Below are 115512 nucleotides of genomic sequence, written 5' to 3' on the forward strand. Positions count from 1 at the left end.
AATTTTCAATTCAAAATCTTTTGTTCTTGCTAACATCCACTGTCAAGTCTAATGTATTTCATATCATTTGTCAATGGAGCTAGGGCTTTTAATGTTTATATGGTTTAGCGATAGCACTCTCACTGTATACATATATAATACGTAATAAATATGAAGTGCGATAGCACTACTCCAGATTGTCCCTAGTTGAATTTATTTTTTGGCTTTTGACCTCAATAGTGAAATTGTAAATTAATTGTATGACAACTGTCTGATTATCCCCTTATAATTATATATTTTCAGGTAGTTCATTCACAACGTCTGAGTGTATGTTGTCGGCGATTAGCCTAGCAATGAACTTAATTGTGGTTCTCAGCCCAAAACCCTCTAAATATATATTAAATGCATCTTACCAGATATAAAATGACTACTACGTAATCTGTGGTAGTCGTTTGGAGCCCAGTTTTCTCGTCGAATTGCAGCAGTCAATCTCGGTCTCCTCTTCGGGTCTCTCGGAATACGGTAAAAATTCAAGTCTCTCCGTCTATCTTCTGTTTTTGCAACCGACCGCCACACACGACTTCACCATTTTGATTATTAATGTTAACGAGCAGAAAAACACGCCATAATAGGAGGAATTTACGAAGCGCTAATGCATTAACATGACTAGTATCCGGACAACATGGCGCGGGGGCGTGGCTGTGACGTCACGTGAGTAGGGTCTATAGCTGTCTGTCTGAGGTAACGAGGCAGACTCAGCTGCGGAGTTCTGGAAACAAAAGTTTTATCAGGAAAACAAAGGTTCTCCCGCTGGAATGCGGGGATGGGGAAAAGTACAAACATAAAATGCTCCAAACAGAGGAATAAGTCAGGACAACTACGATAAAAAATTCAAAGAAAAGCACTCCAAAAAGGAGGAAAAGTACAAACATAAAACGCTCCAAATAGAGGAAAAAGCCATGATAACTAGGATAAAATGTTCAAACACAAAGCACACCAAATGGAGGATAATATCTAGACAATGATGATTGCTATGATATAAGGCTGACGTGACCAAGATGGGTAGTAAGACACTTCTGCACAAGACAAGGGAAACTCGGGTAACGTATGGTGGAAAACACTCAGGTGACTTGAAGTTCTGCTCTGTGAACCCCCAATTTGGCCAAATTTCAAAATTGTCCTATATACATCATTGGAAAGCTTAAAATCTCAATTTTCTGGGGGAATCAAAATTTTGAACATGCGGGTATTTAAAAAAAAAAAAAAAAAAATTAAACAGCAAAACCCTAATTGGAGGCGAGAGCACGCGAGAGCAGAATTAAAGACTCCATGTTTTTAACGAGATATTATCACGTACTTACCTTATTTCAATCCCAAAACTCCATGTAGCATGTATCATCGAGTGTCAAGACACAGATGTGAATGGCCACAGCCGGATTTTTGGGGGATTTTATGGGTGAAACATGGTAATATAACAAGGGTGGCGAAGCAGAAATCGCAGACATCAAGGAGTGGTCAAGATGTTCTTTTCATTTCTTTACCCTAATAAAGTTTTTTTTTTTTTCCCATTGTTTGGATCGATTTTCATCTAACATACCGGAGAAAATGTGACAGAAACAAAAAAAAAAAAAAATAATAAAATTAAGCCATAATTATGAGGTAGATATCCGTGACTTATTTACAGACACCATTTTTTTCATTGTGATTAATTTGTTTAAAATAAAAAAAGCGAGAGAATTTTTTAAAGTCGTTTTTCTTTAAACAAAATAATAGACATCAATTAATGATGATTGATTACTTACCTTCTTTTTATGGCTGGGTTGAAACAAAAGCGGTTGCACGACGTCTGTAAACGGGGGTTTTCAGGGTAAAACAGCCAAATTAAAAATAGTTCGGGGGCTTCATGCGACATGAATCTGCTATGGCAGCATATAGACATATTGTTCTATCAAACACAACAGTTGTTTTGGCTTAAAATACAGCAGTTTCTTTTAAAGAGGAGTGCAAGAGCAGAAACTGCTTTTTCAGTCTTGTCTGTGTTTTCCGCCATATATAAACGAGGTAATGTGAAACAGGTTGAAACAATAGGCGATTAGGTGACAAGAGGAAGGGCAAGTACACAGACACGAGGAGGGTGAAGTCATCACAATAAAATACGAAACGAAATGAAATGACATGACAATAGCTAGACAAAACAAAAAGAACAGAAGTCCTTGTACTGTAGATAAAACATACAGCTTCGAAACAGAACAGATATTTATAGGTGAATGGATCATGCAATAACGTGTAGAACATGAAAAGTAACGTCAGTTACTTTGTCGAGTAACTAATTACTCTTACGCAGGGGTGAAAGTGGGCCAGAACGGTCAGGAACGCAATTCAAGTATGAGATTCAGGGCAGGAACGCAGTTCCGGTATAAGATTCAGGGCCAGAATGCTGTTCCGGTACACTGTGCTTTGATTAAAAAAATATGACGGTAACTGTCAAAACGTTGTAAAAACAAAAACAAAAAAAATGCTAAGCTGCCCCTCATGCATTTCATCTCCAAGAAGAAAACAATGTACCAACATCAGATTTACATTCACAAGTGTTAACAGCAAGCATATTAGAGTGCTTGTGTAGCGTAATCCGTTTCCACTGATATTTATTATTTATTTTGTTAGGCGGACGGCATGGAGGTTTCCCTAGCTGCTGCAGTTATCGGAGTCTGACGATGATGAGTCACGTCAATGTGTGAATGCACGCAGCAAAGCAAAACGCTTGGACTCATTTATCTATTCAATTGCCTGACATACTGACATGTGATCAGCAGAGATAGTTAGCTCTGATTGGTTCAAATGTGCATGTTTTCTGGAACAGCAACAAAAAAAAAAAAACAAAAAAAAAAAACATTTTTTGAATTGATGCGACAAAAAAGGGCAATGCAACATAAAATGGATCAAATCTTTAAGAGCAACGAAAGAGTTGAGGAGGCTTATTTATCATTTTTTTTTGCTCTGATGGGGAGGTTCAGAACATCTTAGCTGTCAATGTGCACTTTGGACATATACTTGTTCATTTATGTTAGGCTACTTATTCATTTCCTTTATGATTTAAAAAAGTCAAAGTTTGCACGATCCTCAAAATATATTCCATTTCACTCCGCATAATATAAGTCATTTGTATTTTTCTGCATGTATGATCTTTAAAAAAGAAAGCAAAAGTAAATGTTTACATTAACTTCAATTTTAATATAAATCATATGTTCTTAAGTAGTTAAAATTGAGATTTGGCATTTAGCATGTGAGGAAATGAGGGAAGATAAAAATTAACACATGGAGGTTGGGGTTATTGCTGTTTTTGTTAACTTTTATTTTGCAAATCATTGAAAAAATACAATCGTGAATGAAAATCAGTTTTTGTATGTGTTATAGAAATAACTGTGCTAAAACAGTTTTCTTTGCATTTCAGTAGTTTTAGGAGGTTTGCCCCCCCCCAAAAAAGATCATAAATAAATAAACAAAATTTCTGGCTCCGTGGCGACTTTCTCGTCGGGGAGTTCCTGCAAGAAATTCTAGCCACTTTCACCCCTGCTCTCACGTTAAAGTAACTGAGTTACTAACTCAATTACTTTTTAGGAGAAGTGATTTGTAATTGTAATTAATTACTTTTTAAAAGTAAGATTACACTGCTAAAGACAGATAACCATTCACACTAAAACTGCGAAAGGTCAGTAGTGCATGCACATTCTCCGAAATACCTGTGGTAGTAAATCTGCACAATACAGCCCACAATTACCAAATGAATATAAAAAGAGCTACATTTGTTTTAGTGTCCATTTCAGTTTAAAACTGAATCAAATCTTTAATGCTATTGATCACTAATTATGTAAAACAACGCTTATTAGCAATTTCCCCGTTTGTGTTCAAAGAGAGTTGGAAGTCATTAGGTGCGTTTATAATGCCTTGTGAATTACACTCAATTGTTCTAAAAAGTATGCCGAGTGTGTGATCATCAATTACAAGAACATGAATAGAGACGACCATTTTGTCATTTCCAGTGGCTCTGTCTCACTCCCTGATATTTTCCTGCTTGAGTGACCTCTGATGACAGTCAATTAAGAGCACACACTCATCGGATGTGTCCTCAAATTGTTTCAAAGAGCTAATCGACAGAGCACCTCATTCGAATGAATGTTAATGGTTGATCATTCGAGGGCGCCTTGATGTGTCGGTGTGTATATTTTTCTTTTAAGTGCTTTGTGCTGTCAAACATTGCTAGACGTGTTCATATCTGCTCCACTGACTAATCAGGTGTGTCATGAGCATTTTCCTTCAAGGAGAGATGGCAACCACCCTTGTCGTTCTCTCATTCCCGGAAAGGATAACGACCAATGATACCACAGGGACATTTGATTTATTTGTTCAAGGTTTCTGATAGTTCAAGGTGGTGAGAAGACAGCTAAAATCATAACTCATGTAGTGAGTAGCTGTGCTGTCCCAACAGTTTCAAATATTTTGGACTGCACTAGTCGTTTCAAATCACCCGTTGGCTGCCATTTGAAATGGATTTTATGGGGGGGGGGGGGGGGGGGGGCATTGGGGGCCAGGCCCCCCCTGGTGTCCGTAGACTGTCATTGCATGTAATTGACTTTCCTATAGACCCCACTCACATGACGTCACAACCACGCCTCTGCGACATATTGTCCGTCAGCTCATCGTGTTTACGTATTACCGCTACGTAAATTCCTCCTATTATGGCGTGTTTTTCTGCTCGTTAACATTATCCTCACATACTAAATGCCAAATCTCAATTTTAACTACTTAAAAGCATAGGATGTATAATAAAATTGAAGTAATGTAAACATTTACTTCATTTTTTAAAATAATAAAGATATGAGTAGAGATGTCGCCGATCGATCGGGTCCGATCACGTCATTTTCAAAGTATCGGAATCTGCAAAAAAAAAAACTGCCATGCCTTTTTTAATATACGTACTGTATATTTTTCAATTAAATTGTTTTCTAATTGTATTTAACGTTACAAACATAATATGTTACACTCATCCAGAGTCTTTAGTTTAGGCTTAAGGTAGGGTTATCAAATTTATCCCGATAACGGCGGTAATTAATTTGTTATAAAATGTATCACGTTAAAATATTTAACGCAATTAACGCATGTGCTGCACGACCCACTCACGCATTGTCGCGCTCAATCTGTAATGGCGCCGTTTTACCTATATAAAGAGATAAAAGGCAGCGTATAGACCCTACTCACATGACGTCACAACCACGCCTCCGCGCCATGTTGTCCGTCTACTCGTCGGATTTTAGCATTACCGCTACGTAAATTCCTCCTATTATGGCGTGTTTTTCTGCTCGTTAACATTAATAATCAAAATGGTGAAGGCGTGAGTGGCGGTTGGTTGCAGTAACAGAGAAGATAGACGGAGAGACTTGAAGTTCTACCGTATTCCGAGAGACCCGGAGAGGAGAGCGAGATGGACTGCTGCAATTCGACGAGAAAACTGGGCACCAAATGATCACCACAGATTGTGTCGTTGTCATTTTATATCTGGTAAGATGCATTTAACATATATACTTAGAGGGTTTTGGGCTGACAACCACAATTAAGATTATTTTGAGGCTAATCGCCGACAACATAGTTTCAAATTCAAGATGCTTATTTCTTCCACCATCATTATTTTTTGAATAATATTTCACTGGTAACAAGTGAAAGAAGCTGGCCTCGTCTACGGATCATCAGTTAAACAGGGGTGTCCAAACTTTTTGCAAAAGGGGCCAGATTTGGTGTGGTAAAAATGTGGGGGGCTACCTTGGCTGATTTACATAGAACAATATATTTAAACAAATTTTAGCAAGCCCTTCTGTTTGTCACATTTGCTTAATTATTATGTTTTTTAAATTAATTAATTAATTTCAACAATCTCGCCTTTGTGGCGTTCTCTTTCGACACTCGGGCTCTTGCGAAATGCTGCTGCTGTAAAATTAAACCAGCTTCAAGTTGCTTTCATTTCTCGCTGCGTATCTTCCCTGTAATGTTGTCGTACATGTCAGCGTGTCTTGTTTGGTAATATCGCGTCACATCTAACTCTTTGAAAACAGCGACTGTCTCTTTGCAAATGAGGCAGACACAGTTGTTGCGTATTTTATTGAAGAAGTAGTACAATATCCACCTATCCTTGAAGCGTCGGCCATCGCAGTCAACTTTTTTTTTTTTTGATTGTCGCCATTTTAGAAAATTAGAAGTAAAGGGTCACACGGGGTAATGTTGCTAAGAGTGCTGCTCTTAAAGTTTTTCAAAGTTTCGTGAGAATAGGCTGAGTTTCTGTGGACAAGATAGTTGTAGATATCAGGGTAGCAGATGTCAGGCAGAGACGGCGAAGACAGCGGGTCGAAAAATATCGATTTAGGCATCAAATATGGATCTGGCGAATTGATCGACCGAAGCTTTTCCACATAACGCCTTTTATGCAACGCGTCCAATGAGTTTACAGCGTCTGAAAGCACCGGGGTTTCCATGAATTGCACTATAAATTGCACGATAAATTGAGACCATTGAGAATACGGACACACAATGAAGGCGACACGTCATTGTGTGACGTTGGTGAGTGGGGTCTATATATATAAAAGTTGAAAAGCAATAAAACAGCAACAAAAATGAATGAAATGAACAAAAATATATATTTTTATAATGGGTCAAAATTATTTCTCGAGCACCTTAGACAGTCATTTGCTTTGCATATAATTTTTTAAAAATTGGTTTGGTATTTAAAAATTCTTTTCTTTGACCGAAAATATTTTTTTTTGATTGAAGCAACTTTTTGGGGGATTGAATGATTTAGACAAAAATGTCTTAATCATAATATGGCCCAAACACAAAAACAATTGCTTCAATCAAAGAAAACTTTTTCAATGAAAAATCAAGTATTCAAATTAGGGCTGTCAAACGATTAAAAATTTTTAATCGAGTTAATTACAGCTTAAAAATTAATTAATCGTAATTAATCGCAATTAATCGCAAGTCAAACCATCTATAAAATATGCCATATTTTTCTGTAAATTATATATATATTCTGTAAAATAATTTGTTGGAATGGAAAGATAAGACACAAGATGGATATATACATTCAACATAAGGACTGTAGTGGGCATTTCACTCTACTGTCATTTAAATCTGTCTATGCTGTTCTCACTCCGAAGCGTCTAGTTTTTCCAAAGCTAGACAGCTAGTGAACGATGCCTTAACAATCAGACTTCTTCCTTTTTCATCTGATTTATTAATAAAATGGCCTCAAACCATTGTCCTCTTTAGACAATAGTGAAACTACAAAAAAAAAGTACACAAGCATTGCGTTAGCAACAACGTTAGCTTAGCACGCTATACAGGTTCACTAAACATAAACAAAAAGCGTCTCATACTAAAAATTAAACATTTCGCTTACTAACATAATATGTACATTCTTTACAACAACCATACTTACGGACAAATCTTGTCCAAGGATCATATAAGCACAACATTACAACGTAGGCGTCAGCCAGAGACGTCGTGCAGCCATATTGAACTGGCAAGAAAGCAATAAACCATGTCGCAAAGTGACCACAAGAGTTCGCTGTTAGACAGCACAAAAAACCTTGCTGTGAAACTTACCAAAAGGCAGAATACTGTCTGAGTGGGACATGTGCGTTAATTGCGTCAAATATTTTAACGTGATTAATTTTTAAAAATTAATTACCGCGCGTTAACGCGATAATTTTGACAGCCCTAATTCAAATGCAAATTTTTCAATCTCAAATATGCAATCAAAAAAGTTGCTTCAATCAAAATAATGACTTCAATCAAAAATGAATAAATAAAAATAAATAAATAAATAAAATAAAATAAAAAATCAAAGAAAAATAGCTTTCACATGCATTTTTTGGGGGGAGTTTTTTGAGTTTCAAATTTATTTTTGCATTCAAACACATTTTTTTTTAAAATTGAAGCGACATATTTTTGGGTTGAATAATAAAGACACAAATCTGCCTCCATATGGCTCCGCCCAGGGGATACAATTTTTGACTGGGGTAACGACATTGGCACGACACCGGCGGGCGTACCATATTCAATGGATGACAATATTGGTGAAAAGTATTGCCTAAGCAACCTGATTTAGAATTCTCCTCAAGAATGATGGGAAACAAAAAAAGCTCATTGTCAACTTATTATTATAAATATTCTTGTAAGTTAATTTTATTGCTGACACTGCGTTTCGGGGTCATCAACATGTTGTGCCCCAAAAGTCAAACTCCGCCTATGAATGGGACGCCTGGGAGTGAATGATTACTGCCACCCCTTTCTTCTAAAAATAATTGGGCCTCTATTGCCGTCAATGGCAGTCAATGACTTAATGTGCATCTTCTAAATCCAATTTAGGTGGGTGTATTTTTGTTTTGTTTTTTACAGTGCTTTGCCCTTACAGGAAAGAGAAAGAACAGCAACATTTGCTGATGTACATTTAGGCTATTTATTGTATGCCATAAAGCAAAGCACAAAAAGAACATTCAAGCTGTTTTCAGCCAGTTATCACCCAGACAATCACACAGTCCTGCAAACATCTCACACCCCATACAGAAGCTCCACTATTTAAAGATATCCATACAGATGCTACATATACATATATTGTATAGTTGCTATACAAGTTATCTTGAAATTATTTTTGATTGTGTGTTCAAAGTGTTTAAAGAGTTTTTTTTTTTTTTTTTAATATATATTTAAGTGGGTTTAAAACAAGGGCGTAGGTTTGGTGTCAATATTGGTAGGAACGATATAACAGCATAACCTGCATGTAAACGTTTTGCTGGGGACGGGACAGTCCAAACAGATTGGGTGAACTGGGGTCAGGGCTATATCTCTCACCAATATGGACCTAATTAATTGGTAGGATAAATGATTAATGCAAAATAAATAATTTTTCTTAAATGTAGTCGAATAATTTTTCCATCTTGTTTTGAGTGTTAAAGGCTAGTTAACAGATTAATGCGTCAGATTCTTCCACTTACTTTAAGTTAATATCACTATTGGTTCTTGTTAAGTCCATACATCTAAAAGTTGGTCATTTTTCCCCCCTAAATCAAGAAAAAAATGCTTTCAGATGTTTTGAACAATATCTATTCTTGAATTAAGAACATTTTTGTCAAACACGTTTTTGTTACGATTAAATATACACATTTTTTTTTTTTTTTTTAATAAGTCTGTTAAGAAAAATAGCTCGCTGAAAATAAGCTTATTTCAAGAAATCTGAGTAAAATTTACTTGAAGCACTGGCAAATAATTTCACTTATTTCTAGTAGATTTGCACTGAAAACAAGGTGATTTAATTTTTTTTAGTGAGGTAGGTTTTTGCAGTGCATATGTATTGGTTCAGGTGATACACCGTTCGATTCAAACCTTTGTTTTCAAAAACTGCTAAAGAAACATTTTGAAAACGTCCAGAATAAATGTCTGGATTTTATTAGCAAATTTAAAATGCTGACAGCACTCATGTAATGAGTCACATGACATTTTGGAGGGAAAATGACAAGCAGTACTCAATTTGGACATTTAGGGATGTATGTAGTTCCCATGCAGTGTACTCACTTTTTTTGCCAGGGGTTTAGATATTAATGGCTATATTTTGAGTTAAGGGGAAAATAAATTAACTCTATTATACTGTATAAGCTACACACAGACTACTTTTCATTGTGTCAAAGTGTCATTTTGTCAGCGTTGTGCCATAAAAAGATATACTTAAATATCTGCAGAAATGGGAGGGGTGTACTCACTTTTGTGATACACTGTATGGGAAGACAATCTTAATAACCTATATAAGTGAACTCATTATATACCGGTAATGCAAATAAGGTTGCTTATAAATTGGTGGGGACAATTTGAGCATCCTGAAAAGTTGGTAGTGTTATGTCCTTATTGTCCCTATGTAAACCTACGCCCTTGGTGAGATGCATTTGTAGACTATTTAATAGAGTTGTTCCGATCTTTTTTTTTTGCTCCCGATCCGATCCCGATCGTTTTAGTTTGAGTATCTGCCGATCCCGATATTTCCCGATCCGATTGCTTTTTTTTTGCTCCCGATTCAATTCCAATCATTCCCGATAATTTTTCCCGATCATATACATTTTGGCAATGCATTAAGAAAAAAATGAATAAAACTCGGACGAATATATACATTCAACATACAGTACATAAGTACTGTATTGGTTTATTATGACAATAAATCCTCAAGATGGCATTTACATTACTAACATTCTTTCTGTGAGAGGGATCCACGGATAGAAAGACTTGTGACTTTGTATATTGTGACTAAATATTGCCATCTAGTGTATTTGTTGAGCTTTCAGTAAATGATACTGTAGCCATGCCCAAATGCATGATGGGAAGTGGAACCATGACTGTGCGTAGTGCTACCAATTGATATATCTTCTCTGCGTTGGGAAATAACACAAGGTGTTAAGAAAAAGATCAATTGCTACCTTTCCTCCCCACATTGCTTCCCATGATATTTCTAATCATAGGGAGAGGGATTGTAAGGCTTTAGCCAATTAAAAAAAGGCTCCAAAGGCTGTCAAAATTCACTCTACTCATTTTACGCTGCCTTTTATTTCTATATATAGTTAAAACGACGCCATTACAGATTGAGCGCGACAATGCGTGAGTGGGTCGTGCAGTGCATGCATTAATTGTGTTAAATATTTTAATGTGATACATTTTTAAAAAAACTAATTACCGCCGTTATTGGGATAAATTTGATAACCCTACCCTAAGCCTAAACTAAAGACTCTGGATGAGTGTAACATATTATGTCTGTAACGTTAAATACAATTAGAAAACGATTTAATTTAAAAATACATATATATTTAAAAAAGGCATGGCCGATATTTCTTTGCCGATTCCGATACTTTGAAAATGACGTGATCGGACCCGATCGATCGGCATCTCTACTATTTAACGTTATTTTCAAGACGTACGACAAATGAAGACTTTGGAGGAAGAAAGATGTACACCAGGGGTGCCCAAGCCCGGTCCTCGAAAGCCACTTGGGCACCCCTAATGTATAGTATTCTTATATCTCACTTATAAGTGGGTAGTAGCACACTACATTTACTCTATCAATTTACTTAAGTCATTTTCTTAATTCAATTGTACAAGTCAAATTGGTAGTAAGTACCAGTATATAACGGGACTTCATCGTACATCTAAAAAGTGGCTTCATATTAGCCTGTGGAGACACTTTTCTTACTGCAACATGTATTCACCATTTTGTGTGCGTCATGACATTCTTTATTGTATGCAACAAGTTCAATTACTCTTGCTACTTTTTAAAAAAAAAATTTTTTTTACACAAGTTAAAGAAAATGTAAAAAATAATTTAGAGGCACTCAGTAAATTTTAGGTCAATGATGAGGTTATATGATTGTCTCATATTACTGCAACATGTTTAATGCCCATACAGTGCCTTGCAAAAGTATTCGGCCCCCTTGAATCTTGCAACCTTTCGCCACATTTCAGGCTTCAAACATAAAGATATGAAATTTAATTTTTTTGTAAAGAATCAACAACAAGTGGGACACAATCGTGAAGTGGAACAACATTTATTGGATAATTTAAACTTTTTTAACAAATAAAAAACTGAAAAGTGGGGCGTGCAATATTATTCGGCCCCTTTACTTTCAGTGCAGCAAACTCACTCCAGAAGTTCAGTGAGGATCTCTGAATGATCCAATGTTGTCCTAAATGACCGATGATGATAAATAGAATCCAACTGTGTGTAATCAAGTCTCCGTATAAATGCACCTGCTCTGTGATAGTCTCAGGGTTCTGTTTAAAGTGCATTGAGCATTATGAAAACCAAGGAACACACCAGGCAGGTCCGAGATACTGTTGTGGAGAAGTTTAAAGCCGGATTTGGATACAAAAAGATTTCCCAAGCTTTAAACATCTCAAGGAGCACTGTGCAAGCCATCATATTGAAATGGAAGGAGCATCAGACCACTGCAAATCTACCAAGACCTGGCCGTCCTTCCAAACTTTCTTCTCAAACAAGGAGAAAACTGATCAGAGATGCAGCCAAGAGGCCCATGATCACTCTGGATGAACTGCAGAGATCTAAAGCTGAGGTGGGAGAGTCTGTCCATAGGACAACAATCAGTCGTACACTGCACAAATCTGGCCTTTATGGAAGAGTGGCAAGAAGAAAGCCATTTCTCAAAGATATCCATAAAAAGTCTCGTTTAAAGTTTGCCACAAGCCACACCAAACATGTGGAAGAAGGTGCTCTGGTCAGATGAAACCAAAATTGAACTTTTTGGCCACAATGCAAAACGATATGTTTGGCGTAAAAGCAACACAGCTCATCACCCTGAACACACCATCCCCACTGTCAAACATGGTGGTGGCAGCATCATGGTTTGGGCCTGCTTTTCTTCAGCAGGGACAGGGAAGATGGTTAAAATTGACGGGAAGATGGATGCAGCCAAATACAGGAACATTCTGGAAGAAAACCTGTTGGTGTCTGCACAAGACCTTAGACTGGGACGGAGATTTATCTTCCAACAGGACAATGATACAAAACATAAAGCCAAATCTACAATGGAATGGTTAAAAAATAAACGTATCCAGGTGTTAGAATGGCCAAGTCAAAGTCCAGACCTGAATCCAATCGAGAATCTGTGGAAAGAGCTGAAGACTGCTGTTCACAAACACTCTCCATCCAACCTCACTGAGCTCGAGCTGTTTTGCGAGGAAGAATGGGCAAGAATGTCAGTCTCTCGATGTGCAAAACTGATAGAAACATATCCCAAAGCGACTTGCAGCTGTAATTTGAGCAAAAGGTGGCGCTACAAAGTATTAACGCAAGAGGGCCGAATAATATTGCACGCCCCACCTTTCAGTTTTTTATTTGTTAAAAAAGTTTAAATTATCCAATAAATTTTGTTCTACTTCACGGTTGTGTCCCACTTGTTGATTCTTGACAAAAAAATTAAGTTTGAAGCCTGAAATGTGGCGAAAGGTTGCAAGGTTCAAGGGGGCCGAATACTTTTGCAAGGCACTGTATATGCAACAATATGTGCAGCAATAACAAATTGGAGTCTATGTGTGCTGCTTAAAGATGAGGAAGTGTTCACTTCAGTGCGCTTATAGCGAATGAGAGCCTGATGGTGTGTGATCTGGTGCTGAAGTTCAGACTGCGCTTCAGGCTCAGTGTCTCATTCTGCGTGTCATCAGACTGACAAGTTTCTCTCTCACAAAAGGACAGAAAGGAAGAGTGACACCATGATATGTTTATTGAGAGGCTTTGGATAATAGAAAAGGTGGCGGCTACAGTTGGAATGTCACAACCATTGACAAAAAAAAAACATTGACTCCCTTTTCGAGACGCGCGCATATACACTCACCCTCAAGAGTTACAGCACGCACGGGACAAGACAGTTTCACAGTTTTAACAAGTTCATTTATACATGGAAAAGTCACAGTTACATAAGTCTGGGGGTGATTTACTTTTACAAGGCAACAAAAAAGCAAGATCTCAATAATGAAATCATGTTAGAAAATAAAACATTTTTGCACTTGTTATTAAATCAACAGGGGTCCAGATGGACTGAATGTTGACATTGGATTTTAGGAGGAAACCGTGCAAACATTGTGTCTGGACACCAATGGAGGAAAGGCAGGGAGATGTAAGGAGGACACCATAACGTCTGTAGAGGAAGGATTGAATTCATCTTGCAACCTCTTGTTATACATTTGTATATGATCTCTCTTACTATACATATGCACACTTAAGATTTACAGAACTTGATCCAGGAACATTTAATATAAATGTAATTCCAGGTCAATCCCTAGAAGTCTACAAAGAGCTTCTCTGGTATGTAACCTTCAGCAAGGTTTTGCAACGATGACGGACGAATAAATCACACATGGACATTACCACAGACGGTTTGACTGGAGCAGTGGCTGCCCTTTTTCCATTTGGTCTTTGAAATTCAACACCCGACGTGTTTTGTCCTGCTTGTGTCGAACACACTCAAGAGGGTGCTACATGCTGTGTTACAACAAGGTCATCAAGAGCCAAAAACAACAACAGAGCCTCGTAATGGTCTTCATCTTGTCTTTGGATAAGAATGGGCTCAGGTGGCAAAAAGAAGCACTGCTTTTGTGCCTTTAAAACACCTACTGGAGCATAAACACGTTTTCATTTTTTAAAAAACAGATTTTGTTTACGCAACAGCCTTGCATGCTTTGTAAATATTGCTTCTGAGGAGCAAACTTCACTGAAATAGGAAAGGATGAAACCAGTGCACCAGTGGGACCTAGTATGGTTGTTTTGTTTTTTAGGCAGACTGTTACAATAGCAGCCACACAACCGCACAAGCAAGCCCTCAAGTTACACCGTTTTTTTTTTTTTGTGTGTGTTTTTTTTTTGAGACAAGACTGAGAAAATGAGGATGGAAAACAAAAGAGAAAAATACAGTGAAATATACGGCAAGAAAAACAAGTGATACAGGCTTGTTTCAAATCCGGATTGTTAACTCATTGGGTGCTTTGCTAGTTCCTCCCAGTTCAAATGGATCTGGCATTAGTTGCAATCAGTGGCATTGAAATGGATTGGACGTCTACGGCCGTCAATGGTAGCCAGTGTTAAAACCTGTGTATGCGCTTTATAAATGTAGACGTGAACAGACACAAAAACAAATATAAAAGGTTGGAAGAGATGTGGTGAGACCATGTTAATTCGTAAAGTTAGGAGAATGAAGTCATAATATTACAAAAGTCTTAATGTCATGGGAATTATAGAACATTGCAAGGAGAACTTTGCATTTGACAAGTACTTTCTCAGGAGACATACTTCCATTCATCAGGTAATAGTTGCAAAAAAATAAATAAATAAAACTCAGAGGACTGAAATTCAACATGTTTCAATGTTAAAAAACAGACAATCTGACTGCCAATCAATTTGATGATATTTGATATAGAAAAACAATGAGTATTTTTATATGTATGCAGGTAGTCCCCGACTACGTAAATTCGACTTTAAGACGCCGGAGTCTCATCCGCCATTTTGTCTACAGTCGTTTTTTGTTTTTTTTTTGGTCACGTAACAGTAGCCCCTTTCAAACTTATATCTCGCTAAATTCCGACGCGCAATTTACCTGTGTCATGGACTTCAGACATAGGTTGGACACTTTGAGACTTGTGCCGTGTTGACAACTCGGCGCTCTCTGTGCGGGGAGGTCCTTTTCGGTTGGCATCGGCAACAAAATAAAACACATTTTCAAAGATTGTCCGTCTCGTCCTTGGCTCTAAGATCCAGTACCAAATTACTTTCGTTATGTTTCCAGTTTAATCTTGCAATTTCCTGTTTACCATGTTGATAATTGCAATGTATGTTTACCACTTTTCGTCTTTCCTGCGAAGAAAAAGGAAATAACAATCAGTGATATACGCATCATCAGCCTTTGCGCAGTGACCAGGGAATTAACTGGCTGCTTTCATACATGCCGCATTCCGGTTAAGTCCCAGACAATATACTGGGACGTATGCGTCAGCATATGTCTGAAAGGGGCTAGTGGCTCATCCAGCCTCCTCTCAGCATTGATGGTAGGTACAGTATCTTATGCTTTATTTTGTAAATCTGACATATAATACATGTTTTTGGATAGTTATATTGAGATTTAGGGGATTCAATTTTACATCTACATATGAAGTTAATTCGTTCCAGGACCTTTTTTGTAAGTGGAAATGGTCGTATGTCGAGCAGGATTTTCCAATAAGAACACATAATAATTCCAATAATTCGTTCCACAGCCCGAAAACCTACACTAAAATCCTTAATAAATACTGCTGGTATTATTAACCTAAAATAAATAAATTATATATAACAATCGGAATAATAATCAGGTTCTAATGTGGCAGATGTGTTTTTCGTGCCGTGTGGTTGACGTGTCAGTGAGACAGTGAGGGCGGAAGAGATTCTAATTTCACTTTTAATGTCCTGTAGTAGTTTGCCTCAACTGCGACGGACAGTAGGCGTGGTGTGTTGCACAAGTTCTGAAAACATGACGAAGCTGGCGACTTCCTTGCCGATGTCACAACAATAATAAATGTCACCTTAAGACTAAAGACTTAAGACTGGTGAACGGAGGTCGGAGGAGAACCATCGAGATCGTAGATATTTCACGGCCGAATTGTTGAGCCAGTCCACGGATGTGCACACCACGCTCATGTTGTTCTATGATTTCCATCTTCGTTTTAATGGTAAGCGGCACTTTTTTCCTTTTTTCACCACCTGCACTTACTTTCTTGGAATCCATGTTGATTTCTCTCACAACAAAATCCGCCGTGCGTCTGTCTTGCGGGAAAAAACAAAGAAACTGGCGCTGTCATAAACCGTCGTATTTCGAGCATGTCATCGGATGTAGAAAAAAAATGACGAGTCAAATTTTACGTCGCTTGTCGAAAAGATTTTGTCGAAGCAATCGTATGTCGAGGTACCATTGTATTTAGGGGAACTTAAATGGTTTATTCCGACTTACGTGAAAATTCGGGTTAAATCGGCAGCGTAGGAACGGAACTCGTTCGTAACCCGGGGGCTATCTGTATATATTTAGGAAACTTCTTCTCTAAATTAATTATCTGGAGGTGCAACAAGATGGCAGCAAAGTACTTCTTTGTCTAACAAAATCTCATTTCACTTCATCTTGGTTCCTTACTCCAAAAATGTCAATTAATGGCGGCAACAAAATTCTATTATCAGTTTGGGTTGAGCACAAAAACTTCAATGTATTTTTTATAATCTCACAGCATATACCGTAATATTAATGTCATCGAAGATCTATTCAGCTATATAGTTATTATTATTGATTGATTGATTTTAGCATATTCAGTAGTACCTAAACTAATTCATTCCAGGACCTGGTTTGTATGTCGAAATGGTCGTATGTCAAGAGGGATTTACCCATAAGAATACATTATAATTCGATTATTTTTTTCCACAGCCCAAAAACCTATGATAAATTCTTAATAAATACTGCAGGTACAATTACAAATAGCAATTACACATAGCAAAACAAATAAATTATAAACAAATAAAATAAATAAAAAGCATTTTTATTGTCAAGTGAACTTATAGAAACTGGCAAACTGAGGTCAGAGGAGATATGAAGAGAATATGCGACGTTCTGCCGTCTTGCGGGAAAACATTATCATTAATCGTCATTACTAGTATTTCGAGCATGTCGTATATATCGAGCCGGACGACGAGTCAAATTTTACATTGTATGTCGAGGTACCACTGTAGTACTTTCTTTTGCCAAACCACAATCTGCAAACATTACCCTATACATTTTTGTTCGAATATTATGACTTCACTCTGGTTATTCCAATATTTTGATAGTCCTCTAGTGCATCTTTCTTCAGTTGATATGAATGTATGCACAAAGGTGGAATTCCTCTTTTAAACTTTCTAGCAGGCAAAAATCACCTTGACCCAATTCCAGCTGAAAAAAACACAAACACAAAGCATGATGCGTCACTGAGAGTGTGCACGGCGCCACCTGCTATTTAAAATAAATGTGTGCCACAATGCACAAATTATAAGTTCAAAGCTGTGAAAACACTAACATTCGCAAAGTAAATTGGAAGACAAGAAAAATCGATATGGACACCCATATCAGCTAAGCTCTGTGGTTTGAGGCTAATCAAAGACTAATTTAATGGATGAGTAACAACAGTGTCAATCAAACCCTCACATAAGCAACTGTCTTGCAAAAGTTGAATGATGAAGTGAGGGTTTCTGCATCACTAGCATCCTTCAAATTACATGTGATGTGGGAAAAGCTCTCCAAAAGCCAGCCCACATTTGCTTTCAATGTGTTTGTAGGACAGTCAAGGTCTTCTATTTAGCACACTCTACATAAGACGCTGATCAGAAAGCTGTCACGAGTATGAGAGGTGCCAGACAAGATTACTATAAATAATGGATGCACTTGTTGCGAACTCAAACAGACCGTGGCCTAGCTTTTGAAGCAAAGGCGGCTAACTACACTCGTGGCACATTTGTTTTGAAGATCATAAATCATATATTATTTTTAATGAGTTCTTGGAATATTAAAAAGACTGGATACAGGCTTGTTTCACACCCGTCTTTGTTGTTTTGAGTGTTTGGCAATTAGCTACACGTTGATCATAGTGATTGAGACATAAGCAAGCATTAATCTTGAAAGGTTGTTATTACACACACGTAGGGTGATGATCATTTGAGAGATAAAATGTTCCAAGTTCACAGTCGAAATGGTAGATCACAGTGGCCAACAACAGTTGCGTTTGTTTGTTGTGTGCTGGTTGAGATAACTGTGTCTGTGTGTTCTTCCTCCAATGTTTAGCACTGACTCTCTATGTGTGTGTGTGCGTATGAGCTTAAGTGATGGAGCTTGATTCTCACCACTGGGAAATCTCGCTCCCACAATGCACTGGGAGCATCGCCAAATGTAGCTGTGGCATCAGCAAGGAACCAATCACAGCCTGAATACTGAATAACAAAAAAAAAAAAACAAAAAAAAAAAAAAAAGAGTTTTTCATTTTCCTGTTCCTTTTTCAAACTCCAATCTAAGATCACACATGCCATTGTTGTGCAAACTGTCAATATAAACCAGTAGCAAAAATTAAGCTCTCTTTGTACTTGTGTATGAAGCGCATCCACACAGAAATCGACTCTGTAAAATAGATTAACAAAGGTCGCACAGGATGGGGAGAGACTGTAGGATCTTTTTTGTCTCGGCACAAATCATAAATTTGTAAGAAGGTGCTTGTGTTTTTTTTCTCAATAAATTATCACTTTTTTGGAAGAGGGATGTGGGGATTATTAAAAAATACCATACTTTCTCTATTTAGTTGTCGTGTGAATGGAAAATAGCATAAGTCACAAAAAAGGTCTTTTGTTGGATTTTTTTTTTTTTTTTAAACACTGCTTGTTACATGACTAGAGGAGGACAACTTAAAGACCCATTTCAAGTCAAGAAATGCACAAAAAAGCAAAGTGCTCCTATTCAAATGGGCCTCATCACAAAATGACTCAAGACTCACTGAGGTGTTAAAACTCAGTGATGACATCACTTGGCACATCCGTCGCAAGGGTACTTTGGAGAAATCAGGACTGCGTGCTACGCTTTGACTGGAATGTGAGCCAAAATCTACTCTCTAAAAGCATTGTTTGTGTTCGGGATTACATTGGTAAAATGGATGAGTGTTGGGAAAAGTTAATTAACTTCCTTATTGAACAGAACACCATTGTTAAGGCAGGCGTCATGGCGTGCTGCTGTAGATTGATGGTCTGGGAATACAACTAAAACCTCGAGCGATACTTGTGGTGGTAACATCAAATCTTCGTGTATTGTTTGCTTGATCGCAGTGAGGAAAGTCTTCCATTCTCGGTAGCCCTTCTTTGGCGGGATTGGGAAAAAAATGTGGGTCTTTCACCACTTCAGTGCCAATAATGGTCCAGTCCAGAGGTGGATTGTGAGACTGTCCACAGTAATCGCAACAAAGAATTGGAAAGAAGCTGATTGGCCCAATGAAATATAGTCAAGAGTTACTGTGGTTCCAGAAACCTGTGGCTGGTTTCCCACAATTGCTGCTGAATTAGGGGGTCAAATGTCAATGGTGTCGTCACGTCTCTGCCTCCATTGGCCCAGTAGCCTCCTCCACACTCACCCTCCAGTGCCGGTGACAGAGCAGCGAACAAGACTGTGGCAGCCCCCTCCGTAGGGGTCTGTGAAAATAAAAACATATTCAGGCGGACTTAAAAAGTGTCTGAATTTACAATATCTTTCAATTTATAAGACAAGGCTTGGTAATTTCTTTTTTGTATGTGTCACAAGCTCCAAGTTGAGGTATGAGTATGTTTCAGATATGCTGAGGCACGTGTTATGTTGGTGAATGTTGTTTCCTTCAGCTGACCGAAAGTTGAACCATGTCTTTCAAATATTTAGGAACAACTTTAACTTAACCCTTATTAAAAATAGTAAGTACAATACCATTCAATTTCTAAAAATCAAGCATAGTGTTAATATTCAATATGTAGCTTAGAAAAATAAAGCATTTGCCATGTGTTTCCCTAAATATTTTGGCCTACCTCACCAACGTACAGTGGGGCAAATAAGTATTTAGTCAACCGCCAATTGTGCAAGTTCTCCTACTTGAAAAGATTAGAAAGGCCAGTAATTGTCAATATGACCTCAGTCAGTCACAATCCAAACTCCACTATGGCCAAGACCAAAGAGCTGTCGAAGGACACTGGAGATAAAATTGTAGACCTGCACCAGGCTGGGAAGACTGAATCTACAATAGGTAAAACGCTTGGTGTAAAGAAATCAACTGTGGGAGTAATTATTAAAAAATGGAAGACATACAAGAGCAGTGATAATCTCCCTCGATCTGGGGCTCCATGCAAGATCTCATCCCGTGGCGTCAAAATGATAAGAACAGGGAGCAAAAATATATTGAAAAAGAAATCTATTCTATGATGATGGTCTTTGGTACGGATCTTTGCTCAATTCTTCTACTTGTCAGATATCACAAACAGATGGAATGAAATGCATTTACTTGTGTGTGTGTGTGTGCGTGCGTGCGTGCGTGTGTGGGGGGGGGCGGCGAGGTGTGCGTGAGTTTGTGTGTGTTTTTAGGTCTCTCATAAAAAGCCAAAGAAATTACAAAACCAGTATCATTTATTCTTTGATGCTGGCTGAAATGAAGTCTAACGAGAGGCGTTGAGGGCTTATGAGATACTACAAGTCATACAGTGGGGCAAATAAGTATTTAGTCAACCACTAATTGTGCATGTTCTCCCACTTGAAAATATTAGAGAGGCCTGTAATTGTCAATATGGGTAAACCTCAACCATGAGAGACAGAATGTGGGAACAAAAAACAGAAAATCACATAGTTTGATTTTTAAAGCATTTATTTGCAAATCATGGTGGAAAATAAGTATTTGGTCAATACAAAAAGTTCATCCCAATACTTTGTTATGTACCCTTTGTAGGCAATAATGGAGGCCAAACGTTTTCTGTAACTCTTCACAAGCTTTTCACACACTGTTGCTGGTATTTTGGCCCATTCCTCCATGTAGATCTCCTTTAGCGCAGTGATGTTTTGGGGCTGACGTTGGGTAACACGGACTTCCAACTCCCTCCTCACCCTGTAGCGTCAAAATGATAGCAAGAACGGAGAGCAAAAATCCCAGAACCCCACGGGGGGACCTAGTGGATGACCTACAGAGAGCTGGGACAACAGTAACAAAGGCAACTATAAGTAAAACAATGCGCCGCCAGGGACTCAAATCCTGCACTGCCAGACCTGCTGAAGAAGTACATGTCCAGGCCTGTCTGCGGTTCGCTAGAGAGCATTTGGATGATCCAGAAGAGGACTGGGAGAATGTGTTATGGTCAGATGAAACCAAAAATTTTGGTAGAAACACAAGTTCACGTGTTTGGAAGAGAAAGAATACTGAATTGCATCCGAAGAACACCATGCCCACTGTGAAGCATGGGGGTGGAAACATCATGCTTTGGGGCTGTTTTTCTGCAAAGGGACCAGGACGACTGATCTGTGTAAAGGAAAGAATGAATGGGCCATGTATCGAGAGAGTTTGAGTGAAAATCTCCTTCCATCAGCAAGGGCATTGAAGATGAGACGTGGCTGGGTCTTTCAGAATGACAATGATCCCAAACACACAGCCAGGGCAACAAAGGAGTGGCTTCATAAGAAGCATTTCAAGGTCCTGGAGTGGCCTAGCCAGTCTCCAGATCTCAACCCCATAGAAAATCTGTGGAGGGAGTTGAAAGTCCGTGTTGCCCAACGACAGCCCCAAAACATCACTGCTCTAGAGGAGATCTGCATGGAGGAATGGGCCAAAATACCAGCAACAGTGTGTGAAAAGCTTGTGAAGAGTTACAGAAAATGTTTGGCCTCCGTTATTGCCAACAAAGGGTACATAACAAAGTATTGAGATGAACTTTTGGTATTGACCAAATACTTATCTTCCACCATGATTTGCAAATAAATTCCTTAAAAATCAAACAATGTGATTTTCTGTTTTTTTTCCACCCAAATTCTTTCTCTTATGGTTGAGGTTTACCCATGTTGACAATTACAGGCCTCTCTAATATTTTCAAGTGGAAGAACTTGCACAATTAGTGGTTGACTAAATACTTATTTGTCCCACTGTATATCAAGCAAACAAAAGGGCACTTAATTGCAGATAGTCCCCGGGTTACGACGTACCCGACTTATGTAATTTTGACTTTACGATGCTGCAATCTTGTTTTTTTTTTTAAAAAAAATATTTAATAATGTTGGCTTTTGTTTTGTGATGCATGCTTTTATCTAGGCGCAAGAAGCGTAGAGCAGATAGTACTAATGGCACGCGAGTAAGAGCGCATGTCCACACAAAGAAGAAGGTATTTGTGCACAAGCTTAGCTCATTGTCTAGCTAGGACTTTGGTCGAACATCTTGGCGAGGACAGTACTTTGAGATTTAGGGGTATTAAAAGGGTTAATTCAAACTTGCGCGAAAATTCGGGTTAAGTCGCCAGCGTAGGAACGGAACTCGTTCGTAACCCGGGGCCTATCTGTATTCATGTATTTAGGATTAAACGCCCTTCATACAATGTTTTATTCCATTAAACCTGCCTATACCTTTTAGCTTTCTTGTTGCCATGTGCTGACTTACCTGCATTAACTACTAAATATTATTATATATTTTTTTTGCAAATACACATCACTCGCTGTTTAGCTGATTGGTGTGGCATGCTAACTTTTTCTTCAGGTTAATTACTCGATTGCAAATTAAACCCCAGCTTCTTTGAATGCCTCGTTATTATCATAAATCTTACTGTTACAGATTTAATATGTTGTGACAGGCGAGAAAAACTGTTTGTGCATTGCGACATTGGCGTGAATGGTGTATGTGTGTGTCTGCGTGTTAACAACTGGCATGCATGAGTGTGTGTGATTAATGTGTTTGTGTATGTGGGGCAGAACCATCCCAAAGGTTGTGCTCACAGGCAAGTCCCTGTGACAATTGCAGTTTGAGCTCAAACACGCACACAAGTCTCCTTACATTAAGTCCTGAGAACATTAACAGCAGCCTGTGGCCAGCACTTGAAGCTACGCAAGGATCGTTTTCAAATTTAACGCAATGTGAACGGGGTGCCTTTTAAGGAGCACTTTTATTTTCCTGTGATGTACTCACTTTGTAAAGTGTGCACCCAAGTTCCTATATCCATGAAAATAAGCTGACAATATTATAAACAGGCATCGTGACTGATGCAACATTATGGGAATCTTGAGTGAAATTCCACAATAAAGAACCATCTGTTTTCCAGGAAACATAAATCTGTAGAAGCAAGGCTTCCTGTATTTTTCCGTTATTGTTTTTTTAGAGATAAGAGTGAAATCTTAAAAGTCAAACAATCTGTTTCGGGACACTGCGCAATCATACGAACCTTAACGCATCAGCAGTTTTACGATAGATTCTGCGATCGAGGCTCCACTGCGTGTCATCATTACTATTTTCACCTACCTCATTCTCATTCTGGCCAAATTCCAAATTGCATGCATTTTCAGGTGGCACTGTACAAAATCTAAAATATAGTGAGGCAAAATCATTAAGCTGACCTAGGCTCATAATTCTGTTAATTGTTTAAAAGTGACTTATTAAACCCTCAATCTCTGAACTGTGATTCAAATGTGTTAACCAGTCATACAACACTGAGCCATTCTGTAGCATTTGCCTTCAAAAATTTAAAAATTGTACCTAAATGGGACCCCACCTTGAAGAGCAAGAGGGACACAATACGATGTGCCAGGCGTAGGGGTGTCCACAGGTGCCGGTAGAGAGAAGTGTCCACCATGCCAGGATCCACAGCGCACGAACTCACTGGAAAACCACCCTGCTCCAGCTCCTGGTGGAGGCGGGAGCTAAACAAGAGCTGCGCCAGCTTGCTGTGACAATACGCTCCGTGGGCTGAATAGCATTGTCTGCAGAGCAATAACACTGTCAGACATTTACACTCATCTCTGGTTGCATTTGACATGCTGAAGAGGAAAAATATGACAATTTAATGAGACTTACCGGCTATTCAAATCATTTGGTCGGATCTGGCCGTTTCGATGCGCAGAGGAGGAGACGTTGACCACGCGAGAGAAATTCCCAGATTTGCCGCTGAGCTTCAATGTGTCCAAGAGCAGCCAGGTTAGCAAGAAGTGGCCCAGATAGTTCACACCAAAGTGCAGTTCAAATCCGTTCTCGGTACAACCTTCAGGAACTAGCATGACACCTGCTACACATAGAAATAAAAACGTGATGCACATTTGTATTAGCTGAATTCCCCTGTGGGGCTTTATCAAAGCTAAACAAAAGGCTGTTATTTGAACTGTGTTTGGACCATTAAGTATGCATATTAATAGAACATGTCGTGTATCCTCTACCACAAATGGAGGATGCTCTACCCTCTGTCTCTCATTACATATTGATAGATTGTATACACTCACTCGTCACAATATTGCATATCTGCTCTGTCAAAAATGCACGTTTACAAAAAGGTATTCAAAACAATACAGCTTGGTCCAGTGTCATTTTGGGCAGCCCTTTTAATTTTCATCTTAGTCTTTTAGATGGTAATACTTAACTCATTCACACCCAGCCATTTTCACCGGAGCAAGGCCCTTCGCTCCCGGCCGTTTTACTGGATTTTGACTGATTTTGCAAGGCCCACAGAAAATTCTGTTCTATTGCTATATGAACATGGAACCCACCAAAAGAAAGATTAGAATCTCTTCTTTCAGCAGAAAAAAAGTAAGTTCAAATCTTTTTCCATTCTTTAGACATCAGCATTAGAAAATAGCTTAGTTTGAGCAATTTTCCAATTTCTGATGAAAAAACGAAGAAAATGAGCTTTTTGTAAACGCAAAAATTTCAAACATAACTTTGACTTTAACACGGCTATTTTTTGCTTCATTGACATCCCAAACATCTGAATAACGTTTTACTTTTACAAAATAACATGAACAACCAGCCAAATAGAGCTTTTGATAGCAAAGTAAGAATTTATTCACACTTACCTAACTGAGAGATGACGTTTGGTGGCTGCGACAGCGGTTAAACTTTTCCCTCATTCCCTACTGTCTCGTAAAGATGGATTTTTTTTAATAGCCTTTTTTTTTTTGTGATGATCACTGTCTCGTTCGCCTGGGGAACTTGCGTTCCTAGAGGGGAACTGCTTTGGTTGTGCGCGTTTCCATGCAGGACACTCGAGCGTGCGAGGGACCTCAGCAGCAAGCCTGCGGAGAGGCTCTGCTAACTTAATAGCACTCACTAATAGACCCTACTCACATGACGTCACAACCACGCCTCCGCGCCATATTGTCCGTCAGCTCGTCGGGTTTAAGCATTACCGCTACGTAAATTCCTCCTATTATGGCGTGTTTTTCTGCTCGTTAACATTAATAATCAAAATGGTGAAGGCGTGTGTGGCGGTTGGTTGCAATAACAGAGAAGATAGACGGACAGACTTGAAGTTCTACCGTATTCCGAGATACCCGGAGAGGAGAGCGAGATGGACTGCTACAATTTGACACGAAAACTGGGCACCAAACGATCACTACAGATTATGTAGTAGTCATTTTATATCTGGTAAGATGCATTTAATATATATTTAGAGGGTTCTGGGCTGACAACCACAATTAAGATCATTGCGAGGCTAATCGCCGACAACATACAATTTCAAATTCAAGATGCTTATTTCTTCCACCATCATTATTTTTTGAATAATATTTAGCTGGTACCAAGTGAAAGAAGTTAAACAGGTGTGTCCAAACCTTTTACAAAGGGGGCCAGATTTGGTGTGGTAAAAATGCGGGGGGCTACCTTGGCTGATTTACATAGAACAATATGTTTAAACACATTTCAGCAAGCCCTTCTGTGTGTCAAATTTGCTTTATAATTTTTTTAATTCATAATTTCGACAATCTCGTCTTTGTGGCGTTCTCTTTCGACACTCGGCGAAATATCGCTGCTGTGAAATTAAACTAGCTTCAAGTTGGTATAATTTCTCCCTGCGTATCTTCCCTGTAATGTTGTTGTACATGTCAGCGTGTCTTGTTTGGTAATATTGCGTCACATCGAACTCTTTGAAAACAGCGACTGTCTCTTTGCAAATGAGGCAGACACAGTTGTTGCATGTTTTATTGAAGAAATAGTCCAATATCCGCCTATCCTTGAAGCGTCGGCCATCGCAGTCAACTTTTTTTTTATTGATTGTCGCCATTTTAGAAAATTGGAAGGGTCACACGGGGTAATGTTGCTTACAGTGCTGCTCTTAAAGTTTTTCAATCTTTCGTGAGAAGAGGCTGATTTTGCGTGGACAAGATAGTTGTAGATATCAGGGTAGCAGATGTCAGGCAGAGAGGGCGAAGACAGCGGGTCGAAAAATATCGATTTAGGCATCAAATATGGATCTGGCGAATGGATTGACTGAAGCTTTTCCACATAACGCCTTTATGCAACGCATCCAATGAGTTTACAGCGTCTGAAAGCACCGGGGCTTCCATGAATTGCACTATAAATTGCACGACAAATTGAAACCATTGAGAATACGGATAAACACTGACGGACAATATGGCGGCCGGATACAGCAACATGTCATTCTGTGACGTTGGTGAGTAGGGTCTATAAAGTTGTACTGTTTGAATCGGGTTGGGGGGTCTTACCAAATGTGCTACTGCCCTCCAGTGGCCAGTTTTATTGCTTTAAAATTGGATTTGAGGCTTGTTTTTTGTTTTGGAGATAGATCGGAAGCTCTTGATGCTTCTTGTTAAAAAAACGCAAAAGACGTATAAATACGTCTTTGGGACAGTGAAGCATTTAAAAATAGAACGTATTTATACGTTTCTGGGAGCAGATGAGTTAATAGTTTTAGTCATTTTTTAGTAATTTCAAAGTATGTTCATCTTTGTCCAGTTTTAGTCAACGAAATCTCATACAAATTTCGTCAAGTTTCAGTCGACAGTTACTGAATGTTTACGTCTGTAAAGTTCCAAAGTTTTATTCCAAAAATATATTAAGGTTTCTAACTATAGTTGTCTGATTATAGCTTTTTAACCGATACCAATATCCCGATATTGGTTATCCAAAAATCCGATACCGATTTCAAACCGATACCAATATATAAGATTGTGGACTTAACACATTATGTCTGATTGTATTGTGATGCCCCACTGGATGCTTTGATAATAATGATGCTCACATAACAAATCTCAAGCATCTTAGTTTAGAGACATCTAATGGTCAGTAAGCATAACTGCTGTGCTAAGCTGTGACAAAGGCAGAAGGCATCTCTACATTGACTTTGAATGCAACATGCATATTGGCAAAAACCAATAATGAAAAACCAATTTCAATATTATCCGATATCATTTTAAAATGCCTTTATCGACCGATATTATATTATCGGCTACCTGATAATATCGGGCAACTCTATTTCCAACAACGTAAAATGTACATAGAAAGATGAGCACTACAAGGACAATGCCAACTTTGTGTGATAATACACACGCAGCAAGAAAAGCAGTCCATTATTTTCAATTAAACCCACCCAGAAGCCACAAGCTGGATTTAGGGAAAAAAAAAAAAAAAAGATGTCCGGTCGTTTAAGAGGATTCTCACCACGCTAAGTTGATGCTAATGCTAACGAAAATGCTATGCAAACGTGTTGGGTTACATTTATTGTGTGATGATCACTCAGCACAGACCCATAAAGGCTAAAGCAACATTGCATATTCTCTCTTGCCAAGATAAGAAAACAAATCATATCCTGTGTTTCTAAACAAGCAAGATGGAGTGCAGCCTAGCTTGGAGCACATCCTAACCAGGGGTGAAAGTGGGCCAGAAAGGTCAGGAACGCAGTTCCGGTATAAGATTCAGGGCTCGAACGCAGTTCTGGTATAAGATTCAGGGCCGGAATGCTGTTCCGGTACATGGTGCTTTGATTCCGAAAAGATGACAGCAACTGTCAAAACGCTATGTAAAAAAAATTTTTTTTTTTAAATGGTAAGCTGCCACACATGCATTTCATCTCCAAGAAGAAAACAATCTACCCACATCAGATTTACATACACAAGTGTTAACAACAAGCATATTAAAGTGCTTGTTTAGCGTCATCCGTTTCCACCAATATTTAGTATTTATTTTATTCCACGGACGGCATGGAGGTTTCCCGAGCTGCGGCAGTTATGTTAGTCTGACGATGATGAGTCACGTCAATGTACGAATGCACACAGCAAAGGAAAACGCCTAAATTTATTTATCCGTTCATTTGGCTGACATACCGACATGTGATCAGCAGAGATAGTTAGCTCTGATTGGTTCAAATGTGCATGTTTTCTGTAACAGCAAAAAAAAAAAAAAAAAAAAAAAAATTCTCTGAATTCATGCGACAAAAAAGGGCAATGCAACATAAAATGGATCAAATCTTTATGAGCAACGAAAGAGTTGAGGAGGCTTATTTATCATATTTAGTTTTATTTGCTCTGATGGGGAGGTTAAGAACATCTTAGCTGTCAAGGTGCACTTTGGACTTATATTTGTTCATATATGTTAGGCTACTTATTAATTTCCTTATGATTTAAAAAAGTCAATGTTTGCGCGATCTTCAAAATATATTCCATTTCACTCTACATAATATAAGTCATTTGTACTTATTTTTCTGAATGTATGTTACTTATATCTAGGGTTGTTCCGTTCATGTTTTTTTGCTCCCGATCCTGATGGTTTTAGTTTGAGTATCTGCCGATCCCGATATTTCCCGATCCGATTGCTTTTTTTTTTGCTCCCGATTCAATTCCAATCATTCACGATAATTTTTCCCGATCATATACATTTTGGCAAATCATTAAGAAAAAAAATGAATAAAACTCGGACGAATATATACATTCAACATACAGTACATAAATACTGTATTTGTTTATTATGACAATAAATCCTTAATATGGCATTTACATTATGAACATTCGTTCTGTGAGAGGGATCCACGGATCGAAAGACTTGTGACTTTGTATATTGTGACTAAATATTGCCATCTAGTGTATTTGTTGAGCTTTCTGTAAATGATACTGTAGCCATGCCCAAATGCATGATGGGAAGTGGAACCATGACTGTGCGTAGTACTACCAATTGATATATCTTCTCTGCGTTGGGAAATAACATAAGGTGTTAAGAAAAAGATCAATTGCTACCTTGCTTCCCCACATTGCTTCCCATGATATTCCTAATCGAAGGGAGAGGGATTGTAAGGCTTTAGCCAATTAAAAAAAGGCTCCAAAGGCTGCCTAAATTCACTCTACTCATTATAGACCCTACTCACCAACGTCACAGAATGACGTGTCGCTGTATCCGGCCGCCATATTGTCCGTCTCTGTTTAGCCCTATTCTCAATGGTTTCAATTAGTCGTTCAGTTTATAGAGCAATTCATGGAAGCCCCGGTGCTTTCAGACGCTGTAAACTCATTGGATGCGTTGCATAAAAGGCGTTATGTGGAAAAGCTTTAGTCTATCCATTCGCCAGATCCATATTTGATGCCTAAATCGATATTTTTCGACCCGCTGTCTTCGCCCTCTCTGCCTGACATCTGCTACCCTGATATCTACAACTATCTTGTCCACACAAAATCAGCCTATTCTTACGAAAGTTTGAAAAACTTTAAGAGCAGTACTCTAAGCAACATTACCCTGTGTGTCTAAAATGGCGACAATAAAAAAAAAAAAAAAAGTTGACTGCGATGGCCGATGCTTCAAGGATAGGTGGATATTGGACTATTTCTTCAATAAAACACGCAACAACTGTGTCTGCCTCATTTGCAAAGAGACAGTCGCTGTTTTCAAAGAGTTCGATGTGACGTAATATTACTAAACAAGACGCTGACAATTACAACAACATTACAGGGAAGATACGCAGCGAGAAATTATAGCAACTTGAAGCTAGTTTATTTTTTCACAGCAGCAGTATTTCGCAAGAGTCCGAGTGTCGAAAGAGAAAGCCACAAAGACGAGACTGTTGAAATTATGAATTTAAAAAAATAATAAAGCAAATGTGACACACAGAAGGGCTTGCTAAAATTTGTTTAAATATATTGTTCTACGTAAATCAGCCAAGGTAGCCCCCCGCATTTTTACCACACCAAATCTGGCCCCCTTTGCAAAAGGTTTGGACACACCTGTTTAACTGATGATCCGTACACGAGGCCAGCTTCTTTCACTTGGTACCAGCTAAATATTATTCAAAATGTAATGATGGTGGAAGAAATAAGCATCTTGAATTTGAAACTGTATGTTGTCGGCAAATAGCCTCGCAATGATCTTAATTGTGGTTGTCAGCCCAAAACCCTCTAAATATATATTAAATGCATCTTACCAGATATAAAATGATTACTACATAGTCTGTGGTAATCGTTTGTAGCCCAGTTTTCTCGTCGAATTGCAGCAGTCCATCTCGCTCTCCTCTCCGGGTCTCCGGGTCGGAATACGGTAGAACTTCAAGTCTCTCCGTCTATCTTCTCTGTTATTGCAACCAACCCCCACACACGCCTTCACCATTTTGATTATTAATGTTAACGAGCAGAAAAACACGCCATAATAGGAGGAGTTTACGTAGCGGTAATGCTAAAATCCGACGAGTAGACGGACAACATGGCGCGGAGGCGTGGTTGTGACGTCATGTGAGTAGGGTCTATACGCTGCCTTTTATCTCTTTATATAGGTAAAACGGCGCCATTACAGATTGAGCGCGACAATGCGTGAGTGGGTCGTGCAGCGCATGCGTTAATTGCGTTAAATATTTTAACGTGATACATTTTATAACAAATTAATTACCGCAGTTAGGATGAATTTGATAACCCTACCTTAAGCCTAAAGACTCTGGATGAGTGTAACATATTATGTTTGTCACGTTAAATACAATTAGAAAACGATTTAATTGAAAAATATACAGTATGTATATTAAAAAAAGGCATGGCCGATATTTTTTTGCCGATTCCGATACTTTGAAAATGACGTGATCGGACCCGATCGATCGGCGACATCTCTACTTATATCTTTATTATTTAAAAAAATGAAGTAAATGTTTACATTACTTCAATTTTATTATACATCCTATGCTTTTAAGTAGTTAAAATTGAGATCTGGCATTTAGTATGTGAGGATATGAGGGAAAATAAAAATTAGGGGATGGAGGTTGGGGTTATTGCTGTTTTTGTTTTATTTTGCAAATCATTGAAAAAATACAATTTTGAATGAAAATCCGTTTTTTGTATGTGTTATAGAAATAACTGTGCTAAAACAGTTTTCTTTGCATTTCAGTAGTTTAAGAGGTTTGACCCCCTCCAAAATGAAAGAAAAAAATAAATTGATAAATAAATAAAATTCCTGGCTCCGTGGCGACCTTCACGTCGGGGAGTTCCGGCAAGAAATTCTAGTCACTTTCACCCCTGATCCTAACACTGGTGAGGATGGAGTCGGTTGGCACCACAATCTCACATGAGTGGCACGACCCAAATACTGCTACAAAGCAGGCTGACGTACTCCACGTGCAATATGAAAATGTCACATATCTTGAGCATATGACAGAAAATATGTCGCACTTTTGTCTCACTGTCATCTCATCATATGAAAACTGGCATTGTTCTCATTTTAGTCTCTTTAGTCTTAAATTGGGCTTCTTTGCTGAGCCAAGAATGTTCTGAATACATTTCTATTATTTTTCACTGTTCAGCAGAATTGTACATGAAATACTGATTCAAATTTTATTTTGTAAATGCTTATAGGCATGGTCTAGTTTACTCGTAGATCAAGGAACAAATTTTACAAGTCTGAGAGGCATTGTCATTACCTAGTGAAGGAAAAATCTTGAGTTGGGTTGCATGCAGTTTTACCAAATGAAATGTCCAGGGAGTATATTTTATCACTCACCATTATTGACCAAAATATTGAGCGGTAAGTCACGCTCCTTGAAGTTGTGGACAAACTGATGGATAGACTGCAGAGACGCTAGGTCCAGTTTCCTGAACTCCACTGGAGAGAGAAAACACAAACACACACACACACGCACGCGCACACACACACAGACACACATCCATACATAAGTTCTGCTGTTACACGCGCCATTGTAAACGGATTATTTCTGCAAACCATTTTGTTGGTAAGACATCAAAGAGTTTTAATCATCTCTTACAGCAGCCTCAGTGACATCTCATGTGACAATACAGGCAGTTTAGAGCACTGTTGTTGCATGGCCATGTTACATAGAAACCTACTAAATATTCCAGAGCTTTACCACAGCTTGACACACCATTATATCAGGTTTAAGGTACAGTGTTACAGTGTGATACAGCATGGGTTAATAGGAAGAAACTAGAAGCTTATTTCTTCAGTTAGGAATCAAATCAAGTCCGTTTAAAAATACGGCATAAGCAGAGAATATACTTTGGAAAACAAATAGTGCTATTGATAAATTATGTTGTAAAGAAAGTTCAGTATCTTATATCAATGCATGCATTTATTCACAATTTAAAACAATTTCTTGTGTTTTTTAACGAGGCTACAACAGTCTTATCTAGACTTGGTGCATGAACTGATGAAGCCTGCTCAAAAGAAAGCAGAATTTGTGATTGATTCTATGTCCTGAGAATACAATGACCCGGATGAAACAGAATATTTACTAGCACCGTTCTTTTAGTTTCATTAAGTCTTATTCTTTTGATGATTTAAAATCTAAAGGGGGCAGCAAGGAGATGAATGAATAAAAAACTAAAGCAATGTGAGCATTATAAGCACGAACATTGAACAAATGCTGCTCCAGTATGTATGCATTAAAATGTGTCACATTTGTCAGTATCATAACAAGAACATTCTAGATTATTGTTTGGCGTGATAGAAAAAAAATCTTCTATCACTATATGGTACATTTTACATTATGATCGAGTGGGAAATATACAGTAATTACTGAGGGAAGGTCTAAAATATGGCAAGACCGATATACAGATACACGTGTGTATTTGTAAGGGACTATTTTGCCTCATTCGGGTCCTTGGGGACTTCCAGCTCCTCTACATTCCAACAATAGTGATATAAGCCACAATTTTTAAAATTATCATTTTCCAAATATTGCACGATTATGATAGCTTACCCCCCGCACTATATATTAAACTTATAGACCTATCACAAATGTGAAATGCATCAAGTAATGCAGCAACATAAAAGTATCCAATGCAGTATAGTACCATACATATTTTTACACAGATGTAAAGGTATGTAATTATCTGCTTGTACTTGGATTGATTGGTTTTCAAGACTATATTAGGCTAGCATGAGTAATATTATAATTATTTTATAATAGTAATGTGATAAACTGTTTTCTGTTCTCTGTGGGTTCCATATCTTTTTCTAATTGTATTAAATGCATTAATGACCACACAGGTTGGAGGTGGAGTGACAGAAAGGAGAGAATGTTCGAGCTGAAACTGATGCTGGAAATCGTAATTTGTTTTGCGGTGGTCTTTCGTACAAATGTATTACTTTTGTAATGTTTGGACTATAAGGCACAACTGACGATTAGCCATACCCACCAAATTTTACAGCTGTACAGTTTTTTTTTTTACCAAAAGACATTAGCCCTTAAAAATCCATAAATAAGACACACTGGACTCATAGACTTCATAATACTTAACATGACTGATTTGCCATTCACTGCGTCACACCTTCCCGTGGGGGCTGTATAAACACTCCGCTTCATTTATTAGCAGTCGGTGGCAGTGAAAACTCTCACAAATGCAGCGAGCACAAAGTCGGATTTACATTGAAAAAGTATGAAAGCTGGATCGCATACAAACAAGAAGGATTGTCTCAGGAGTGATTTGTTCGAGGATTCAAGGTAATTATTACCGTATTGGCCCGAATATAAGACGGTGTTTTTTGCATTGAAATAAACCTGAAAAAGAGGGGTTCGTCTTACATTCGCGGTCTAGACAGTAATACCCCTTCACGACGCTAGATGGCGCCAGATATCATTGAAGCGATGTTCTGTCATGACAGATCTCAGCTACTCTCCCCATTCACGACGCTAGATGGCGCCAGATATCATTGAAGCGATGTTCTGTCATGATAGATCTAAGCTACAGTCATGATTTTATTGCAATGTTTTTCCTTATTCAGATTTGTTTCAAGACTAGTTACAGTTAGACTTCACTTTGATGGTTAATGCAGTTATTTTAATTTTGTTGTTTTATCACAATAGATTGGTTTATTTACATTTCAAAAACCAGGAGCCATTCATTTACGAATGTGATTGCACTTTAGTTTACATATTTAAATTTTCTGATATTAAGATTTGAATGCGGCAAAATAACAGGCTTTTTCTCTCAAATATATTGTTATAATCATTTGTTTCGGATGTACTGTAATTAATTTCTGTATAAAAATGAATTTGGTGTTCAAAAAGTCTTTTCTCAAACCTGAGTCTTGAAAAAGAGGGTGTCGTCTTATAACCAGGGCCGTCTTATATTTGGGCCAATACAGTGTATTTTTCATACCATGCATGCATTTTGAAACGGCAATATTTACGTAAAATAAATGCAAACCTGATGCCACTGCTCATGGCATCAGGCTAAGGTAGGTGCCTGTTTTGGTTTTAGGTTGGTAGCAGCGTTGGTTTTGAAAATATGTGAATTTGAAGTTTTAGAAAACAGGCCCCCTACGGATCGGCCCTGCACCCCGTGTCATGTCAGTTATTATGAAGTCTATGCTGGACTATAAAACACAAGGATTCAAAGTTGGGGAAAAAAGTAGTGTCTTAGAGCAGGGAGCCCCAACCGCGGGCCACAGAGAAATAATAAATGATTTGTTAACGACCGCAATGTGGCCTGTGTGTCTTGACATATGAATAATCTGAGTAGAGATTTGTGTATGTCGCCCTCTAATGGTTGCCACCATTACTGGGGTGTTTGCACACCTATAGCAGCCTAGTGTCAGTCAATGTCAACAGTAACGTTAGCTGCTGTTGGCTGTGTGCGGCACACCTCAGCAGTGGCGGACGGGGTACTTCTGGTTGTTTTGCTTGGATTAGTCAATAGATATAGTAATAAAACTGGATAGAAAGTCGTAATTTAAATCCATTGGAGCTAGCATCTTGCATCTATTTTTCTTACTATATGTGCTTGTCCTCGATAATGACGAAGGCGCATCAGATTTGTTCCAGGAAATAATAAGCCCACACGTTAGCGAAGATGACTGAAAAACATACTTTGGACAGCTTTTTTACGGGGAAAAGGCCACCTGCTGAGCCAGAAGAGGAGCCTTCAACCATGCAGTCCATTCTGCATAATGTGTGGCTAAAAGAGGCAACAAAAGCGAATGTACTGAGAGCATCATACCTCGTGGTGAACCGTATTGCTAAAGCCAAGAAACCTTTAACGCCTGGAGAAGAACTCATTATGCCTGTGATCAAGGATATTTGCCGTCAAGTTTTAGGATTCACGTTGCCGGTCCGTGAGAAAAAGGACCACATCACCCCAGTCTGTGGTGTAAAAAAGGTTGGGGTCCACTGTCTTAAGAGTCCGAAAATTATGGTAATAAATAAGTTTTATTCCTTTTGTTCGTTTCTAATTATACATTTATTTTCATTAACTGTTTATTTTTATTTGTGCACCATAAGTATATATGGTGACACCCCTAATGAGTTAATTTAGAGACTAATGCGTGCATAGGCCATTCCGTGGTATAAGTAAGAGAATTATGAGAATATGAAATTTACTATTGCTTTCGTGATATTTGATTTAACAGGATTTTGAGAATATAGTTATTTTACCCCAGTGTTCTGCTTTGAAGAAACACCAGGGAACTTTCAGTTTTGTTTGATTTTAGCGGCGCAGGTGGACAAAAGCGGTAGTGTTTTGCTTTAAGGAAACTGCACTTGCCATGAGGACCAGCACACAGTGTCGTCCTGATCTCCCAGTCGCCTGCAATTGGATTGAATGACATTTTTGTTTCCAACGGTTGTGTGAAGGATTGTGTTGTGGCTACACAATATCATATGACGATGTACCCCCCGACTCCCCCAACTCTGGTGAAGGGGGTGGTCATGCCAGCGAGTGAAAGCCGGCCCATGTTTATTCTTAAGTGTCAATTTTATCCTGGTAGCCTCCCTTTTTCTTTTTGTTTTGTCTCCTCGGACAAAACTTTTCGTCTCTTTTGTTGCTCTGACATCTTTGCAGAATTCGTGCGAAAGCGTTCACAGCGACTTCAGTCTTTAAAAAGAATGGGGAAAGGGGGAAGTGACGTATGCCATAAAAGCAGTCACCACATTTGTAGTTTTTTTGTGTAGCAGAGTTCCTGCCACCCTCCACAACATTAATTAGTGACTGTGAAAGCGATAAAGACCCCCTCACTCTGTTAGGGCCTCCGTCCCTCCTTCCTGAGCCCTGCCTCAGGTGAGGGGAGCTTTGCCTGATTACAGGTCGAACGTCAGACGGGTGGAGCGGCCAGCTGTAAGCAATCGTCATCAGCCAGCTTAAAAGCCCAGCGGACGCACCACCACGTCGCCCGAACAACTTGTCTGTTTTCCACGTCAGTTGATTCTCGCATCCCTAGTGTATCTATTGGCTTTGACCTCCGGCTCACGATATCTTTTGTTTCCAGGACCTGATCAGCGCGCCCCTCGTCGGATACTTCTGTCAAACCCAGCCTTTCAAACTCCCAGCTGACAGCTACACACGTGGCAGCCAGAGTGTTCTTCACGAACATTCCGCCTCCTGCCTCGCTTGAAGCTAGAGACCCAAATAAACGAGAATTATCCCTCTCATCGTGTTTGTCACGTTGCCTGCGTTGGGATCCCCCCACCGGTTCCGCGAACCCTAACAATGTTGCCCTAAGACAGCCCCAAACATCACTGCTCTAGAGGAGATCTGCATGGAGGAATGGCCAAAAATACCAGCAACAGTTTGTTCGGGCCAAAACATGGATCCCGCAGACAACCTCGCCCGCTTGCCTACGTCACTCCTCGATCATCACCAGGCCATAGAAGTGCTCTTCCATAAGGTAACTGACGTCTCCCAGACAATCCAGGCCATCCAGGCACGGCTCACATCGCTTTCTCACTCGCATACGGCCCCGTTACCCCCCGGCCACCCCGCTGCCGTTTCGAGCCTCGCGCCCACTGCTAACCCGGCGTCATCGGCTTCGGGCCGAGAGCCCCACGTTCCCGCACCGGCTCCGTATGGTGGCGACCTCGGAGCATGCCGGGCATTTCTAGTGCAGTGTAGCCTGGTATTCGAACAACAGCCATCCACTTACCGGAATGACAGAGCGAGGATAGCATATTTGATTAGCTGTCTTCGCGGCACCGCATTGGAGTGGGCTTCTTCAGTGTGGCAGCAAGATTCCCCCTTGTGCTATTCGTACGCCAGGTTCACCGAAGAAATGAAGAAGATCTTCGATCACCCCGTTCGGGGAAAGGAAGCCGCTAAACGGCTCATGTCAGTGCGCCAGGGAGCCCGCAGCGTTGCAGAATTCGCCATAGAATTCCGAACGCTGGCGACGGAGAGCCGATTTAATGACGAGGCGCTACAGGAAGTATTCACCCGTGCGCTAAACGAATCCCTCAAGGATGAACTGGCCACAAGGGAAGCTTCTTCGCTGGATCACGTGATCGCCCTTTCGATCCAGCTGGACAATCGGCTGCGGGAACGAAGGAGACAGCGCCGAGAGCAGCAGGAGGCTCCGCCCGCCCGTGTCTCTCTCCCCCGGCCGCTTCCGCCTCCCTTCCCGGCACCCAGCGCTGCGTGTGTGCCCACGGGCGCGCCCCCTGTCGACGACCCGGAGCCCATGCAACTGGGTCGGGCACGATTAATGCCAGGAGAACGGGAGCGAAGATTCAGAAGCAAATTGTGCATTTACTGTGGGACAGGGGGACATTTCCTTTGTGACTGCCCCGTACGCCCGGGAAGTTCTGGCTCGCCAGTAAAAGAGGGACTGCTTGTGAGCCATATGAGCAACATCCCCTCTTGCCGCCTCCAACTCCCAGTTACCCTCTCCAGGAAGGGCCAGTCGCGCGCCCTCACTGCTTTGGTGGACTGTGGCTCTGATGAAAATTTCATTGACCGAGAACTGGCTAATCAGTTGGGGCTCGCCATGCATGTTCTCTCGACACCTATGCAGACCACGGCGTTGGACGGCCAAATCTTGTTCCGGGTGACCCATCAGACTGAAGCCCTCGACATCCTCGTATCAGGTAATCATAGAGAGGTGAGCCCCTTCCTCGTTTTCAGGAGCCCTCGCTCCCCCCTTGTCCTTGGGCTGCCTTGGTTGAAGAAACATAATCCCACCATTGACTGGTCCCACCCCAAGATAACCGCCTGGAGCTCATATTGCCATGCACACTGTCTTCAGTCTTCATTGATGCCGTCCTGCCCTGTCCCAGAAGCGGAGCCACCCGACCTCTCCAAGGTCCCGGAGTGCTATCGTGATCTTGGGCAAGTGTTCAGTAAGGAACGCGCGGCTTCGCTCCCTCCACTCGCCCGTATGACTGTGCTATCGACCTCCTACCAGGAGCAGCCCTCCCCAGGGGGCGCCTGTTTTCCATCTCTCAACCTGAGAGGGAGGCGATGGAACAGTATGTTAGAGAATCCTTGGCAACGGGCATTATACGGCCGTCCTCTTCCCCGGTGGGCGCGGGGTTCTTCTTCGTGCCGAAAAAAGATGGCGGCTTACGCCCGTGCATTGATTATCGATCCCTGAATGATATCACCGTAAAGAACAAGTATCCGCTCCCGCTCCTCGAGTCTGCATTCACCCCCATCCAGGATGCCACCATCTTCTCCAAACTTGATCTCCGCAACGCCTACCATCTCGTCCGTATCCGTGAGGGAGATGAGTGGAAGACTGCATTCAACACGCCCCTGGGTCACTATGAGTACCTCGTTATGCCATTCGGTCTCACAAACGCCCCTGCCGTCTTCCAAAACCTCGTTAACGATGTCCTCGGGAACCTGATCAACCGGTTCGTGGTGGTCTACCTTGACGACATCCTGGTCTACTCCCGCACCCTCGCCGAACACAAGGAACATGTCCGCCAAGTGCTCCAGCGGTTACTGGAGAACAAGCTCTTTGTGAAGGCAGAAAAATGCGAGTTCCACGTCCCCGAGACTACCTTTCTTGGCTACATCATCGGCAAAGGCCACTTAAGAATGGACCCAGCTAAGCTCTCAGCGGTCCTGGATTGGCCTCTTCCCACAGACCGAAAACAGCTCCAGCGCTTCTTGGGCTTTGCGAAATTACTACCGCCGGTTCATCCGCAACTACAGTCGGATTGCTGCTCCTCTCACGGCCCTCACCTCCACAGCCACGCCCTTTCGCTGGTCTGATGCTGCCAGCATAGCCTTCCGCGACCTCAAAGCCCGTTTCACCACTGCTCCTGTGCTACTCAATCCCGACCCGGCACGTCAATTCATTGTTGAAGTCGACGCCTCCGAGGTTGGGGTGGGTGCTGTGTTGTCCCAACGCGGGGCCGACGACAAAGTGCACCCCTGCGCCTATTTTCCCGCAGGTTGTCCCCAGCCGAACGTAACTACAGCATCGGTGATAGAGAGCTCCTCGCTGTGAAGCTGGCCCTGGAGGAGTGGCGCCACCACCTGGAGGGAGCATCCGTACCGTTCCTTGTGCTCACCGATCACAAAAACCTTGAATACCTCAAGTCCGCCAAACGTCTCAATCCACGTCAAGCACGGTGGGCCATGTACTTTTGCCGGTTCAATTTTAATCTGTCCTACATTCCAGGCTCCAAGAATGCAAAACCAGACGCCCTGTCCCGGCAGTTCCAGAGAAGCCAGTCCCAGGAGGAACCCTCGACCATCCTCCCGCCAACCTGCTTCCTTGCCGCCATGGAGTGGGAGATTGAGGGGAAGGTGAAAGAGTCACTCAAGGACCACCCCGACCCTCGTGTGGGGCCACAACCAACCCTCTTCGTTCCTCCAGACCTTCGAGCCCAGGTACTGGAGTGGGCCCATTCTTCTCGTTTGTTTTGCCACCCCGGCATTAGGAGGACGTTGGTGGTGCTGAGACAGCGTTTTTGGTGGCCGACCCTTGTGACGGACACCCGCTCATTCGTCCTTGCATGCACTGTCTGCGCACGCAGCAAGACGACCACCAGGCCCAGTGCTGGACTACTACACCCACTACCAATTCCGAGCAGACCATGGTCACATATCGCCCTGGACTTCGTCACCGGTCTCCCGCCGTCCAAAGGCAACACAGCAATCCTCACGATAGTTGATAGGTTTTCCAAGGCAGCCCACTTCGTTCCTCTCCGTAAGCTTCCCACCACCTCGGAGACAGCTGATCTGCTCACACAGCACGTTTTCCGCCTGCATGGTATCCCAGCAGATATCGTCTCAGACCGGGGGCCACAATTCACCTCTCAGGTGTGGAAGGCTTTCTGCACAACCTTGGGCATCTCGGTGAGTCTCTCCTCCGGCTATCATCCGCAGACAAACGGGCAATGCGAGCGTACTAACCAACAGATGGAAGCCGCCCTTCGATGCACCACGCAGGCCCATCCTGCCTCCTGGAGCGACTATCTAATGTGGATTGAATACGCTCACAACTCCCTCCCCAACGCCTCTTCCGGTATGTCCCCGTTCCTATGCTCCCTTGGTTACCAGCCGCCGTTATTCCCCTCGCAGGAACAGGACATCGCTGTCCCCTCGGTCCAGGCCCATGTCAACCGGTGCTCTCGGGTCTGGAACCAGGCTCGCACGGCGCTCCAACGGGCCTCACAATCATCGTCTGCCCAGTCCAACCGTCGTCGCACGCCGGCACCTGTTTACGCTGTGGGCCAGAAGGTTTGGCTGTCGTCCAGGTTTCTGCCGGTGAAGAACGGTTCAGCTAAACTTACCCCCCGGTTTGTGGGCCCTTACGAGGTCATCAAGGTGGTCAACCTCGTGGCCGTCCGTCTCAGGCTTCCTTAGCATTTCCGTGTCCATCCCACGTTCCATGTCTCCCAGGTCAAACCGGTTTCCTCGTGTCCCTTGTCCCCCCCTGTTCCGCCCCCTCCTCCACCTCTGTCTGTCGATGGAGGCCCTGCGTACAGGGTGCGTCGCCTGTTGGACGTCCGACGCCGCGGCAGGGGGCTTCAGTACCTTGTGGACTGGGAGGGCTATGGTCCCGAGGAGCGCTCCTGGGTCCCGTCCCGGTGGGTGCTGGCTCGGGCTCTCATCCGGGATTTCCACCGCGCCCATCCCGATGCTCTCCGTCGGACGCCAGGTGGCGCCCGTGGGAGGGGGGGTCCTGTTAGGGCCTCCGTCCCTCCTTCCTGAGCCCTGCCTCAGGTGAGGGGAGCTTTGCCTGATTACAGGTCGAACGTCAGACGGGTGGAGCGGCCAGCTGTAAGCAATCGTCATCAGCCAGCTTAAAAGCCCAGCGGACGCACCACCACGTCGCCCGAACAACTTGTCTGTTTTCCACGTCAGTTGATTCTCGCATCCCTAGTGTATCTATTGGCTTTGACCTCCGGCTCACGATATCTTTTGTTTCCAGGACCTGATCAGCGCGCCCCTCGTCGGATACTTCTGTCAAACCCAGCCTTTCAAACTCCCAGCTGACAGCTACACACGTGGCAGCCAGAGTGTTCTTCACGAACATTCCGCCTCCTGCCTCGCTTGAAGCTAGAGACCCAAATAAACGAGAATTATCCCTCTCATCGTGTTTGTCACGTTGCCTGCGTTGGGATCCCCCCACCGGTTCCGCGAACCCTAACACACTCCATAACAGATGTGTCAGTCATCACAAATGTTATGAAAATATTTTATAAAGGTTGAAAAGTTCCCAAGTGTTGCTTTAATATCCTAAATGAAATTCATCATGGTAAAGCAAAAAGTATCCTATTAAATTAGTGAAACTTCGTATAAAGAGCTTTAATCTGTCCAATACATTTTTCATTTTTGCTGAAGTTGTTCCAGGGTTACCACCATTGACCTCTTGACAACTTCTCTTTAAATTAATTAAAGCACAATAATTTACCGTTAACTCATAGCTTGATGAGACCCACCATTATTGCCAGGCTAGCACTGAGTCAGCATCTCCTTATCTTAAATTTCACACTCTCCCTTCACTTAAAAAAACTGCCTTACAATTACTCAAATGATAATCTTGAACTTCCACCATTTGATGATTACGCAGAACAGCTATCACTTCCCATAAACATAAACAATAATGACCGCGACATATTTTGGGGGCAATTTTTATGTCCGTATAGACAACTCAAGGGCAACCATGAAAACATCAAAGAGTGACTTTTAACAGAAAACTCACTTCATCATTGTCTATTCAGGTCCTTAGATTTCAATGTCACCTCAACACTACCGGGATTCTTGTGCTCCATTTTCAAGTCGGTTCAAAAATTTCATTATATTAAAAACAGTTGCCATTTCATTAGCCATGACATTTTCCTTCGAATTAATATGTAAGTAAACTAGGAGGGTGGGATTTGCACACTCATATGATGCACCTGAATAATAGAAGCACATTCCTGATATCATCAAACTGAAACATGGAATAAATTGTTGAAAATTACAAATAGGCTTGGGCAAAACAAGACAATCAGGAATGTTGCAGATGACTTAAGCAGATATCAGCATCACGTTCTTGACTGCTGAGGACAAGCTTATCAATCTGTGTGTCACACGGTAAGTGAGATGGTATTTTTCAGCTTTTCTAAAAGACAGCATGTATTTGCTGCCACTTTTAGTGAACATAATGTTTATAAAACATTGAACAAAATATGTGTTTTTTACATTTTAAATGAGAAATGTAATATTATTTTTTTTTTCTTTTAGCAAATGTCACTTTTTATGGTAGGACCATTATTGGTTTAATAAAATTTATAACATTTGCAGTGTATTATAAAACAATTTAACTTAACTGATTAACTTCATTTACTGGTGGAAAATACCTCAGGGTTTCCCCTACAAATTAATTATTGTGGCACACCGCCACACCAAAATAAAAGCTGCCCCGCCGTACAAAAGACATGTTTAAAAAATTTTTCAAATTGAAGGCCGTTTTAAACAAGCGGCAGCCTACTGTGAAGGATTCAGCGGCAACCTATTCATTGTGTATTGTAATAAAGTGGGTAAGCCAATACAGACTCCTCTCCTTCTTCCCCCCATCCGGAGCATTACAGTATTTTGGATCGGACTTTTCGGCGAAAGTAAGCAGTGGACGGTCGTCTTGGATGAACGGCGAGTTTGAATGAAATTGCGCCGCCCCGCTAATATCAACAACGCGTTCAATAGCAGAGGGGCAGGCGTAGTTATTATATCTGCTACCAGGCTGTTTCGGCGGACAAATATACGCAATCACGGCTGACGAAACTTTGATAAATGCGCTCTTTTTATCAAAGTTTCAAGAGCTTGGGGACACTCAAAAAATGACTCTCATACTTCTCCTTGCTCAGCTAATTGGTACCTCAATGTGCGTTGATGTGTGGAAATGTAGTTCACGAACAACAACAAAAAAATTGTTGTTTTTTCTCACCGAAACTAGTAAATCTCTTTACACGGCAATTAGAATTTCCCCCTACTCCTTGAAATATTTGTAGGTTTGGTCTCAATATTGGTAGGGACAATATAACAGCACAACATCCATGTACACTTTTTGCTGGGGACGGAGATTACTGTAAAAGATCCAACACATTGCATGAACGGGGATGAGGGCTACATTTCTCACCACCAATTTGAACCTAATTAATTGATAGGCTAAAAATATCAATGCAAAAAATGAATCTGTATTGACGTACCAACTTTCACACTGCAAATTTAGAACGTTTTAATACGATGATTTTTCTGAAATCTATTCGAATAATTTTTTTACATCTTGTTTTGAGTGTTAAAGACTAGTTAACAGATTAATGGGTCAGATTATTCAATTTACTTCAGGTAAATATTACCATTTGTTCTTATTAAACCCATACATCTAAAGGTTGGTCATTTTTCACCAAAATCAAAGGGAAAAATGCTTTCAAATAATGTTTTGAATAATATCACTTGTTGAATTGACAACATTCATGATGAAAAAAAGCTTTTTTTTGCTTAAAATAAGTGTGTTAAAAAATAGCTATCTGAAATAATCTTATTTCAAGAAATCTGAGTAAAATTTACTTAAAGCACTGGCAGAGAATTTCACTTATTTTTAGTAGCTTGAAAACAAGGGAATTTAGTCAACTGCCAATCAAACGTGCGTTTGAGGGGGAAAAAATTGTGTCAGTGTAAGTCTGAACATAAGGAAAGTAATTCACTTAATAATGGTAGGGTCAATTCTATCCTTACAAAATATGTGAAGACAATCTAAATGACCTTTATAACCAGGGGTGCACATATTTTTTTTGCCCAGGTTCTCAGAGGAGGACCTGGAGATGTGACTTGGTCCTCATTGAGCTTGAGAGCCGACCCGCCTGATGCGATAAAATTATGACAAGCTTTACTTAGAGCCAATTACCTTTTAATTAATTATATAAACAATTAACGCTTGATTAACATCAACTGGCACAACAAAATTGTCATTACTTTGAAGTGAAATGTAAAGAAATAAACTAGGGCTGTCAAACGATTAAAATTTTTAATCGAGTTAATTAGAGCTTAAAAATTAATTAATCGTAATTAATCGCAATTAATCGCAATTCAAACCATCTATAAAATATGCCATATTTTTCTGTAAATTATATATATATTCTGTAAAATAAATTGTTGGAATAGAAAGATAAGACACAAGATGGATATATACATTCAACATACGGTACATAAGGACTGTAGTGGGCATTTCACTCTACTGTCATTTAAATCTGTCTATGCTGTCCTCACTCCGAAGCGTCTACTTTTTCCAAAGCTAGACAGCTAGTGAACGACGCCATAATAATCAGACTTCTTCCTTTTTCATCTGATTTATTAATAAAATGGCCTCAAACCATTGTCCTCTTTAGACCGTCGTAAAACTACAAAAAAAAAGTACACAAGCATTGCATTAGCAACAACCTTAGCTTAGCACGCTATACAGGTTCACTAAACATAAACAAAAAGCGTCTCATACAAAAAATATAACATTTCGCTTACTAACATAATATGGACATTATTTACAATAACCATACTTACGGACAAATCTTGTCCAAGGTTTATATAAGCACAACATTACAACGTAGGCGTCAGCCCGAGACGTCGTGCAGCCATATTGAACTGGGAAGACAACAATAAACCATGTCGCAAAGCGACCACAAGAGTTCGCTGTTAGACAGCACAAAAAGCCTTGCTGTAAAACTTACCAAAAGGCAGAATACTGTCTGAGCGGGACATGTGCGTTAATTGCGTCAAATATTTTAACGTGATTGAATAAAAAAATTAATTAACGCGCGTTAACGCGATAATTTTGACAGCCCTAAAATAAACATAAAAGCATTAATTCAAAATAAAGGGCATTCATATGCAGCTCCCACATTAACTCCAAGCCTTTGTAAAAGTGGGATGTCCTCCTCATAAGAGCTCATTGAACGTGCATGTTTACCTTTGTGAAATGCGAGCAAAAACACGTTTGTCAGTGCATGGCGTTGTTCTTCAATAACTATTCCGCCACTTGTCCATAGGGTGAGTGGGGTCCTGTCTAACATCGCCACGTTGCCACATGCTCTGTTTTTTTCGTGCTTTTAAAAGTTTGGATGGCTGAAATTCTTTGACCCTACATGAAATGCGCTGCTCTTATCAGCGACATTGGGATTCTCACGGCAAATTTAGCAACACATTTCCGTGCAAGCATCATTTGCTTCTAGCCATGGTACCTCCTGCAGCCACTTTTCACCAAAAGTCCTTTTTTTCGATAGCTCCGGTGACGTCTCTGTCGTCTGTCTTTTGACGAGGGTGGGGGAACACGGAAATAATTACTCAGTGGGGCCTGCCTCTTGGACATTTTGAGAAGTGATTTTCTCGTGTCTGTCGCAAATACAGTGGTCAGCCATCGGTACGCAAAAGCGTATGGAAGCCGTTGAGGGCCAGCGAGTTTGTCTACGTCCAGTACGCATGCGCGCATGCGGACCATTTATGTGCACCCCTGTTTATAACTGAACTCTTTATATAATGCAAAAAGGTTGCTTAAAATTTGGTGGGGACAATTTGAGCATCCTGAAAAGTTCCTACTGTTATGTCCGTAACGTCTCTATGCAAACCTACACCATTAGTCCATAAACAGAAGTACTATTATTGTTGTGTTAATGTAGTACATATTAGGGCCAAATAAAAGGAAAAGAAGGACTACGAAATGTAAATCCTACTACTGCTACGAGAAAAAACAGTCGTATTATTACGTAGAGTAATGTAACTAATCAGCTACGCATTTTACGTACACGAACCGTAGCTGAGAGCTACGACATTAGCCTTGCTCATGAAATATTTCAAATAGATCTTTGTTATGGTTCTTTTTGGGAAACAAAATGTGTGAAAAAGAAAAAAAGTCATGATATGACGCAATTTTGCCGTGGCGTGACATGGTGAGGCAGTCAGACTCCGATGCAGGCCACCATCGCAGCTTAAAAAAATCCTAGGGGAAACACTGTACCTACAATAAATAATGCAGATACAGGTGATACATACCTTGAATAAATATCTTGCTTTTAAAAGTTCTGTTGTTACGCATTTGACACAGCCTGCAAGGAATACCTGGACACCACCAGAGCAAACTACTCTGAACAGCCGGCAATTAATATGAAAGTCGGCTTCCACCAATGCTTGATTAGAGTTCAATTTGTGGCTTTCATCTTCCTGCACCTGTCAGATGTCTTCAGCAAGAAGAAGTAACTTTCAGTGATGAACAAGAAAGGGATGATGGAAGACTGCAGTTGAGTCACTTAGCATACCACCTGGCTTTAAAATGCACCTTGCGCTTTGGTTGTCACTGCAGAAATAACGATTAAGATGGATTACACTTAAAGCTGATTTTAAAATATACTTGTGGTAAACTTGTTCTTTCCATCCTGTCACTAAAAGTATATTTTGTCTTCAAAGCACCCCTTAGGCTAACTTTAAAGAGATTTTGCTGACTAAAAGTGTAAAAATATTTTAAAATATTTTTAGAAATACCTGCCATGCCTTCATTGAACTCTTCAATTCTGTTTAAATGAAGAGTAATAATAGAAAAATGAGGATGAACAATAAACTAGCACCTCTGAGAGCAAATCTTTAAGACCCAGACAAAGAAGTGAATCACTTAGAGATGTCTGATAAACAACGCTGTGATAGTCAAGAATATTAGGTCTGGGCAGCATGCCAACATTCGCTCCTCCACTGGCTGTTAATATTCAGTTGATGTAGGTGTAGCAGACAGGAGCCAGGCTGTGTGACGGTCAACATAAGCTTGCAGTGTTAATACAATGACAGTTTTGAACATCAAGACTACCTTGGTGGTGTCTATCAATTGGAATAATTTCTTAACAAGTGAAACCTTTTTTTTTTTTTTTTTTTTTTTACTTTTACACTTGAGACAAGAAGCATTTCTATTCGGAAGGTGAATCAAACTATGAATCACATATGAAATTATAAAAATAGTCACTCTGCGTTACTATTTTTCAACAAATAGCCATAATTTTGCCGGTGTCTTGCGTCTCGGGAAGTGACGTCACGCACTGAACTGGTTACGTTTGCTGCATGAGAACTACTCATGTGTCAAGCCGCCGCCGGCAAGTGACAAGCATCAACAACAATCGTGGCAGGAGGGAGTTCTGTACTGTTAGGTGAAAATATAGCTTCAAAACATCAAAGTTGAAGAAAAATTTGGACTCACAGTACGGCGCAGTCAAGCTCACAGTGAAAGTTTGTACTGATTAGTATGAGGGGCCGTACAAGACATTTTTCATTCTGGCCCTCTCACACACATACATTCTCCTTTCACATACATATATATTCACTCTCACACACATACATTCTCCTCTCACATGCATACATTCTCCTTTCACATCCATACATTTTTACTTTCACATTCATACATTTTTACTTTCACATTCATACATTTTCACTCTCACATTCATACATTTTCACTCTCACATTCATACATTTTCACTTTCACATTCATACATTTTTACTTTCACATTTATACATTTTTACTTTCACATTTATACATTTTCACTCTCACATTCATACATTTTTACTTTTACATTTATACATTTTCACTCTCACATTCATACATTTTTACTTTCACATTTATACATTTTTACTTTAACGTTTATTTTTCAAAGTACTTTTATTTTGAAATAATACATCAGAATTTTATCAGAGTATTTTAGTTCAATACTTGGGGTAGTCTAGTATACCCCAGAAGTGGAACCGTCCCGGGATATCAACCCGATTTTTTTTAATCAATTTTTGAAATCAGGCGAAATGACAGCTAAAATAGGCAATTTTCAAAGTACTTTTATTTTGAAATAATGCATCAGAATTTTATCAGAGTACTTTAGTTCAAGTCTTAGGGTCGTCTAGTATACCTCAGAAGTGGACCCGTCCCGGGATATCAGCCAGATATTTTTAAATTAAAATTTGAAATAAGGGTAAATGACAGAAATAACTAGCAATTTTCTAAGTAGTATTACTCGGAATTCCTAAATTATTTTTTATATCATAATACTTTAGTTTGGGTCTCGGGGTGCTCGAGTGCCTCTCTCAAGTGGACCCGTTCTTGGATGGCTTCCCGTTTTTTATTTATTCATATTTATTTTTTACATAAAGAGACTAGCGCTGTGAAGCCACCGCGTTCCATTATGAAGCCAGCGCGTTGCAGTACCATAATGCACACAATGTAAACAATGATCCAAATGAGGGGCGGCTAGCTTGACTTCGTTTTTACGAGTGGAGGGTGGCTTGACCGCAGTAGTCTGTGAGCGGGTCATATTAGCTCCCGCTTGGACAGTTGAAGAGGTTCGAGAGTTGCTCGGTCTAAAAATGTCTCTCATTTCACTTTCAACTGCGTCATAATTAGCACTGTTGGGTGCAGTTGATTGTGTCCTTTTCCGCCGCTCGAGACAGGAAGCCAAAGAAGTTAGTTTCTGGGGTCGACAAAATGTTTTGCAAAAGTCCAACTGCTTGCCGAAGTGATTGTGCGTCCTCTTCCTTGTTATTTTATGAACAGTAACCCGCGTCAGGTTCTCAGCCAATCAGAGCTTACCAGTCAGAGCTAGCCAATCAGAGCTGGCTTCCGTTTCAACTAGACTCCTTCCGTTTTCACTATACTTTCACTCATACATACATACATTCTCCTCTCACGTTCATACATACTTTCCTCACATACATATATATTCACTCTTATACAAATATATTTTATTTATACAAACATACATTTCACAGACTAAAAATGTGTGAATGTGAGAGTAAACATGTATGAATATAAGAGTGAAAATGTATAAACGTGAGAGAGAAAATGTATAAACGTGAAAGTAAAAATCTATGAATGTAAGAGTGAAAATGTATAAATGTAAAAGTAAAAATGTATGAATGTGAGAGTGAAAATGTATAAATGTGAAAGTAAAAATGTATGAATGTGAGAGTGAAAATGTATAAATGTAAAAGTAAAAATTATGAATGTGAGAGTGAAAATGTATAAATGTGAAAGTAAAAATGTATAAATGTGAAAGTAAAAATGTATGAATGTAAGAGTGAAAATGTATGCATGTGAGAGTGAAAATGTATGAATGTGAGAGTGAAAATGTATAAATGTGAAAGTAAAAATGTATGAATGTGATAGTGAAAATGAATGAATGTGAGAGTGAAAATGTATGAATGTGAAAGGAGAATGTATGCATGTGAGAGGAGAATGTATGTGTGTGAGAGTGAATATATATGTATGTGAAAGGAGAATGTATGTGTGTGAGAGGGCCAGAATGAAAAATGTCTTGTACGGCCCCTCATAGATTAGTGTTATTCACTATACTGTATGTACACAGTACAGTATACATACATACATACTGTTTTATTTCAGATAATAAGGCGCACTGGATTATCAGGTGCACCATCAATGAAAATCATTGATTAGTGCAATTTCATTTGGTCATTATCTTTTTACATTATAATTATTGTTTTTCATCCATCCATCCTTTCCCGCTTATCCGAAGTCAGGGCGTGGGGGCAACGGCTTCAGCAGGGCAGCGCAGACTTCCCTTTCCCAGCCATATCCAGTTCATCTGGGGTATCCCAAGGCATTCCCAGGCCACCCAGTAGACATTGTCTCCCCAGGGTGTCCTGGATCAGCCCCATGGCCTCCTCCCAGTGGGACGTGCCCAGAACACCTCACCAGGGAGGCATCTAGGGGGCATCTCAATCAGCTGCCTGAGCCACCTCATCTGGCTACTCTTGATTCAGTGAAGCAAGGGATCTACTCCAAGCCCCTCCCAGGTAACCGAGCTCACCCTATCTCTAAGGGTGAGCGCGGACACCCTGCGGAGGAAACCCATTTTGGTCGTTTGTATCCAGCATATTTTCTTTTGGGCATGACCCACAGCTCATGACCATAGAGGAGGCTAGGAACCAAGGAACCTTTTGGCTCAGCTCCTTCTTTACCATGTCGGGCCTGTCGATCTTCCGCTCCAATCTTTCACTCATGAACAAGGCCCCGAGAAACTCAAACTCCTCCACTTGGGGAAGGACCTCATCCCTTACCCTGAGAAGGCATTCCACCTTTTTCCTACAGCGGACCATTGTCTCAGATTTGGAGGTGCTGTTTCTCATTCAGACTGCTTCACACTTGGCTGCGAACTGCTCCAGTGAATGTTGACCAACAGAACTATATTATCTGGAAAAAGCAGAGATACAATACTGAGGCCACCATATTGGATCCCCTCAGCCCCTCAGCTGTGCCTTTTATTCTGCCCATAAGAGTTATGACATTGTGCAGACTTGGCAGAGTCCAACCCTCACTGGAAACCGATCCGACTTACTGCCGGCTATGTGGACTAAACTCTGACACCGGTCATAAAGGGATCCGGTACCCTGGGGTTTAACAAAGGTTCCGGTACTCCATAATCCCAGAGCAACCCACACAGGACAGCCTAGCCGAACGACTACCATACCCTGATTATTGCCACAGTGACCACCAGAGTCGCATGCTGCTTGGCCAGCCTGTACCTATTAGCTGCCACTGGAGTCCTGCAGGCAAAAAAGGCCCGATAGAGCTCCTTCTTCAGCTTGATGGCATCTGTCAATGCAGGTTCTACCATTACGACAGGCACCGACCACCTTACAGCCGCAGCACTGGTCAGCTGCCTCAGCCATAGAGGCATGGAACATGGTCCACTTGACTCAATATCCCAGGCCTCACCCTAGACATGCTGGAGATGGGAGTTGAAACTCCTTCTGACAGGGGAATCTGCCAGGCGTTTCCAGCAGACCTGTCAGAAAGCATTTAAGCCACCCGGGTCGGACCGGCTTCCTCCCCCACCATCGCAGCCAACTCACCACCAGGTGGTGATCGGTTGACGGCTCCGCCCCTTTCTACACCCGAGTATCCAAGACACGTAGCTGCAAGTCTGATCACACGACTACAAAGTCAATGTAACTATGGCCTAAGTTGTCCTTGTGCCAAGTGCCCAAACGGACACCCTTATGCTTGAACATGGTGTTCATTATTGACAATCTGCGACGAGCGCAAAAGCATAACAACAGATCAGGTTCTGATCGGGGTGCCATTCCTCCCAATCGTGCCCAGCCAGGTCTCGCTATCATTGTTTACATGAGCATTGAAGTCCCCTAGCAGAACGAAGGAGGCCTGAGAAGGAGCACTCTCCAGCGCCCCCTCCAAGGACTCCAAGAAGGGTGGGTATTCAGATATGTTTGGTGCATCAACAAAACAACAGTCAGGACACCATCCCCCCACCCGAAAGGCTACCCTCTTGTCTACTGGGGTAAAACCCAATTTCAATGCACCGAGCTGGGGGGTAATAATTATGTCCACATATGCTTGTCACCTCAAACCGTGTGCAACTCCATAGTGGAAAAGTCTCCAACTCCACTCGAAAGGAGTGGTACCAGAGCACAAGCTGTGCGTAGAGGTGAGCCCGACTATATTTAGTTGGAACTTCTCAACCTCACGGACTAGCTCAGGCTCTTTCCCAACCAGAGAGGTGACATTCCACATCCCGAGAGTCAGCTTCTGTAGCCAGGGATTGGACCATCAAGCACCCTTCCTTTGGTTGCAACCCAATTGCCTGCACACCCAATGTCTATGGCCCCTCCCACAGGTAGTGAGCCATGGGAAGGGGAACTAATGTTATCTCTTTGGCTGTGCCCGGCCAGGCCCCATGGGTGCAGGCCCAGCCACCAGGCCCTTTCCATCGTGCTCCATCTCGAGGACTGGCTCCAGATCGGGGCCTCAGTGACCCACAAGGAAAAACAGCTCATTTATGGTACTCATCGTAAGGGGTTAAGCGAGCCATTTTTGGCTACACGATTATATTCTGAAATTGTAGACATTTTTTTTTAGGTAGATATGGATACCCAGAAATAACAATTTCCATTTCAATTAATACCCATTTTCACCTAAATAAATCTATGTTTATTCAGGAAGCATTTTGCTTATAGACCAGTGTTACTTCTACGTTATCACATTTCTCGTCTTTACCGTAACGTGTTCGTCACATGCCAAATAACAAACCAAAGAGGAGCTAAGATCACTTGTAGCATTAATCTGTAGATGCTCCCTGAATTCTGCCAGTGCTAAGAGACATTATTTGTTACACACACACAAATGCACACCCATACACAGACAGTTACTGGTTTTCTTGCTTCACATTTTCAATCCAAGCTTTTGGTTTGAGGCAGATTGTGCAACTTTCAAGTGCAGCGTGACTAAAGTTAGTGGACAGACAGAGCCGCCTGTGGCAAGCATGCATAAATACCTTGTATCTGTGTCTAGCCAGTATCTGTGTGTGTCTGAATAATCAAGACTAAAATGGTATAAAGGTGTTTTTACTCTAGTGATAAACCCACGACTATTAAAGGTGACATGAGGTCACTAGACAATTAAAAACTTTTACTAATCTAACTATTCAATAATAATAACAGTTATTCACTTTCAACATCACTTATGCGAGCCGCGGGATCCGAAAGTCTATTAAAGCTGACATCAGGCAAAAGTATATAATATATGTATATATTGAGTATATGCCAAAAGTCTTCAAATATATTGTATTTTAATGAACACAAATTCATTGGAGACACTGAACATATAAACTGACAAAACTCTAAAACTGAGCATAAACATTTGGCAAAAGTCAATGTGAAAGGAGACACGTACACACTTGGGCAACAAAAAAGTCAATCACTAACAGGTTCCAATTTTTGCTCCAATTAAAATAAAAGGTACTCTCATCTAAAATGAGTAACTTCAATATCAGATTGCTTTCATTTTGCACAAATATTTAGTGATCTTTTAAAACACCTTTTTGTCTGTTTTTTTTTTTTTTTTTTAAAGGTCATCCCTCATTATTTGATGTCATTATTTTTCATAACAATTTATTTAATTTAACCAGATTTACAACACAATTTCCAATGAAAATGCTCAGAATATACCGTAATTTTCGCACTATAAGGCGCACGTGACTATAAGCCGCCACCCACCAAATGTGACATGAAAACGGCATTTGTTCATAGATAGCCGCACTGCAGTATAAGCCGCAGCTGTCCTCACTGTATTATGGGATATTTAGACCAAAAGATATCAACTGGTACCACTTTATTTGACAATCGGCATCATACGACTGTCATAAGACCAAATGAACCACCATGAAGCTTTGAATCAATTGGCTGCAAAGCTTCATTGCGTCAATAAGCTTCATTTGGCCATTACTGCTCCCTTGGGGGAGACATTCAACCTCTGATGCCACCTACTTTCAACCCGGTTGCTGTCCAACATGCCTCTTAGCATGTATTGCAGTGCTCCAGATGAAAATAACAATCAAAATTCATGTTATGTGCTAATTATTTATAACTGTTACTGTTCCAGTTTATTCCTAGTTATGCTATTTGGTGACACACTATTTGACAGTGGTGCCGTAAAACTGTCATTACACAATCATAATCATGACATGACACTGTCACGAGCATTAGTGAATGTTTATAATAGACGTCATTCGTGTTATCCGGCAAATGATCTCACTTTTGAATGGATGCAAAAGATCCGAGCTGGATGTAAATGGCGTTATTGACATAACTTGTCGAATGACACTTAATGACATCGGTTATAAGCATTGATTAATGCCCATGATAGTGTCATGTCATAATTATGACAGTCTTATGACGCTGCTGTTAAATAAAGTGTTCCCAAATACCATAACTACAGTGCCTTGCAAAAGTATTCGGCCCCCTTGAATCTTGCAACCTTTCGCCACATTTCAGGCTTCAAACATAAAGATATGAAATTTAATTTTTTTGTCAAGAATCAACAACAAGTGGGACACAATCGTGAAGTGGAACAACATTTATTGGATAATTTAAACTTTTTTAACAAATAAAAAACTGAAAAGTGGGGCATGCAATATTATTCGGCCCCTTTACTTTCAGTGCAGCAAACTCACTCCAGAAGTTCAGTGAGGATCTCTGAATGATCCAATGTTGTCCTAAATGACCGATGATGATAAATAGAATCCACCTGTGTGTAATCAAGTCTCCGTAAAAATGCACCTGCTCTGAGATAGTCTCAGGGTTCTGTTTAAAGTGCAGAGAGCATTATGAAAACCAAGGAACACACCAGGCAGGTCCGAGATACTGCTGTGGAGAAGTTTAAAGCCGGATTTGGATACAAAAAGATTTCCCAAGCTTTAAACATCTCAAGGAGCACTGTGCAAGCCATCATATTGAAATGGAAGGAGCATCAGACCACTGCAAATCTACCAAGACCCGGCCGTCCTTCCAAACTTTCTTCTCAAACAAGGAGAAAACTGATCAGAGATGCAGCCAAGAGGCCCATGATCGCTCTGGATGAACTGCAGAGATCTACAGCTGAGGTGGGAGAGTCTGTCCATAGGACAACAATCAGTCGTACACTGCACAAATCTGGCCTTTATGGAAGAGTGGCAAGAAGGAAGCCATTTCTCAAAGATATCCATAAAAAGTCTCGTTTAAAGTTTGCCACAAGCCACCTGGGAGACACACCAAACATGTGGAAGAAGGTGCTCTGGTCAGATGAAACCAAAATTGAACTTTTTGGCCACAATGCAAAACGATATGTTTGGCGTAAAAGCAACACAGCTCATCACCCTGAACACACCATCCCCACTGTCAAACATGGTGGTGGCAGCGTCATGGTTTGGGCCTGCTTTTCTTCAGCAGGGACAGGGAAGATGGTTAAAATTGACGGGAAGATGGATGCAGCCAAATACAGGAACATTCTGGAAGAAAACCTGTTGGTATCTGCACAAGACCTGAGACTGGGACGGAGATTTATCTTCCAACAGGACAATGATCCAAAACATAAAGCCAAATCTACAATGGAATGGTTCAAAAATAAACGTATCCAGGTGTTAGAATGGCCAAGTCAAAGTCCAGACCTGAATCCAATCGAGAATCTGTGGAAAGAGCTGAAGACTGCTGTTCACAAACACTCTCCATCCAACCTCACTGAGCTCGAGCTGTTTTGCAAGGAAGAATGGGCAAGAATGTCAGTCTCTCGATGTGCAAAACTGATAGAAACATAACCCAAGCGACTTGCAGCTGTAATTGGAGCAAAAGGTGGCGCTACAAAGTATTAACGCAAGGGGGCCGAATAATATTGCACGCCCCACTTTTCAGTTTTTTATTTGTTAAAAAAGTTTAAATTATCCAATAAATGTTGTTCCACTTCACGATTGTGTCCCACTTGTTGATTCTTGACAAAAAAAATTTATATATTTTTTATATTTTTATAAATTTTATATCTTTATGTTTGAAGCCTGAAATGTGGCGAAAGCTTGCAAGGTTCAAGGGGGCCGAATACTTTTGCAAGGCACTGTAGCAATTAATGAAACAACTGGAACAGTAACTGAATAAAAAAATAGCATAGAACATGAATTTTGATTGGTGTTTACATTGTTGGCGCTGCAATGCATGCTAGGAGGCATGTGTTACCTACTAACCCGAATAAATCAACAAATAAGCCGCACTGGACTATAAGCCGCAGGATTCAAAACGAAGGAAAAAAGTAGCGGCTTATAGTTCGAAAATTACAGTACTTTTTTTTTTAAGTTATCTCAGTCAATCATTTTTTCTAGGCATCTGTGGCAAAGTTCCAAGGCTAACTACTGCTGACCAAAGAGAATAAACTTAAAGGCCCATCTTACCCTTGCAAAAACACATTCTCGAGATTCAGACTTTGGGGGGATTATTTTTATGGACAGACAAAATAAAAATTGAACATTTTGGAAGGTGTCTGTGTCATGTTAAGGATTTCACCGACTAAAAGAACAACATATAATGATCAAACTTGGAGGTGGTGATGGGTTGATCTGGAGCTGGACGACTTTCTATTTTAAGGGTAGCATAATTCAATTTTTTTACCAGAAATTATTGAAGGAGATTTTTTGTTACCTCATGCAGAAGAGCTATGGGGTGCTGTAAGTTTTAGAGTGGTCTGCAGTGGGTGGGTAGTAATGTTACATTTCTTGAGTAGCCTTTTGACAAAAATGTCATTCTAAAGGCTAAGTTATGCTTCTGCGGCAGACCTATGCCGCCAAGGCAGACCCGATTTACGACCCTTCGCTGTAGCCTGACGTGCGTCTCCACAATTGTCTGACTGGTCGACACGTCAATGCAGCGCAAATGGACTGTGATTGGTCCGCTCAGACTGTTGTTACCGGTTCAGCGCGATCACCGCCATTTTCAAACATTGATTTGCTACACGCAAAAATGGACCAAGCCGACGAGAGCATCATCAAATAGCAAATGCGACAATGATAGTCAAGACATTATAAAGATTGCCAAATGGCAAGGTCAGCGATTGCATTAAAAAATGGAAGAACCACCGAGACAAGTATGTGTGTGTTCGGAAGCAAATTACCACCCGAAGCAGTGACACAGTCGGCCAAAAACTGCCAGCTTTTTATCACTTTATGTTGAATATTTGGTTGGTGCACTTTATCATTTATTGTGTACATATCTGTGAGTCTGTGACTTATTTACATTTCACACTTCAAGTATATGAAAAATAAAGCACAGGTTTGGTGTCAAAAGAGTTGTTTTGATGATTAATTTTTAACAACAGACAGTTCAAACACTTGATACATCATCACTGATTAAGAGTGCCTCAATGCTTTCATGGTAACGGATGGGGGGGAAGAAGGAGAGGAGTCGATAATGGCTTTCCCCTCTTTATTGTGGCAACAATAAAATAAACAAATAACAAAATAATAGCGGGCTGCCGCAACATGCGTCCGCTAACTTTTGCTTTCTCCCGTTCTTTCCACTCGCTACGTCACCGCTTCCCAGTCTGACCAAAGATTTTAACATGTATTTTACAAATGAAATGCCTCAATCAATCATTTTTTTTTTCTTATGAACGGTTTTCAAAAGCTTTATTGGTGGATTTTCTCAAGTTAAAGCGCCACACAGAAATTAATAAATTTAATTGTGTAAGCAGGATCTGTGTATTATTCTTATTTAATTACAGGTGTTTTAGCTCATTTCAATTTATTTTATTTAAATGGGCTATTATTTATTTTATTATGTGTTTATACTTTACAAATGTGATGTAGTATTCATTTATATTGTATATTTTATGTTGTATAACTTTAGTTCCTATGTGAATATTAGTTCCTACTTGTTTTGTTGTGGTAGGAGGGTTTTGTATTGAACACGGGGCCGTATTGGTTATTATTATAGCAGAGAAGACAGCAGTAAATCAACAAAGACAAGTCAACTGTGCCCTGATCTACCACTCAAGAGATCTGATGGACTCAAAAAGTAGGTTGCGATTTGCCTGGCACACTTTCAAACACTGTGAGAAATAGTCTGTACCCTAGCCCATTACCGGCCTCTCGGGCAAGGTACAAAATCAACCGTCAAATCAGATTTGTTTATTTGCATGACGTGTTCTTAACGAGTAACGTCACTCTTGCTCGCCGAAAGTCGTCTCTACAACAACACAGATGGCGAACGGGAGAGCCAAGAATATGTTCCAATCTGCGGTAAAACCAGTTTTAAATTACCAAAAACGCATCAAAACAAGTCATTGACAACAGTCAACATGGCTAGCGCTAGCAATGTTGAATAAACTTCTCCATTCTCCGCTCACGCTAATTACTCGTCGCTTTAACAACGTCACGTCTGCCCGTCGCTGATTGGTCCACTCCGCTGTCTGTTTTTCTGTGGCTTGCTACGCCTTCGGAATTTGATCTGCCGCGCGGTCGCCAGACTCAATCGCTGGAACAGCGGTGAGTCTGGTATACCAGGCAAGGTTACGATTGCATATTAGTTTGAAAATCGACCGGCTCCACCGTATTTTTACATGAGTGACTTCCAGTCTGCCCGATCCTAGCTACCGGTAGTAGTATTGACGCAGGAGGATCGCGTCTCGCGTAAAATAATAACTCTGTCGTTCTTTTCGCGTGCGTCATGTTGAGCCGCTTCTGGGACGCGTCTAACACGCGGCCGCACTGCGACTGGTGTGCATTGGCTGATTGACTTTAACGCCCGCGTTTTACTGCGTTCTCGTGGCGGCCACGTTGACGCGCCGTTGACGTTTCTGGGTTATACTGTCCTACAGTACCGTGTTGGTCCTCATTATAGTAGAGAAGACGGAATGAATATAATCTACACAAAGAAACTGTAACCCGATCGACTCAGAGCCTCGAAAAGTAAGGGTTACATTACGTCAGAAACTCGTTCAGTACGCCTCCGTTCCGAACATCACGTACCGAAACGGTTCAATACAAATACATGTACCGTTTCACCCTTACTGAATACTTTTTACTTGTACTTCAGTAAACTTTTTTTTTTTTACTTTTACTAGAGAAATATTATTTTGAAGTAACGCTACTCTTACTTGAGTAAAAACTTTGGCTACTCTACACACCTCTGGTGGCCTCCAATTGAAATGCAATGGCAAATTATTAAAAAGGCTTTTACTGTTCACTTACCACTGTTGCCGCGTTAAAACAATCTGGAATACTTTTGAAAGCTACAGAGCTACATGCCTAACCCACACAAATTTAAACATTTATTATTGTGACAAAAAATTCACAAGGACTATTTGTCATAGGTTACAATACAATATATGGAGGTCTACGATAAAAGACACACACACACACACACACACACACAAAAGAAAACAGCTACAAACATAGAAGTAACTTATCACCCTTTATAGAGTTGAAGGATCATATTTTGATCTGATTGATTTGATCAAGACCAATATATTTGGTGCAAATACAAGGAAGCGTGCCAAAGGGAATTTGGACAGAGATGTTAAATGTGCTGCCACACATACTAATGAGAATCCATTACCAGCTCATTCAACCACAAACATACACACATTTTCATTCAGTGCACAAGCATCTGGCAGCAGTCACCCCCTTGTCCCTAATGCCTCAATGCCTGCCAATTACAAAAGAAGTGATCAATCCCGCCGCAGCCTAGTCCAGGGAAATCGACTTCAATGACACTTGCTACATGGCTGCTGTCGCTGAGCTTGACAGCCGCTGACACACAAATAGGATTGCAGCCAACCAGTCTTCAGCTGCTCTTACTGCAGTGCCAACAAAGCCAGGTTGCTTTCCAGCTGGGGGGCAGTATAATTGCAGTATTGTGTGTTACCTGCAAATGGCCCACCCAATAGATCACTATATAATACAAAAAAAGGGTTTTTAGTCCATTCTCTCTCAGATGCATTGTTTTGAGAAGAATTTGTACCAATGAAAAAAAGTGTTATTTATAATAGAACATCTAATGTCGAACCCAGTCTCAACCTCTGATTTATTAAAACCTCTGAGATGACCTGCCCAAATGTTGCAGGGCAAAAACCACAGTCCTAAATCTACAGAGTAGTTCACAAGACGTCCGAGGAAACTGAGGCTCAGTGCTCTGATAGTGTTTCTAAAAATATGTCTAACTTCTGTTATTAAAAATGGACTAGGTGGCAATTCTGTAGAGAGAATACTTGCACTGAGGTTCAAGAGCCTTCTTTTGCAAACAACTGATTCAGGAAAGACAACTTGGCACATTAATTCAATGAATGTGTTAGTAGGAAAAACTATAAAAACCTTAACTCAAATGTTAACTGAACAAATAACACATTTGAAGGCTATTTTGTGATTTCAGAATCAACAGTTGAGTCAATCAAACAATATTGAAATAGATCATGAATTACATGAATTATAATGCTACTGAAGCCTCATTCCAAAATCACAGAATACAAGGACTGTGGATAATCAAGATTCAAGATTGCCAATTTCAGCCTATATGAAAATAATAAATAATAAATATACACAAACATAAGGGGTTTCAGTGTTAATTTTTCCATACACAGGCACATGGAGATTCACCTTTAGCCTCGTTGTACTCTTCCTGAATCTTTCTGATGGCTTCCACACCCTGGCGTTCATCCCTACAACCTGTGATGAAGATAAAGCACAAAAAAATTAATAATAATAAAAATATTTCTGTATTATAACCACAGCGCAACAGGTAAAATTTCAGCATGGCACAAAGTAGTTGCAACACATCCTGTACTTGACTTACCACTTACTTTTCCAACACATTAAAGATTCAATTTTCTTTTAAACACCCGCAGATACGATGGTCAAAAACACACTCAGTCGTTTTAAGGAGACTTTCTGCATATGAATGACTCATGCATCTTTGAAAGAGATGGGAAGCCTCTTCAAAAATACCATGAGATGATTTGATTTTTAACTCATTGGCTGCCATTGACGGTGATAGGCATGTATAATCAAACTGAACTAAAGCAGCGGGTATCATGTTTCAGTGCCATTGATGGCGATAGGGATGTCTTGCTGTCAAGTTAAACTTGTTTTTAAGCAAATATTAGCATTGTTGGATGTATATTTTTCGAATGAAGTCATTAGAGAACCAAACTTTGTGAATGTTTTTGTGTGACAAAGAAACATTTGTTCCAATCACTCTTAGCAGAGAAACGTCAGTGTTGTAGAAATAACTGGAAATGCATGAGAGACATGACATTACATTCTTTACAAATGTACGTTTTGACCACAAATGTACATTCAAAACCCTCATTCCACATTTTTACAGTATAACCAAGTGTATTAGTTTTTCATAATCATCCTAACACAAGCTCCTACACCTCTGAAACATTTCCATTTACATGGTGCATGAACAATGAAATGCGAACGTGGCCGGTATGTTAACGTACCATAGCTATTAACAGTTATTCAGATAAATAAGTTTACCAAACCATCAGTGTCACTCCAAAACACCAAAAATAACATGTGAAATGATATAATAATGTGTGAATAATTTCACACATAAGTTGCTCCAGAGTATAAGTCGCACCCCCAGCTAAACTATGAAAAAAACTGCGCCTTATAGTCCAAAAAATACGGTATGTATGCAGCAGAACATACAATCACAATAGACAGCGATTTGTCGGACAACTCGTCTTCAGAGTTTTGGACAATGAATAAAATGTATGTGCTGATGACAGTGGAACTGTTCCCAAAATTGCTGCACCATACCATGTGTGAGCCGGAGGCAGAATCTGTAGCAGACAACGCGATTGCTGATGGTGAAGTTGAACAAATCAACGTCAACATTCTGGAAAATTGTTCTCATCTCCTTAAAACCCTCCTCCCGAGACAATGATTATTTGACTCATGAATGTTGGAGGGAAACCTGGAAAACAGGCTGCATTGAAGTAGGTATAACTAGGTATAACTAACCTCACATTTGTCCCAAAATGGTAATTCCTAAGGGCTGTCAGTTTCTGGTTTTAAACAATATTTTCTCCATTATAATGAGAAATTTGTGATTTCATATTTAGATTCCTTGAGCAGTCATCTTTAACATCAAGATCATTTATACAAGGTCTTGTCTGTTCCTTTAATGAAAAAGTAAAAACTCATACCCAATATAACAACACAGGCATTTTCATCTATTCCTACAGCATTGAAACAAGCATTCACAGACACACTAATCTTGGATTATCACACAGACCTTTACAAGGGCACATCTTATTCTGAGGCACTGTTGCTGAGACGGAGCAGGAGGAAGAGGCTACTCAGGGTAGTGCAAACACACACAAACCACAAGCAAACATGCATATTCATTGATGTTTATTTGCTTGGGGCCAAGTGTGACAGAGATTGCTGATTAAAATTCTTTATTACACATAATGTGCAGTCCCTGCCAAGCATTTTCTTTGGCGATGTTACCAAAATAATAATTGTCCCCTTAACTTATAAAGACTGGCGAACGGAGATGAAGACCGTCGAGATTGACATTCTACGGCCGTATTGTCGAGCCAGTTCACGGATGCACACACCATGCTCATATTTTTCTATCATTTACATCTTAATTATAATGGTAAGTGTTACCTTTTCCTTTCTTGCCCACCTGCACTAACCTTCTTGGAACCAGAGTTGATTTCTCTCACAACTAATCTGCCGTTTGTCCGTCTTCTGGCAAAACAAACTGCGGCGCTGTCATAACTCGTCGTATTTCCAGCATGTCGTCGGATGTAGAAGCAAATGGCGAGTCAAATTTTACATCGGATGTCGAAAAGATCGTGTGTCGAAGCGATCGTATGTCGACGTTCGACCTTACTGAGAAGATGTTGCACATTGTGAGGTTGAATCTTTTGAGTGTTCACTTTCTGAGCACAAAGTTTATTTGTCATTGTTCGCAAGGATGGTTTCATTTGTGAAAATACATAGATGCATATTTCCAAAATAAATTTCGACATTACTTGTTGAACGAAAAAACAAAACACTCAAATTGCAATCAAGTCATCTTATTTTAACTTGTTTTAGAGAACTTGCTGATACTTTTTGGTGTGCAGAACTGCGATATGTAAAACTATGCAGACTAAATCACATCAGTATTCTGAGTTCACTCTAGCACAGATTAAAATGTTCTTTCTCCCAAATAATAGTTGTCAAATTGTGGCTCCAACATGTATTCATTAACTTGCATGCTTTATTAAAAAAAGAGAATTAGGACATTTTTAATTACTGTTGAGCATGAGTGGTTCCTTGTTAAGACCCTTAAGCATCAGAGGTGTCTAAAAGCAACATATCCCAAAGACTATGACAAATTGTTTCTATTTCATAAATTTGGAGCCTTTCAGAAAATGATGTCATGAGACAACTCTATCAAAATTTCAATGATTTGTTTCCAGTGAAATGTGTGATGATCAGAGGAACCCAAAAGGGAACTTTTTCTGGAAAATAAGGTGCACCTGATTATAAATTGCACCCTCCAAATTTTACAAAAGTATATGTTCATATTAATTCACAATGGACTACAAATTATAGGTGTCCACAACATTGTCCACATAAACAGCAAAAGACATGCAGCTTATTAGATTTTTTCATTCATTCAGAAAATGTTAACTTTGAACCCTGCTGTATTCATTATAAAAGGAAGAAAAATAAAGAGCCAGAAAGTTTTATTTAAAGAGGCCAAGGACTCCAATCAGCAAAGTGAATGGGGATGCATAACATTTTTGTTTTACAATGAGCTGATGAAAAGTGCTGGGCAATGAATGCAGCATGTTTAGGCTGTTCATGATTTTTTTTGTTTTTATGCTACTGTGCATGCGCGTCACTTTTAGGGCCACTATGGAAAATGGCAGTATTAATGGCCACACAAAAAGATTGGATATGACAAAAATGGATTTTTGCATCAAGTCCTGCAATCTGAATGTAGCCTTGATGGCTCCAAAGGGGTTATCATTCTTTCATTTTGAGCTGCTATAATGTAACGGCCAGATGTCCTCAGTGTGTGCAAATGACTGCAAACAAAAAAAATTCTCTCTATAGTAGCAGTGAACTGAAATCAACTCACTTTATGATTAGCAGAAGTTTGGAACTGATTCATTACATTGCATTTCATTTCAATGGGGAAACATTATTTAGGATACAAGATGTTTTAATTCATGTCATGTCATGTTAAGCGCCCTGAAGTCTGATATACTGTAGCTGCGGTTGTAATTGTTGATTAAGTGCTATTTTGTTTGATGATTGTTCTGGGTTAATGATCTTGATTATGGAATTAATTAAATGTTTATCTCAAGACACAAATTTACTTTAAATCTTCATCCCTTCTTTTTGTCTAAATGTAACAACCTCATATTTATCTTCCATTCAGTTAATGATGTTCCTCATACTGTATATCAACACATACAGTTACAGCAATTGCTCAGTTCACCAAAAGATATTGTCACACTCAACTATCGCTTCACTTAAAATATACTCTACATGCACTCATTGACTCTCAGAAAATGTAGACATACATTTACTTCAATATAAACATTCTCACCTCATAGAAGGATATAAAAAAGGTGCTAAGCGACCCACTTAATTTTCAGCTGAATTGCTTGAGACTAAAACAGAAAAGGTGTTAAAGTTTTTCAGGTATTGATTTTGTGTGTCCAACCATACACTGTGCTGAAGTCTCATTTGTCTTTGTCTTCAAGGGTACTCTGACACTGAATTTGCAGTAAAAGCGGACTGAAAGACAAAATCTAAACTTCCTTCTGTTTTTTTAAGACTGACTGGACTAGAAAATGGTGAATTAATCTTGGAAGAGAATAGATACATATGAGGATAATACTTTTTTTTTTTTTTTTTTTTTTACATTTTCAATTTATTTTCCATGAACCTAAGAAGGAATATTTAATTAATCTTATCCCAAACGTTAACTACAAAATACAAGTGCCGCAAAGTTTTTACTTGCCCGTGCTAAACTTGAACTTTCCCTGTTAAGACAAGTAAAACAATAAACACAATTTTTTCCTTAGAAATGTGGGGGGGAAATGAGAGGATTCCGCGATCTGAAGTCTAAAATAATTTAAAACATTTTCATTAAGGTACATGGGCATTGGGCAATCATTATTATTTAATTCTTTAATCATTTCAAGTGACAAAAAAATCATCGCAAAGGTTTCAAATGTTGTCAGTTGACCCAAAGAAGTGTTGTTCTCGTGAGGCAGAGTATTAAGTGCTGCCCATTGTTAATATTTACTTGATATGTGAATAAAATATTGAACAATTCTTTAAACTACCAGGAAAAAATAATAAATCATCTCCACACTGATATAATGAACCTGCTTTCAGTGAGACTTTCGTTTGTATAGTGTGTTTTGTAGAGTGTTTTGTGACTACATTTAAAAATATCTTAGCACAGGTTTAGCATTCCTTGGGAGTCTTATAGTAATGAGTGTTATTATAATTATAATCTTTCATTACTTCTCAGAATGTTAGCTGATTCGCTTCCTCAGGGGCTGTGATCCCCATCTTTTAGACAAGTGACGTGCATGGTGTTTAAACATGACCAAAAAAATAGCATATTATCAGTCTGCATTTTTCAGTAATGAGTGCTCATTTTTGCACTTTATATTGGTTCAGAATACAAAAGTGCGAAATCATTGTTCCTCAGAGCGTAAGTCTTTTTTCTTTTCATATCATGGCGGCCTGTGGTATTCCACTGAAAGTAACAGAAATGACATCAATCTCCAGTGCCATCGAAGTAAGGCTAAGACAGCAATTAACATTTAATGCCAAAAGAAAGACACTATAAATAATATTAAAATCAGCAAAATTGAATTCTTAGGAAAATGCTTTTCTCTTGGGAGAATTATAATCTGCTTGACACAACAATAAAACAGATGTTAAAAAATTTCTGCAACTGACAGACAGGTAATTATGATACTTCGAGAAAAGAAAAAAAAGTCTCCCTGAGGTACAACAACAGCACAAGGAAACGGACTCACATGTCTAATGACATCCAACCAAACAACTGATGAAAGAGTACATGAGTCAGGAAAATGAGTGGACAAGAACACCACCACTATCTACTTGTCACTAATGTATAGTCGCTTTTATAATAGAAACTTTTTCCCGCTAGCGCTTTGGCTTATTGCTCTTTTAGAAATTACAACTATATTCTTGTATACTTACTTGTATAACAGTTTTACACTGTATAAACCTCACTGTAGTTGCTGAAAAGCACGTGAAGGATTATGATATAAGGATCAATCCGATTACAACTATTTTTACTACAATCTAGGGGTGTAACGGTACACAAAAATCTCGGTTCGGTACGTACCTCAGTTTTGAGGTCACGGTTCGGTTCATTTTCGGTACAGTAAGAAAGCAAAATGCAAAATATAAATGTGCTAGTTGTTTATTACACACCTTTGTGCTTTCAACAATAGGAACATTAGCCTATACAAAGCTAGACTTCTGTTCAAAAAGTAGCGGGTATTTAAAGATATTGCCAATTTGCCTTTCAGACCCCGCGTATTGGTCAGCTTTCTTTCTGAAAGAAAGAAGAAAAGAAAAAAAGAAGTCCTGCGCTAAAGAGAAAAGCAATCCCAATGACAAAGATTTTAACATGTATTTTACAAATGAAATGCCTCAATGAATCTTTTTTTTTCTCCTTATGAACGGTTTTCAAAAGCTTTATTGGTAGATTTTCTCAAGTTAAAGCGCCACACAGAAATTAATAAATTTAATTGTATAAGCAGGATCTGTGTATTATTCTTATTATTTAATTACAGGTGTTTTAGCTCATTTAAATTTATTTTATTTAAATGGGCTATTATTTATTTTATTATGTGTTTATATTTTACAAATGTGATGTAGTACTCATTTATATTGTATATTTTATGTTGTATAACTTTAGTTCCTATGTGAATATTAGCTCCTACTTGTTTTGTTGAGGTAGGAGGGTTTTGTATTGAACACGGGGCCATGTTGGTTATTATTATAGCATAGAAGACAGCAGTAAAGACAAATCAACTGTGCCCTGATCTACCACTCAAGAGATCTGATGGACTCAAAAAGTGGGTTACGATTGCATATTAGTTTGAAAATCCACCAGATCCACCGTATTTTTACACGAGTGACTTCCGGTCTGCCCGATCCTAGCTACCGGTAGTAGTATTGACGCAGGAGGGTCGCATCTCGCGTCAAATAACAAACTCTGCCGTTCTTTTCGCATGAGTCGTGTCGAGCCGCTTCTGGGACGCGTCTAACACGCGGCCATACTGCGACTGGTGTGCATTGGCTGATTGACTTTAATGCCCGCATTTCATTGCATTCTCGCGGCGGCCACGTTGTCGCACCGTTGACGTTTCTGGGTTATACTGCCCTACCGTGTTGGTCCTCATTATACTAGAGAAGACGGAGTAAATATAATCTACACAAAGAAATTGTAACCGATCAACTCACAGCCTCGAAAAGTAAAGGTTACATTACGTCAGAAACTCGTTCGGTACGCCTCCGTTCCGAACCGAGCACCACGTACCGAAACGGTTCAATCCAAATACATGTATCGTTACACCCTTACTACAATCTAATTACAGCCACATTGTGATATGGACAATGATATGGAGGTGTTTTTTGCAAGAGTTAGCCTAATTTTATGTTAATGTTGACTTCAAATATAAATTACAAGTCAAACTACGGTCTAGTTTCTTGTGTTTTTATTGCAGAGTATTTAAAACAACTACCGGTATTTAAAAAAAAAACCTGTATAGAAAAATTATGTTTAAAAAAAATCATGAAAAGAATCAAGATTAAACGACATGTGGAAAAAAAGAAAAATTGTGATTCTTTTGTCTGCACAGCTGGACTGAAATATCTCAATCCGCTCTGCCAAATATGTATTTGTCCGGTTATCTGCTCTACTCATGATGTTATAAAAAAATAATAATAATAATTTTTTTAAAAATTAAAAAAAACAGAGCAATATTGAATATGATACTGTACCTATGATAACATGTGCCCCCAGTTTAGCCATGTGTCGGACAACCTCATAGCCAATTCCCTTGCCTCCTCCCGTCACTATGACAACCTTGCCATCTTGTCTGGGCATCGCTAGCAGAAGCAGAAGAGGACAAAGTTATCAGATAGCATGTCACAAGATAAGGAAGATGTTCACATCGTTTTCAAGACCATTTCAAAGTCAGGTGTGGAGACTGTTGTTAAATGTGCAGCAAGCATTTGTGGTGGTTAAAACATCCATCCATGGATGGATGGAAGGATCCTATAACACATATGCTCTTTTGGATTATGAGTAAATTGGAATCTACCCCAACTGATAATGGATGTAAGGCAGGTTAGGAAAAATGCAGGGCACATAGAAACAACCATGTAGACTTTGAAATAAAAATAGATAAAAAATAACATTCCCATAACTTCTGGGTTGTGAGCCAGACACGCTAAACATGCACTGTGCTACTTGACATATCGGGGGGAAAAAATAAAATAAAAATACTCATAATACTAATAATATGTATTATGTAATAATATATTTCAAATCATAAAAAATGCAAATGTTCTGGAAAGAAATACAAACCTAAATGAGATTACTACTATTATAATTTAAATGCGACATAGTACCAAATACCTTTCATATTCAGTACTGCATCATACAGTGTATCACAAAAGTAAGCACACTCCTCGCATTTCTGCAGATATTCAAGTATATCTTTTCATGGGACAACACTGACAAAATGACACTTTGACACAATGAAGAGTAGTCTGTGTGCAGCCTATATAATAGAGTTGATTTATTTTCCCCTCATAATAACTCAAAATATAGCCATTAATATCCAAACCCCTGGCAACAAAAGTGAGTACACTGAATGGGAACTACGTACATCCCTAAATGTCCAAATTGAGTACTGCTTGTCATTTTCCCTCCAAAATGTCATGTGACTCGTTACAGGAGTACTGTCAGCATTGCTGCAGAGATTTAAGAGGTGGAGGGTCAGTTAATTAATGAACAATGAATAATTATTTATTTATTTATCGTTTGATTTTTATTAATTGTATTATATTAATCATTCATTAATTAATGAATAAAGTAACGTGTTGCGTGCAGTGTGCCATTAAAAATGTACAGTCTCTTTTTTTACCAGACTCCGAAGCTGACTGAATTTTCAAGCTTTGCAGTTAGTGGTTTACAAGATTGTGGTATTGCTATACTTAAAAAAATAGATAAATATAAATAAATAAATAAATAAATAAATAAAACCTCCGTTTTTCATTTGCGTTTAGCAGGTTTAATAGGATTGGTTTTATTTGACCATTTATATTTTAGAGGTACAAATCGGATTTTGTTCAGTACGTATATGAATTAAAAAATTAAAATATGAAAAGAACTCCGTCGTCAGGCGTTTAACTCTTCTTTGATTGGCTGGTAAGTAACAGACAAACAACCAATGGGGCGTGTTGTACAGTTATTTCACACAAACTGGACGATGAAAAGATACACTTTAAACATTTATATCGCTTGGCAACACAAACCAACTCGCCCACTTACTAATTAATCGCGCTAAAAACTGTTGAATATTTTCTCAAAATTAAGCATGAACAATATGCACTAAAAACGCTAATTACACCTTGTACCAAGAGCACTGATGGTGATGCAGGCAGTGCAGCGCGCCGTCAGATACGAATCAGAAACAAAGTCAAAGTGAACTAACCTGGCAACTTGAAACGTTTGCTGAACAGCTGAACCACAAGAACTTTGAAGCCCAGCAGGTAAAGCTTAACAGCTTCCTCCAAACGGAACCAAAAGAGAGAGAACATTTTAGCCCAGTGGTTTGTTTTGGTCTTGTCTGCCCGTGCTTTGCTAGTCAGCTAGCAAGCGGAAGGAAGAGAGACGAGCGTGTCCGTGCAGGACACGTCCCAATATGAAATTTCCAGACTCCTTTCGTCCTTCCTTGGACACATCAATAAAAATAAATAAATAAATAGATAAATAAAAAGACGTTAGGTTTTTTTCTAGTTTAGTTTATTTTTTTATTTTTTTATTTTTTGTAGTTGTTTTGTTTGAATCATTGAATGTGTTTGTTTTTTGTTTTTTGTTTTTTTCTTGGACGGGCATGAAACAATGAACTATTAAAATCAATTTAGAGTTAAACCAGTAATTGCCAAACTTTAATGTTCACTGGCATATTTTGAATCAGGTGATTTCTAGATGAGGTAAAAATAATATTAATCTTTTTTTTTTTTTTTTTTTTTTAAGTTTAAATGTGTTAGAAAAATATGCAGAGTATATCATAGTAAGATCCTTATTTGTAACAATAGCCTAGGCCTTCAGTTACAATGCACACATAAACTCAGATTTCCACTTCAGAATCCTTAGTTCATTAATTTAACACATAGGGCAAATACTTACGTTTGTCTTGATTCAGAATTTGTGATTACTGAACCAAAAATTTAATACATTTCAAAATTTTACGTTTGGGGTTGCATGTAGGTTTACATGTTCAGTTTAGAAATTATATGTATTTTCAGAGGTGGGTAGAACAGCCAAATATTTTACTCAAGTAAGAGTGGCATTATTTCAAAATAATATTACTCAAGTAAGAGTAAAAGTAGTCATCCAAAAAGTGTACTAAAGTACAAGTAAAAAAAAGTATCCAATGAAAAGAATACTCAAGTAATGAGTAACTGCTTATTTTTGTTTGATACTGTACAATAACCCATTACATAACCACATTAAGCCAAAGAAATACAAACAAACAAAAATCATTAAATAGAAGAGAAAAAAAAAACAGGAATGAAGCATTATTAGTCCAAAGAGCATGAGTGCCCTGCCCTCTAGTAGAGAAAATAGTTCCTAGTTATAGTAGTGAATACTGTAGTTCCTTCATAGTTACGACTATGAAATTAAAAGGATCATATCTCCGGTTTTCTGTGGTCAATCGGTGGGAAATAAAAACTGGGAGAGTTTTAAATCCGCAATTTCGATTCATGTTGAGGGCAGTGCTCTATGTCAAATACTTCATTTGTTATGGTGCTTTAAAAACGCGTGACTGAACAGGTTTGCATGATCATAGAATGGCAAGTTTGCGTCTGATCGGTGTAATTGAGTCATATGATTATTGTCGCGACGTCTCATTGGTGAAATTAGTAGCACTACTCTTGGCAATAGCATCTCTAGCAAATAAATAAATAAATGAATAAATCTAATATGTAGAATAAAGAGGAAAAAATTAACGACTTTTGTCTTGCCCAAAGTAGTGGAGTAAGAGTAGTGTTTTTTTCTTCACAAATCTACTCAAGAAAAAGTAAAAAGTATGGCTTATTAAAACTACTCTCAGATGTAAATTTTTCTCAAAAAGTTACTCAAGCAAAAGTAACAGAGTACATGTAACGCGTTACTACCACCTCTGTGTATTTTGTTCATTACAATTCATTAATTAGCTATTTATCAGTAAAATAATGAATTGCCAAATTTTTAGAACAAAGAAAGCCAAATTTCTACTGTGCAAGCCAGATTAAATATTGCAGCGATTGTATGTGGCTCGTAGACCATATTATTCCCACCTATTGTGGCCAAGATGATAGAAGAAGGATAATAATGTTACATAATGTTACATAATGTTCAATAAGACACATGAATACAAATCGTTCATAAATGATATTCTCTCATTTCCGTTTTTTTCATTTTATCACAAAACCACTCTTTATCTTGAAATGTAAGAATAAATTAGTTGGATGAAATGTGAAACAGGCTGACTTTATGTTCCTATTTGCCTTGCAGGCTCAGAGCTTTGAAATAGTAGATGCCACGTTGAGTCATTTTAAATGTACAATGACTAGTCTGAAATATCACTATGCATAATCACATAATGTTCTTCATAGTTTTAGCTATAGTGAACAGAATCTCTGCAGCTCTGCAAATGCTAGGTTATTTAAGTGCAAAGTAAGGGCACTTCTGGTTAAAGGAATAAAGGGAGTCTGTAGATAGATGCACAGGTGGAATCAGTGTATGATGTAAGATACTCGTCACTGTGGCATGGCTCAACCTCGTGTCAAATGAACCTTTGGTTTACATCCATCTTTTTGTTTCCCTCTTCTAACTGACAGTCTTATTGCCTGCTGCCCAAGAGATCATGTGATAGAAACAACAGAGTGACCAGTCTGACCTGTCATTTCTCAAGATTACAGCACTAAAACATACTGTATGTGCATTCTGAGATGAAAGCAAGTTTCTCTTCCGGTATCATACCAGCTGTGTAGTATTTTAACCATAAAATTGTATTGCTATAAAGAGCAAATTCCTGTCATACCTGCACAAATTTCTATTTCATTTTTTTGTTTTTTTAGTAGCATCATGCTAAAATTGCACATTGCGAGGGTACAGGGCTTTTACTTTTCACTAGTTTTATTTTCTAAAACATTTGTTCTACCAAAGTCACACACTTACATTGATATAGTGATTCAAGATTTACCACATAATCATTTCACTCATAAAATCAACTGCTTTAATCCATAAACAACTTTGTTGAGGATTTTGGGAAATGTGCAAATACATGCTGTTTTTTTTTTTTTTTTTTTTTGGTAGTCCTTATAAACATTTACCACCAACACTAGAATTTAAAGGCAGTCATCCATAATTTTGTAACCACAAACTTCAAGCACACAACTTCAACTTCTAAAACACATAAAATGTTTCTGTAGGTGCAAAAGCGGGAGATGTCTTTTTAAAAGTCACTCGTCTAACTGGCAATATTTGGACAATGAAACAAAAGCACCAAACACAGTGAACCCCCCTTTTATTGGGAGAAGGGGGTAACCTTTCAGACACACCTGCGATATGAAAGTCAATGCAGAGTGGTGATGTTTTAGACTAGGTTCAGAGCGCAGGTCTTCACGTGCAATTCCGATTTTTCATCATATCTGTTTTTTGGCGTGCCCGTTCAGACTGCATTTTTCCATTGAGCCAGTTCAAGTATTACACATGCATAGGCTACTAACTCTTATCAAACACGAGCTGAGCAAACTGACCCACATGCGCAGAAGCATCAAAACAAAAGACTACACATGCTGGCTCTACATGATTCTAGGGCAGGGGTGTCCAAACCTGTTCTCAAGGGCCGCTGTAGGTCCTGGATTTTGTTCTTACCAATCGAGCACAGATAGAAAAATATGTCTATATGCTGCCATAGCAGATTCATGGCGTATTAAGTCCCCGAACTATTTTTAATTTGTCCGTTTTACCCTGAAAACCCCCGTTTACAGACATTCGGGCAACCGCTTTTGTTTCAACCCAGCCATAAAACGAAGGTAATTAATTATATTTCTTATTCAAAATGTCTGTCATTTTTAGCTTTGAATCATTTATTGATGTCTAATATTTCGTTTAAAAAAAAAAACTGACTTAAAAAAAATTATTTACTCGCATATTTTAAACTTTTAAATAAATGACGTCACAATGAAAAAAAATGGTGTCTGTAAAAAAGTCACAGATATCTACCTCATAACTATCACTTAATTGTATTTTTTTGTTATTGTAGCATTTTCTCCGATATGTTGGATGATAAACAATCGATCCAAACAAAGAAAAATTGGGAAAAAAATGTTTAAAAGGGTAAATATATGAAAAAGAAAATATCGACCACTCCTTGATGCCTGCGATTTCTGCATCGCGACCCTTGTTATATTGCCATGTTTCACCCATAAAATCCTCCAAAAATCCAGCTGTGGCCATTCACAGCTATGTCTTGACACTCAGTGATACATGCTACACGGAGTTTTTGGATCGAAACAAGGTAAGTCCGTGATAATATCTCGATAAAGTCATGGTGTCTATAATTCCGCTCTCGCGTGCTCTCACCTCCAGATAGGATTTTGCTGTTTAAAAAACATTGTTTTTTAAAATGCCCTCCTGTTCAAAATGTTTCTTCCCCCAGAAATTTGAGATTGTAAGCTTTCCAATGACGATATCACATGTGCATATCGGACAATTTTAAAATTTGGCCAAATTGGGGGTCTCAGAGCAGAACTTCAAGTCACCTGAGTGTTTTCCGCCATACACAAATGTCTGACAACAGCTATTTTGCCTACTTCTGGGAAGTATTGGAAATTATTTACATTTTTCTCCTCTATTACACACTGAAAATATGAAATTCTCTGTCTTTTCACTTTATTAAATACAATTCTTTCCCCTGGGATGCACATGATCAAGTCCTGCCATGGCAATGTTCTCAATACACACACCAATAATTAAAGTACACAAAAGTGACCCAATCCTAAAACTCTCAGAAAACTGATGATGTCATGCATGTTGAATTGTGACATTGAGACGTCCAGACTGGAGGGCAAAGCACTTGGCACAAAAGGAGACAGAATAGGAGCATCGTTACAGTAATTGGCAAGTATTTTAAGCCAATGAATACAGCGTGGCATAAGCACAAATGTGAACAGACAACCTACTGCCAGGCCGGATTGTGATTGGCATGCCGAGCAGGAGCCACCTGAATTATCACGACACTCAAACTAGGGCAGCCAAAACTACTCAACCATTTCTTTTAAGGACAAATATGGGGTCATTCAGCATCCTTTCACTTTAGCCCTTTCAATAGAAGGGTAATTGATTTGTCTCACTCAATATCTATTATCTATGTCAACAATGTCGATCACATTGTTCAAATAATTATACAATTTAAGAGTCATTTAAATAAGCAGCAAGACTCACCACCAAAGTGCTTGGGCAAAAAGCTCGTTTTGCCTAAACACGTGTTGCTGTTAATGTGAGCTGAGTGGATGTGTGTGTATACTGTATGTTTGTGTGAGTCTTTGTTCTCTCGCAGCCAGCCTGAGAGGTTGAGGGTCAGCGAGGCGAGCCAGCCTGCTATTGTTTAAAGGAAATTGCATCTCACGCATGACTGTGGGATGATTATTTGGGATGATGGGACGTCAGGGGGACAGCTCTCCATACACACACTCTCTCTCTTGCTTGCCCTCTCCCACACACATACATACTCTGGGGCATATGGGAAATAGGACATGACAGGAGGGTGTGTGATGTAAACAATATGTGAACTGCATCAAAATAAATTCAACAGTCACCTAGTTTTTATGACAACTACTAGCTGGAGCCAAAACCCAACTTTTCTCATTTTTAAAAATTTTGGCAATTTGGCATTAACGCCACAGTATATGATGATGACCGCTTTTTATATGTGATGAAAAACTATATGATGATTCTCAATCAAAACAGTCAAATAATTTTCACTCGCAATGGGCATGACAGTCAAAGTACAGATTTGTAATAATAATGTAATGAATAATGTAATAAATTAACCAATTATTTTAAAAATGGATGGTGTTGAATTCAGTAATTTTAACCTACAGTGTAAACGGGTGCTCTTGATTCTATTTCAACTAGTTTGAAGTCAGATTTGAGAGATTTGGGTGTGCAGGATTATTCTAATAATAATAATAATCAGTAGAGTTACTTAAGACATACTGATGGGTTCCCTGCAATTGTTTGATCACAGATATCAAGAAGTTCTGGATGTTGGGGTAGAGAAACTCATTATTAATATGTTTTGTTTTATTTTGTCGCTGTTACTCACAAAGTCTGACTCACATGGGATGGACTCACAGCTCACACACTAATGAGACAGCACACGGGCACACAGAGACCTCCACAGGGAATGCTACAATTTACAGACTGAAGAAGTACTAAGAGGCAGAGCGTGACTGAGTCTTTTAATGCAACACGTAGTACAACTGTATTTTTTTTTGGTGGGGGTGAATCCTGTGCTTCCTATGTTTGTCAGGTGGCAAATCAGACTGAGCAGTGACACTGGATGAAAGAAAGTATGCTTTTGAGTAGCCTGGCAAGCCAGCCTTACTTTTGCCATGACAAGTCATTCTGGTGCTCTGTGGTTTGGGATGGATTTTAAAATGGATGCTAGAAGTGTGGCTAACAAGCACAGGCTAAATCTGAAAGAATCAATCACAGAAGCATGGATGTGAATTGAACAAAATGCGACTCATTCTGTTGGTTTCAATCAATTTGTAGTTCTCAAACAATCATGGTATGCAGTCACAATAACTGCCGGTTCTCTGTGGAAAAATGGTGTATTGTCGTGCAGGGGCGGACTGGTAATCTGTAGCTTCTGGAGGATCACAGAACGGCCGGTGCTCTGGACGGCCGGCGGCCGCCATACATACATCACTGTTTTTATCCCCCCTATCCTCTATGATTATCTACAGTTCGCATCCAATCCGACAGGTGGCAGCAATGCGCCTGGCTGGTAACCGCCAATCTGAAAGGAAGAGAACGAAGAAGAAGTGGGCCATTGCCATAAGGCGCTGTGACTCTGAAAGACTTGTTATGGCTCACGAAGGGACAGGATAAAGCGATAAGAGCTTTGGCGGACTTTCTAGTTGCCACCGGGCTGAGATGGAATGAAGAGGGTTACTTGTTAGGTACCGTATTGGCCCGAATATAAGACGGTGTTTTTTTGCGTTGACATAAGACTGAAAAAGAGTAGGTCGTCTTAAATTCGGGGTCTAGACATTATACCCATTCACGACGCTAGATGGCGCCAGAATATCATTGAAGCGAATGCTGAATTTGACTCCCCAGGCAGTTCCATTGCAATTTTGTTGTTTTATCACAATAAATTGATTTATTTACGTTTCAAAAACCAGAAGCCATTCATTTACGAATGTGAGTGCACTTTAGTTTACATATTTAAATGTTCAGGCATTAAGATTTGAATGAGGAATTGGATATGAATAGGAATGGAATGATTAATAATTAATTAATAATTGTTACTCTATTAACTATCTATTTATGTACTATATATACTATACTAGTTTATCTATTATTATGATTAATATGTAATGTGAATAGGAATATCATGAAAATATAAAAATCAATTTGGTGTTCAAAAAGTCTTTTTTCAAACTTGAGTCTTGAAAAAGAGGGGGTTGTCTTATGATCAGGGCCGTCTGATATTCGGGCCAATACAGTATATTGGCAATTGTTATCCACCATGTAGCTACAGTTTAAATGAAATAAATGGCAATTAATGGCTAGTGCCAGCTAGTCCATGTCCCTGTTTGCAACTGTGTCAAGTTACAGTATGCTAGTCCTACTATCCCTCCCCTAAGAAAAAATATTTAGCTGTAAAACAACGTATGTACACGCAGCAGCAATATTAATTAAGAAGAAATATAACAAAATATGAATAAAATGAATGGTTTTACTTTAAAGTTTAGGTAGTTAAAATGATATGATATATATTTTTAATCATTTATATATCGTTTTGTTTTCTGGTTAATACTTTCCAATGACGGTTATGTATAGAGGATTTGTCTTGAAATGTTTATTGTATTTTCATTGAAATTTATTGTTTGTGTGGCAAGATTAATTATGGCATAAACAATGAAGTCATTTTATAGACACAGGGGATATGTGTTATTATGATCAATTGGATACATAGAACTTGCTTTAAAAAAATCTATTCTTTCATTTGTTTATTCAGGTTGATCATAGAGCTAGGGCAGAAGATGAATCCAACTCCAGTTGCAAGTACTTGCAGTACTTTGAGCGCCCCAAGTCAGACAGTTACAGCCTAGACACATTTTCTTCATTTTTGTCTCAAAGTGCACGAAATTGATGCATTTTACAATAAAATGTGAAGGAAAAAAATCTCCCATAGAGGGTCTGTGTTTCCCTTCGTACAGCGATTCTTGTGGGCTGGGCTGAGTCAAAGTCTAGGGCTGCTTTTTAGTCCCAGTCCGCCCCTGTTGTCGTGTACAGCACTTGTTTTTGAAAACGCTTAAAGTCTGCAAGATTTGCAAAGGTAGATCTGCCTTTGATTCGGTGTGGAAAGTTATGCAAAGTGTGGCATTCTTCCAACGGGACTTTCTGTTGTACAAGCAATTGCAAGATGCAGTGCCATTGAGTCCCCTACAGCAGCCACTGCACCAGATACACGTGAAGAAAGATGAGAACGCAAAACACCTGCCAAAACTCCTCTTCATGAGGCATCACAAAGTCCAGCCTCGTGGGCTGTGATTCGTCGGTCGATAGTGGACTGAAGTGGAAATCCAGTTGAAACCACAGACTGACTTGCCATGTATTTTGCACCTTGTGAAAGTCCGGCTGGCTTGCCAGGCTAGCTTTTGAGAGCCTGTCGAGAAGTGTTTTCCTCATTTTACAATACAGTTTTGTTGAACTATGAATGACCTGACTCATGAGTTTTTCAAGATATGAGCTGTCTCTTACCTTTATGCTGTAAATATCCAGTTAAATTTGTGTGAGCGCGCATGTGTGTAGCCAAATTTTACCTTTGTAATCTTGACTATTGCAGTGTTTTTACACGCAACAAAAATATCATGTCTTGTTCATCTTACCATCTGTATTGGATCACATTGCTTTGTGCAAATGTACCTAATGTTGTGGCCAGTGCATGCATATATATCTAGTAGGACATGAATTTAGATGAGTGTGAATTTGAAGTCATTAATGTAAATAATGTGCATGTTTCTGTTTGGAAGAAAAAAGTCACATTGCAGCTTCCCTGAAACACGCTCGCCTGTAGCTATTTTACATGTGTCAGTAGATGCATACATGAATGAATGTGGTGTTTGTTTGTGTGTGTGTATCATTTGTGTCTGTGTGAGTGTGTCTGAGAGCTGTTGTGTGAATTCATCAAATAAATCCCGGCACAATTTTCTTCACTTTGTCTTCAGGGAGTGGAAGACTTTTCATTAGTAGATGTAGAATAAGGAGCAGTGGGAGGGATAGTTGCTGGCACAAATTAAGTCTGTCATTAACTTAGACACACATTCTCTCTCTCACAGACACATGGTTGCTCCTGTATCTGTTTGAAACCTGTTGTTAGTGCCTAACAAATTAGAGAAGCATTGTCTTTTTTCGCCTCCCCATCTCTGACTTCAGTGTGGCATGAACTCACAAAGCCTTCAAGGTGCTGTACACGCTCTGCTTCCTTGGCATCCAGCCCTTTACCGCCCCCTCCATTTAACCTGGTCATCCAGTCACACAAACACGCACAATAGAACAACAACATGTTGGTTTTTGGTGTGTGACTCAAAAGGGAAATAAAACACGATTCAAAACATTCAAGAATGTGATTCCCCTCAGGTGATTCTTGGATACTAGTTAAGTGGGTATGAGCATTTGAATGAATGTATTTTACCAAAGAGAAAACGAAATAATTGATTTAATAGGTGATAATTAATATTTGAATATCTGAATTTTCCAATCTTAAATAATTACTGATACATTTTACTTTAAAACTATTTTTTTCCCAAACCTACAAACTTATCTTCTAACAATGTGTTAATAATCACGTCCAAAGACTTACATCATAAAATGAACCTACGGTTTTTGCTTTCTGTAGGCATAAAAATTAACTTGTGATGAAAACTGGGATGAGCTGAAATACTTTCTCTTTTCAATCTGTTTTAGTCAAATTTGTTGGTCTACTTCTACTGCTGCAGTATTGCAGTTGATATTGAAATTCCACTCAAATACATGGAAGGCAGGGGAAAAGTATCATTAAAAACTTGTACAAAATAAATCTGCTATATAGCTAGACCACAAACCCGGTAACTGTAACAATGGGGGGATAACACTATTGTTGTTATGAGCTGTTTTATTATCATTAAAGTCAAATTGACACATCCTCTCCCAGCCTGTTGTTGGTGGGACCACTCACTCTGTTCTACAGTTGTCTGACATTGATGTAGGCTATTTTTATTATTTTGTTCCGGTAAAGTGGCTTGGTACTGAAAGGATATGCAAAACCTGCTTGCAAAGGGTGGCTGCTGGAAGAGGCAATGCCTCAAATACAATATCACATTTACAAATGTGGCACCGATCCCTTCCGTGCACACTCACAGTAATGTGAAAGTATTATAATCTTATAAAGCCATCTTGAAAGGAACATTTGCTAATAGTTCACATGTTGTACCGTATTTTTTGGACTATAAGTCGCAGTTTTTTTTCATAGTTTGGCAAAGGATGCGTCTTATATTCTGGAGCGACTTATGTCTGATTATTTACAGTCGGGTCGGGTCGACATCTCTCTTGCTAACTTTTTAAAAATAAATATATATTCATATATTTATACTAAAACGATGTATGGATGTTAAAAAAATAAATAAATAATTTGGATAAAACAGAGAAGGCGCTGTGCATGCCTGCGCACATGAACGCAGTGGCTCTCTTTTCAATCTTCCCTCCGAGCGCCCTGCGGCACCCTCCACAAGCATCCTTTTCGATATTGAGCAGCTATAGGAGTGAAAAACAAACTAAAGACAGGGGAATTGAAAAGCAAACAACTGTGGTAGGAGTGGGATATGGAAATGATTCAAACTGATTGTTGAAGGTGCTACACAGAAACCTGTGTCGGCTTTGCTGAATGTAAACGAATGTGGCGCATTGGTCTCATACGAGAAATATATTTAACAAACTTTTCCGCGTTATTTCGTTGTGTAAATGCATTTATAATGATCATAAAAATATGTAGAGTATTTAAACATTGAGAAAACTTGCGTTTTTTTTCTGCCAACTCGAGGAGTTTAAAATAAATGTCAAATCCACTATCCGCCTGTTAGAACAGACACGCAAATATAAAAGATATGAATGTTTATTGAATATCCATCTTGCAGTCTCGTTTAACTGGGAGAATTTGTTACAAAAGACAGGCTTTAATCTGTCATCATTATGCATAAATGCACCTCATCATCACAAAAGTGATCACACACAACGCAACCACGCATCGCATCCCCACATTTCCTCCTTCTCCTGAGTCCTCACAAATAAAACATAAAATGTTGGGGGGGTTTTGGGGCTTGTGCCTACAAATAAAACATGAAATTTCGGGTTTTTTCGGGCTCGGGCAAGCAAATCAAGTTAACTGATCGGGCTCGGTTGGGCTCGTTGGGCTTTAATACCCGCGAGCCGGTTGGGTCGGGCTGGATTTTTTTAGGCCCGATGTAGCTTCTAGCGTCATGTAATGTTAGCATACCATACACCTTCAGCCTGTTGTTCTCTATTGTATTTTAAATTGCCTTTCAAGATGACATGTCTGTTCTTGGTGCTGGATTCTATCAAATAAATTTCCCCCCAAAAATGCTAATTATACTCCGGTGCGACTTATATATGTTTTTTTCCTTTTAATTGCGCATTTTATGGCTGGTGCGACTTATACTCAGGTGTGACGTATAGTCCGAAAAATACGGTAATTGATAAAATAAGTGCTATCGACATGCTTCAAAGATGTCTAACATGGCTAGCTAGAATTGCTAGACTAAGCTCATTTTGGCTTTCACATTGCAACAAAAAGCAGCAGAAAAGCACAGAAGTACATGCAGCTATTAGTACTTATTTTCTGAGAAACACAGGGAGTCAGTGCAGATGAGACAGTCAGAGAGTATACACCACTAATTGCTTAAAAGAAGCAACAGGAAAAATAGATTTTTTTGTGATGTTTAAAAGTTAAAACACAAGTTTAGATAATACTAAATTTAGATTAGAGTGTTGAAATCATAGTATGGATTGAATTTTCTACTTGGCTGGAGGGGAAGCGGGTGTGATTTATATCTGAAGTGGTGTTTTCCTCCCTATGGACTCGAAAATGATAATATGTAGCTGTTTATCCTGTAGGGGATTCCACATGCTGAGTGTACAACAAGTTAATCCATTAGGAAGTATATACTTGGGAATGTACATTTGAAAGTGAAACATAAAGGGAGGAAGGAGGAAGCTTTCATGTATTTTGCATGTGCGTGCATGCGCTGTGTGTGTGTGTGTGGGGGGGGGGTGCACGTATGTGTATGTGTGTGTTGAAGCTCAGACACAGAAGACATGTGTCACCTCAGCTCCAGTGGCATCCAGCTAAACTGACATAATGCTCCCGAAGCGGCCCTATCAGAGATGGACTTTACATAACGGCTGAGTCACTCGCAATCTATTTTTATGGCTTTGAGGTGTGCGTGCTTTAGGACAACTATCTTCCTGAGAGCCAATTTGAGTTGAGGGTGATGACATATTTGTGACGTTGGGACATCTGACAAGGACCTCTCGGTTCTGACCAAAGACACAGTTAAGGACAGATTGATCATTATTGTTACGACTCCGCTAAGCATGAACGTAAAAAGGCAAGAAGTATTGTTTACTACTGTTTGATCACAGTTTGATGGATTTTTAGGATTTTTTGCTATCAGAAAAAAGTGAAACTTTATAAAAGCATGTGGTTTGTTTTCCATTCCAAAGATGACAGAGGTTCATGTCTTGTGTCTAGAGTAGTATACTGTCTTCACAATCCTAATAAAAATACAGGTGGGTTCATTTACATGTTTTGCCTTTCTAATGCTCAAACAGGCACACTAACACAAATACATAATACACTCTCTCGTGTGAAATTCCTTAAATGATAATTAATTGGTTGTGTTAAATATTAAATAATACCAATAAAAACAACAATACACTGTATTTGATTAATTAACAGTAATTGTGGAAATTTATTTTTAAGGAAAACTACATTTTTAATTAAATTAATCATTAAAATTATTGTTTAAAAAAATTGACAGTGACAGTCATTATATATATTTACAGTTTATAGAATATGATATATGCACTTTTATACATGCATTGCATTTTTTTCCCAGGAGTTTGAAGACAATAAATAAATAAAAATAATTATAATAAAATCCACTCAATTATAAAATCAACAGTGGGATCGTACTCAAGCGAACTCAAGTACTGGTATGTATGAATGTGTGTGGAAAACTGAATGCTTGTTCTGCTCATGGATTTTTTCACTGTTGACGTGAAGACTATTTTAGTCAGAGCTGTGAGGGTATTGCACTGCCACTAGCAATGGATTTAGTGTGACAATATTGTATTATTAGGTTATTACTTTTTTTTAATACCCCATTCCCAACAAAGCCATCAATGTGGATCAGCTACTATCAATTCGTCTCCTCTGAAGTACAGTAAGTCTAAGGATTCAAGTGAAAAGGCTTTATAATTCAATTTGAAAAGTGAATCATATTTATAGGATCTGGAAAAAAACATATTTTTATTCATTAAAATACTAAATGAGAATAAATTATTAATGATGTGTGATGTGATACATGGTTGTTTAAAGTATGCAAATCCTGAATTTGTGAGACGTGTAATAACAGAGTAAATAATGTTTAAAAATGCACCCAAAAAAAAGACGCCACTAATTAGTGCGGCTATTGCTCAGGTACAGTGAAGAAAATAAGTACTTGAATACCCTACTATTTTGCAAGTTCTCCTATTTAGAAATCATGGAGGGGTCTGAAATTTTCATTGTAGGTACATGTCCACTGTGAGAGAGATAATCTAAAAAGAAAAATCCATAAATCACAATGTATGATTTTTAATAGGGTTGGGAATTTATAGAATTTTCACAATTCTGACTGCATTATCGATATTGCTTCACGATTCGATTTTTTATCAATTCTCATATTGATTCTAATTTGGGGGGAAAAAAAAGAAAAAACATTTTGATTGGCAACTAGTTTGTTTAATCAGAAGTCACAACCTTACAAACAACGAGGTTAAAAGAGGCCCAAAGCCTTGATGTTAACTGTGGCAATATGTAACTGTGGCAAATAGACAAGAATGTGTAACATTTTACTGAAACATTTTTCTAATAAAAATTTTAAAAATCATCCTTTTTAAAAGGACATATGAGCTGATAGCACTCAAAAAAAAATAAAAATAAATAAAAAATAAAAAAACCCACTGTCAAATATAACAGAACAGTGCGTAGTGCAAATGTGCAAAATTAACAATTATTTTGCTGAAAAATAAGCATGTCTGCTTTTTCAGGAAGAATATGTGATCTTTTTGGATTTACCGTGTCTACAGCAGTGGAGAACACCCTCTCGATTGGGGTGGGGAAAGCCTGCACATACAGAGTGTTCATCTAGTCAAGACACTAGGGGCAGAGTATCTCTTTTGTCGTCCCAAATATTAACAAATTTATTATTAGGTTGCTGGAATTACATAAGGACAGTTGGATCTCATACAACATAAGAGGAATTTTAGCATAATCCTCCATCAACATGGATTTGTCACTTCCTAGACATAGTTGAGGTACTCTATGGAAAGGCCTTTTGATACTGAGTAAAATAAAAGTGGTTTGGGAGCAATGAAACCATCCTATCTCGAATTACAGGCGAAAATACGCTGATTGCCTGTAGTCGTCAGGTGCATTTTGGGAAGTCATTTGGAACATCCACTTCCGTTAGTCGTAGCAACACAAAAATACCACCATCGGATGCGGAGGTATATACTTTTGTGTGAAATCAGTAGTCAGATTGGCCCTACGACTCACCAAATTCAAATTATTCAAAAAAAAAAAAAACACTGATTGGTGGACTACCAACTGAAATGAGTATTAAAATTGCTTTAAAAAATCGTTTAGGGTTATTTTAGATGCATATACAGTGGGGCAAATAAGTATTTAGTCAACCACTAATTGTGCAAGTTCTCCCAGTTGAAATATTAGAGAGGTCTGTAATTGTCAACATGGGTAAACCTCAACCATGAGAGACAGAATGTGGGGGAAAAAAACAGAAAATCACATTGTTTGATTTTTAAAGAATTTATTTGCAAATCATGGTGGAAAATAAGTATTTGGTCAATACCAAAAGTTCATCTCAATACTTTGTTATGTACCCTTTGTTGGCAATAACGGAGGCCAAACGTTTCTGTAACTCTTCACAAGCTTTTCACACACTGTTGCTGGTATTTTTGGCCCATTCCTCCATGCAGATCTCCTCTAGAGCAGTGATGTTTTGGGGCTGTCGTTGGGCAACACGGACTTTCAACTCCCTCCACAGATTTTCTATGGGGTTGAGATCTGGAGATTGGTTAGGCCACTCCTGGACCTTGAAATGCTTCTTACGAAGCCACTCCTTTGTTGCCCTTGCTGTGTGTTTGGGATCATTGTCATGCTGAAAGACCCAGCCACGTCTCATCTTCAATGCCCTTGCTGATGGAAGGAGATTTTCACTCAAAATCTCTCAATACATGGCCCCATTCATTCTTTGCTTTACACAAATCAGTCGTCCTGGTCCCTTTGCAGAAAAACAGCCCCAAAGCATGATGTTTCCACTCCAATGCATCACAGTGGGTACGGTGTTCTTCAGTATTCTTTCTCCTCCGAACACGAGAACCTGTGTTTCTACCAAAAAGTTCTATTTTGGTTTCATATGACCATAACACATTCTCCCAGTCCTCTTCTGAATCATCCAAATGCTCTCTAGCAAACCACAGACGGGCCTGGACGTGTACTTTCTTCAGCAGGGGGACACATCTGGCAGTGCAGGATTTGAGTCCCTGGTGGCGCATTGTGTTACTGATAGTAACCTTTGTTACTGTGGTCCCAGCTCTCTGTCGGTCATTCACTAGGTCCCCCCGTGTGGTTCTGGGATTTTTGCTCACCGTTCTTTTTGTCATTTTGAACCCACGGGGTAAGATCTTGCATTGAGCCCCAGACCGAGGGAGATAATCAGGGGTCTTGTATGTCTTCCATTTTCTAATAATTGCTCCCATAGTTGATTTCTTTGCACCAATCGTTTTACCTATTGCAGATTCAGTCTTCCCAGCCTGGTGCAGGTCTACAATTTTGTCTCTGGTGTCCTTCAACAGCTCTTTGGTCTTGGCCATAGTGGAGTTTGGAGTGTGACTGACTGAGCTTGTGGACAGGTGTCTTCTATATGCATAATGACTTAAAACAGGTGCCATTAATACAGGTAACGAGTGGAGCCTCGTTAGACCTCGTTAGAAGAAGTTAGACCTCTTTGACAGCCAGAAATCTTGCTTATTTGTACGTGACCAAATACTTATTTTCCACTGTAATTTGGAAATAAATTCTTTAAAAATCAAACAATGTGATTTTCTGTTTTTTTTTTTCCAAATTCTGTCTCTCATGGTTGAGGTTTACCCATGTTGACAATTACAGGCCTCTCTAATCTTTTCAAATAGGAGAACTTGCACGATTGATGGTTGACTTAATATTTATTTGCCCCATTGTATGTTATAGTTTTCTGATAGAGTATTCGACGAGGAATACAATGGACCCATTAATAGACTTTTTGGAAAAATCACCATTTCTTTAAGTAGTCTCATGAATAAATGATAATGGCCTGTGAAAATCAGTGCAAAATCTCTCGGCAACGGTTCTCCAGATTATACTTGGTGAGTGATCATTCGTGAATAATCACGTGGTCTCATTGCCGAATCGAGCGTGTGTTCCATGCGTAAATTACGTGTTGTAATTCGTGCTGCTTGGAATGGCTAAGAGAATCGTTAGATAAACTGCCAAACGATTACATGTAATTGAAATGCACGGAACAGGTTCTCTATAGGAACCGGTTTTTGATTCCCATCCCTAATTTTTAACAATTTATTTGTGTAATACAGCTGCAAATAATAATTTGAACACTTGAGAAAACGAATGTTAATACTTGGTACAGTAGCCTTTGTTTGCAGTTACAGAGGTCAAACATTTCCTGTACACAGACACAGAGTTTGACCTCCTTCAAAAGGTTTTCTATTGGGTTTTGGTATGGAGACTGGTTAGGCCATGCTAGAACCTTGTTATGCTTCTTACGGAGCCACTTCTTGGTTTTCCTGGCTGTGTGCTTCAGGTCATTATCATGTTGGGAGACCCAGGCGCGACCCATCTTCAATGCTCTGACTGAAGGAAGGAAGTTGTTCCCCAAAATCTCACAGTACAGGGCCCAGTCATCCACTCTTCAATACCGTGCACTCATCCTGTCCCATGCACAGAAAAACACCCCAAAGCATGATGTTACCACCCCCATGCTTCAAAGTCGGGATGGTGTTCTTGAGATAGTACTCATCATTCTTCCTCCTCCAAACATGGTTAGTGGAATTATGATCAAAAAGTTGTATTTTACTCTTATCTGACCACAAAACCTGCTCCCATGACTCCTCTGCATTGTCCAAATGGCCATAGGAAAACTTAAGACGGGCCTTGACATGTGGTTTTTAAGCAGGGGAACCTTCCGTGTCATGCACGATTTCAAACATGACGTCTTAGTGTATTACGAACCGTAACCTTGGAAACAGTGGTCCCAGCTCTTTTCAGGTCAACAACCAACTCCTGTCATGTAGTTCTGGGCTGATTCCTCACCTTTCTAAGGATAATTGAGACCCCACAACATGTTATCTTACATGGGGCTCAACTCCGATTGAGATTGAACGTCATTTTTAGCTTCTTTCATTTTCTATTGATTGCTCCAACAGCAGACCTTTTTTTCACGAAGCTGCTTGACAATTGCTGCGTAGCCCTCTCCAGTTTTGTGGAGGTGAACAATTTTGTCAATGGTGTCTTTGGACAGCTTTTTGGTCTTTGGACAGCGCTTTGGTCTTGACCATGTTACAAGTTTGAGTCTTACTGATTGTATGGAGTGCAGGTGTCTTTATACTGCTATCGACCTCAAACGAGTGCATCTGATTCAGAATAATACATGGAGTGGTGGTGGAGTTTTAAAGGCGGAGTAAGAAGTCCTTCAGGGTCAGAATTCTAGCTGATAGACAGGTGTTCAAATACTTATTTGAAGCTGTATCACACAATTAAATTGTTAAAAAATCATGCATTGTGCTTTCTGGATTTTTCTTTTTAAATTATCTCTCTCACAGTGGACATGCACCTACGATGAAAATTTCAGACTCCTCCATGATTTTTAGATGGGAGAACTTGCAAAATAGCAGGGTGTTTAAATACTAATTTTCTTCACTGTATATGAATGTTCTGATAGCCAATAAACCCTGATACATATGTAGACCTCAAAAAAGGTAGAATAAGTATAAAGACGGTTAAATTAGTACACACTCGCAACATAAAAATGTTTCCTGATGTTATATGGTCATTATATACACAGGACAAAGGACTGTAGTTAAACGAATTTGTTTTTGGCCGTGTACAAAAAGCATATGCCTCTGATTGTTGTTGTTACGTTTCTTGTGTAAGACAAGAAATGTGGTGGCGTTTCTTTAATGTTCTTTTGAGATTTAAATACGGTGATTCGATGCTAATTTCGTTGTCGCTGGCATTGCGTATTCCAATGTGTGTTAGCTTTAAGCTAGCGGGTGCGTTCGGAAAATGAAATATATTTTGTATTTTAATGCTTAGTATGTATAATTTCCTTTCTTATGTGTGTTTAATATTACATTTACCTCATTCGGAGTGTAATGAATGTCTTGAAAACCATCAACCTTGGAATCTTTCTGAAGGGATGTTCAAAATATTCTAAGTCGTCGGTTTCCACCAGCACCATGCTATGTTCAGTTAGATATGAAACGGCTAATTACTTAGATCAAACTCAGTTTTTTTGCAATCTATTATCTCAATTTTAGAATTGCCCAGCCTTGCCTCGGAGTAGAAACATTCTGTTGCATTAACATTATGACTGATGAACTCTGAGTACACAAAAGGCAATTGACACACTGATCAGACAATAAGTACACAGATATATACATTTGTGAAGGTCGTCTTAATATTGAACTGGAAGTATTCAATCAGTGGGCTACATACACACATTTTTCTTTGTATGATCAAATGCAGCCAGAATAGCAACGTCCTTCAGCTTCAATAATTCACCTTCGATCTTACATATTTTATTACTTCAATTTCGATTGAACTTGGCTGTCAAGGTGTAGCAATGTTAATTTATCCTGACAGGAACTTATTAGTGGGTAAAAATATGGATAACCTCCAAAAACAACACAAATTCACATATGCACAATTGAAATTCACAGTCACTTGTATTCGACATCCCAACCCCCTCACACACCTGTCTCCCAGCTTTCCTGCTCTACTTTTTTTCATCTGTCATTCTGGAGCATGTTAGTGTTAAAACAACTTCCCACAATGACATACACACAAAAAAAAAAAACACGGTTGTATTTTTTTTCTACATCACGGTTGCTCCATAGACAAGGAGAGCAACAAAGACAAACCGGGTCAGTATTAGAAACAGACAGACTGTTTTCGCACACCTACTTATCCTTGCTGTCTTTTTGTCATTAGACGTGCTGGGCCTGGCGGCATCTAAGCTGTCATTTAACATCTACATTCTGCATGTGTGCATGTGGGTGTGCGTGTTTGTAAAAGAACAGAGAGAAACAGAGAGAGAGGGAGAGAGTGAGTTGAAAGCTACCACAGGTAGGTTTTAAATCTGTTCATATTGACAGCAATCATTTTGTTGTCTGGTCAAATAGGTCACCTGCCAATTCCGTTGCACTGAACAGTTTAAGGGAGCTGTACTTGCATGCAGGTATATTTATGGATTTTAAAATATCACAGTTGGGTGCCGAGGTTTTACATATTCCCTCTGACTTTATTTGTGATATTCTCTGCTGTTTGTTGCCTCCAGGGTGTTTCAAAGGGAAATGGTGATGAGTAGACATACAGACAGGTGTCAAAACTGCAAGCAGCTTCTGTCACTTTGCCGTTTTATCGGATGAAATATAAATCTGGAAATGAACAAGCAATTTGTACAGTATGTGAAGCCCCCTACTTCATAGAAGCAGCATGCCCTTGACGTGTCCTTCACACCCTCCACTTTGGAATTCATGCAAATGTTCAAACTATCCTGATTTGAGGATTCTCTGTAGTGAGATGAGAGAATGCCAATCATATTTTGCCTCATTTCCAGCTTTATGGGTCATCTGACAGCATGTATGCTGGCAATGGGGCACAATTTGCCTGTAATATTGAGATGTCCTCTATTAAGCGTGGGCAATAATTTAGTGTGGGAGAGAACATCTTTGTTAAGTAGGATTGGATGTAGAAAGCTGATTGGATGGAAACGAGCCTTTCTGATGTTAAAAGGGAATTCAATGCATGAAAAAGCCTTTATGGAATATTTATGATATGGAAAAACATATACGGTACATATTCCAAAGAGGAGCCAAAAAGGGATAATCCAGGTGGGCCAAAGTGGATGGAAACCTACTCAAGATGAACTGAGCATGAACTAATGCTGCAGCCAAAGAGGGGGAGACGATGGGGGGTATTGCCAAACCAAGGTAAACATTGCTGGTTCCTGACCTTAAGAGACTCGCGTGCTTCTATACCGCAATGTCACAGACGGTCATTATATGAACTGAGCCTGCTTTACATTTATCCTGATGACACATTTATATTTGTTGTTAACAATTTTATTTATTCATTTATTATTCAGCACTGATGGAGATGTGAAACTGCATAAATATTTGTCAGGTGGTTGGTGTTGCGCTTAAATTGGAAAAGGGGTAGTTAAAAGGGTGGGGGCAAAGGGCTCCGGGGTTGAGGTGGTTTACGCATGGCGCTCACACACGTTGACATGTAACTTAGAAGCAGAACCACACAATAAAAAAGAGAAGGAAAAATAAGAGCAGACTCACAGGGTGACCCCGGGCTCCTCCATTTGTGTTATCCTCTCCAGCTATTTTATGTTTGTGTAAGTGAAGGAATCCTCAGATGCCGTGGTCACAGTCCACGTCCCTGCAAATGTACCAAAGGATCACGTAGAGGATGAGGAGTATGGCGAAGATGAAGAGGGCGACTAGGATGGCCTTGGTCACCGGAGAGATGAGCGACTGCATGACAGGAGCAGAAGCCGGGGCAGGAGCTGCGTGGCTCTCCGCGTCCCTTCCGTCCTCGTCTGCTGTCTCTCCCGCTCTCCTCTTCCTCTCCGGTGGCAACTGTTGAGGAGGACGGAGCCCCGGGCTACACACACGCACGAGGCAGGAGATCCACTCAACGAGTCGAGCGTGGCTGGGGCTTCCCCTCTCTAAAGGCGGCACAAGGGGGGGTTGCGGTGGTGGTGAGAGGGTGGGCTGTCTGTCCCCACTTTCACTCTCACGTCGGTGGGCAGAGACGAGATGAGCGCGGTGACAGCTCACAGTGACAACCACGCAGAGAAGATGCTCCAGAGAAGATGACGGGGGCTTAGATCCAAAAGATAAGTTTCTTGCCCTGATAGGGAATAGAGAAGTGCTCGTGTGCGCGTCAAGGTGCTGCAAAAGGCTGCAAACAGGTTGATTAGGATTCCTCGTGGCGCGCGTGTGCGCCACATTCACAACCCACGCTGCCAATACAATAAACCAGCATATGGCAAAGACATGTTGAAAATTCACACCATCATGTTTGGAACTGCCAACGTATGAGCTGCATTTGCACCGAACTTGAAGGTGTTTCAAACATTTTGTCCAGATAAAACAGAGATGCCCATCCGTGATGCAGTGCAATTTTCATTAAACAGACTTAAAAGGAGGACTGCATGATTTTAATCCATTCTTAATGTTATTTGTTTGTAAATCTACGCTCTTTTACAGAAAGTATTGTGAATATTGCTTTCAGAGTCTCTGACCGAGGCACCTATAACAGTGGTGGTACGTGGGTTCTCTCTAGTGGTATGTTTAAGAATCCCTGAATAAAACAGCTAAATGCAATATACAAACATGCAATACAAACAAAGTACTAAAGTGATGTTTGTAGCTATACATTCAATTTGTTTAAACATTTTTTTTAATCCAGTACATTATGTTTTACTTTTCAAGTGCATTTGTATTTAAGTGTTAACCCTTTTTAGGGCAAGTAACCATTTTTGGTAAGGTAATTAAAAATAATAATATAACAAACTTAACTTAAACCATATCGTCCATATACTAGTCCTTCTAAAAGAATTAGCACATTGTGATAAAGTTCATTATTTTCTATATGCTGGTAAACATTAGACTTTCATATATTTTAGATTCATTACACACAACTGAAGTACTTCAAGCCTTTTATTGTTTTAATATTGATGATTTTGCCAAAAAAGTCAAGAAAAAAACTAAAATCCCTATCTAAAAAAAATGAGCATATTTCATCCAACCAATACAAAAAAGTGTTTTTTTTTTAATACAAAAAAAGTCAACCTTCAATGAATTACCGTATATCAGCTATGCACTCAAAACTTGGTCGGGAATCCTTTTGCAGAAATGACTACTTCAATGCGGCGTGGCATGGAGGCAATCAGCCTGTGGCACTGCTGAGGTGTTATGGATGCCCAGGATGCTTCAATAGCGGCCTTAAGCTCATCCACAGTGTTGGGTCTGGTGTCTCTCAACTTCCTCTTCACAATATCCCACAGATTCTGTATGGGGTCCAGGTCAGGAGAGTTGGCAGGCCAATTGACCACAGTAATGCCTTTGGTCAGTAAAACATTACCAGTGGTTTTGGCACTGTGAGCAGGTGCCAGGTCGTGCTGAAAAATGAAATCTTCATCTACATAAAGCTTTTCAGCAGATGGAAGCAGGAAGTGCTCCACAATTTCCTGATAGTCCCGGTCCTTCATAAAACACAGTAGACCAACACCAGCAGCTGACATGACACCCCAGACCATCACTGACTGTGGGTACATGCATTTTGGCATTTCCTTCTCCCCAGTCTTCCTCCAAACTCTGGCACCTTGATTTCCGAATGACATGCAAAATTTGCTTTCATCTAAAAAAATTACTTTGGACCACTGAGCAACGATACAGTGCTGCTTCTCTGTAGCCCAGGTCAGGCACTTCTGCCGCTGTTTCAGCTTCAAAAGTGGCTTGATCTGGGTAATGCGGAACCTGTAGCCCATTTCCAGCACACGCCTGTGCACAGTAGCTCTGGACGTTTCTACTCCAGATTCAGTCCACTGTTTCTGTAGGTCCCGCAAGGTTTGGAATCGGCCCTTCTACAATCTTTCTCAGGGTGCGGTCACCTCTTCTGGTTGTGCAACGTTTCCTGCCACACTTCTTCCTTCCCACAGACTTCCCACTGAGGTGCCTTGATACAGCACTCTGGGAACAGCCTATTCGCTCAGAAATTTCTTTCTGTGTCTAAGCCTCTTGGTTGACGGTGTCAATGATGGTCTTCTGGACAGCAGTCAGGTCGGCAGTCTTGCCCATGATTGCAGTTTTGAGTAAGGCTGGGTGTTTTTAAAAGCCTCGGGAATCTTTCACAGTTTTTTTTTTTTTTTTTAGTTAATTCGTTGATTCAAATGATTAGGTTAGTAGCTTCTGTAGAGTACCTTTTCATGATATGCTAATTTTTTGAGATAGGGATATTTGTTTTTTCTTGACTTTTTTGCAAAAATCATCCATATTAAAACAATAAAAGGCTTGAACTACTTCAGTTGTGTGTAATGAATCTAAAATATATGAAAGTCTAATGTTTATCAGTACATTACAGAAAATAATTAACTTTATCACAATATGCTAATTTTTTGAGAAGGACTAGTATGTGGACATGCCCACATATGTGGATGCCATGTCTCAATTTTAATTATTGTTTTTATTATATTAATAGTGCTGTCCAAACGTATTGGCACCCCTGCAATTCTATCAGACAATGCTCAATTTTCCCAGAAAATGATTGCAATTACAAATGCTTCGGTAGTAATATCTTCATTTATTTTGCTTGCCATGAAAAAACACAAAAGACAATGACAAAAACATTAAATCATTATCATTTTACACAAAACTCCAAAAATGGGCCAGACAAAACTATTGGCACCTTCAGCCTATTACTTGGTAGCACAACCTTTAGACAAAATAACTGTGAACAACCGCTTCCGGTATCCATCAATGAGATTCTTACAATGCTCTGCTGGAATTTTAGACCATTTTTCTTTTGCCAACTGCTTGGCCAGGTCTCTGAGATTTGATGGGGGCCTTCTCCAAACTGCCATTTTCAGATCTCTCCACAGGTGTTCAATAGGATTCAGGTCTGGACTCATTGCTGGCCCCTTTAGAAGTCCCCAGTGCTTTCTCTCAAACCATTTTCTAGTGGTGTTTGAAGTGTGTTTCTGGTCATTGTCCTGCTGGAAGACCTATGACCTCTGGGGGAGACCCAGCTTTCTCAAACTGGGCCCTACATTATGCTGCAAAATTTGTTGGGAGTCTTCAGACTTCATAATGCCACGCACACGGTTAAGCAGTCCAGTGCCAGAGGCATCAAAGCAACACCAAAACATCAGGGAACCTCCGCCATGTTTGACTGTGGGGACCGTGTTTTTTCTTTGAAGGCCTCATTTTTTCCCCTGTAAACTCTAAGATGATGCTTTTTTCCATTAAGCTCTACTTTTGTCTCATCTGACCCGAGAACATTCTTCCAAAACATTTTGGCTTGCTCAGGTAAGTTTTGGCAAACTCCAGCCTGGCTTTTTTATGTCTCTGGGTCAGAAGTGGGGTCTTCCTGGGTATCCTACCATAGAGTCTGTTTTCATTTAGATGCCGACGGCTACTACAAATTGATACTGTTGTACCCTCGGACTGCAGGACAGTTTGAACTTGTTTGGATATGAGCTAATATTGGACATTATCATTTTTTCTTTTCTGTCCCCATCTGGGGAGGTTAGCCACAGTGCCATGGGCTTTACACTTACTAATGACACTGCGCACGGTAGACACAGGAACATTCAGATCTTTGGAGATGGACTTGTAGCCTTGAGATTCCCCATGCTTCCTCACAATTTTGCTTCTCAAGTCCTCAGACAGTTCTTTGCTTTTCTTTCTTTTCTCCATGCTCAATGTGGGTCACACAAGGACACAGGACAGAGGTTGAGTCAACTTTAATCCATTTTAACTGTCTGCAAGTGTGATTTAGTTATTGTCACCACCTGTTATGTGCCACAGGTAGTAACACGGGCTGTTAATTACACAAATTAGAGAAGCATCACATGATTTTTCAAAGGGTGCCAATACTTTTGTCCGGCCCGTTTTTGGAGTTTTGTGTAAAATGATAATGATTTTTTTCCCCCATTCTCTTTTGTGTTTTTCATTGCAAGCAATATAAATGAAGACATTACTACCAAAGAATTTGTGATTGCAATCATTGTCTGGGAGAAATTGAGCATTATATGACAGAATTGCAGGGGTGCCAATAATTTTGGCCAGCACTGTATGTATGTACAGGGTGGGAAATGGGATTTTTTTTTAACAATCCGATAAAACCAAGAGTAATGGAAGAAAAATATTTTATTCATCACAACTGAAACCTTAAAACATGCCATTTAAGAAACAATTATGAAATCTTCATTCTAAAATGATGTCCTTTAAGTAGCGCCCTCCTGAATGCATTCTTGAAATCTGCTGTTCACCACTGTTGGAAAAATAAGGGAATTTGCGTGGCAGACACGAGCAAGTGATAGCACTGTGAGACAGTAACCTTAAGCAAGGAAACAATGTGCCATTTTAGTAACCATGGTGAATTCAGCATGAAAGTCACAGTATCCCAGCTCAGATGAGGAATTAATGAGATCTCGACAGATTTCAAGAATGCATTCTTACAGGAGGGCACCATTGATTTTTTTTTTTTTTTTTAATTCCGTCATTGTTTCTTAAATGGTATGTTTTAAGGTTTCAGTTACCATGAACACAATATTTTTCTTTTATGTATGTTTTATGAATAATTACAATTATAAATTCATAAAATGTTTGTTATCTTGAACTGCTTGGACACAGAATGGTGAATCTGAGTGTCTTAATGGCTGGAACAGTTTTAATATGCTAAATGGCAGTTTAGTGTACTCCCGTTGTGGTTCTTTATTTTTTGTGTAGGGTTTTGCCCTGAAGTTCGAGTCACCTGATTTTAAGTGTCTGCATATACAGAGTACCAATCTGATGGCTCAGCAATGAAAAAGAACAAAAAACACATCCAAATGGAAAATATTTCCATACTTGAAACATTATCACTCTTGCATGATGCTATCTTACCGTTAGTTTCCGAGGGCGAGCTGGCATAATTTTCCCACCGGCAGTGTTTATTTCTGCTCCCGCTGTTTCTGTTTGTGTTGTGATGTTGCATAGTACAAAACATGTTTTTATAATCTATCTATCTATCTATCTATCTATCTATCTATCTATCTATCTATCTATCTATCTATCTATCTATCTATCTATCTATCTATCTATCTATCTATCTATCTATCTATCTATCTATCTATCTATCTATCTATCTATCTATCTATCTATCTATCTATCTATCTATCTATCTATGTCTGTCTGTCTGTCTGTCTGTCTGTCTGTCTGTCTGTCTGTCTGTCCGTCCGTCCGTCCGTCCGTCCGTCCGTCCGTCCGTCCATCTGTCTACAGTGTATCACAAAAGTGAGTACACCCCTCGCATTTCTGCAGATATTTAAGTATATCTTTTCATGGGACAACACTGACAAAATGACACTTTGACACAATGAAAAGTAGTATGTGTGAAGCTTATATAATACAGTTAATTTATATTCCCCTCAAGATAACTCACAATATAGCCATTAATATCTAAACCCCTGGCAAAAAGTGAGTAAACCTCTATGAAAAAACGTACATCCCTTAATGTCCAAATTGAGTACTGCTTGTCATTTTCCCTCCAAAATGTCATGTGACTCGTTACAGGAGTGCTGTCAGCATTGCTGCAGAGATGATGAAGAGGTGGGGGGTCAGCCTGTTAGTGCTCAGACCATACATCGTACTCTACATCAAATTCGTGTGTATGGCTGTCACCCCAGGATGAAGCCACTTCTGAAGACGGGACACAAGAAAGCCCGCAAACAGTTTGCTGATGACATGTGATATTAATGGCTATAGTAATTTTGAGGGGAAAATAAATTAACTCTGTTATGTAAGCTGCACACAGACAACTTTTCATTGTGTCAAAGTGTCATTTTGTCTGTGTTGTCCCATGAAAAGTGTTTTGTGTTACACTCTATCCATCCATCCATCCATCTTCAACTTTTTCACTGGATTCCGATCCTCTTAAAATAAAGTGTTTGGGCTAGATTTCCGAATATATGATTGGATCAGAGACATCACTAATTCTTCTCAGCTCCAACGCTGACTACAGTGCACGGGTGTCTTATAAGTACTGATCTCCGGGGAAATGGATGGATCGGTGAGTCTGTGGTAGTTGTGCGGGTGAAAATGATGGATTGAGTTCGTGTTAGATAGGACGTGAAAAACAATTTACATACACGGTGCGTTCCAACACTAATTCAATATAAATTTAAAGATTGTTTGGTTGGAAACATTTCTTTATGTGCGAAAAGTGTAAAACTGGACAGCCAAGAGAAAAGTGATTCACTTGTGTTCTTCATGATTTGTGGTTGAGGCTTAAAATCCTGCGTGGACTCCTGCCGAATTTTTGATTCTTTGTATCATTGCTGATCAATTATCAACTAATTACGAAATGATTGTTCCTTTAGGTTCAGAGTTAGCCAATTGAAGGCATGCCCGCACAGCCTTCAGTCTGTTAGTGTCCTGGAGCACACTCGCGCTTGTCAGTAAACACTTTGGCTTTCTATATTACTGTTTTTTGTTGTTTGTTATTGTGGTGGCACTTGGAGAGCTAATTATGTACTGAGGTGGTGTTATAGTGTAATAAGTTTGAGAACCACTGTTCTTCCTCCAGGTCAAACGGGTGTGTTAATACATAATATAGATCCCACGTACGATTGTGGTGAAAATGTCACAAACTCACTGTCAATCCCTGCGTAATTTCCATTAGGTGGTTGTTCAGCACACTAACACATACTTTCCACCCGGTGGCGACACATCCATATTTTCAGGTGTCCGTCAAACGTGAGACTATTTGATTATTCCGTACACTGAGTACACTCTAGTCTTGCATGGCAATCATGACAGCTAAACGGGCGTAAAGAACGAGTTGTTGGTAAGAAGTAAGTGTGAATATATCTTTTTTCTGCTGTGACTTAATGTAATGAGCTTTCTGGAGCTAGCTAGTTATCGAGTTGACGAACCGAATACTGTAAATTGGGCCTATTGAGCTAAGTGTGCAAGGAAACGTACGATGCTATTAGCTCTTGAGTGAAGCTCGCCTCTTTACAGTTTTAGTCGAGAATACCAGCGGCGATGTACTTGTGTAACAAAAATACATTGCATTGTTTAGCGTTGAATCGTTACACGCGAAGAGAAACGAAAACGGTGGATTTAAGCATAGTTGTCATTAAGCCAGCTGCAACTTGCTAGTAGCTAGCAAACACCCTCCGAAGCAGGCCTGGCTACTAGCATTAACATCAGTAAACAATTTCCGGGAACACTCTTCAAAATAAATATCAACTATTGACCTGATTCATAGAAATATTCGTTTTGAGTTAATATTTAATTATAGTTCTGTCTTCGGTGAGGCTCTGTGTTGAATTAAAAAAGAAAGTAATTTCCAATAGCCAGTTTGTGTTCATTTTTAAATGTGAGAGTGCTTTAATTTTGTAAACTCACTCCGTGTTTCCGCAGCGGTGTTTTAAATGTTTGTGTTATTGCGACCACAACCTTAGCTAACTAGCCATCTATAGCCAGCCAGTTAAGCCTAAACCACTTAACTCTGAGAACGTTAACACATGGAAACAAGTGACTGTCTGCGTTATTCCACCGCTTCACTCGGGTCAGTCTGGTCCCTGGACGTTTGTCAAAAGTCTACGGAGCGTGCCATGACCTAACTTGGAATAACGCGAACAGGTTAAGATTGATGGCTCGCAAGTTAGCAATCGTCTCGTTTTCGAAAAGTCAAAACACGCGAAATGTTTATATTACTAAGTGTCCACCCAGCTCATGTTATCAGCTTTATAGAAATACAGTATGTAATTTTTCACTTCTACGGCAAAGTTAATATTTGAACCGTAGCACTATGTTTGCATAATCTATGCTACCTTGTGTGTTCTGTTTTTGTTGAATATCAAGAAAACGATATGTTTTCATTCAAATGTCACACTTGTTATATTATTCAGTATTCAGAAGAGTTTGTGAGAAGTGCTGTAAATTGGTGAAAGTTAAAATTTGATGATCTTTACGAGGTGGGTGGATGCATGACTGTCCTGTGGGAATATTTTTAGTGCAAAATGACGACTGTTGAGCAAATATTTCATGAGGGTTAGGTTAGAATCTGGGCTACTTTCATGTGTTTGTGTTGTTTGATTAATCCATCTCAATCCCAAAACATGTATGTGAAGTTTGCTCAAGATTCATGAGGCAACACAAATGTATTTGTTTTGCACAATTTAACACAAGGTAAATAAAACTGCTTTACATCACATGAAAATCAAGACACAACTGAGAAATAGAAACTTAACTAAAATGATACATAAAAGTCGCAATAAATCATCAAGACAGGTTGAACCAGAATAAATAAAACAGGAAATAAAAATAAAACCAATAATAAACATTAATAGTAAATGTGAATTGGTGTGTTTGCCTTTGGCTGGATGGGTCTGCCTCTTAGCCAAATTCAGATGAGATATGCTCACTGAGAACAAGTGTTATTGAAAACAGATGGACGCATGATTGCAGTAATCTGCAGTGCTAATATCAAATTTCATGCAACACACTGTTACCTCATGCCTGTTATTCTCACAGAAGCCGTTGGTACTCTATGTAAGATGAACACTGAGGACAAGTTGGAGGGCATGCTGTTCAAGTGCAGCAGCGGAGGGATGGATGGTAGAGGACGAGTCGGCCTGGTGATGACGCTCGGGGAACGATCACTGGCAGACCACCCACTGTTGGCAGAAGATGACGACGACGAGGATGAAGATGAGAACTTGACTGTGAGCTCGTTGGTAACTCACGACCTCGTACCTCCCGAGCAACTGATGATGCAAGAAATGTCCAAGAACAGTGGAGGAGCTGATGAAGAAGGAGCAGGTGAAGTGGGGGTGCATTTCCCACTGAAGTTGACCCATAAGTTGCCCTGCTTGCCTGTGAGTTCATACTGGTTAAAACCTTTAGAAACATATAATGTCACTGATTTGCAGTACTACGGAGAGGTTTAAGACAAATATTATAGTTATTTTGTTGTTGTATTGTAGTTGTTATAATAGCAATGTTATTGTTAACTATTAAGTACTATTATTAGCAACAGTAAGTCCACAATTGTTTTAACATAATTTAGACAAAAAATATATATATAGTTGTTATAATATCAATGTTATTATTAACTTTTAAGTACTGTTATTAGCAACATTAAGTCCACAATTACTTCAACAGCTCTTAGACAAAAAAAAAAAAAAGAAATTGGGGTGCGAGGATTTATGTTGAAACATACCGATAATATACCTTCCAAATTTCATTGTGATCCGTCCGCAAATAATTGAGGAGTAGCAATTTTAAGTCACCATTAAATAATGTTTGATAATTATTCTGCTGTGAGACAGAAATTGGGGTGCGAGGATTTATGTTGAAACATACCGAGAATATACCTTCCAAATTACATTGTGATCCGTCCGCAAATAATTGAGGAGTAGCAATTTTAAGTCACCATTAAATAATGTTTGATAATTATTCTGCTGTGAGACAAAAAAACTATAAAATCAGGCTCTGAGAATCATTGTGTACAAATCTCTAGAATATAACTACCAAATTTCATTCTGAAATGAAAGAGTAGAAATTTTAATTCGAATCAAAATCTGAGACAAGATACTGTTCAAATTACTGTCAATAAATAATTTTGTTTTTATATGTCATGCTTAAAAGGACACATGACACCTAGTATAAATGACCTACATGTGAACGACGGTTGCTACTTGTCAAAGTGAATGCAAATATCCCTTCTTGCCTAGTGAATGTTATCAAGTGCTCAGTCAATAAAAAACTATTTGGTGTTTTCTCACCATCAACGATAAGAATTGTTAGCACTCGTTTTTCTTTCCGTCAAATATCTTTCCATTGTGGCACAGTTCATTTGCTTTATAGCACTATCTCGGATAAATAAGAAGCGTATAAAAAGTAATGCCAGCCTCCTTTGCATTCATTCTGATACCTCCATTCCATAGTATAATAAAAGAAAGAACGTGAGGGCTCCATCCTCCAGTATGTATAAAACTAGAGGTGTCCCAATCAGATCACACTGAGGGATCAGCCCAGATTATGTCATTTTCACAAGATTTGAATTGGGCAAAGAAAAGAGCATCCTGTCTTCCCTCATCAGAAAGAGTCAATTTTGATGGTTCTACCATGGATGCTTTTGTCGTGGAACAATTGGGTAGCAACCTGTTGGTTCCCTTTATTTAACAGTAACCCCTTTTTAAAATAATATATTGATTCTTAGCAGAAGAATGTTCATAACCTAATGGTATACAAAAAAAAAAAAAATCACAAAATATCACCATATCGATAAAAGATCACACCCTTAATATGTGCGTGTGTGTATGCGTACGCACATTTCTCTCAAACACAACATTCGTTAATTTCGGACAGGTTTCACTGAATGTGAAACACCTGAAATCCATATTCGGGAACAACATTTAGTTATGTTTTATGACCATAAAATGCAAAAAAACAAATATAGACACGCTTTAAGTAAAATACATCCAATCTGCGAAGAAGAAGCTCTGAATCCAAGTCCTCCAGTTTACAGTGTGTTCCTTTGAACCATTCCTATTATATAAAAAGGAATCACATTCTTCCCCATGTGACTCCCATTTTGCTAATTTATTTGCAAAAGACTGGGAAATGCAAGTGGGCTGAGAACAACTTAACCAAAATTATTTACAGAGGAAACTGCAGTTACTGGAAAAACTAAAATGAACTTTGCCACTCCAACTGCTTTACTTGCTCACTTGTAAAGCCACCTTCATAATTGGTAAATTTTCCTCTTCATTTTTGGATCATGAACTTTCCTAAATGTCCCCTGTGCCTCTGCTCCTTCTGTTACAGCTGAACATTAAGCAAGAATTAAAATTTACTGAGCAGCCACCCCAGATAAAGAAGGACAAAAAAATTGTCAAGGACCTAATGGTATGTCCCAAGAAGAAGAAACGGAAACAACGCTCACCAGCAAAGGTAAAAACAAGAAAGGAAAAACATAACCATCTGTTATCCAAGTACATATTCTGTACTATACTCGTTTATATGATTTCTCCAAGATTGCAACATATACTAATGTATTTTTTGTCCATTTTGTGGTTATAGATTCTAAGCATTAATGAGGATGGTTCATTTGGCATACAAAGCCCCAAGGTACATGTTTGTATTCACTGTAACGCAGCGTTCAGAACCAACTACCATCTACAGAGGCATGTGTTCATTCACACAGGTATGACAGCTTCTAAAAAAGGGGGGGAATACAGAAACAGAAAATTAATAACAACTGGCACTTTTAAATACTCTAAACAATTCATAACAATAGTTGTCGATTGACCTGACCTTCCCCCCCAAAAAATTCATTGTACAATATAGTGACTTGTATGAAATGTTACTTTATGTATTTTGTCCAATTGTAGGTGAGAAACCATTTCAGTGCAGCCAATGTGACATGCGCTTTATTCAGAAATATCTTCTCCAGAGACATGAGAAAATTCACACCGGTAAGTGGTCTGATCCAAAGACTTTTCTCTGACATTTTATTATGTTTGACCTAAAACGGTCATGATGTTTTTGTGTATCTTTTCATGCTTAGGTGAGAAGCCTTTCCGCTGCGATGAGTGCGGTATGAAGTTCATCCAAAAGTATCACATGGAGAGACACAAGCGGACACACAGTGGGGAGAAGCCCTACCAATGTGACTACTGTCACCAGGTTACTTTTCTTCCTGCTTTTATGGTGTAGTAAATGTATGGTATGAATTTGTGTCAGAAAGCGTTACAGATCAGATCACTCAATGACCTTAAATAGTGGATTCCGCCCTAATACAGAGCTCAAGACTGAGTGATCTAGTTGCTCACGCGAGTAGATTTCCAGGGTAAAAACATCATCCGTCTTTACTTGTGCATGTTTTTAAAGGGTATTACCTGGGGAAATGCTAATATTCCATCATTTATCCATAAACGCATGCCTTTTGGATTCATATCATGCAGGGTACCCGCGGGTTATTAAAAGTATTTAAAAAGCATGGAATTTAGTTTTCCATTATTAAAGGTATTAAAAGTATTAAATTAGCTGTCGTAAGTCTGGAATTTTTTCACCGTGGTTTTATTTTGAAGAACATCTCAGTGCAACCTAAATTATATCCGTGACAGTTTTTTTTTTTTTTTTTTTTTTTTTTTTTTTTTTTTTTTTTAATCCATAACGAAGATGACGCGTAGAATTTTTATGATGCACTACACTACAAATCATAATGCACCTCGTGCGTGCGCGCTGTTAGCATCATTAGCATCAACATCACAACAGCAGGCAATCGCACAGTACTGTGTGCTAACGTAAGGAACTGCTCAGATGCCTTAGTTGTTATGTTTGACGAAAGCCTCAACAAGACAACCAAGTCCAAACAGTTAGACCAGCATGTGAGGTATTGGATCGGCGACCAAGTCGCATCCAGATACTTTGGGTCGCAGTTTATGGGTTATGCGAAGGCAGTCGACCTGCTTAACATTTCAAAGTAAGTTGCCAATTTCTCCAATTAAAATGTGTTAGATGGAATAATGTATTTCTGCACGGTTTGCCTTTCGAATGAATGTGAATTTCGTAGTTTTAACGCAAGAGTTAGCCATGTTCAATGGGGTATTGGCAGATGCACTAGCCTTAGCATGGATAAACCGGAGTCGTAGATCCACCATCACCCTCAGATACACAACACGGTTGACACTATTATTGGAACGAGTGCGGGGTAACGTTGATCTGAATAACATGGCATGGTGATAGGCAAATTATAATGTAGGTGATAATAAAACACCTCCTGGTATATTTAAATGTTTTTCTTGATTGAATAAGAGTATAGATTTTCTCTATCTGATTAAAAGAATAGCTATCTTCAATAGCTAACAAAGGATTAACGTGTGTTTTGTATACTTCTTGTAATGTGATTAGAAAAAAAAAATTACCAAGGGAAATGGTCATGTGTAGCTTTTTTTATTTTGTGGTAATTAATGGTAAACTACTGCCTTGTAGTGGCTGTTTTTTAAACTTTCACTGCCAATTGCAAGATTTTCCTAAGCACTTTACAGTTAAGGTGACCAACTTGACAATCACCAGTTAAGGTGACCAACTTGACAATCACCAACCTACCACCTTGACTAGGTCCTCTTAAAAGGGAAACCTGTTGTATTGCAAATGTAATTTCTGAAGTTGCTTTACAAAAAATAGTGTAAAATCCATTTTATCCTGAGGGGAAAAAATCTGAAAGACCTTATATTTAAATGTTTTAATTGTATCTTCAGTAAATGTGCATTCTTTTGTCAAACACACTTAGTAATTGAGGTTAAATTTGATGTCCAGTGCTTTATTTTTTAAATATGATTCAATATTCTCTAAATAATGGGTGCGAGAAAAGTATTAATTTTCAGTTGAAATGGCATTAAAAAAGGTCTTAAAAGTCTTGAATTTAGATTTATCAATCCTGGGGGGACCCTGTCATGGCACTTCGTGTAATTATACATGTCGCAACACCAAGAAAATGATAGAAATTAGGATCGATTGTCAAGCTAAAACGACCGGCGCCAGAGATCCCGGAAATCTAGCATATTGTGTGCGTTACGTCACAACAAGGAAACAACCGTCTCAGTGCTTAGTACTGAATGGCGGCGATGATGGCAGACAATTTTGTTTCTAGTTGCAGCGACGAATCCGACGCAACGAACGTTCTTCTAATGGTGTTTTGGGTTATCAATTTGAGCCCAAACAAAAGCAAATGCAGCCTAATGAAAGGATCATTGAGGGGAGCAATCACACTGATGAAACACCGGCAACAGATCGTGTCGGGCACACCGAATGGTTTGTTTTGCATTTCTTTTTGTGAAGCTGGTACACCGTGACCGCAAAATAAAGTAATGTATAGAATAATTGTCATTTATTGTGCTATCATAGGTTTTCGCCTTACCAACCGACACACATATGAATGGGATTAGAGGATTTGTTGTATATATTTTACAAGCGCTAATTTATACATGTGTCCAGTCCTATATCCAATGCGTGATATGTTTTTTATTATAAAAGAGTATTCACTCTGGCCATTTCCCTCCTTTGCTTTGCCTGGGGTGGTGGGGTGGTCTCATCAGAGCCAGTCATCGTCCTCTTTCTTGATATCCCAGTTCATTTAGGTGGCTGCGCGTGTATGGTGGGCACCGCATCTGCTTTCAGCAGCAATTTCTTAGCAAAATTTATTTTTTGATTAATTGATTTATTTTTTTGTTAACTTTATTAATATTTGTTATCTGGCCACATAACAGTTCTATTGATATCTCACAGCCCCTTCGTATTATAATACCCTTTAATGCTCTTGCTAACACGGCCACTCTTTATTTAAACATAGTGTTTGAAAGTTGCCTTCTTTTTAACCTATTTGATATTCCACGCTGTCTCGTTGTGAAGAAAAAATACTTTTTCGCTATTACGAAAAGCCAACAATGGCAGGGGTGGCTAGTACTTCTCTCGACGCCCAGAGAAAGCAAGCCATGCAGTCATGAGGAACTTTGTGCTCTTAAAATACCCACGCAAGACCTCCCATTGCGAACAGATAATCAGAATCTTTTCTCCGTTTATCCACACATGAAGACTTGGCACCAGAGGAGGTGGGGAACCCTACTCCACTTTTCTATGTAATTAAAAACAAAGCTGACTTATTCAAGGGAAGCCACACCTGACTTTGTACTGTGAATGGCAAAAGATAGAAATATTTACCGTAATATTTTGCCTCTTCCTATGCATCCAAGTCATAGCTGGATTACCAATTATGTTTTTAATCAGTGAATTTCTTTTCAAACCACTTAGTTAAAATCCGATCATTGACTGTGGCCCCATCTCCTGATGATCTTCCACAGCTTCCTGGCTATCAGTTGACCTTTAGCAAAAGCTCTACCCACCTTAGTCACGGTTGCTAAGCCGACAAGCTTTATGACTCCAATGGCACAAGCCATTGCAAGCAAATGATTTATTTTGGCGCAATACCAGTGCAACATCCTCCAGATTTAGGCAAAAGTGTTTATACTATGCAGTGGTGGATTATATTGAAAATGTTTGTCTATCGACATCTATGTCTATCGAGGTATCGAAATTATCGAGGCAAAAGCATACAGATTCAACACTTACAGCAAGCAAAGGGTTAGAATGCTTAAGTGTCCGTTCACAAAAGGTTACATGAAAAATAAAACAATTTAAGTTTAAAGTGCTTATTAGGACGCTTTGTTTACTTAAGATGAGGAAGCATCGCTTTAATGTTGGCACACGCATAGATCTGAGCCCACGCAACTCCGAAAGAAGCCATGAAGTTAACAAACTTTAGCTAACGAAACAGCTATACTTGGACATTATAGTGATGACACCTTACTAAGATATGATATTCGATAACAGTAACTAAAACTTCCATATCCAGTTTAATGAATGTTCTTGCCTCGACTAGAGCAAGTTTGGCAGGACAGCTCGCTAGTTAGCCTCTGGCATTAGCTTGATAAGAGAACACATATGTCTGCTTGTTTATTCTGGAGACATTTAGTTTGGAGTGACGCAATATGTCCACACTGTTTAATCCATTGGAATCCAGTTTTTGTTTTGGCTTTTGGAATGGGAAAAAAACACATTCCTCCTCATTAACTCCTGGGGTACCTCGAGTCTGATTTAGATAATCCATAGACACATCGCTTCACAATTTTGGATGTCCACAGTTTGTTGACAAAACCACCAAATAAATCAATTAGACAATGGGGCATCCGAGACTTTGACAGTTCATACTTCGCTCAATGACGTTGCTCGGCCGTATGATTGGTCAATTGCCGTTTTAGAGGGACTTGTTTGCAAAGGGCAATCACAGTTTTACACAAATTATCCCAGGATAAAGGGTTAAACAAAAATGACAAAATGATTAAGACCTATGACAAACAAAATTCACATCACCATGGTCTTGCAGTTAGGCCACAAGTGCCATCTTGATTAAATGTCATTCTGAAAACAGAAGGGGACAATTTATTCCTCCTCCAACTGCTTTGCATCAGGTTCAGAGAAATAATGAAGGCCTCTCATAAATATACGAATATATTTTGTATGTAATACAGTGGGGCAAATAAGTATTTAGTCAACCACTAATTGTGCAAGTTCTCCCACTTGAAAATATAAGCGAGGCCTGTAACTGTCAACATGGGTAAACCTCAACCATGAGAGACAGAATGTGGGGGGAAAAAACAGAAAATCACATTGTTTGATTTTTAAAGAATTTATTTACAAATCATGGCGGAAAGTAAGTATTTGGTCAACACCAAAAGTTCATCTCAATACTTTGTTATGTATGCTTTGTTGGCAATAACGGAGGCCAAACGTTTTCTGTAACTCTTCACAAGCTTTTCACACACTGTTGCTGGTATTTTGGCCCATTCCTCCATGCAGATCTCCTCTAGAGCAGTGATGATTTTGGGGCTGTCGTTGGGTAACACGGACTTTCAACTCCCTCCACAAATTTTCTATGGGGTTGAGATCTGGAGACTGGTTAGGCCACTCCAGGACCTTGAAATGCTTCTTATGAAGCCACTTCTTTGTTGTACTCGCTGTGTGTTTGGGATCATTGTCATGCTGAAAGACCAAGCCATGTCTCATCTTCAATTCTTCAATGCCCTTGCTGACGGAAGGAGATTTTCACTCAAAATTTCTCGATACATGGCCCCAATCATTCTTTCCTTTACACAGATCAGTCGTCCTGGTCCCTTTGCAGAAAAACAGCCCCAAAGCATGATGTTTCCATCCCCATGCTTCACAGTGGATATGGTGTTCTTCGGATGCAATTCAGTATTCTTTCTCCTCCAAACACGAGAACCTGTGTTTCTACCAAGCAGTGGAGTTCAGAATGTGACTGACTGAGGTTGTGGACAGGTGGCTTTTATACTGATAATGAGTTAAAACAGCTGCCATTAATACAGGTAACGAGTGGAGCCTCGTTAGACCTTGTCAGAAGAAGTTAGACCTCTTTAACAGCCAGAAATCTTGCTTGTTTGTAGGTGACCAAATACTTATTTTCCACTTTAATTTGGAAATAAATTCTTTAAAAATCAAACAATGTGATTTTGTTTTGTTTTTTTCACATTCTGTCTCTCATGGTTGAGGTTTACACATGTTGACAGTTACAGGTTTCTAATCTTTTCAAGTAGGAGAGCTTGCACTGTTGGTGGTTGACTAAATAGTTATTTGCCCCACTGTATATTGTATGTTTGAACCTCAATCATCCTTTACTTTTTGAATGCTACAGTACAATAATTGTTATTTTATCATCCACAGTACTTCTCCAGAACTGACCGTGTTTTAAAGCACAGAAGAATGTGCCATGAAAACCGAGAGAGAAAGAGCAACAAGGCTGCCAATAAAAGTGGAGCATTGCATGAAGCAGATGCCTTAAGCCCTTTTCTCACCAAAGAGTGTGCATTACCCAAGAAGAAACGACAGAAGTGTTCAGATAAGTCTGACAGTTCTGGCTCTTCTAATGCTGCCCCAGTAGAGGAGCTCACTTCTGCTGTTAAAGAAACTGAAATGAAAGGGGAAGAGAGATTGAATAAAAGTGGAGATCTCCCTCTTTTTGCTGTGTCCTCCAAAGTTAAACACGAGTACGTGATTGGGGAATACTCTGTGGCACTTCCAGAAGAGACTACCAGCCAACATGAAGTTGAAGACTTGGCACCAGAGGAGGTTGTGGCTCCTAAACTAGTCCTAAAGAAGGTGTCTAAGAGGAGCCTTAAACAGTCCGGTGAACAACCTCATTGCCTGGCCACTCTATCGTCATTTGAGGACAACAAAGTTACACATTATACCTTTGAAATTGTGGATAAGCAAAGCCTTTTGGAGGAAGTAAGCAACACAGATTCAGCGGAAACCACAACAAAGCCTGTAGCCAGCAGCACAAACTATGATGACGCCGTGCAGTTCCTCAAGAAGAAACGCTACCTTCAAGCAGCAGCGGCCAACAACAATCGTGATTACAGCCCGAACACGAGCAGCATCTCTTCTCAGCCGACCGTTTCTCAAACGGTGGTGTCAGCTGTTATTGACGAAACAGTCCCTGCCACTATTCTGGAACCTCAGCCTCTTAACGCGGAGATCAAGGCAACACATGAAAGGAACGTGCTGCCAGATGAGGTTCTTCAGACTCTGTTGGACCACTACTCCAACAAAGCTAATGGTCAATCAGACATCTCCTTTAGTGTAGCTGATACAGAAGTTACCTCAAGCATATCCATTAATTCCTCCGATGTTTCAGATGCTAGTCCTGCAGAGAGCCTCGGAGCTGCAAGTGCTCAGACTCAACCACCGACTGAGAAGGCCAGTCTCTTGCAAGAATATTCCAAATTTCTCCAGCAAGCATTGGAGAGGACCAGTCAGAATGACAGCTACCTTACGAGCCAAAGCCTCAGCTTGGTCACAGAAAACCCTACATTAGCTGGTCAGCCCCTGTTCTCCACCGAGAAGCAGTTTCCTTCCCCCAGTAGGTTCAAATCAGGGATGAGCTCCCCATTGAGATCCACAATAGAGAAACCTCACTTTGGATTACTGGTCGGTGACTCTCAGCACTCGTTTTCGTTTTCAGGTGATGAAACTACCCCTCCTTCGACAGTGTCCCCCTCTGATGAGGACTTCCTGGAACAGGTGTCGCCATCCAAAAAGACTGACTCCTCTCAAGGGATACTCCAGACTTTTCAAATTAACACCTTTGACCCAAACTTCAAGTCTCATTTCCAGACTTCCAGATGTGGTTCCTCTTCACAGTTTACAGGTGCCAACGGACAAGTAAGTCTCCGTGGCCACAGCACAGACTTCTCAGAGTTTTCTTTAGTTCGAGTTACAGAGACCAGGTCCCAACTGAACTCCTCCCCTGATGTTTCATCAAGTGAAACCTTTGGTTGAAGAGAATAGTTGTGTAAATCCTACGTTAATAATTTCTGAAGCACTTTATCCCATTTCACCCGTTTTGCCAAAGCACCTCTCATTTCATTTATTTAGTACCTCCTTAAGGCGTTTACTTTCAAAATGCAATCATTTTTTAAACATTGTCTTGTTGTAGTCAATATAGTGATAAATATGGAGAAATTGGCAAATCCCCGTCATAAAAATTTGAATTTACAGTGAGAGATTAGGCGATCAAAGCCTAATATGGGAGTACAAATACATGCCATATTGGTATACATATTTATTTTTTGTCACTTTTGCTTGCACACATTAAAAATAGTCATCCTTTTGCTGATAGCTACCTCCCCAAGTTGATTATTTGTGAAATATTGAAGATAAGGGGAGATAATGTTGAACTTTTTTTTTTAATCCATTTGTACAAATGCTCACTAGTTGCCTGCTAAGATGAAACCATTAATTTAATATCGTAATTGATTTTTTGTCTTACCGCTTTACCATGTGTGCCCTGAATGAGAAAAAAAAAAAAAATAACGTATTGAATTATCTTTTGAAATTTTTCATTGACAGGTTGAATTTCATCTGAAAAATGGAGATCCCATCCATACCTTTTGGCCATTGTCATTTCAATATCCTATCAAACTGAAAGCTATACAGGAAGTTGTTTATTCCCACAAAAACTAAATGTTGATTGGTTGCTCTTCCTTCCTAAAAGTAAATGTAATGAAATGACTTAAAGGGAAAGACATTGTTAAGTATAAAAGAACTCCTCTGTTGATGAGCCACACGGAACCAAATTATTGCAACATACAGCAACAGGAGGGCATTTTTTTATTTTAGCAAAATCCATGTAAATACACAACAAAGTCTCAACTTGGTTTAAACAACATCACAATAGCTTGGAAAATTGTGGCTATAATTGATGCCACGAGAAATGGCGGACTATCTGAAATACTCACGTTAGATTGGCAGTTCTGGCTTTTAAAAATGTCTGCTCAGCAATTTTGCCTTCTTCCTGAAATTATTGGCTTTGAATGACCTTTTTCTCCAATATTACACATCACAAAAATGAAATTCGGTTTATTATTTCAAATTTTTAGGATTCTTTTTGGTGTGTGCACTTGATCAAAACCTTGTCTTTCCCTTTCAAAGTTTTGTGCTTGCTATCGGCACAATTTGCACGTTTTTCACTACAAGGAGAATGTAGTGCTTTGTATCACAGTGTCAAAAATCATTGTTAAGAAAACATTTTCATTACTCATTGGAAATGGTCTGGGGAAACCATGTGATGGAAACCCCCAAATTCTTTGGTGATATTGAACATTTGGTCAAGGCACAGTTAAGTTGACAGCATGGAAGTGTAGAATATTGATTAGGGTAGCTGTAGGATTAAAATCTTTGTTGTTAAAAATTTAGCTGAAAGTGTTTGATTTTTAAATCAAATGTTGGTGATTTTTTCCAGTGTAAATTGTTAAGGGGTTGCAAAGTGATGCTTAAGGTGCTACTGTGTGTAAAAACACTTGACCCTTTACGCCATCATGAAGTTCCATTGACAATCAGGGACAAATGACACCAACAACAATCATCAAATATTGTATTTTTTCCTTTAACATTCCCTTTACTAGTATATATGTAAATAATCTGTAAATACATGGCATATTTTTCCAATTCTGACGCTTATAGCTACTGTATGTGTTGCGAGAAAGACTGCTTGTGCAAGACTTTCTTTCTAGAGGCATATTACTTTTTACCAACATTAATTGGATTTGACAATGAATCAAGTTCCTTATGAGATTTGTACATAATGGATGTAATCAGCGATATCAAGGAAATCATTTACGTAGTGTTGATGACAGTTATTCTTGTAATTCAATGCAGTGAATTGGACATTTTAATTGTTTTTTCTAGATACTTTGCCCGGGTAGAACAAATGTCACTAAAATCCGTGTGAAATTTTGTGGTCTTTAATGGCCTTTGTGAGACTTTTAAGCACAATGGGGTTGAATATTTGTTAAATTCAAATCAATTTCTTTTTGACTATTTGAAATGATCTCAAGCAATTATAGAAAGGCAGTTTTGAGTTTCAAAATCGCAGCACTATGTGTTCCCCCCCCACTTTTTGACCATAAGTGTCCTTGTATAAGCTAGTGAAAAATTCCAGTTTAGTATCTGGATTGTCTTTTTAAATGAAAAAAAAAATATATATATATATATACTATTTTTGAACCATGAATTTTAAGGCACTGATATGTATGGCATATCATATGCACTCACCATACACTCAATTGTCTCTGTAAAAGTGTTTTGTGTTCATTTCAATGTGAATTGCTGAATCTGCATTTTAAGATGGCTTTTTCTCGTAAATACCGTACAATGCTTCACCGTGGGCACTAATAAATCAAAAAGGTTTGTTTGCATGGTGACAAAGTTGTTGGATCTCAAGTGAACTCGTTTGATGAATGAAGTGAAGCTTTAATTGTAGCGGATTGATTTGTCATTTAACACCATACTGTTAGAACTTTGCAATATGATTTGTAAACATCTGATTAAGTTGTTATCTTGTCATGTCCATACAAATAAAATGGTTCACCCCAAAAATATGGCATTTATTTTTTCTTTTACCCTCTTTGCAGTATTTATGTCCATGAGAATGGCGACTCCAAGTGGACTAAAGTTATACTACAATTGGTAACTATAAATTGCGGTATTCCATACCATTTAATCAAATTTACCCATCGTCATAGGCGGAGTTTAACTTTTGGAGGGGGGGCACAACATATTGATGACCCCGAAACGCAGTGTCAGCAATAAAATTAACTTGAAAGAATATTTATAATACTAAGTTGACAATGAGCGTTTTTTTTTTGTTTTGTTTTTTTTTGTTTCCCATTATTCTTGAGAGGAATTCTTAATCAGGCCACTTAGGCAATCCTTTTCGCCTAGATCAGCCATGTCCAAAGTCCGGCCCGGGGGCCAAATGCGGCCCACGGTCAAATTTCATCTGGCTCCCAGTCTCTGTCATAAAATCAATAACGTCTGGCCCGCACACTGTATTGGCCCGAATATAAGGTGTTTTTTGCATTGAAATAAGAATGAAAAAGTGGGGGTCGTCTTATATTCGCGGTCCAGACATTATACCCATTTAAGACACTAGATGGGACCAGATATCATTGAAGCGATGTTCTGTCATGACAGATCTCAGCTACTCTCAATTTTAACCAGTTTGCATTATTTTATTACAATGTTTTTCCTTATTCAGATTTGTTTCAAGACTACAGTTACAGATAGACTTCACTTTGATCGTTAATGCAGTTATTGCAATTTTGTTATTTTATCACAATAGATTGGTTTATTTACATTTCAAAAACCAGAAGCCATTCATTTACAAATGTGATTGCACTTTAGTTAACATATTTAAATGTTCAGATATTAAGATTTGAATGAGGCAAAATAACATGCTTTTTCTCTCAAATATATTGTTATAATCATTTGTTTCAAATGTTTTGTAATTATTTTCTGAATAAAAATTAATTTGGTGTTCAAAAAGTCTTTTTTCAAACTTGAATCTTGAAAAAGAGGGGGTCGTCTTATAATCAGTGCCGTCTTATATTCGGGCCAATACGGTAAATTGGTCAGCAGTGCAGCTAACAGCATATGAAGTAGCTTACACACTAAATGCTGCTCCTCATTTACCCACTAAAAGGCAGCAGCACTCTAAGAAACATTAACCCTTTACTTCCAATTTTCTAAAATGGCGACAATCAACAACAACAAAAAAAAGAAAGTTGACTGTGACGGCCGACGCTTCAAGGATAGGTGGAAATTGGACTATTTCTTCACTAAAATATGCAACAACTTGGTCTGCCTCATTTGCAAAGAGACAGTAGCTGTTTTTAAAAAGTTCAATGTGAGGCAATAATACCAAACGACACGCTGACATGTACGACAAGATTATAGGGAAGATACGCAGCGAGAAATTGAAGCAACTTGAAGCTAGTTTAATTTCACAGCAGCGGTATTTTGCAAAAGCCCGAGAGTCAAGAGAACGCCACAAAGGCTAGTTGCGAGATTGTTAAAATTATTAAGAACAATTATAAAGCAAATGTGACACACAGAATGGCTTGCTAAAATTTGCTTAAATATATTGTTCTACGTAAAGGACGTCATCCAAGGTCGGCCCCCCACATTTTTACCACACCAAATCTGGCCCCCTTTGCAAAAAGTTTGGACACCCCTGGCCTAGATCGTCATCCATTGAATATGGTACGCCCGCCGGTGTCGTGCCAATGTAGTTACCACCGTCAAAAATTGTATACCCTGAGCAGAGCCATATGGAGGTAGATTTGTGTCTAATTATTCAATCAAAAAGTTGCTTCAATCAAAATATATATTTTCAACCAAAAAAATATAAAAATCGCTTCATTTAAAAAAAAAAAGTTCGAATGTTAAAATAAATTTTAAACTCCAAAAACTCCTCCAAAAAATGCATGTGAAAGCTATTTTTCTTTGATTTTTTTTTTATCGCTTGAAGCAACTTTTTTGATTGAAGTAATGTTGATTTGTGTTTTGGCCACATTTTGACTAGGACATTTTTGTCTTTATTATTCAATCAAAAAATAAGTTGCTTAAAAAATATATATGTTTAAAAAGAAAAATCAATCAAAAAAAGAATATTTTCAATCATAGAAAGTTTTTGAATGCAAAAAAATATTTGAGATAGAAAGAATGTACATTTCGAACACTTAATATTTCACTGAAAATGTTTTCTTTGAAGCAATCCTTTTTGTGTTTTGGCCATATTAAGGGTAGGACGTTTGTGTCGCGATCATTCAATCCCTCCAAAAGTTACATTTATTATTTCAAATATTTTCAAGGAAAAAAATCATTTGAAAGAAAATTGAAATAATAATTAAAAAATTGCCCTCCCCATATATATATGTATATATATATTTTTTTTTCTAATGAAAATTATATGCAAAGCAAATGACCGTCTAAGGTGCTAGTCACATGATCTGTTCGAAAAATAATTTTGACCCATTATAAGAATATATATATATATTTTTAATTTCATTTTTATTGCAGTTTTATTGCTTTACAATTTTAAATACAGCGGGGCAAATAAGTATTTAGTGAACCACTAATTGTGCTAGTTCTTCCACTTGAAAATATTAGAGAGGCCTGTAATTGTCAACATGGGTAAACCTCAACCATGAGAGACATTGTTTGATTTTTAAAGAATTAATTTGCAAATCATGGTGGAAAATAAGTATTTGGTCAATACCAAAAGTTCATCTCAATACTTTTTTGTGTACCCTTTGTTGGCAATAACGGCGGCCAAACGTTTTCTGTAAGTCTTCACAAGCTATTCACACACTGTTGCTGGTATTTTGGCCCATTCCTCCATGCAGATCTCCTCTAGAGCAGTGATGTTTTTGGGCTGTCGTTGGGTAACACAGACTTTCAACTCCCTCCACAGATTGTCTATGGGGTTGAGATCTGGAGACTGGCTAGGCCACTCCTGGACCTTGAAATGCTTCTTACGAAGCCACTCCTTTGTTGCCCTGGCTGTGTGTTTGGGACCGTTGTCATGCTGAAAGACCCAGCC

The 115512-nt window shown here is 39.2% G+C and overlaps 2 protein-coding genes across 10 annotated transcripts; one reads left to right on the plus strand and one right to left on the minus strand.

The window, feature by feature from the left end:
* Nucleotides 1–13276: 13276 nt before the first annotated feature.
* Nucleotides 13277–91197, minus strand: LOC130926738 (dehydrogenase/reductase SDR family member on chromosome X-like). 5 transcript variants are annotated; one of them, XM_057851871.1, is made up of 7 exons: nucleotides 90546–91197; nucleotides 68063–68170; nucleotides 60635–60703; nucleotides 32032–32133; nucleotides 24145–24352; nucleotides 23843–24050; nucleotides 13277–19780 (listed from the first exon to the last, which is right to left on the minus strand). In XM_057851871.1, exons 2-7 carry the CDS (start codon nucleotides 68166–68168, stop codon nucleotides 19601–19603), a joined length of 873 nt encoding a protein of 290 aa, XP_057707854.1. In that variant the 5' UTR covers nucleotides 68169–68170; nucleotides 90546–91197; the 3' UTR covers nucleotides 13277–19600. The 5 variants fall into 5 exon arrangements, with proteins under 5 accessions (XP_057707854.1, XP_057707853.1, XP_057707852.1 ...); XM_057851870.1 differs by lacking the exon at nucleotides 90546–91197 and adding an exon at nucleotides 69784–70076 and having other exon boundaries at nucleotides 23827–24050; XM_057851869.1 differs by lacking the exon at nucleotides 90546–91197 and adding an exon at nucleotides 69784–70075 and having other exon boundaries at nucleotides 24145–24349.
* Nucleotides 90028–112820, plus strand: znf148 (zinc finger protein 148). 5 transcript variants are annotated; one of them, XM_057851862.1, is made up of 7 exons: nucleotides 90028–90188; nucleotides 99519–99862; nucleotides 101817–101942; nucleotides 102072–102195; nucleotides 102383–102466; nucleotides 102559–102677; nucleotides 108291–112820. In XM_057851862.1, exons 1-7 carry the CDS (start codon nucleotides 90140–90142, stop codon nucleotides 109905–109907), a joined length of 2463 nt encoding a protein of 820 aa, XP_057707845.1. In that variant the 5' UTR covers nucleotides 90028–90139; the 3' UTR covers nucleotides 109908–112820. The 5 variants fall into 5 exon arrangements, with proteins under 5 accessions (XP_057707845.1, XP_057707849.1, XP_057707846.1 ...); XM_057851866.1 differs by lacking the exon at nucleotides 90028–90188 and adding an exon at nucleotides 97530–97821 and having other exon boundaries at nucleotides 108291–112817; XM_057851863.1 differs by lacking the exon at nucleotides 90028–90188 and adding an exon at nucleotides 97534–97828 and having other exon boundaries at nucleotides 108291–112791.
* Nucleotides 112821–115512: the final 2692 nt, after the last annotated feature.

Source organism: Corythoichthys intestinalis, chromosome 12 (assembly GCF_030265065.1).
Source record: "Corythoichthys intestinalis isolate RoL2023-P3 chromosome 12, ASM3026506v1, whole genome shotgun sequence".
NCBI lineage: Eukaryota > Metazoa > Chordata > Actinopteri > Syngnathiformes > Syngnathidae > Corythoichthys > Corythoichthys intestinalis.

Coding starts and splice junctions, on each gene's coding strand:
- LOC130926738 (XM_057851868.1), bottom strand. CDS start 69,889: ATGTTCTCTCTCTTTTGGTTCCGTTTGGAGGAAGCTGTTAAGCTTTAC. Junction 32,134..60,634: donor AGAGTACAACGAGGCTAAAG/GTGAATCTCCAT, acceptor TTCTCTCTCCAG/TGGAGTTCAGGAAACTGGAC. Junction 24,051..24,144: donor CCAAATGATTTGAATAGCCG/GTAAGTCTCATT, acceptor ATTGCTCTGCAG/ACAATGCTATTCAGCCCACG.
- znf148 (XM_057851862.1), top strand. CDS start 90,140: ATGCTGCAGCCAAAGAGGGGGAGACGATGGGGGGTATTGCCAAACCAA. Junction 102,196..102,382: donor GCATGTGTTCATTCACACAG/GTATGACAGCTT, acceptor GTCCAATTGTAG/GTGAGAAACCATTTCAGTGC. Junction 102,678..108,290: donor AATGTGACTACTGTCACCAG/GTTACTTTTCTT, acceptor TATCATCCACAG/TACTTCTCCAGAACTGACCG.